The sequence below is a fragment of the Carcharhinus amblyrhynchos genome, chromosome 16 (assembly GCF_965287045.1).
Source record: "Carcharhinus amblyrhynchos chromosome 16, sCarAmb.v2.hapA, whole genome shotgun sequence".
Taxonomy (NCBI): domain Eukaryota; kingdom Metazoa; phylum Chordata; class Chondrichthyes; order Carcharhiniformes; family Carcharhinidae; genus Carcharhinus; species Carcharhinus amblyrhynchos.
Window position 1 is genome coordinate 24,871,891 of NC_137339.1, and position 144,179 is coordinate 25,016,069.

Below are 144,179 nucleotides of genomic sequence, written 5' to 3' on the forward strand. Positions count from 1 at the left end.
CATGTGATAATAAATCAAATCAGATCAAAGAACTTGCAAATCTTTCCACCACTTACAGGACAAAATTGGAATGGTGATTTAATTCTCTTCCCTTGCCTAAATGAGTGCAGCTCCTAAAACAGTGAAGAAGCTTGATGACATCAAGGACAAAACACCTTACCTGGTTGAAGCCTCATCTGTCACTTTAAACATCTGCTTTTTCTATCATTGGTACAATATGACTACAATATGTGTCTTCTACAAGATTTGCCAAGGCTTCTTTGACAGCTGTTCCCTAAGTCACAACTCCTATCCCCTAGAAGGCGGGGGTAGCAGGGTCATGGGAACGTCAAGACACGTCCTTCCGGTAGTTTTATTTCTGTCATAACTCCCTCCAGGATTTGTATGAAGGAAGCAGACAAAGTGATCCCGTATTGACAGCCTTAACAACTGGGGCACTCAATCAAATTACACACACTCATCATCATGCTCAGTTTCCCAGGTAGAATTGCTCAGGAGCAATAGGTAGAATAGATGAGGAGTGAACCTTCAGTGCTGCACAATATAGGGAAGTCAGAAAACAAGTTAATGGAAGTTGAGAAGGATGTTCCTGAGCCGAAGATAAGAAAATGTCACCTCTTAACTCAAAAATGTGTGGCAGATGCTGGCAGCAAATTCAATGCTTTGTGGCAAGATGTTCTAGTTAATGTTAAGCACCCTAGACCAAGCATTGAGACAAGTCATCGGTTCAATGCATAGGCTTTGACTGGTAGAATTTTGGTACTGGGTGGTGGAATGAAGAGAGCGAGATCGATGGATTGCAATGTTTCCACTAAGCCATTGTGCCAGGTATTTTGCAGGATATTTCTTATGCTCTGTTCCCTTTGTATCACATCACAATTATGCCATTTTAAAAATATTTATTCGAGATGTGGATGTCACTGACAATATTTAATGCCATCCCTAATTACCCTTCAGAAGATGGTGGTGAGTTGCTATAGTCCATGTGGTGTAGGTACACCCACGGTGCTGTTAGGGAGAGAGTTCCAGGATTTCGGCCCAATGTTAATGAAGGAACAGCAATTTATTTAAAAGTCATGATGGTGAGTGACTTGGAAAATAACTTCCAGGTGGTAGTGTCCCCACGTGTCTGCTGCCCTTTCTCTCCTAGATGGTACTTGCCTTGGGTTTGGAATGTGATGTCTAAAGGAGTCTTGCTGAGCTTGTTTTCTGCAATTTGTAGGTAGTCCACACTACTACTAATGCGTGCCGGTTGTGGACAGAGAGTGCCAATCAGGTAGACTACTTTGTCCTAACTGGTGTCAATCATCTTGAGTATTGTTGGAACTGTGCTCATCCAGTACGTGGGAGTATTCCAATACATTCCTGATTTGTGCCTTATAGATGGTGGGCTGGCTTTGGGGATTCACTTGCAGCAGGTTCCCTAGCCTCTGACTTGCTCTTGTAGCCAGATTTTGTTGCATTAGGACATGGGCTGTTTCAATATCTGAGGCATCACAAATGATGCTGAATATTGTGCAACCATCGGTGAACATCCCCACTTCTGACCTTATGATAGAAGGAATGTCATTGAAGCAACTAAAGGGGGTTGGGCCCAGGACATTGCTTAAGCAATTCCTGTAGAGACGTCCTGGAACTGAGATGACTGACCTTCAACAACCACAACCATCTTCCTTTGTGCCGGCTATGACTCCAGCCAGTGTTAAATTGCCCCTGATTCCCATTGAATCATGCACAGGACTTTCTTTCTGGGTGTCATTCAGCTCCTATTCAGACCATCTAATTAATGTTACTCCCAAGCCAGGCTAAAGGTCAGGATGCAAAACAATTTCAATAATGTTACCACAATACTCGATTATATTCAAATCTAATAGTTCACGTCCAGCTCCTACCTATTACCATCCCACTTCCCCTTGGAGATAGTGTGCGTACTGTTTGCTCTTGATCCTAATCTTGTGGTTATCTGTGCTATTTGAGTGGCCAACCTCATTGAGATGGCTGGCTGCAACGTATCGGAAACAACCTTTTGATACTCTATGACCTTGCCTCAGGGTAGCCTGGTCCTCTTCAGCTACAGATATCCACGTAGATGTCAGAATGGGGAAGCGGAAGGGTATTTTTGCCTAATGCTCTGTGTGCTTTCCTACAAGTAGTTGGTCATGGGTCCGCATGGGCACAGATCTCAGACAGTGCTCCAATATAGATCACTGAAGCACTGAAAATGCTTATCTGCAATCAATTATCAAGCCTCTCCAAAGCAGAAGAGATTATCTGAACCAACCTAATATTTGAGAATTTGATGGCAATGGGTTTATCCAGTAATTTATAAGATCACCTTTCAAAACTTATTATTTTTATCAGAGTCTCCTCGCTATATATTTCATAGAATCATCACAGAATCATAGAATCCTACAGTGCAGAAAGAGGCCCTTCAGCCCATCAAGTCTGCACCGAACACAATCCCACCCCCATGTCCCTACATATTATGCCCACTAATCCTCTAACCTACACATCCCTGGACACTAAGGGGCAATTTTAGCAAGGCCAATATTTTGTTGATTATTGTGCTGTTAAATGTTTCTTTAAATATTATCTATGCTGTTGGTTAACTTGTCAAATCAGAATTTCATCTGCAACTAACTACTAATACATTTCCCAGTTTCTGTAGTGAGCAGTGTTCTTTAAGATTAAGGTTCAATGATCTGCAGAGCCACCTGTTCTTTAACCAAGAGGTAATGTCTCCTTACCTTCCAGCCAGTAATGCCTTCTTTCTCATTCCGCCATCAGCTCCTTCTGTAAATTCAAGATCAGTTTCTGAGATAGTCTCCAAAGTAAGTAACATGGAAGTGGACACTACTTTCTCACCCTCAAACTCAGAATGGTTATCTCTGGGTCAGATTTAGGAAGGATGAGTTTAGAGAACAACGGAAAAGGGGGTCTATTCATTGGGGAATGCACTCCTGAAGATAATGATTGGAACAGAAATCTCATACCAACTTCAAGAATTGGTGGGTGCTGAAGGAAATAAAAATGGAGATATGGGAACAAGACATTCCCAGGAGTAGACCTCTTGATCATGTGTGGGATAAACCTTAATATGGGCCGCATCAACAGATTTACTTTGTTCCATATTGTAAGTTCTATATACACTTACAGCACATCTTTAGTGACTTTACCTGAGGACAGTTTCGGTGCTGTGGGCAGTTTGAAAACTAGAGTTAAATGGTTTCTGCTGAGTAGGTAGGATTAAAATCACTCCAGGCAGTTGTAGGAGAGGCGAGTGTACTGCTGGGAGCTGTTGATATATTCAAGGACCTTGGCCAAGGGGAAGGAAGTACTTGGAAAGAACGAAGAGTTCAGAGATAGGCTTTGTAAGAAGAAACACACAATGGTGGGCTTTTTGAAGAGAAAGTAACAATGATGATGAGGGCTCCTGACCAGAGAGAATGATTAACATTCCATGTCTTAGGGAAAAGAAAGGCAATTTACTGATCAGGAATAGGTGTGATGGAGGCAGGTTCTATAGATGTATTTGGAGAGGTTGAAGGACAAAAATTTCAGAGTGATGAAGATTATAGTTAGCATGATGAGGAACTTTACAGAAGGCAGGCACTTTGAGATGCACTAGGGTCTCAAACTTCGAGGCTATGCAATCCATTAGTCATTCACACTTGGTATTAGAGGCAAAAGTGGCAGTGGTGTAGCTGTTCTTAAGCAAAATTGCAGATTTGTCCTTTTTTCATTCGTTCATGGGATGTGCTATCGCTGGCTGGGCCAGCATTTAAAAATCAAACACATTGCTGTGGAGCTGGAGTCACACGTAAGCCAGACCAGGTAAGGATGGCAGATCTCCTTCTCAAAAGGGCATTAGTGAACCAGATTTTACAACAAGCAGCAATGGTTTCATGGTTATTTTCAGACCTTTAATTCCAGATTTTAAAAAAATTCAAGTTTCATCATCATTTGAACCTGGGTCCTGAAGAGGATTAACCTGAGTCTCTGGATTACTAATCCAGTGATAATATCACCACACCATCACCTCCTCTTACCATCCAAGAGAGAGGAATAGAGAATCTGGATTTGACAGTGCAGAAGAAATAGCGTGTGTGTGTGTGTGTGGTATTTATATAGGCTATTTCTGTTGCCAGGATGCAACTAAAGAAGCTTTGCATAGTTGGAGCCAAAATCAAACTGAGGTTCTTACGTGCTTGATGTCACATCTTGTCCTTGTCTAAGTTTCATCATTCAAACAGTAAGAATTTAATCTTTCAATTTCTTCTGCATATGTCGTAAATGATCCTGGCTGATGAATAATAAAAACAAACCAACCCACTACGCCAGTAGGGTAGGACAGTTGAATGGCATTGCTCGATTTGTCTTGAACCTTTATCCAAATTGACAAATTCTGTTTGAGTTCACTTCGCAATTAAACCTTGTGCCCAAGCTCTTGGAAACATCCTGGAGGTTCTGAATGAAAGATGCTATTAGCTATTGGTCCTTTCTTTTACATGACATGGGGCAACACAGTGGTTAGCACTGCTGCCTCAGTGCCAGGGACCCGGGTTCAATTCTGGCCTTGGGTTACTGTGTGGAGTTTGTACATGTCTGCATGGGTTTCCTCCAGGTGCGCTGGTTTCCTCCCACAGTCCAAAGATGTGCAGGTTGGCTTGATTGAGGGGCAATTTCCCATGGCCAATGTCAGGGGGATTAGGAGGGTAAGAATGGGAGGGTTACATATTCAGGACCTGGGTGGGATCAATGTCGGTGCAGGCTTGATGGGCCAATTTGCTGCCTCTGCACTGTAGATTCTATGATTCATGTGTTGAATGGAAAATGGTGAGCTGTGAAACACCAATTACATTACATGCGGTAAGGAACTGCGGGGATTTCTATTAGTACAGATACCATTGATCGAGTTGTCCAGATCTGTCTACTTGTCTTGACGGTAAAGCACTGTACAAACCTCACACCCATTTATATGGCATACGTGCATTGCTCAGGCATGTCACTTGATCAATAATTATGCAAGATAATTTCTTCGCCGTATATTTCTCTACAATAAGGACATGTTCAGCACAACTCTGTGGGCCAAAGGGCCTGTATTGTGCTGTAGTTTTTCTATGTTTCTAATAATAGGATACTTTAACGGAATTTGAAACAACACTTACTATGGTGGTCAAGACAGTCAACATAAGCTGTTAATATCTCGTGAAATGGGATAAATGTGAGAACATTTAATTACAATGGCCTTGAAGAGATTTGCATTGAACACTACAAGTAGATATGCAAAATGGTCCACAACTCACTTCACAGAGCTGGAATCCTACACTTTGCATAAGGATTTGTAACAACAATCCCACCCAGCTCCTGTTCCCAGAACACCACATTTTTATCCTCCTAATACCCCTACACATTCTCCACATGTCTACATGGGTTTCCTCCCACAGTCCAAAGATGTGCAGGTTAGGTGGATTGACTGTGCTAAATTTTCCCTTAGTGTTAGGGGTATTAGGAGGGTAAAAATGTAGGGTTCCAGGAACAGGACCAGGGTGGGATTGTTGTTACAAATCTTTATATGCAAAGTGTAGGATTCCAGCTCTGTGAAGTGAGCTGTGGACTATTTTGCATATCTATTTGTAGTGTTCAATGCAAATCTCTTCAAAGTCATTGCAATTAAACGTTCTCACATTTATCCCATTTCACGAGATAGTAACAGCTTACGTTGACTGTCTCAACCACCATATTGAGTGTTGTTTCAAATTCCACTCAAGTATCCTATTATTGTAGAGAAATATATGAAGAAATTATCTTGCATAATTATTGATCAAGGGACATGCCTGAGCAATGCATGTATGCCATATAAATTTGAGAGAGGTTTGTACAGTGTCTTTAAGACAAGTAGACAGATCTGGACAACTCAATCAAAGATATTTGTACTAATATAAATCTCCACAGTTCCTCACCGCAAGTAATTGAATTGATGCTTCACAACCCACCATTTTCCATTCAACACATGAATCATAGAATCTACAGTGCAGAGGCAGCAATTTGGCTCACCAAGCCTGCACTGACATCAATCCCACCCAAGTCCTGAACCTGTAACCCCCATTCTTACCCTCCAAATCCTGACATTGAGGGGCAATTTCCCATGACCAATCAATCCAACCCACACATCTTTGGACTGTGGGAGAAAATGGGAGCACCTGGAGGAAACCCATGCAGGCACGTGCAAACTCCACACAGTAACCCAAGGCCGGAATTGAACCCGGGTCCTTGGCACTGTGAGGCAGCAGTGCTGACCACTGTCACTGTTGCCCCGAGTCATGGAAAAGGACCTTCCCTGATTTTTGCATCTTTCATTCAGAACTTCAGGATGTTTTTAAGAGCCTGGGCACAAGGTTTAATACAAAATGAACTCTAATTGACTAAGTCTATTTATAGGATTCAAGACAATTGGCCTTTTTAGGTATCTGACCTTGAAGCAGTATAAATGCAATGAAGTAGTTGCCAAAATAAATAACATGGAAGTGAATATATATGAAAGTCACACCGTATGCTGCATTCAATGAAAATTTCTCTCAAGCCTCAAGAGCCCAAACTACCAATTAATAATGACTCATTAGTACAGTTGTTTTGGAATTTGGCACAGGGAGTTCAAATGTTGATGGCCAAAAAATTGCTTTGGCTTCGCCTAGTGATTTGACCATACTTCATATTTGTGACTACTTCCAAACTTCTCGATGTTTAATCTTGTTTCAGTACAATAGTTGAATCACTGTTTCAGTTGTCAAATCCTGCGAAGACATGATGATAAACTTAAAGATAGCTTTCTGCATCCATAAAAACTCAAAACAGTTTCCACCTTTTACTTTTAGTAGCTCCATGCTTTTCTATCTATTGATATTTGTGGCAGTCATGTTTCCCAATTGCCTACAGCTGGATTTCCTCTTGTGATAACAATTTCTTGATCAGTGTTACCATAGTCATAACTTGTCAATCATTCTGTTTTTCCAATTTCAAATGTGCTGCCCCTTTACACACTCCCGTACATGAAAAGCAACATTTATCACACAATATCCTTTTCCAACTTAGGAGCTGAAGAACTGGAACACCTTCTCTGACTTCCTCATTGCTCCATAAGAAATAAGAACAGGATTAGGCTGTTTGAACCGACTCTGCCATTCAATAGAATCATCACTGATCCAACATTCCTTACATCCACTTTCCTGCCTTTTTTCCATAACCCGAGATTCCCTTATTGTTCAAGAATCTGTCTGTCTCCGCCTTAAAAATACACAAGGACTCTGCTCCCACAGCTTTGTTGCAAGGATTTGTTGCAGCAGCTCCAAGAGATCCTTGACCTGAGCACCAGGGAGCAACATACAATCCTGGAGTCTTGTTTGTGGCTACAGAAACATCTGTCCCTGATAACTATTGCATTCCCACATGTTCTTCTCCTCCTTCTGTACAGCAGAGCCAATTTTGGCACAACAAATTGGAGTATTAGTTTTTCCCTGAGGTCATTCCCCCAACTGTATCCAAAGCAGTATACCTGTTTTGCAGGGGGATGGCCATAGCAGATTGCTGCACTCCCTGCCTAGTCCTCTTACTGTGGCTGGTGGTCACCCATTCCCTTACTGCCTGAGGAGGCTTGGCCTGCGGTGCAACCACCTCTCTGTACATTTTAGTTACGATGCTCTGAGTTTTGTGGAGGGTCACCATGTTCCCAGCCACTGCTCCAGCTCTGAACCCCAGGCTGCCAGAACTGCGACTGGAGACACTTCCTGCACACATGCTGGCCCTGGGCAATGGAAATGTTCCCTGCTTCCCACATGGAGCACACCATGGCTTTGAGCTCTCCTGCCATAACATGCTCCTTTAAATTAAACCTTTTAATTTTAAGCATCTTCTAATAATGTCAATTACTCTAGTTCCCTTCTTTCCTGGTCATTATTACTATAGAATACAACCAATAAGTGATAAAAATAGTAAATACTACCTGACTTTATCTACTACTTACCAATCAGCTTGTTCTTATGTAGCATGTTACTGTAGCAGGGACCACACTCTAAAGATTTGTTAAAATCTAGACTTTAAAAACCAAACCTTGTATCATTTAACAAAAATTGTTTATATCTTCCTAAGAAAGTGATGGAAGCAGAGTCTTTGAATATTTTTAAGGCAGAGATGGATGAGGCAAAGTGAGCAAGGGGGGGGGGTTATAGGTTTCGTGGGTAGTCAGGATGCAGATTTGAGGTTTCTATTATAACAACTGTTAACTTGTTGAATGGCAGAACAGGCTGGGGGCTGAATGGCCTATCCCTGCTCCTTGTTTGTATGTACTGCTCATCTTCTCTCAATCTTTTTGATCTTAGCAGTGTCCTACCTTGGGTTTTTTACCTGCATTTTCAAATTTGGAAGTAAACACTCCTGCTGCTGCAGATTAGAAAAAAAAATCATACCCTTTCCATATTAAAAGCACGTGCAATGGGAATTCTTGTGTGGAGAATTGTCCGAGATCATTTTGTTTCCAAGTTCACTGTGGCAACTGACTTAATGGAATTAATGAAAAATACTTGAGGTTCATCACCATGTTCAACTTCAACATCAATTATCTGTTCCTTTACAAGTGAATGGCTTTGGGTCAGATGGAGAAGTCATTATTATGAAGGCAGATATGCTTTTGAAAATCCTCACATTTTCATCACCAAACCTTCTCGATAACACAGGAAACCAGAAACAGCCACAACTACTGAACTTGAGAATCACGGTGGTCAAAAAAACTAAGGTAGTATTGCTGCTGACACTGTCCACTCCTTATGCTCCATTTCTTTCATATAATTTATTACTATTCGATTCAAAACTTCTTAGTAGCTTTAATTATTTAGTCGGGGAATATTCTTAAAGTACACTATTGAACAGTACTCAAAATAGTTTGTGCATGAGTGAAAAATCCCTACTAAATAAAGATTAAGACTGAAAAATGTATAAAAAGGACACCAACCAGACAAATGTTTTCACAATAATATGAGCAAGGGTAAACTCTTGACATTTAAGTAAGTATTTTATCACGAATAGATTTTTATCTACAGTACTAAGAAAAATGGTTTGCAGTGTTACATTTTTCAGTTCAAAATATTTATTGTAATTCCCAACTTCTGCTTATGTTGCCATGTGTAATACTAAAATAAGCCACAAAAAGGCACTAACTCCTTCCAATTTCTTTCTTCCAGCGATATGAAAGTTCTGCAATCTGAATAAAACTACGGATGGGATTCTCCCAAAGTGCCAAATTCATGTAAAAAAAAAATCCTGGAATAAATCCCGCTGGTTTTTTTTCAAACAGGAGTTTCAAAATGAATCTCCCACACTTTGTGCATTGCAGAGAGTGTTCTTGCGTGATTCACACAAAAGGCCAGCGCTGATGGTCTTTTGTGTGGGGTCTATTCCTGCTGGAGAGGCCAGCAGCATAGTGCTGAGTGAGCCACTGAGATTGGCACATATGCAGTAGCCTTGCACTGCCAGCCTCCTGATCGATGGCCAGCCCTGCATTGCTGTTCGTACAACCCTCCCACGGCCCTGATTATTGGTCCCCTGAACATGTCTGGGTCATCCTCCTCCCCCTGGAGATGTCAGTCCCAGGCCCGCTAATTATATATTGAACACATTAAAACGTTTGTTGAGGCCGGAAACCTGGCTGCTGGAGACTCTGAGGCCATGGCACCCAGTGGGAAACCCCTGAAATGATACAAAAGCAGGTTGGGAGAATTGTCCCCTATATCTTTAAAACATACCATTATTTATTCATGCTGGCAAAAGTACAGCCTTGTGGAATGGTCCACTGTTTCGCACATTTAAAAAGAAAGTTGCTGTATGGCTACCCTCTGTACTTGCTACTTCAATAGAAATGAACCTGTTTTTAAAATAAGCCAGAAAATAGCAAAGAACGTCAGATGAATTTAACAAGCATCATGGGCAGGATTTTCCAGCCACGCTTGCCCCAAGACCAGCAAATCCTGTCCAACGTCAACAGACCTTTCAATGAGCCACATCCCACCTGTTACGATTCCTGTGGTAGGCGTGACAGGAAAATTCAACTCAGTGTTCTGGTTTGATCATTATGGCTATTTATCTTTAATGATAAAATCAAGCTCAAAATGCAAATAGCTAATTATTGCTTTAACTTTATACTATACATCTGGCTGTCCTTTAAAAAAAATCCTTGGATCTGAACTGCTGAGGGAGGTAGCGGAAGCAGATATGATGGTGACTTTTTAAAAAAAAGTCTTAACAAATACACGACTAGGATGGGAATAGAGGAATATGGTCCCTGGACAAATAGGGGGTTTTAGTTCAGACGGGCAGCATGATCGGTGCAGGTTTGGAAGGCCAAAGGGCCTGTTCCTGTGCTGTTATTTTCATCTTTAAATACTGAACTTTTGTAAAGTTTGCAAAGTGGTTAGAATATGGAGTTTGAAAACCATTAATATACCATGTTCCTGATCTGCTTGTGGCAGACACACGAGGTTTGATGTTGGGCTTATGTGGTTGTCACTGGGCTGAGATTAGTAACTGCAGTTCAGGTTCTAGTCAGACAATGTCTCCTTTACACTGCACGGCTTTAATGTAAATTGCCCTGACCAGAGGAAAGAACTGTGCATCCTCACTTCCGTGTGCATGCACGTAATTCAACTGTTTGGGACGGCACAGTGGTTAGCACTGCTGCCTCATAGCGCCACGGACCCAGGTTCGATTCCTGGCTTGGGTCACTGTCTGTATGGATTTTGCACGTTCTCTGGTGTCTGCATGGGTTTCCTCCCACATCTGAAAGATGTGCTGGTTAGGCGCATTGACCCGAACAGGTGCCAGAGTGTGTTGACTAGGGGAATTTCACAGTAATTTCATTGCAGCGTTAATGTAAGCCTTACTTGTGACTAATAACATGCTTACTTTTAAGTAAAGTTTGTTTAAGTGTAAAGGTGATTCATATGAATTCTTTGAGCTTACTTGGTTCTACAATAGATCGCATCTTCCAGCAGGTCTTAACTGCTCTGCTCTGGAGTCAGGAGTCAAAGCAGGACTAAATTCAGAGTTGTGATGCCAGCTTTGTATTAATCCAAAGCAAAATTACTTTCCCATGATGTTAACGTTGCTCTCAACTCACCCCGATTAACAGGGCGAAGCTTTGTTGTCCATTAATACTGGTATTCATACCAGCGAGGTTTTAAAATGCATTAAAACTAAACAAGAACGGTTCTGAGGATCTTTATTTCTTGCATTTTTTAAAAAAATATGAAACCCAGCATTACATTGGCACGTAAACCTCAGCAGTAGGCATTGCTGGCCATGTAAGACATGGCACAGCATTACAGGTGTATGTACAGAAATAAGAGGTCCTTTCCATTCTGGTTAACTTAGTAATTATGTTCCTTTGTAAAACCATGAGGATTTTACACCCCCACTGAAAGACAGTATGGAAACAAATGCTGCACCTCTCCAACATTAATAAAAAGCACACTATACATATTATCATCCATAACTTTTTTCATACAAAAAGTGCATTTTTCCCAAAAGGATTATGATTTCTTCACCTGTTCAATGATTAAGTTCTGAAACCAAAGTTGGTACAACTGCTGGTAATACACATAGTCTTCAAAGCAGAAATAAAATTCTCTCTTGGAATGTTTACTGCCACAATTATGTAATACAAAGTTTGGCAATAAAACAAGCTTTGTTGTGGGTTGAAGTTTCCTTTGCATAATGATAATGAAAGTTAACCATTGATCATTTTTTTTCCACATATAAAGGAAAGAATTAATGTAATGAAAGCTGCAAGAGTTAACAGTTTACATTCATTTGCTTATGTCACCAGTTGTGGTCAGAGACCAGTTTAGAGCTATTTATGCAAGATCTATTTTACAGGTAAGCCCTTTTTTTTAAAAAATCAAAGAAAAAAATCCAGTATATAATTAAAAATATTAGAGTCTCTGCTGTTCCATTTTACAGTTGTTATAAACATTTAAATCCTGAGAATTCAGCATATCATAATAAACTGTCCATGGAGAGACTTACTTTGGTATGTTATCGCTAAAATACTACAATATGAACACTGATAAAAACCCAAGAGATATGCCTGATTTTTCCTAACTATAGAAACAAATGGTTCATTAGAGCTGGATTTTGCAAGAATAATGGAGGAGCACAGGATGTCAACACAACTAAAAGGTATCTTCATATCTGAGCATTATAATTATTTTAAAAAATCTGGTATACAAAGCAGTATTTTCTTTGTACAGCATTCAATCAACCCTTTTTTTTTGGCAACATTCAGCATCACTCTGCCATCTACTTCAATACATTTAGACCCTTCAATAAGTGACTTATTCACAGGCCAGTGACTACCTGGATGGAAAGAAATCTTAAACCCTGTATTTAATCAAACTGCTAAAAGTTTTAAGCTGCCAGTTCCATTCACTTGTTAAAAAAATTGGCAGAAACTTATGCCTGAAGACCCGAGAGATAACTGGTGGCAAAAAATTGAATTGGATTTAGCTTAATATTCTGGTACTAAAAAAAAGGTGCAGCATTCTCTGTTGGTCACAGTAATTAACAGTAACCAATCAAGAAAACAAACAAAAAATAATAAGTTGCGGTGGTGAAGCAGATAGTTATGCAACAGCTTAAAAAGAAAAATATTGCAATGGCAACCAGCATTGAAGAATTAACTAAACACTGTGAAAGGATGGTTTTCATACATTCATGAAAATGGATCTCAAGTATAAAACCATTTTCATCAGGTTTTTCTTCTCCTTTCTCAAAATACTCAACTAAAGCTATGCTACAAGTCTTATTTTACAGTGAAGAGACATTATTTACATCTCACATACTTCCTCGCAACTACATCATGTTGCACACTTGGCAACTTCCATGTGTTTCTAGGGTTATTCATTGTGCAGTACAGCCTAGTGCAATTCAACGAGGTTTTCCCGTTGGCACTTCCTGAATTTTCAGGCAGGTCTGACCCTATTTTTAACTTCCAAATTGCTAGCCAAATTTTTTGTAACAAAAAACAGTTTAAAAAAACATATGACACAATATACAAGTGTTTTCACCAAAAAAAACAATTAAAATTTGGTTAAAAGATCCCCCCCTCCGTACACTATCAAAAACCAAAACTGTAAAATTTACATTTTTTTTTGAAATGCAGTAAAAGCAAAGCTTTACAGCAATAAATTCAATTTGCTTCCTTTTCTTTAAAAAAAACTGCATGTGTTTCCTGGAACAATACCGGTCTTATGAGGAACCAATGGTTCAGCAGTGGAATGAAGAATCAGTTCTTCTCCAAGGTTAAAGATTATTTTAAAAGGGGCTAAAATAAAATGAGACGAGAGGGCGAAGGGATAGCAGTCAAAAAGCCCGCTGTTTAAGAATTTAATCAAATTGGCAAAGATTTCATTATTTAAACAGAAACAGCAAAATTGCCAGCTGGTTCAAGTGCCATTAAAAACACAGCAAGTTCAAAGAAAACTGTAAAAGCAAAAACAGTTATCATACTTTAAAAGAATTAATTTTTTTGATTGCATTCACACATAATTACAAGTGCATCATCCAAACAGAATCATGCATTAAGCATTCCCTGCTTTAAAGTATTTGCCCTTTTCTTGTTACCATTGATTGTTCAGGAAACAGCATGCTGTCAAATCTTAGAGTGTACAAAATTCAGAAAGTGCCATATTTCAGTCAACAAACCGCTGGCAGGCCTTCTTCCAGCGACAGGCAGTGCACCACATATCCCTGTTCTCCATTCCGTAAACTTTTCGGCATTTCTTTCCCTCACCCCTAGGCTTCCTGAAAGGAAAGACGTGTAAATGCGTGAGAAGTGATTCTTTAAAATGTTTTTGCTCATACACCTGCTATTTAACTTCTTTAAGAGAAACCCAAGCCACCATATGTTCTTCTCTGACTCAACTATCAGCAACACTTCTGAGAACAGTGGCACAGTGATTAGCACTACTGCCACACAGCGCCAGGGACCCAGTTTCGATTCTGGGCTTGGGTCACTGTCTGTCTGGCGTGCGCACGTTCTCCTTGTGTTTGTGTGGGTTTCCTCCTACAGTCTGAAAGACGTGCTGGTTCAGTGTAGCAGCATTGCTAAATTCACCCTCAATGTACCCGAACAGGTACCGGAGTGTGGCGACTGGGGGATTTTCACAGTAACTTCATTGCAGTGTTAATTTAAGCCTACTTGTGACTCTAATAAATAAGCTTCGATTCTTTGAGGCCTGGTCATTTGTATTTTATTCATTGGCTTCAAGCTCGTGGACAGTTTGAGCCTTTGGAAATTCCACGTACTCCAAGCCATCTCTTCCAAATCTTAAGGTCACAGAGTAGGATACTGAAACAAATGTGATTGCAATACTTTCCACATGTTAAGCGCTAGCTTTGTAACTTATTAACAACACACTACAAAGCAAACTTCTCACTGTCCACCTTCCAGAGAGAGGCAATATTTCAAGTTAGTAAATTTCTCAAAACGGTCATGACAGGAGGTCTGCAAATTTTCACTGCTATCAGACACTTGAATCTGTCATTAGTCATTATTGAATTATGAAGAGAACTGCGGTGGGGGGCAGATGCGGATTATCCACTATTGGTAGGAGGAATGTTGCTTCATTTGCTACCCTTGCTGAACAGTTAAATTTAATAACAGATGTAGTTCACTGACACTATTTAGGACTACAGCAGTGTTTACACTGTGACCTTAATTAACAATTTAGCTCAATTTCATCCACATCTTACTTTAAAACCTGTGGAGTATTTGAAGAAATGGGAAGAAACGTGAAGTAATGGTCTCCATAGACATATACACGCAAGTGCTATAAATACGGAACACGATAATGCACAACAAATTTACAGGGCTACGGGGAAAGGTCAAGGGAGTGGGAGAATTTGATTGCTCCTTCGAAGAGTTGGCACAGAAAAAAAAGGTGGGCTGAAGGGCCTCATTTTTCCCTGTGTCATTCTATGATTCTGCGTCCATATTGGTTTTGTAAAGCACAGTGGAGTTGCTCAATGATTAACGTCAACAGCAAATATCAGTTAAAACCCATTCAAACAATTCGCATTGATTTCCTTTTCCCGGATAATGATGAAGTAATAGTGTAGCTTAAAACTTATTCAAAAGGTTATTAGCTCAAAATTGATTTTAAAAATGCTACAGCAGGTTCACAGAATGTTTTTTTTTGTACCACTCAAATCAAATTCCTTATATCAAACTAAAATATGGAACATAAAATGAAGACAGTACCTTGTTCCTGTCCCTGGTTTAGAGGATGACACGAGAGAAGTATGTACCTTTAAGGATGGGTGAGAAATCTGTCGCTTCTCAACAATACTGACTGGACGAATTTGTGCTAGTGGATCCTAAAGGTAACCAGGGATTCAAATCAGTTCCTAGTTTCCACAACATTACATCAAAAAGTACAAATAAAAGGCAAAACAATGCAAATTGAGAACAAAAACCTGAAAAGGAATAGCCGTGACCGAAATGTTGACATGCTCTTTCTATACAAATGTTAGCTAATCCGCACTGTATTCTATTTTTGATTTAAAAAGTACCATTTGATATTGATGGTTGTATGGAAGATTCATAATCTGGTTGTAACCCAAATGTGAAATTGGAATGCATCATGTGTCAATTAACATCCCTTTTGCATTAGACATTCATTGCTCAGGTTTTCATTAATCAAAAAAAAAAATGCCTTCTGCATATGAATTAGGGGCAGGAGTAGGCCACTGGGTCCCTCAAGCCTGTTCCACCATTCAGTAAAATCTTGGCTGATCTGCTTGGAACTTCAACGGCACGGTGGCACAGCGGTTAGCACTGCTGCCTCACAGCAAACCTGGCTTCAATTCCAGCCTTGGGTGACTGTGTTGAGTTTGCACATTCTCCCCATGTCTGTGGGGGTTTCTTTCTGGTGTTCCGGTTTCCTCCCACATTCCCACAAAGATGTGCAGATTAGGTTGACATTAGTAGGGTAAATATTGGAGGCGGGAAGCGATAGGGCATGGGTGGGTTTATTATTGGTGCAGGCTCGATGGGGCTACTGCCCTCCTTCTGCACTCTAGAGATTCTATGATTTCCTGCCTATCCCCAATAACATTTCATCACCTTGTTTACAAAGAATCTATCTGTCTCTGCCTTAAAAATATTCAAAGGCTCTCTTTCTCAAAAGGCAGTGGAAGCAGAGTTCCAGAGACTCAGGACCTCAAGAGGAAAAAATTCTCAACCTCAATCTTAAATGAACAATTCCGAGTTCTAAATTCTCCAACAAGTCACTTCAAACCACTGATGGTTCCAAGGGTCAACTCAATTTAGTTTCATGTTATCTTAACTACTTGACAATTGCTACTTTAGATTCTTTCCAGCCTCCTATGGTGTTGGACCTGTTGGATAATTGAAGCTACAAACTTAATTTTATTTTCCTCTTCTGACATATCAGCATGAATTTGACAAACCTGACCCAGAAGCAGGTTCCAGCGTAATTTGAACCCACTGGCTGTGATACGCATCAAATATTCTTTCAATTCCAGGGTCTTTCATATATTTTGGCTGAACTTCATCTATCAGAAATGCTTCATATTGGGATTTCAGCCAACCAGGGATAGGAGGTAATCAATATGCTACTGGCAAAATTCAAAAGCCTTCCAGTATTTTAAAAGAGGCAAGCAACATCGTTAATCTCCAGACAAAGATGGTCACAGTTTGCAGATTGGCCATCAGTTCTTCAGGGGGACCAGAGCTCTCCAGGTCCTCTGAAGGCGCAGCAGAAATATTCCTCACGAAGACGAGAAGGAAAGCGCAACATTTGAGAGTCAGCGGCAAAAGACAGCCACACAGTGCCACCTCCACGAGGTGGTAGCTCAAGTTTAATGAACTCTCAGATCCAACGTGACAGAAATAACTAACACCATACACAAATTCAAAGTACTGAAGAAGCTCACAAGCTGTACCTGGAGTTCTGTCAAGGGATCTACAAGAAGCTTGGAAAATTTCCACAAGAAGCTGACATGACCTGCAGCTCACACTACATTAAAATGCTTTAATAGCTTATTGATGTAGTGAAGCTTCCATATGCCCCAAAGCACATCATTCATTTGGATATGTTCATTCACAATCTTTCCATTCATGTGATATATAGAATGTTATTGCTGCCTGCATCTTGCACCATCCCCTTTGTGGTTGCTGGCGGCTGTTTACTGCAGAGTACAGGAATAAAGAGGTCGTTCTCAATTTCTCTTTTGGCGTCGAGTCAGGCTTCATAACATACTTTGGGGTTTCTGATCCGTACCCTCACAGAAGACAGAGGATTAGATTATGTAATCCTTTAGTTGGGAGGGAGTGAACAAGCCCAAAGCAAAGGAGGGTGCACCGCAGAATTATGATATATGGTTCCACAAACGTTCAATCTCTTACTCCCAGCGAATGAAGGGGCAACAAATCCTGAGGATAGAAGCCAGATAATTTTGTGATACCTTTAAGATGTGTATTTATATCATGTTTCTTGTAAGGGATGTGTTTAAAATTCAGTTCCTTTTACACAATGCAGATTTGTCTGCACCAGACAGCTCACCTGCTGAGAATGCAGATGAAAGACTGATCTTAGCTACTGGGAGGTATGTTTTAATCTGAATAAATGCATTTTGTTTATTTTGATTTCTCCCCCCAAGGGTTTCAGAGGAGGATTTTGATCAGGTTGATTGACAGAGACAGCCATGTGTTAATGGGCTGAGCTAAACCTGTGGGGAAAAATCAAGAGCAGTTTTTCTGTCTGGTTTTTGAAAGAAGCAAGGGTCTGTCTCTTTGTCCCGCTCTCTGCTGTATGGGACCTGCTAGGAAAAATCTCTCTCTCTCCCTCCAGAGGTGTTCTGGAGACTCGAGGACTGGCAATCCACGTTCCAGCATGCAAGCCTGTGTGTTGCTAACTGATTTTAAAGAGGGAGTTTAAGCCTACAAGAGGAATTTCTTTTGAATAGGAACCAAAAGGAGATAGATTAGCAGTTAAGAATTTGTATCTTGTCATGTTTAAGTATTTTAATTGGTAAAAGTATTGTTAAAATAAAGTTTGTTCTGATACAAGCTTCCCAGTTAATTGAATTACACTTCGAGTAAAACATCTCATCTTCACACTAACACCAAAACAAAAAAAAAAAAAATTTTTGGCGTCGAGTCCGGCTTAATAACATGCTTTGGGGTTTCTGATCTGTACCCTAACAGAAGACAGAGGATTAGATTTTGTAATCCTTTGGTTGGAGAACCTGGGGATCGCTTCATAAGTCTGTACTTTATTTTAAAGTAAGAAGTCTCACAACACCAGGTTAAAGTCCAACAAATTTATTTGCTAGCAAATCCACAAGCTTTCAGGGTTTGCCCCTTTGTCAGGTGAGTGGAGTGTTCTGTCTCACACAGAGTGTATAAAGGCACACAGAGTTTACATATAAACCTTTATACGCTCTGTTTGAGACCAGAACTCTCCACTCACCTGACAAAGGGGCAAACCCCGAAAGCTTGTGGGTTTACTATCAAATAAACTTGTTGGACTTTAACCTGGTGTTTTAAGACTTCTTACTATGTCTACCCAAGTCCAATGCCGGCATCTCCACAGGAAAAGCATCAAGGAATAGAAGCTACGTCAAAAAGTGTATTTCAGGTCAAACTTGGGTATTAGCATCTAGCAACAGCACGACAAGGGCATTATTGAAGGACTTTACAACTTTGTTGTCCACCATGGGTATTTGAGATACATATGCAGTCAGATCCTCAGAACAGAGGCTTTAAAGGAAAGCTGTAACTCTTTCACCAATGTTCAAACTGCTGTCCAAGAAAGACTGGATTGCCCAGTTTGTGAAGAGGTATATTTTCTGGCAAGAATTGGAGATGGGTTTGTATGAGGCAAACAAAAAGATCCCTAACCTCTTTAGGACCATTATGCATTCTTTATGACAGAATACTTCCATGCTGAGCTAGTGCCTAAGACTATTAGATAGAAGGAATGAATATAAAGGGAAGTGCAATCTCGGAGTAGTAACAAACGTGTCCTCTGCTCAACCTATCAGAAAGTTGAATGGATGATAGAAAACGTGCTTTCTCATAGAATATCTCAATAGGTACAGCTTGCAACTCATTTTTGATCATTAGACTGAAGCCAAAACAGTCACCAGCATTCAGATGCAGCACAATATCAGCTATAGCATGTATGGGCCAAGTAATCTTGCAGCAATTAGTGTACGTTAGTAGTGGCTAAGTGAAGCCTCTGCAGTCACAGTCAGAAAAGACAGAAGTCCTGCACTTAGATAGCACCTTTCATGACCACTAGGTGTCTCAACATGCTTTCTAGCCAATGAAGTATTTCTGAAGTGTAATCATTATTGTAACATAGGTATTGTTTGATCAGCTGGGCACTCCTAGGTTACTGTTCCCACTCTTTCAAAAGCTGGACACTTCCAATGGGAAACCAACTTTTGCTTTCTCTCTTATTCTCATCGTAAATCATGTCAGCATAGCTCAGTAATAGCAACGGTATCTCTGAATTATGATTTGGGTTCACGTCTCACGTTGCAATTTTAATCACAGAATCTGGCCCGACAAATTAGTGCAGCACTTGACTAGGCAGATGGCCTTAGTTTATTTATATGGACGTAAAGATTCTATAGAATTATTCAAAAAGTAGGGAAATCCACCCAATGTTCAGGCCAACATTTATCCATTAACGAACATCACCAAACTAATTTAACTGATAAGTTTCCCTTGCTGTGGTACTTTGCTGAATGCAACGTTACAGTCAAATTTCCCTACGTAATACTGACTACACTTCAGAAGTAATTCAATGATTAAGAATTTGTGAAAGGCACTATAATAAACACAATATTTTAAAATGATTAAAGCAAGTTATGGGCAGAAAAATGTAAATATGGAGGATTATCCAGAAAACCTAAATGAAGCATGAAGGTAAATGGAAAGGACATAAATATCCAAGAATCAACAAAAGAAGAAACTACTACTGCTTTTCAAGAGTTTTGTTTCAACAGATCTGAACCTGGTAATCCTGTGAGCCAAATTATCATCAATAAGGCTTCTGCTACAGGCAAAGGTGTGCCTAAATATACGAATGTCAATATGGGACCTTTTATATGAAGTTGGAGAAAGAAAAACAATTGAATTTTTTCCTCCAACATTTAAAATTTATACAGCTGATTTTGTGCTGCTTATAAAAGGGATCTTGCAAAGTCAAGCCTTTGAACATTTTGACAAGAGGGGCAGAAAAAGCCCGCAGATGGTAGTTGGGGCAGCACAATGGTTAGCACTGCTGCCTCACAGTGCCAGAGACCCGGGTTCAATTCCTGCTTTGAGTGACTGTGGAGTTTGCACGGGTTTCCTCTGGGCGCTCCGATTTTCTCCCACAGTCCAATGATATGCAAATTAGGTGAATAGGCCATGATTAATTGCCCTTTAATGTCAGGGGAATTAGCGGGGTAAATATGAGAGGTTGCGGGGATAGGGCCTGGGTGGGATTGCTGTCGGTGCAAGCTCGATGGACCAAATGGCCTCTTTCTGCACTGTAGAGATTCTACGAATTACACATATATGAGTGAGCTCTAAAACCAATGCCAAAAATGACTCAACCTTGGGTTTGGAGGTCTGAAATAGGGCAAGAAGTCTCACAACACCAGGTTAAAGTCCAATAGGTTTATTTGGTAGCAAAAGCCACCAGCTTTTGGAGCGCTGCTCCTTCGTCAGGTAAGTTCTATTCACAAATAGGGCATATAAACTCGATTTACAAAATAATGATCAGAACGTGAGTCTTTACAGGTAATCAAGTCTTTGAAGTACAGACAATGTGAGTGGAAAAGGTTAAACACAGGTTAAAGAGATACGTATTGTCTCCAGACAGGACAGTTAGTGAGATTTTGCAAGCCCAGGCAAGTCATGGGGGTTACAGATAGTGTGACATGAACTCAAGATCCCGGTTGAGGCTGTCCAAGACTCGCATTCCAACCATTATTTTGTAAATTGAGTTTGTGTCTTTATATGCCCTGTTTGTGAACAGAACTTCCATTTAGCTGACGAAGGAGCAGCACTCCGGAAGCTAGTGACTTTTGCTGCCAAATAAACCTATTGGACTTTAACCTGGTGTTGTGAGACTTCTTACTGTGTTTACCCCAGTCCAACGCCAGCATCTCCATATCAGGTGTGAAACAGGAACAAAGTATTGGAAAAACACAGCAGGTCTGGCATGAGCTGTGGAGAGAGACAGAGTTAACATTCAGAGTCTGGAACTGTTCAAAAACAAGAATGCAAAATGCTCACCTGTGAACCTTTAAAAATTATAGGTGGTGACTGCAATGATATGCTGAACCCAGTACCATTTGGCATGAATTTTGATGATACAGGGATACTCATAGGGGCTGTGGCCTGTAAAATAAGGAAATTTAACTCTTTACTCTTTAAACAACAAAAGAATAAGCTGTGTTCCATTTAGCATCTCAATGGGTTGGAGACATGGATACGCAGAACTGAGAAGGTCCCAAAGTTTAAAAAAAACTACTTTGTCACATCTCTCAAATCTCTTCACAACATATATTCAACTCTTTTCTGAATTTGCTGATGGTATCTATCTGGGTTTGAAAAATTCTTTCACAGGGTGTAAACGTCACTAGCTAGGTCAGCATTCTTACTGCCCATCCCTAACTGCCCTTCAGGTGGCGGTGGTGTGCTGTGTTCTTGAATTGCTGCAGCCTATGTGGTGCAGGTACATCATACACAGTGCTGTCTGGGAGGGAGTTCCAGGATTTTGACCCAGCGACAATGAAGAAACAGCAATGGAATTCCAAATCAGGATGGTGTGTGGCTTGAGGGAGAACTTGCAGATGGTGATGTTCGCACGTATCAACTGCCCTTTTCCTTCTTGGGGATAGAAGTTATGGGTTTGGAAAGTGCTATCGAATGAGTCTCAACAAATTGCAGCAATGCATCTTGCAGACAGTGAATGTTGGAGGTGGTGGATGGGGTGCCAATCAAGCAGGCTGTTTTGTATTGGATAGTATTGCACTTCTTGAGTAGTGTTGGAGTTGCATCCACCCAGGCAAGTGGAGAGCATTCCACCACACTCCTGACTTGTGCCATGTATTCAGTAGACACATCTTGGGGAATTAGATGGTGAGTTACATGCCACAGAATTCCCAGCCTCTGACTTGTTCTCGTAATCACAGTGATTATATGGCTGGTTCAGTTCAATTTCTGGTCAATGGCAACTCTCAAGATGTTGACAGTGGAAGATTTAGTGATGGTAATATTATTGAATGTCATGGGGAGGTGGTTGGGTTTTCTCTTGTTGGAGATGGCCATTGGCTGGTACTTGTGTGGCACAAATATTACTTGTGACTTATCAGTCCAAGTTTGAATGCTGTCCAGGTCTTGTTGCATATGGACATGGACTACTTTGGTATTTGAGGTATCTTGAATAATTGATAATTGTAAAACCATCAGCTAATATCCCCACCTCTTGACACTACGATGGCAGATCATTGATGAATTAGCTGAAAATGGTTGGGTCTAGGACACCACCCTAAGGAACTCCTGCAGTAGCCATAGCAATATGGTTGACTCCCAAATGCCCTCTGAAATGGAAGGTAGTTAGTGATGGGCAATAAAACTGGTTCAGCCAATAAAAAAAATCCTTTCCAAACAAGAATGCCCCGTCCTGTTAACATGGTGATCAGAATAGTACACCACAATATGGCTCTCAAGACCAAATTGTGCAATTTGCTATTAACACCATATAAAAAAAAAACTTACATTTTATCCCTTTGGTACTGCATCCAAAGATCTTGCCTGCTTTTCCTTTTAAATCACGGTGGCACATTGCACTGATACCCACCACAAGTCCTGACTTCCCTCTTTCATATCCTATGCTCTTAATATCATTCATCTTATATTCCCCCTTCCTCGGTCTCACCATCCTAAGATTATCAGAGGCATGCTGCAGGTAAGTGGAAACATTGTCAGCCAGTAAGCAAAGTATAGAGAAATACTCCTTTGCAGAGGGAGAGGGAAAGAGAGAGGCTGAATTGTGGCTGTCCAGCAGTGACAGCCAGGGAATGCTTAACACAAATACTTCATGTGAACTGATATGAAGTTGTTTGCGAAAGTAGAAAGCTGCAAATTTAGACCCCAAGATTTCTTGCCAACCAAACGATCAGCCTGCGGCAAGACCTTTGCCTGTTCAGTGTTTGGGCAGTTTATGTAACAGAACTGAGTCATCTAATTTCAAAATTGGTCACATGCAGCTGTTTTGAATGCAAATAATCCAGGTACACGAATTTTGAAGATCCAAGTAAAATCTAAAGTTTGAAGTGGAATTCAATTTCAGAAATGGTCGCCATCACTGTCAGCTAATGGTCAAACACTACCAGCAGAAAACAGAAGAATCAAGGCTTGTATTGATATACAGTCTTTTATGACTTCAGGACATTCCAAAGCACCTTACAACTACAGAAGTATTTCTGAAGTATAGATAAAGTGGTGGAAATGTTCAGCGGACCAGAAAGCATTAGACCTGCTGGGTACTTCCATCATTTTCTGTTTAGGTTTTAGTTAGTTCAGCACTCACCATATTTTGCCCGAGCACTTTGAAGGATAGTGTAATAAGGTCTCGGAGATGAAAGTTCCTTCACCAGAATTCCTTTATTTATAAGATCAAGCAACACTGTACAGAGTGCTCTCAGTATATAGTCTGCATCCAGAGTGCCAGAGGAACTGACACTCCTATGTACAGAGCATGGGGCTCCCTGATTGGACCATTCATTTGGCTCTTAATCGAGGAATTCATATTCAGGAAGGCCAACCTCAATTGACGAACTGAAATCATTACAGGTAGTTGCTGTTGTAGTTAGCATAGGGATGCAGAACAGCACAATCTACCAACAATAAAGCTTCCAGCTCAGCCATCTAATCACTGCTCTCAACTTAATCACCCTTTCTCCCTTTGAACTTTGGCCATTTTCTGCACTTTGGGCTTTCACACAGGTTTTTTGAGAATAAAATAGGGTAGATAGGGACATCTATAAAGAAAGAAACTGATTTAAACAAAAAACATGAATTTCACTGACACCTGTAGATATTTCTGCAAAATTTTTTTTGAGTTTTTTTTTATGTATCCAAAATTAAGATGTTAATGATATAAATGTGAGTCTTACAATCATGTTGTGGAATAAGACCGTAAAACGTAGGAGCAGAATTAGGCCACTCGGCCCATCGAGTCTGCTCCACCATTCATGGCTGATATTGTTCTCATCTCCGTTTTCCTGCCTTTTCCCCATAACCCCTTGACCCCCTTATCAAGAACCTATCTATCTCTATCTTATAGCCTTCTGCCGCAAAGAGTTCAACAGATTCAGCACTCTTACTGGTGTATGATTGTTCAAAGCATGTTTAAAATTTTCCCTCTCTATTAATTTATTAATCTGTTTTCTATATGTTAGTGACAACACTAAAATAACAGCTGAAGGAACTTCAGATGATCCTGTTGACTGATGGCTTATTTTGGCCTTGACATCCAATGGGGCAAGACAGTTCTATCAATAGATACCAGAGAAAGTATGCATTGACGAAGTTCCCATGGAAATACAAAAGACCTAGGTATAGCTTGTACCCTTTGCAAACAGGATAGAAACTTACACTCTTGCAACTGAAGATTAAAAAAAACAAAATAGCCACTGTAGACTGACAGTGACTTAAAGAGGGAGTTCGAAAAACTCACAGGTTGCAGTTCATTGAAAGAAACCGCAATGGAGGCAGAATCCATACTTTTTTTTAAAAAAAGAAATTAGGTAGTTACTTGAAAAAGTTTAAGTGATCTGAGAGCAAAGAGGATAGATAACACCAAGTGGTTCATGTGCAGACTTGATGGGCTGAGATTAGTTTCTGTGCTTTAATAACCCATGATTACTGTGTTTTTTTTGTACGTGGGTTGGGGCAGATGGGGGTGGGGTGGGGTGGGGTAACAGAGTGCAGAAATGATGTCTGCTGCCTGCGAGCACACTTTTCAGCTCCCGTTTTCTGCACGGCCTCAATCCTGATCAGTAGGATAGAAAAGGAGAGGACATCGAGCGCTGTAGCCCTGATTTTCTCAGCAGTTCTTGCAGCTAAAGGCTCAAAACAAGTTACTGTCTCTAAGACAGTATTTTACCAGAATCTGTTCTAGCAAGACAGAATACATTAATAATTCCTCAGAATCAGCTTACTTCAATGGTAACATTTTTACCTCCATGGTGTGAGTTCAAGTCCCATGTTAAGAACCCAAGGACACTGACCTCGACTGACACTCTTGTACAGCGCTGAAGGATTGCTGCATGATCGGGGCTGCCATCTTTTGAACGAGATACAAAAGTAAATGGATGTGTGGCATCATTTGAAGAGAAGGGTCTGCTCCCAGCATCCTGGATAACGCAGCCCTCTCAACCATTTGCAATGAAAACAGATAGACGAACCACTTCACATTTGCTTTTTAGTATGTATAAACAAACTGCCATGTTTGCTTGCAGGACAGAAAGTAAATGCGTTGCTTAGGAATGTCCCAACAACAAAAAAAATTGCTATATAAAAGCAAGTTTGTTCTTTCTGCCAATGATGTTTGTTGAAATTAATTCTGTTAAATTGAAAATGATCTATTGCAAGTTTAGCTAATATTGTGTCTGATGTTTAAACAAAACCCAAGGTCAGGATTTTACAGCGCCCCCCGCCCCCCCCCCCAACCGCCAAAACCCACTGCCAAGCAGGTTATTAGGGTCCCATCAAATGGAAAGGAGATTTCAATAATCTGCAGCATCCATTGTGGTGGGGTGGGGGGGGAGGGAGAAATGCTATGACGTAGTTGTAAAATTCTGGCCTCACTGCATCAGCAGATTTATACTAGCGTTTGCAGCTTTGAAAACCAGGTGACACGCCAGATGGGAGACGTAAAGAGAGTTTGCCATCTTTTCATTTTTCCTGATCATTTACCTGATAAGCATGGTCAGTGCGTACGTGATACAAATTAGTTGGTGCAGACTGGCTCAAGGGAGTCACCAACTTCTCCTCATTCTTCACCAAAGCTGGATCTGAACATCCAGAATCCACATTAGGAAAAGCTGGTGGCATCGTGGTAGTCGGAGACATTGGTGTAAGGCTGCTCAATCCATCCGTCAATGAGTCCACATCCACATCAACCTCGGAGTAGTAGAAGTCCTCTTCACCATCACAGTGGTCAGAGTCACCATTATGCCTGTAACATATGATAGTTGTATGATCGTAAAGGCTTTGCATCATGCTTTGTCAACTACTTTCATGATTAGCTCAAAAAAGTTACTGTTGAGTTTCTTGCTCAGTCGATGAGATAGTGACAACTTTGCTACATAGAACTGCACAGTTCTCCATCATCTTTATTCTTTTATTTGAAATCAGTGTTGCAGTTTACTCTTCCGTTAGCTCTCTTCAGCTAGCTCCAACATTTCTCTTCCTCAGTTTGGATTAAGTTCCCCTTTGCCCATTCTACAAACTCTGGCAATGCCCTCATCCATTAAGACCTGCCCTCTAGAATTCCTTCCCAAAAATCGTTCATTCCCTGATTCATGCCTTCCCAACTTCAAATACCTGAAACATTTTGGGATCAACTTGGTCCTGTGGAGGATAGGATTAGAATCAAATTTGGAGATTAGGTTTGGCGGACAGGCTTCTTATCACAAGCTTGCAGGAGGTGGATGAATAAAGGCAGTGGCTAACCACCTTATCCGGAGATGGTGGCACTGTGATAATGTTGATGGACTATTAATCCAGAGGCTCAGTTTGGGGAAATGGATTCAAATTTCACTGTGGCAGCTGATGGAATTGAAATTCAATTAATAAATCTGGAACCGAAATCTAGTCCCAGTGATGGCAACTATGAAACTATCATGGATTGTTGTTAAAAAAAAACTGATTTGCTAATATTCCTTAGGGGCAGATATCTGCCATCCTTACTTGGTCTTGTGACTCCAGGCTCTCAGCCATGCGGTTGATTCTCATAAGAACATAAGAAATAGGAGCAGGAGTAGGCCATCTAGCCCCTTGAGCCTGCCCTGCCATTCAATAAGATCATGGCTGATCTGTCGTGTCTCAGTTCCACATTCCCGCCCTCTCCCCATAACCCTTAATCCCCTCGCCTATCAAGAACCCATCAACCCGCGTCTTAAAAATATTTAGCGAGGCAGCCTCCACCACTTCAACGGGCAGAGAATTCCAGAGATTCACCACCCTTTGAGTGAAGAAGTTCCTCCTCAACTCCGTTCTAAACCGCCCCCCCTTTATCTTGAGGCTGTGCCCTCTAGTCCTACTGTCCCTTCTGAGCGGGAAGAGCCTCTCCACCTCTATCCTATCCATCCCATTCATCATCTTATATGTCTCAATGAGATCTCCCCTCATTCTTCTAAACTCTAACGACTACAAGCCTAGTTTATCCAGCCTCTCCTCATAGCTCAACCCCCTCAACTCCGGTATCAGCCTAGTAAACCTCCTCTGCACTCCCTCCAAGGCCAAAATATCCTTGCGTAAGTACGGCGACCAAAACTGCACACAGTACTCCAGCTGCGGCCTCACCAGTGCCCTATACAGCTTGGGAAATGGCCAAGCAAACTGCTCAGTTCAATTTAGGAATGGGCAACAAATGCGGGCCTCGTCCACATCCCACTGAAGAATAAATAAGCGGCCAAGAGGCAGTAATGAGCAATTAAGAATCTGATGAAGGAAATAGGGAGGATTCAGCCAGGATCTTTGATACCTGAGCAGACCTTTGGCAGGAGGTTGGGTGGCCATCAGAGCCAGACGCTCCACACTCCAATGGCAAGGCACCTGCACCCTAAACATTTCCTCCAGACAAGTTTCTCCCTCCATGCCAATGGGGCCTACTGGCTTTGTACGTCTTCACTTGATCCATTTTCTAGATGCATCTGAGGGCACCTCCATTTTGAGCCACCTCACGCACTCCTTTGAGCCTCAGCCACTTCTCCCAGTGAGACCACTAGCCTTCCAGAGGTGCGAGCTCTTTGATAGGACCTGCAGCCATGGTAACCTGCAGATCAGTGAGCAGGTAATTTGCCAATTAGGATCCCGCCTCCCTGTGGCACAGGAATGGTTTCTATTCCTGAACATAAACAACCATCATAAGATTCTGCCCACTATGCCCGAGGTAGCTCTTTGAAAGAGTTTTCCTCCTCTTCCTAATTCTCCAAGCTTATTGAAATTTATCTGTTAGGTTTTTAGGAGTGGCACGGTGGCACTGTGGTTAGTACTGCTGCCTCTCAGCACCAGGGACCCAGGTTTAATTCCCGACTTGGGTCACTGTCTGCGTGGGGTCTCCTCCAGGTGCTCCAGTTTCCTCCCACAGGCCAAAAACGTGCGCGTTTGGTTGACTGGCCATGCTAAATTGACCCTAGTGTCAGGGGGATTAGCAGGGCAAATATGAGGGGTTTAGAAATAGGGACTGGGTGGGATTGTGGTTGCAGACTCGATGGGCCGAATGGCCTCTTTCTGCACTGCAAGTATTCAATGATAACATGTCTTATCAGTTTGTGTCCTCACTTAAGAGATTTTGTATTCAGACCTCTAAATAACTGTTCCTTTCACAAGTTTTCCATTTAGTTTATTATCCCATTTCTTTACATAAATTTTTATTCCCTGTAACAACTGATTATAACACTTTTCCCCTCAGTTAACCATACTCTCTACCTTTTGGGGTCACCTGCAAAATCTATAACTCTATCCTCCATTTCCAATCTTTCTATTATTAAAATTTCACCACAGCAACTGACAGAACACTTCACTCTGGAAAAACCGGTGCTTAAACCCTTACACCAAAAAAAAATCCATTTTATCACTGCTTGCTTTCTGGCTCTTAACCAATTTCTAATCTATCGTGTCACAATCCCTTTAAACATGTCCTTTGCCCCAGGTCATTTTTTCAATGTTTCTCTTGAGAATTTCGCCATACACCTATACTAATTTCATCCAAGATAGGGATAAGCAGCACCGCACTTTTAAAAAAAATTTCAGTACTAGCAAGTCACATGATAGCATCGCGATTGCAATTAATGTGATATGATACAGAATGTGAATGGTAAAGTATTGGCGTAATATTTAAAAATGCAACTAAATTGTGGTGACACTAATTTGGAAATTTTAAATTTCCGAAAGAGGACTGTTAATTTTCCTTTACTCTAGGGGCGGCAGACTAAGTGCAGAAGAAGTGCACTTCTAGAAGCTGCATATATTTACACAGTCCTGTCTGTCCTTTGCCAACAGAAGGAGCATATCCACGCATTACACATTTTCCAATTAAGCAAAGCCTGGTGGACAGCCATTCCCTGGTTCATTCCCCATGGCAATGCCTTGACCAGAGTCAACCTTTCTGGTGTGAATTTGAAACAGAAACTTGGCAGTCAACAGTTCTCTGCTGTATTCCCCATAGCAATGCTTCTACCACTCAGAGTCCACTTGCCTACCAATCAGCACTCTTCCCTTATGCAGTATAAATTGATTTTCCCTTTATGTTTGGTTTCTCCTGTGAGCTATCCTGATAAGTACAAGATGAAAAACTTTGATAGTATGTCTCTTTCTTTTTCCAGCAATGCAAAAAAATTCTCAAAGACGAGGACATATTCAGCACAGAGAAATCTTACTCCAGAAATATGGACAAGTTCCATTTTAGAGTTAACATTTAACCTTAGTATTATCTGAACTGAAGTCAGTTCATAGGATATGCACATTACCATGTTACAATTAATTTTGTTAAAATGGACATGAAAAGCTAAGAAGGGATGACCTTAATACCCAAGAGCTCTTGTGGCGCAGTGGATAGATTCTCCAGCTCTAAGTCTGCAGCCAGGTTTGGGTCCCACCCCAGGACTTGATGGCCAAGGAAAATATGTTTATAACATGGTCAAACAGGTTGTATGCCAACCTGCAAATCTTTCCAACACCAATGACTGGCAGGAGGAGTGGGAGACTCTCCTGGTCAGTCACGCTTGAGGTGAGTGGCACCCCTCAAGCAATGAGCCTCTAATGACAAATTAGTGACCAGTTCCAAGAATAACTAGCTAGGGAACAGATAAAAGTCTGTCTAGTGCACCACTAAGTGGGAGAAGAGAATTGGAATTAACACCTAAACCATCAAGAGTTCAAATCAGTATTAACTGTGTATTAAACTAGAGTACTATAATTAATAGCTTCATTGGATCAAAACATTAAGCTCCCTGTTCAAGGATCCAAAACCTATTTTCAGTAATTGTGCAACAGCAGAGTGGCACCATATGGTCCAGATAATAACATCCAAAGATATCACTGATCCCAACAATGCGAGGAGTTTCAACTGTACAAGAACCCTGCACCACACATATCTTAATAGGTGAAAACTGATTACAGTTTCTGAACATGAAAGCCATTTACCAATTTAGCCAATTAGCCTTGGTTGCACTCAATTTGATATTCAGTTAACACTCAAAGGCATCCAGTCACAAGTAATATCTACTTGAGAAGCATCTTTGTATGCTCATGCAGAGCAAAAGATTGGACATGGTATGATTTTTCTTGAAATAAAATAAAAGATACTCAAGAACAAAGCATCAGGATTAAGGTCATAATGCAGTTTCATCATTTAAATGCCCAAGTTTCAGACCTACCCCAAATGGAGTGTGCGAACGTGTTTCTGAATCCCTGATGACGTACTCAGAACTTTCCCACAATTCTTCCACAAACATTTAAACATGACTTTCATGGAGTTCTGCAAGAGAGGAACAGATGGAGCAAAATGAACAAACCTATTATACTAAATCCTAGTAAACATCAGAAGGGAAATTCAGAAAGGCACCATTCCCAGCACAAAACTTGACCAGCATCAAGTTGGAGACAGAATTGGGGTTACAGTTTTATGGCTTTCTGCTGGCAGGAGAGCTTCACAGAGTTTGCCCTTTCAGGAGCAGAAAAAAAGGTCGATACACCATATCAGGACCTGTCCTTTCTTTGACAAGTTCCACTATCCACTTTCCCAATAATGCAACAATCTTCCTTACAGTTGCGAAAGCAATTCCTCACAGGCATCTGCACACCAACGTCTCTACCCATCAGCACTCTCTTCTCATGCAGCATAAAGTTACCCCCGACATTGGTATTCTTGTGATTGTCCTGATCAGTGCAAGATGAAAAGCTTTGACGAAATGTCCGTTTTCAGCAAAATTCTTGGAACACCAGCCAGTGCTTGGCTGCAAGTAAACGAAAAAGACTTCTAAAAATCAATGCTTTGCATTCACCAAAATCTGTGCAATGAACACAAGTTCTATTCCAAAATTATGCACAAGGTGGACTTCACTTTGCCTGCTGACAGTCTCCCTTAAACCAGTTCTTAGCTGGAAGCAGAGATCCACAGTAGTTGTGAATTCCCCAACTGTCCGCTCTTTGCGTATAATGGGAAAAGCAGCAGCACAGGGAGAAGTACCCTTTTAAAGCTGTAGTTAAAGTTACAGTTTGAATCATGTGAAATAGCCTTGCCCTACAGTTAAACTCACAGTGAGTAGCATTGCTGCCTCAGTGCTAGGGACCTGGGTTCGATTCCTGGCTCGAGTCGCTGTCTGTGCGGAGTTTGCACGTTCTCCCCACGTCTGCGTGGGTTTCTACCGGGTGCTCTGGATTCCTCCCACAATCCAAAAAAAAGATGTTCTGGTTAGGTGAAATGGCCTACTTGTGGCGCAACGGATAGATTCCCCACCTCTAAGCCTGCAGCCAGGTTTAGGTCTCACCCCAGGACTCGATGGCCAAGGGGAAAAAAAATGTTCATAACATGGTCAAACAGGTTGCAAGTATACTCAAACAAGCACTGGAGTGTAGCGACAAGGGGGATTTTCACAGTAACTTCATTGTATTGTTAATATTAAGCTTACTTGAGACTACTAAGCATACTTCACTTTAAACTCAACCTTCACTGGACCCAAGAAAGCTGCATGCCAACACAGCACAAAGAAACAATCAATCAGAAATATACTGTCCAATACACTAAGGTAAAAACACTAAATAAATTGCAGAACATCTTTGCAATTCTGTCTCCTTCGTGTGTGGCTTCCCCCAAATGCAGAAAAATTCAAGACTTGTACAACCAGAGTCTCGACAATCCCAGCTTTTCTTTCTCCCCTACCAAAGCACCACATGCTAAACTTGAGACACTGATGTTTAAGATTCTTGATCTGCAAAGTTTTAACCACATGCATGTAAAACAAGCTGAATATATATTTACAAAGTAGCAATTACTGCAAAAAAAAAAGTAGAGTAGTTAGATCTTCCCATTTCAAGTAATTATTAATCTAGACTAAGAAAGTGCCATGGACATCCCCTCCCATTGTCAATAAAGCAAAATAGCTGCAAGGCGTTTTAGTGAATATGAAAGACAGAGAAAAAAAAACAAACCCAGAAGTGAACAAGCCTGTTCAACAGCAGAAGGCTCCTGTGTGGTTGCAGCAGAAGTTGCATTGCTGGGACAATTCCAAGTGCCAGCCTTCAAATTAGATTTTAAGCAAAGATTATAAGCGTACACAGCAAAAGAGATGTGCGCAAATAAAAAAAAGATAATTTAAGACTAGCATGAGGGGTTCATGTAAAAGGAATTACCAGTGCTTGTTTAAAAAAAAATCTCTGCTATAAAATGCATTGATAATTGAACAGCAGAAAGCAGAAATTCCAGTCACATTTTCCCAGCAGCTACAGGGTTGTGTATGGATGGCTCGAGAAGACAAATGGGTGGATTTCTGCTAACTTCCATTTTGGTTTCCCAAAACCTAAATGGCTTATTGAATAAGCTCTTGACAAAATTCTCACTAAAAATAAAGCTAACTAATGTTTCAAAATTAAGAACACATTTAGGCAGATGGACACTATTTCTGGGGCAGTCAAATGCTTAAAGCTCTCTTACACGCATGACAGAGGGATGAAAGCTTCGAAAACATCCCACCAGACCAAAGTGGAGAAAAAAAAAACTTGATTAAAATTGCAATGGTCTGTTGCATGTTGCAAATTCAATGGAGTTGTATTACACTCCCATACATTTTTGTTTTTAAAAAAGAATGGGTGTTGTTCACTTGCTAGCAAGTTTTCAAGTATCCTGCACTGCCAAAAGAGAAAACTCTAAAAACAGTCCAACAATGTACCATGCACGGTGCCAAGGACAAGCAGTCTGCAGCTAATTCTAAGTTCCAAACATAAGCACAATGATAGCATAATTGGTTTTAGAATTTAATATTCCTTGCAGACAGGATAATTGGTTATTTGTTCATGTTGACACAAATTTTATCTTTTCACTTTCCTAAACTATGTGCAGACAATACTGCATTCTACAAACTTTCTTGCAAGATAATTTACCCCCTGATCTTTCTGTCCAATACAGCTGTAACACCCTACACGCTTTCTAAAGCCATACTATAGTAAAAGATAGAATATTTTATAAGTAAAACCGGGAACAGTCAGTTTTGCAGAATAAACATATTACTGTGTACAATAAGTGTGAATTTCTCTAATTGGAACACTTCAATCTGAGATCAACCATTGCAATATTTCCTAATAAACATCACTGTCTAAAACTTCTTACTTTTTTACCCCACTGAAGAAAGGTGTACACCTCCACCTCCATCTTCAGTCCATTAACTCATCCAAAACACAACTGATTCAGGAAGAATGTTCAGAAATTCTATGCAAAAACATTTTGTCGTGGTATAAGATTCTGGCAATATTCTCCTACTTACTTCTATTTTCTGCGCAACATCCAGCTGACTGATCATTCCAACTGTGCTGAACTTATCTACAAGTCCCTCAACACCCCAACTCTACAAAGTCCTCATCATGTACACCATCAAGTGTTTAGCACTGCTGCTTCACAGCACCAGGGTTCAATTCTGGCTTCAGGTGACTGTGGAGTTTGCACATTCCGTGTTTGCATAGGTTTCCTCCCACAGTCCAAAGATGTGGGGGTTAGGTCGACCTGCCATACTAAATTGTCCCTTAGTGTGCAAGGGGGATTTGCATGCTAAATGCATGAAGCTGGGGCTCTGGGTGGGATTGTTATCGGTGCAGACTTGATGGGCCGAATGGTCTCCTTCTACACTGTAGAATTCTACAAAGAACGGCACAATCTTCAGCTATCTCCACCGAGTACTATTAGAGAATTCTCTCTAAACCTCAAGTCATGTTTCGATATCTAACGCTAACCTCACCATTTTACTCCCTATCCCAAATCGTTTTCCACAGGCGCTCCTCTATTTTCAGGCACTCCTCTATTTTCAGAGGCTCCCCCATCTTGTAAATCGCCTTGGAATATTTTGCTACATTTAAGATTCCACATAACTGTAAGCTGTTACCTAGCAAAATCATAGAATCCTACAGTGCAGAAGGAAGTCATTCGGCCCATCGAGTCTGCATTGACTGCAATCCCACCCACAGCCTACCCCCATATCACCACACATTTACCTTGCTGATATCCCCAACACTAAGGGGCAATTTAGCATTGCCAATCCACTCCCTCCACACAAACATGCACTACACTAACTGCAAAATTTTTCAAGAATGTCAAAATGTGCAAAGAAACCCAAAATGGGTATACTGACTCTAATCTTTGGTGAACAGGTCTTTTTCCCAGGGAACTAGAATTGAAAACTAGAGGGCACAGGCTTACAGTAAGAAGGGACAGATTTGAAAGAACCTTAAGGTGCGTGTATGATGTGAGCTGCCAGTGAAAGTGGTTGAGGCAGGTACAATTGCAACATTTAAAAAGCATTCGGATAAGCACGTGGAGGGAAAAGAATTAAAGGGATACGGGCTAAACGCAGGCAATCGGGACAAGCTGGGAGAGCACCATGGACCGGTTGGGCCGAAAGGCCCGTTTCCGTGCTGTATTGCTCAACATGCATTTTGTGCAGCGTTATAACAGAACATATAACATTGGATTCTTCAAAACTTATATTCAGTATGCCACCATTATAATGTCTCCATTGCTGAAGCACTCAGTGCTGTTGGACCAACAAAAATATACATCCCACACCACTGGCAGAGCTCTCCAATGTCTCATTTGGTTCTTTACTTCAGAAAGATCTGAATACGAGCAAGGTGACTTTATTTTCTATTTTGACTAAAATTGAGTTTGGTCACGTGGCAGCAAAACCCCACCCAGCGATTTCAGGGCGAACATGACACACACCCAGGGTTGCAGAGCTAATTATTAGGAGAGAAAGAAAAAGGAAAAATAAAACATTTAAAAAAAAGCTTAGTGGTTGCAACTTTCATACCGAGTCAATTAGCAAAACCACATGGGCAATGACTCAGTAGGATAAAAGCTAAACACTACATTGGTAAAGCAATTTACAGAGCAATTAAGCGGTTTCTGCCTACAAAATAAATTCAGAGCAGATCCAGTACTGAAATTTGAAAAAAAAGACAAACCTTTCTTTTCCTGGGAGCAGGCTCTTCAAACAGGAAGTGAGATGCCTCTGGTTCATCAATGCCATCGTCTGACTGTCCAGATAATGGTTTGGAGCTGTCACCTGGCAATGGTGGTGATGGCGTGGATGGGTTGGAGTGGTCGCTTGGAATGTCCCAACTCCAATTGCCACTGGTGGTGCTGCTGCCATAGCTGGCAGACAAAGTTGGCCCTTCCTTTGACACTTTACAATTATCTGAAAGCAATAAAAGCAAATTCTGACATTATAAAAGGGAGGTAAGTAGCAATCAATGTAATTAGTTTGTTTTTATCCATTCATAGGACATAGGCATCACTGGCTAGCCAGCATTTTTGCCCATTCCTAGCTGGCTGAGGCCAGTCGAGAGTCAACCACATTACTATGGCTCTGGAGTCACATTTAGACTAGACCATGTAAGGATGGCAGGTTTCCTTCCCTAAAGGACATTACCAAACCAGAAGGGTTTTCCCACAACAATCAACAATAGTTTTCTGGTCATGAGTAGATTATTAATTCCAGTTTTTAAAAAAATATTGAATTCAAATTCCACTATCTGCTGTGGCGGGTTTTGAATCCGGGTCCCTAAAACATTAGCTGAGTTTCTTCGGCCCAACCTTTGAGAAAATAACCCAGCAATAATACCACAAGGCCATCATCTCCCCTTGTGCTGTGCAACATAAAATCTACAATGCAGGAGGTCGCCATTTGACCCATCGAGCCTGCACCAACAACAATCCCACCCAGACCCTAACCCCAAAACCCCACATATTTACCCTCCTAATCCCCCTGACACTAAGGGGCTATTTTTCACAGCCAATCAACCTAACCCACACAACTTTGGACTGTGGGAGGAAACCGGAGCACCCAGAGGAAACCCACGCAGACATGGGGACAATGTGCATACTCTGCACAGACAGTGACTCAAGCTTGGAATCAAACTCGGGTCCCTGGCGCTGTGAGGCAGTAGTGCTAACTGCTGAGCCACCCCTACATATAATTACACAATATTTAAAAAAGTCATTTTAAAAATCAAATCCAACACTGAGCGAGTTGGTTTGCATCAGAAAACAAGAGTTTTCAGTGTAGCCAAGGTAGGCAAACCACCCCCTCCAAATATTGTCTCCAATGCTGCTTTTCAGTTGTCCTCGAGAAGAACTGTACAGCAGTAAACCAAAGATGAACGCTTCTGCGATCTTGTCTCCATACAGGATTTGCCAAAACAAGGCACGGTAGTTAGCACTGCTACAGGGACCTGGGTTTGAATTCAGCCTTGGGTCACTATCTGTGTGGAGCTTGCACAACAAACCGGCTATTTAAGTAATTTTAGTATTTATGGTGACTACTCCAAATAATGTTGTGCAATAAGTAATGGGCATTGTCAAATAAAATTAATGGTTGCTGAGTAAACAAACTGCAAGAATAACAATAAACATTGCAAGAGATTTTAAAAACCTGATGGAATTGCAGACAGGAGGTACACAGTAATAGACTTACAAATAAGGGAAGAGTAGTCTCGGACTGTAAAATTGAGTAGGTGTGGTTCTAGAACATGGATTGAACAAGGAAGAAACAGCACTGGATTGCAGAATGGGAAAATGAACAGCAACAGTTGCACTTATATCGTGCCTTTCATGATCACAGGATGTCTCAAAGTGCTTTACAGACAATGAAGTACAGGTGATCCATTTTTTTCTGAGAATCATTGAAGGTTAATTATTGGCCAGGATTCCAGAGGCAATTCCCTTGCTCTTCTTCAGCATGGAGCCAAATGATCTTTTGGGGCCAATTTTGTCAGTTCACCCCATACATCAATGGGCGGGGCAGGCTGGTTAAAAATCGAGCGACAGCAAGAAATCAGGTTTGTGCCCAATTTCTCACCTCTCGATCTTCCCAGCATCAGATATCGGGTGCATTCAGAATCCCACCCATTTCAGGTGGTAGGCTGCATAAATTATTTAAATTTATTTTGAACAGTATTTACATGAGCCAGGGAGGCAATCATTAGAATATAAGAACTAGGAGCAGAAGTAGGCCATTTGCCTCCTTGAGCCTGTTCAGCCATTCAATAAGATCATGGCTAATCTTTTTGTGAACTCAACTCCACTTACCTGACCACTCATCATCATCCTTAATTCCTTTACTGTTCAAAAATCTATCTTTGTCTTAAAAGCATTCAACAGGGTAGCCTCAACTGCTTCACTGGACAGGGAATTCCACAGCTTCACAACCCTTTGGGTGGAGAAGTTCCTCCTCAACTCAGTCCTAAATCTGCTCCCCCCTGTTCTGGTTTCACCTGTCAGTGGAAACAACCTCTCGGCTTCTATCTTACCTATTCCCTTCATAATTTTATGTTTCTGTAAGATCCCCCTCGTTCTTCTAAATTCCAATGAGTCTACTCAGTTTCTCCTCAAAAGCCGAACCCCTCAATTCCAGAATCAATCTAGTCAATCTCCTCTGCACCCCCTTAAGTGCCAATATATCTCCTCTCAAGTAATTGTCCAGGCTCACTTGCATTTGTGGACTTGCCAGGAGAGGTTCTCCCCAGCGAGGATCACATATGGTCCCCATGAACGGGGATCAGTCATGATGGCCTCACCAGTATAACTAGAGGCTATTGACGCTCCACCGGGCAGTGCCGGGGCAAAGCCTAGGGCAGACCGATGGGTTAGGGAGGGGGGACCTGCTGCATCTCTGCAGGCGATCGGTGGAGAAGGGGGACGCAAATGGTCGCAGGCCCCCGCGATAGTTGGGTAGGGGACGGTTGGGGGTCCAGGCCGGCTCTCTCTCTCTCAGACCCGTCAGCCCTCTGCTGGTTGCAATTGCACATATACAGCCATAGAGATCTGCAAATGCACATTAGCTCCCTTTGCTGCTACAGCAGGCTTGCTGGTGTTTTAAGCCCAACGCACTATCTAGTGACTAGAAACAGTCTAGCCCTTTTTTTTAAACTTGTCTAAGTACATAAGGTTGTGATTTTGGACTCGGGCAAAAAGAAAAATGGATCTGAAACTCCCACTTTCACGCTATCTTGGCATTTAAACCTTTTTCATAAAATTCCCCCTTTACATACCACCTGAAAGCAAATAGGGCCTTAGTTTACCAGCTCAACCAAAAGATGGCACACAAAGATGTAGGGCTCAGTTGTGGCACTAAGAAAGGTAGATCCCACAGATTTAAAAAAATTAGAGGAAGTATGGTAACTTTGGAAGGAGGAAAGTGAAAAATACATTTCCTGATGTGTTGCCTTGTATAAACTTGAACATATTTGTCTTAAACTGTTATGTACACTTTAACCGTAGGTGTGAACCTGGTTATTTTAACAGGTGATCAGCAGTAGCACATTAATTAACACGCTTGAGTTCTGCAATCATAAGCGAACAGCTTGGGTTGGAAAATATATCTGTTTGTAGTTTACACCATTTCCTCTCTTCCACTTAACGTCACATTAAAATTTAGCAAAGACGACTCACATCTCCCTTCTTAGCGAATCTTGATTAATAGCAAATCTTTCTGGCAGAGCAGCATAGGTCAAAGCAATGCCACATTGAGACTGCAATGGAAATTTTCTCCACCGGGGAGCAGTTAGATAAGAATCAGCTTCCAAATTCGCAGGAATATTACCAACCACCCTGACTAAAGTTTTAAAGAAAATTCAGACAGTGAGTAGAATTTGCTTTGCCAGTCTTGAACTTCTGTAGGGGTCATCTTGTTGGTTAAGACACTGCAATAAGTATCTGTTTCTGTAGTGAGAGAAATGGAGAGAGAGAGAGAGAGAGAGAAAGCCAGCCAACTTTGATCAAGTTCAACAATTTGAAACAGACTCTGTGGACCTCTAGAGAAAAAAACTTGCGTTTCCTAACCTTTCAGTTGCCTCTTTTTTTAAAAAAATACAATTTCCACATTGTCATTTTTAACTGAGTTTCTTCAGTAACAACATCCAGAAATGAAGGTCTTGTCAAAGCATCTCAGCTGGCAGCAACATTCCTAATATTGTAACTCATGTTTGTTTCAAAATCCCAAACAAAGGATGTTCCTGCCTTGCATGATCATGCCTGTATTTCAAACCTCCTGTTACTGCAGACTATGACCACACTGGCTGCCTAACATGCCACTTTGGAAGCCAAGGGTCAACTTGTCAGGTTCCCAAGGCACTTCTGACTTCATAGGAACCGCATTCATCCAAAGAGGAAGCGTTCAGCCTCGAGATCTTGCTCCTGTGGTCAAGCTAAAGGCAGGAATTCACAGTATGAAGAATAGTCAGGTAAAGAATGCAACTTACCCACAACAAGCATGTCAGTGGAACTATTCATTACATAAACAATTTAGCAACATTTGAAAATCTTGACTGAGCATAAAGACCATCTAGGTTTAAAAGCCTACCTAATGTGTGTGTTCCTGAGGGTGGACTGCGCACCAGTGGGCTGGTGGAGAGACTGGTCAAAACTGCAGCTGCCATAACTTCATCCATGTCAGCTTCTTCTGAAGGCTTCCTGTAAAAACAAATATTATACTGTGAATAACAGCAGTTAAAGCTAAAAACTCCATTTGTCACACTTGTTTACAATGCAAACAGCATTGTCACTTCGTGCTCATGTTCATTCTATTCAATGTGGAAAACAGGAGCGATAAAAATACTTCTGAGACCTAAAATTGTTTCAAAAACTTTGTCGACTGGTATATGACTGTTCATTTAGTATCTATCCTCTGTAGTTTCCTTGGGGAAAAAAACAGGTCTTTAAAAATACTGACTGCAGGTCTGGGATAAATTCACATTTTAACCAGACAGCATTATTATCTCTTTAATATTTTCATACCCTTATTATATAATCTAGTGTGCTGAAACGCATTGCAAACACACTGGTTAACACTCACTCTTTGGACTGTACATAGACTGCAAATTCGCACTTCCTCCAAAATTTTGATCATTTCACACACACATTCTTGCAGCACTGTGCACATGCACAACAATGCTCCGAATTTCAGAGATATGATGATATGGCAAGTGGTAATTGCCAGGCTGATTAATTTCCAAAGGGAAAATGGAGCAAACTATCCCAGTATATTTGCAGTTTATATTTTATTATGAGAAGGTTTGTGCACTGAAGTCAGGAGTCAAAATTCCAATACCGCTGAGATTTTAAACATTAAATTACAACAAAGAAAAAAGGTAAACATCCAAAATAACATTTACAGAGTTAAAAATCAGTCTTATAAATATTTTCCCAAAGGATTTCTATTTCGATTCACCAATAAAAACTTAATTATCCATAGGCAACAAGTCCCTATGAATAAATCCAGTAATATTACAAAGGAACCATTGTTGCCATAGGGGAAGTATTTCCCAGGGCTCCTCATTTCCTCTTACTCAGCTATGGAAATCCAAGGCTTTAAACAAACCCTGAATTCTGGGACAAACAGACACTTCTCTGGAGTTTCTGGAGACAGACCATTTTGGTTCTTTCACAGTTCTTCAGCACAACACATGCTGAGGCTTTCAAATGACCATTCCTCTAGTACTACTTTCCATCCTTCCTCAAATATACGCTTTCTCTCTTTCATCTTCAAACCTATTATTCGTATCATGTTTTGGAAGTCACCTTTCCCGGAACATAAAAATCCTTTTATGTTTTCGCATTGGCCACGACTTTAAGATAAAGTAAACTTAATAACTTTGCTTCATTCACTTGTGATCTTTGCCAGTTATGAATCTCTTTCATATTTCTCTTTTGAATTTCAAAAGTTAAAATCCAAATCCTCACTTACCTCTTGATCCAAATTTCTACCTGGGTTGTATTTACCTGTAATCCATTTAGCTTGGTCATTACCACTTTAAATGACTGCTTTTAAACCTAACCTTTTTGATGACTTAAGGCTTGTAGCCACATTGTGTGTGTGTGCACGCACTAACAAACACACACACACACGCACTAACAAACACACACACACACGCGCACACACACACACATGAAAATACACACACACACACACACACACACCTGCAATAATATTGGACCCAAAAAAAGGTATTTTCTTAACATAATTCATACTGTTTTCTGGTGTAAAAGGTCACATTTGCACCAATAGATGAATATACAATGGTGCTAATGCAAGCCTCAGGGGAAATCATGAATTACAGGTGTTTAACCAGAGCAAACATTTCTCAACTCTTGGGCTACAATCTTGAGTAGGTCTCAGTTTGGCAAATTGAGATTTAGCTGTTCTGCTTTTTATGTTATAATTACACATTTAAAACAAAAGTTCATTGTGTCTGTAAAAGCTTAGTGTGCCAATTACACCTCGCGTTACATTAGATAAAGCACTAACCAATCATTTCCTCTTGGGGAATAAATGTAAATTTAAACAGCAGGATTGGTGAGGGTTAATAGTCAACAATATTAACAAACATTATGCAATAGAAACATAGAAAATGGAAGTAGTAGGCCATTAAGCCCTTTGAATCTACTCTGCCATTCATGATGATTATGGTTGATCATCCAAATCAACAGTCTGATCCTGCCTCCTCCTTCCCCCAACCCCAATATACTTTGATTCCCTTCGTCCCAATAGCTATATCTAACTCCTTCTTGAAAACATACAATGTTTTGGCCTCAACTGCTTTCCATGGCAGCAAATTCCACAGGCTTATCACTCTCTGGGTGAAGAAATTTCTGCTCAGCTCAATCCTAGAAGGCTTACTCTGTATCCTCAGACTATGACCTCTGGTTCTGGACACCCCCACCCAGCATCTATCCTGTCTAATCCTGTTAGGATTTTATAGGTTTCTATGAGATCCCCCTTTATTCTTTTGAACTCCACTAATACAATCCTAACCGACTCAATCCCTCCTCAAACGTCAATCCTGCCATCCCAGGAATAGGTCTGATAAACCTTCTCTGCACTCCCTCTAGCACAGGGGCATCCTTTCTTCAATAAAGAGAGCATACAATATTCCAGGTGTGGCCTCATAATGGCCCTGCATAATTGCAGCAAGACATTCCTGCCCCTGCACTCAAATCCTCTCACTACGAAGGCCTACATACTGTTTGCCTTCTTTACTGCCTGCTGCACCTGCATGCTTACCTTCAGCGACTGGTGTACGACGACACTCTGATCTTGTTGCACGGCACATTCCCCTCTCTTAATTTATAGCCAGATAATAATGTTTTCCTGTTTTTGCTACCAAAATAGATAACCTCACATTCATCCACATTATACTGCACCTGCCATGTAGTTGCCCACTTACACAGCTTGTCCAAATCACAGTGGAGCATCTCTGCATCCTCCTCATAGCTCACCGTCCCACTCAGCTTTGCAGGGATTGGATTATTAAAACCAGATTAAATTTTATACATGTAGGAGCAAAAAGGCTGGCAGTAAGAAAACAGACAACATTTTAACAGATTGATCCTGACATGAGAACTTTTATCTTCAGATTAAGGGGTGTTGACTGGCTGAAAGAAAAAGGTCTTAACAGACTCAATTTTTAGGCTAGGTTTTTGCAAACATTGCCCTGATCCAGATCTCCCACATTAAATGACAGGTCTGGGAAAGCATAGGAAGAAAGGCATCAAAGTGTTTAAAGGGGCTTTTTAAAAAAAAGCTTATATTAGCTACAACGTACATTAGTTAGAAAGGTCGCAATACTAATAGGAGTGCGAGTAACAGAACAGAGAAAACAGAAGACATAGCAGGCAAGGATATCATTTGCTTTTTCAATTTAAGGACATTTAACAATACTACATTAGTTTGTAGAATTATTACTGTAATAAAGGTTATTGATATTCAAGTAGCTCTTTGACTTTCAAATAATTTTATTACCATTAAGATCATGCTGTTTGAACAGATACTTAAAATATAGTTGCGTCAGAAAAGATCAGAAAAGTTCCCAAAGCCTGCCAATAATGAAGGCTGAACAATTCTTCACCATTTGCTGGAATGTTTAATTTGCATACTAAGCAAAACAACTCAACCAAGTTGAAGAGAACACAAGTTGCTGGATGACTTCCCAAAACATAGTTACAACAGATAAACCCCACATGGATTCAAACACCAGTTTTCCCCATTCAGTGAGAACTCTGTTTCATCTGAACATTAATGCTACCCTTTACAAATATAATAATATATTTCTGGGCTATAACCATAGAATCCCTCCAGTGCAGAAGGAGGCCATTCGGCCTGTTGAGTCTGCACCAAGCACAATTCCACTTTTGCCCTATTATTCTTGCCTTGTTCAATTTGGAAACTCAGGCATTGATGGTTAAAGGAAGAATCCATGGTTAAAATGCACCTCCATTACCTTTTAACATACCTTAACAGCAGACCTGCCTGATCCAGAGTTTTCCCTCATGTTGCAGAAGCGCACCGTATTTTCCTGATCATGTGCTTCACACAGTTCAACATAAAAATTCTTAAATTGCACTTGCACACAAGTTTAGCAGCATTGCAAAGTGATTCTCATATTTCACAAACCACACTTCTGCAGTGAAAGTCCAGACTCAAAGTCCATTCTGACTACAGAACATAGTGGACATGCTTCACAGTGGGCTGTAGACTCGGGTTTAGCTTGCATTTAACATAAACAGTACCCAAGATGTCTAGCTGGAGATTAACTCCCTGGGCCATTACATTTTTAAAGACCTGGGGGCTGGGATAGTTTTAACTTGCTACAGTTGGCAGATGCATATTCTTGCAGCAGTTTGACGAGGAATCCTGGAGGAGGGAGAAACCTGCCACTTTCTGCATTTAACATGAGCATGCCCTGTATTATGAGGGAAACCTCCGTGGAACAGGTCTGTTGCTGAATTTATGTTAAAAGGCAATGGAGGTGCACTTTAACCGTCAATGCATGGGTTCCTAGGTTTCCTGAAACTCACTAAGTTGAACAAGGCAAGATGATATTGGGAGTTGGCAGGCATGAGCAAGACATGCTTCTAAGTGCTGAAATACGACAGCTGTTTCTTTGCCCAAGCGGAAGGGTTTTGGCTCAAAGAGCATTTTTATTGCTTTAGGGGCGCTTTTGAAGAATTGAGGCCATTCATGCAACCTTGGGAGTTCTTATTTCCTCCAAGCTGTATTTAGCCTTCTTACCATAGGAGCAGTAGTAGACCATTCAGCCCATCGAGCCTGCTCCACCATTCAATATGATCATGGCTGATCTCCAATTCAATGCCTCTCTCCCACATTATCCCCATCTCTCTTTGTCATTAGTATTAAGAAGTACGTCAATGTTTCTTTTCAACACACTCAATGACTGAGCCTCCACGGCCCTCTGGATAACAGAATTCCAAAAATTCACAACCCACTTAGTTAAAAAACTCATCTCGGTCCGAAGTGGTTTTTCCCTTACTTTGAAAACGTGCCCTCTGGTTCTAGATTCCTCAGTCAAGGGAACCATCTTACCTCCATCCACCCTGTCTAACCTTTTAAGCATTTTGTAGGTTTCAATGAGATAATCTCGCATTCTTCAAAACTCCTGAGAATACAGGCCCAGTTTCTCTCGCAAATTTGTTTGCAACTCATTTATAAAGCTCTACTGTGAGCATCTAACAAGGAACAAGAGGAATAATACTTAATTAAATGTTCATGTCACACAAACACCAAGCAATGATCTTCTCCAACAAGGAAGAACCTAATCATTTCCACTTTACTTTCAATGGCAATACAATTGCTGAATCTGCCATCAAATCTCGAGAGTCAACAGTGACCAGAAACCCGACCAAACCCTATAAGTATCGTGGCTAGAAGAGCTGGTAAAATCTGGCTGCTGCAGAGAGTAAATCACCTCCCGACTCCCCAAAGCCTGTCCACATCTTACAAGACCCAAGTCAGGAGTGTGATGGAATATCCTCCACTTGCCTGGCAGTACTGCTCCAATAACCCTCAAGAAGCTTGACATTATCCAAGAGCAAGCAGTCCATCTGATGAGCACAACTTCCACCACCTTAAACATTCACTCCTACCACCACTGGGTACAGCAGTAGTAGTGTGCATCATCTAGAAAATGTTCTGTAGCAATTCACCACAATTCCTTTGCCAACATCTTCCAAATTCATGACCCCCACTACCGAAAATAACAAGGGCAGCAGATGCTTAGGAACACCATAATCTGCAAGTTCCTCTCCAAGTCAGGCACCATCCTGATTGAGACTTAGTGCACCATTCCTTCGTTATTGTTGAATCAATATTCTGGAACTCCTTCCTTCGTAGCATTATGGCTGTACCTACATTGCAGTGCTTCAAGGTGGCAGCTGAGAACCACTTTTCAAGGGAAAATAGGGCTGGGGAATGCATGCTGCTTGTTCCAGCAATAATCGCATCCTAAACAGTAACAGAACAGAAGCAATCTTCTCAACCAACTGCTGCTCCACAGGACAGAGGTGATGGACACAGAGCTCCAACTCACAGCAAGTGAAAGCAATAACAGGATCTACAGAGGAGTCTTTTTTGGATGTGACTCAGCATCAGTTACTCAGGAGGTTCAGATTTTCACACCAGTTTGTTGCTGATATTTGTAACCTCCTGCATCCTTCCAAGTGTACCAAGTGGGCAAGAATTACCAGTGGCACACAAGGTCACAGTTCTGAATTTATTTGCCTTCAGTTCCTTCCAGGGAAATGATGGGAACATCTGTGCAATCTTACAATAAGTTAGGTACAAGTGCACCTCCCAGGTGGAGAATTTCACATCTGCCAGGGCCAGCATCTACATCCATTTCACTGCTGGTGAGGCCAGTCAGAATGAGCAGTCCCTCAGATTCAAAACTCCGGCTGGCTGTCCACAAGGACAGAGTGCCAGAGAGTGCACACATGGCAACCAAGGCACCTTCAGATCAAACAACAGTATTCACCAAGGCAAAGGGATTCCACTCCATCAATATACCATGTCTATGCAAAATACTCAGGAAGTTGCCTTCACTCTGCACCAGTCAAGACTCCCAAAGATTGCAAGCAGAATCAGTGACAACTACCAATGATTCCTAGTAAGCCTACTGATTACTTCTATGCTCAAGCGACTTGAGTTGTATCTTTTCATTGATGCTGCTTGCAATGTGAGTAACCACGGGAAACACAGAATTCAGATGCATGAACAAGGCTGGCGGAGTGCTGCAGCATACAGCAGTAAGACGGCCCAGAATGACAGTGGTGAGCTGTCCCTTACACAACATAAAGCATCAGAGAAGACTGTAGCTGCAGGAGGAGGAAGGTGATGAGTGCTCTGTATCTTCAGAGAACAGGAAGAGCAGCAGGATGAAGATGAAGGGCTTGGTGTGGCACGAGGGCCTGCAGCCACTCTCAGTTGTCAGGGATGCCAGCACAGACCCATCCAGTTAATCTGAGGCAGTGCTTGCCATCAAGTCCACCAAATGCTGAACCTATTGTGCTCATTACCCAACCACCAGCACAATGCTGTCCCACAGTCGACAATCTCATTGACACCCACTGCTCATCTCCTACTTGTTATACCATTTTCCTCAGGGTTAAGTGACAATGGGGTAGAGGAACAATGGCACCTCAAAATAAAGATGATGATTCATAAACATTGAACATAAAAAGGGAGAATTCAATGCAACATTAAAACAGATGACCATTGTGCACCTACAAATACTACTGTCTCCGGCAGTGCAAATAGCAAGCAACTCATGTTTCTGCTTACATTGCCAAGATACTGATGGCCTCTAGGTTTTGGAAGCTTGTGAGTGCTCTGTCAAATACCACTCTGAACCAGAACTTGTGCAGGGACAGGCCCAGTCAATTGGACAAGAAACAGTATGTGGGTTCTTGGGGGTTTGGCAGGAGCAAACTGGGGCCATGCTGCCCTTCTCTTTCTTTCCCCTCATAAAACATACACACTCCCCTGCTAGCCAAGAGCTGGGCAGCACTTTGTCGCATTTCAGTGTGATGCAGAAGAGCCAAGACAAGGCTTTTCTCCATCCTATCTGAGGCGGCAAACTGCGCACGTAGGTTGTTGGGGAATTGCTGCCAAGTCAAATGCCATGCAGGTGGCCACTCTTTTCATGGAGGTAGGCATAATTTCAACAGACCATTGACCACGGCACTAATGAGGAGATGGACTCTTCCAATCTCTCTCCATTCACATAATGTATCTAGAAATGCTGACAGAGCCTCTCACATATTCTGGGCTAGTCAGAATTGTCGTCTTAGTCAATGACCTGTCCCACAAACCTCAAATTGTGCCCAGATAAGCAGAACTTAGAAGATCTTTCAACAGCAGATAGGAACTCACCTTTGCTGTTACCAGTTCAAACACCCTATTCTGTTCACTTGTGATGTGTGCCTTACCATAAGACACCCACTAAAATGAGCCAAATTGTCACATAATATGCATAAGTTATGGGACAGGTGTGCAATCCCCTACTCTTCACCCTTCTTCAGCACCAGCGCCTCACGCATGCTCGCAAGGTTTTTCAGAGATGAAAGACAAATTAGAACCATCAAGCTACGAGGATTCTCAGTCATCATTGGACAGATCATCATTTTCATTGCTTTCTGACATCAAGCCAACATAAAGGAGTGCTGTATGCTATTTGACTGGATGATATCCAATTCTCATCCCAGATCATCTCTCCACTGTGCCAAGTCTCTGTTACTCTCCAGTCTGTCCTCCTAGGCAGCATAGCCATAGTCACGATGATTGGAGGGCTACCCCTGGTTCTCTGCCTCACCTGGCTCTTGCACCCTCTTCATGTGCAAGGAGAGAAAGAATGACGGATGATGAGAAACATGGAGAGAAAGGAAAGACAATAGGGTTAGCGTGAGGAATGAGTGCGATTTGTCTAGAAGACGAGTAAGTGTCAGTGTTGGCTGGTCAGATGGAGACATGAGGAGTTGCCTTGAAAGAGAGGAATGGGTATGTTTGCGATGTTTGTCAGTCTGAGGAGCGCCGTGCTGAAGGAAGTGTGTGGGCGCTTGCACTTGGATGTGATGTACCACTCACCATTCCTGCCATGTTGTGGCCATTAAGCCTCGTGGTACTGTGTCTAGGAGGGCGGAACCACACTCCTGGTGCTTCCCTCCTCAAACACTTCCAGCCACACCAGCTTGGTTTGAGTCAGGTTACTTCATCTCTTCCAATGGTAACAGAGAACCATGGAGGAGCCTATCCTTGCTGACATCCCATCTTTGAAGAAGCTTGCTCTCTCTTGATAGTTGTAGAATGCTTCCAACCTGACTTGCATAGTATTCACCCAAATGGTGAAGCTTCGACTGTCAGGTGTGGGTCATTATCATTCCTGTTTGCTTTAAATGGTTTGAAAATTCAGGCGTGGGATGCTAAAGTTGTGCATCATTTAAAGCATAATTGACAAGCCCAATGCTTAAACCTCCAGATACTTGGTGCACTGCCAGGCTCCCATACTGCAAGATTGCTGAAACCCATACACTTTAAAAAGTGCTGCATTATGTACAGTGAAGCAAACACATCAGGAGAATGTATAAAAAACACTGGCAGCTCTGCTAATAACTTTAATTCTTGTAACTTTTTTTAAACACAGTTAATAGTCCCAAGATGCTTAACATAACAAAGGTGTGGGCGGTGCTGGCTGGTCAGCGCAATTATTTGCTGGGCAGCTATTCAAACACTCCTTCCCTCAGCTCAGAACTCAGGCTACTGCAGTATCAGCACAACCCTAACGCTGACAGTTAGAAGTTGAGGGAGGATTAAAAAGATACATCTAAATTACAGAGGCTTATGTGAATCATTTCCAACTTTTATTAATTATTGAGAAGTATAATGATTACCATGTTGTAACTCTATTACAATTAGAAGGGTGAAATCTTTGGAGCTCCTGGCCACGCTCGCTCCAAAACCAGAAAATCCTGCCCACTGTAAATTGGCTGTTGCGTGGTCCACCCCCAGCCCGCTACAATTCCTGTGGCAGGCATGATAGGAAAATTCACCTCCTCCCCCCCACCCCATCTTCAGCTGATGACCCACATCTGGCAGGTGAAACTTCACTACACGAATGAAGCAGAGAAACTGGTTTTGGACTTGGGAGGGCAAGATGAGAGATCACATGACACCAGGTGAGAGAGTCAAACAGGTTTATTTAAAATCACAAGCTTTTGCAGCACTGCTTCTTCGCCAGGCTTCACTTGACGAAGCAGCAGAGCTCCAAAAGCTCGTGATTTCAAATAAACCTACTGGACTATATCCCGGTGTTGTGTGACCCCTCATCTTATATGAATGAACATTGCGTGAGACTACATTCTACAACCATCAAGAGAGAACTAGCTACTTCAAAGATGGAATGCCAACATGGACAGACTGTCCATGCTTCTCAGATGTTACTATTGGTAGGAATGAAGTAGCTTAACTTGACTGCAACTAAAAATGAACAGCTAATCATCACTCCATTTGTTTTGGAACCATATTATTTCTATTGTAATACCACCCATTAGAAACCATGTGCTAGAAAACAGTCACATCTTGAGTATTTGGCATGATCACAAATCTCATTCTTGAACTGTGATGTAAGCAAGTGATTCAAACTAGGATTAAGTCACCAGGTTGCATAAATCTAGCTTGGTTCTCCCAAGACTTGACATTCAAGGGGTTATCTAATCAAGGTCAAAAGGTGTGTAAATTGGCAGTGGAAGTATAGTTCAGTCATGTTGGTAAGAGGAGAGCCGGTGGATGTGGTCTTTCTGGATTTTCAGAAGGCGTTTGACAAAGTACCTCACAAGAGGTTATTGCAGAAGGTCGAGGGACATGGAGTTGGCGGTAGGGTGTTAGCGTGGATAGAGGATTGGTTGTTAAATAGGAGACAGAGAGTGGGGTTCAACGGGTGCTATTCGGACTGGCGGATGGTGACTAGTGGAGTGCCCCAGGGGTCGGTGCTGGGGCCTCAGCTTTTTACCATTTATATAGATGATCTGGAGGAGGGAACCGAGTGTAGGGTGTCGAAATTTGCTGATGACACCAAGATTGGGGGAACGGCAAATTGTGCGGAGGGTGTGGAGAGTCTGCAGAAGGATCTAGATAGGCTGGGCGAATGGGCCAGGAAATGGCAAATGGAATTTAATGTTGGCAAGTGTGAGGTGGTCCACTTTGGTAGGAATAATGGTAGGAAGGACTATTACTTACGTGGCAAAAAACTGCAGCAGGCGACGGTGCAGAGGGACCTCGGGGTCCTTGTGCATGAGTCGCAAAAACCCAGCTTGCAGGTGCAGCAGGTGGTCAGGAAGGCTAATGGGTTGCTGGCCTTCATAGCGAGGGGGATTGAATATAAAAGTAAGGAGGTCTTGCTGCGGCTGTATAGGGCATTGGTGAGGCCGCAGCTGGAGTACTGTGTGCAGTTTTGGGCGCTGCACCTGCGCAAAGATATTTTGGCCTTGGAGGGAGTGCAGAGGAGGTTTACTAGGCTGATACCGGAATTGAGGGGGTTGAGCTATGAGGAGAGGCTGAATAAACTAGGCTTGTACTCGTTAAAGTTTAGAAGAATGAGGGGAGATCTCATTGAGATGTATAAGATGATGAATGGGATGGATAGGATAGAGGTGGAGAGACTCTTCCCGCTCAAAAAAGACAGTAGGACTAGGGGGCACAGCCTCAAGATAAAGGGGGGGGCGGTTTAGAACGGAGTTGAGGAGGAACTTCTTCACTCAAAGGGTGGTGAATCTCTGGAATTCTCTGCCCGTTGAAGTGGTGGAGGCTGCCTCGCTACATATTTTTAAGACGCGGGTTGATGGGTTTTTGATAAGAGAGGGGATTAAGGGTTATGGGGAGAGGGCGGGAAAGTGGAACTGAGCCACGACAGATCAGCCATGATCTTATTGAATGGCGGGGCAGGCTCGAAGGGCTAGATGGCCTACTCCTGCTCCTATTTCTTATGTTCTTAAACTTGAGGAACTGAATGATCATCATTTGTTGCTATGTGATGAATGCTTACCAAAACTATCTGAAAACATGTGTGGGATTGGACTTGGAGGTAACTAGCTAAAAATTAATTAATGGCTTTTTAAGTTATATAAGAAGCTGGAAATAGCAAGGGATAATTTCGAAGATTTCATTCATCATTGAAATGCCAATGTAATGTCAGGGAGACAAAAATGACAAATTACTGCAACAAAAAAAAGACTTACAACTCCAGGCAGCAGATTTCCAATGTCTGTGCTGGAGCCAAAGCCTTGTCCACCAGCTGCACTCAATGAAAGTCACAAGTATGGCATTCGTGACTTCACTTGGCATTGCCAGCGCAGGAAGGGGACATGGATGTGGTGCTGCCACCAACATACAATAAAGAAATTCTCATTGTGTGCGCACACAATAACCTCTTAAGCACTTCTTAAACTGTAGTCTGAATCTGTAAACTTTTAACAGGAGTCCTTGCAATGCTGCTGAGCTACATTCTTTGATTACGCTTCTTGGCTAGGATGAAAAAAAAAACTCTTGATCACCTCCCCAATAGAAAAACGATTTTCATCTGGAACTGCACTCTAGGGTCCCATCACCATTCCACATCCCACCACACCCTCTTGCCTCCCCTTCTAATTACACATCTCAAAATGCTATGAAGCATCTGTCCTATTTCTGAACATGGCAATAACTAACTGTAGTCAAAAGCTTCTGATGAAGTGCATCCTTTCAAGGAAAACATGCTCCATGATTCAAGGTTACAGTCCAAGGTGAAAAAAAAGGGATTGGAAGGAAAATAAACTGTTGCCATAGCTTCTGGAAACTCCGGACATACACATGTCCTAGATGGCTACAAGACCAGAGCAGATTCCTATTTATGAAGTTGAAATATAAAAATCGATAGCAGCTCACTTGCTATCAAGATACCAAGTGGATCACTACAGGTGGTGAATTTTTCTGTCAGATATCCTGGGAGTTGAGTGTTTGAAGTTGGAAGGTACTCTGGCATTAGCAATAGCAATAAGGAGTTCAGACAGAGCATTGGCACCAAAACAGCTCAAGTATTTATTGGTACTTCCCACAGTAATTGCTGTTTTTTTGTCTCCTAGCATCAAATCTAGCTGGCTGTGCTCCATAGCAGTATATTTCAGCAGATATTATGCGAAGAAAAGAATGCAGGAGGTGGCTACACTGGGGAGGAAAATGCACAAGAAAAATGCATAATATATTTGCTAATTTTGCCAAAATTCTCTACTGACAAAGAAGAAGCATTTTTTAAGAAGTGTTAGGATGCTTATATTTTGGTCTATGGTCAGTATTTTTTTTAAAAAAAGATGTTCTAAATTTCAGGAGCCAGTTCAAGTACAACGTCAAGTACTATTTACAGCACCAATACATCTAAAGGAACAGCATCATCTCTTAAGATAGCTCACTACTCCTTTGGTTGAAATAGTAGCAGTCCTTTTCCAATGCTACCCATTGGATTATGCAGTGTGATTAACAGAAGCATTAGAATAGTTTGTTGGGCAGTGTAAGACAGAGGTGTCCAAATTGCAGAGTAAAGTCCAGCAAACTAGATCTCCAAAGCTGAGACAACTCAGTCCTATTTGTGTTAATATTCCTTAATTGCTGATTTTTGTCAGTTTGAACATTCAGTTTTGAAAATGGAGCCCTTGCCATTGTTACCCAATTATGAAGTCTTAACTCAGACCAAAATGTGTTACAACATCTTGCAAGTTGATAGCAATACTGATTTATATTCATACAGTTGACTTCCTGACATATGTAGCTGTACAACCACAAAGACAAAAAGCTTGGATGACCTGGTGTAGGAGAAAAGTACAACTCTTCAGGCAGAGTGATACAGTGGTTAGCTGCCTCAGGGACCTGGGTTCAAATCTGGCCTTGAGTGACTGTATGGAGTTTGCAGGTTCTCCCCATTTTGCGCGAGTTTCATCCAGGTGCTTCGGTTTCCTCCCAAAGACCAACAATGTTCAGTTTAGGTGGATTGACCATGGTAAAAATGCCCCTTAGCATCCCTTGATGTGTAGGTTAGGGGGATTAGCAGGGTAAATGCATGGGGTTACGGGGAGGGGGTGGGCCTCGCTGATGTGCTCTGTGGAGTGTCCGTGCAGACTTGCTTCCTTCCACAATGTAAGGATTCTATGATTCATGAATCAGCATGAGGTTGGATGAAAGTGACTTAAGTGATATTGGTGCAGGGGGAATTGAACTTAAAGTTACATGAACAATAGCACATTATTTTCAATTGTGCAATCCAGTTTGGTCAGTAATCTGTCACATAAACCTGCATAATTACACATCAAGAAATGTAATTAGACAGGGTTCATTCAGCAAGTACCTTTCATACTTGGTGAACTCCATTTCCCATGTCTCCACTATCATTCTATGATCCTCCATTGCTCAAATAAATCTGATCTGCAAAACTATCAAAAACTCCTTCCAATCATATAGATGAAACATGCAGTATCACTGCACTCCTAACGCTGAGAGTTAGAAGTTGAGGGAGTTTTGTTGAGTCATCAGGTACAATGACAACTGTGTGTTAATGAGCTAAGGGAAGATTTCAATCCTTGCTGAGAAGCCTATCTAAATTAGAATATGGTTTCAAAATTTATATTTTGAAAACTCCACATCAAAGCCATGAGTTGTATTGCATCAAAGTCTTTCTCTCTGTTGCAACAGTGACAATGAAAGTGCCAGGGTATGAGTTAGTATGGGAAAGGGGTGGAAGAAAAAAGGCTTCATTTGCATTGTTAAAAAGAATTGGATTTGCACAAATTTCATGTCAACCTTTTCTGTTGTAAATTCCCCTTTCATGTTGACAATGCAAACCACGTATATAGACATGTCATATATCCAGTCACATCCTCATGCTGTTCAAGTCTCCAGTACACTGCCTTTCAACATCGTCTACATTTATTTTCAGATTCCCCGGATCAGTATTTTTGATTTCATTCTTGTCTGCGGATTCCTTACATATTTTTTCAGCCATGTTCCAATCAGAACTAGGAAATTCTTCAGAATCTGTTTTAGTTTCAGGAAAGAAATCCTTGTTCTCCAAGCTCCCCAGCCTGAGCTACAGAGAAATTTTAATCAATTCACCAACAACAACAACATGCATTTATATTGTAAAATGTCCGATGGTGCACGAGTTGCATTGAATCAAAAGGAAGAAGCTTTAGGGCAGGAGCCCAAAAAGCTTGGTGAAAGAGGTTTTGTACTTTTTAGATTGCTGTATTTTACTATTTTATCATGATGTATTTTGAAAATGTACAATATATGTGACACACACACACAAACTATCAATTGATTTGTAGCTAAAATTAGTCTTTGGACAAGCCAAATGACAAAAAGCTTAAAATCCACAGGATATCCCCCATACGCTCTGTGCAGTGTAACCAGCGCAAACTGGTTCTGACTGTAAACCAAGCCAAATAGCCGAAAGTCTTGGCAGGATGCTGACCACAGCATTTCAAAATGCCAAAAAAAACATTTTCTAGGTCAATCAATTGATCTACTGGCCAAAGGGGAGTTCAAAGAATTATGGAATATTACCAAAGAAACAGCTTTTTTCTCCCCTCTCCAAGCTCCAAAGAAGCATTAAAAGCATAACGCAAGTATAAGAAGTAAAGTTTTAATCTCTTGACAACATCTCTCCACCAGGCGCAAGAGCAGTTTTAACAACCTCCCACATTAGCTCCTCCCAGTCAATGTTGACTGGCTGCAATTTAAAACAAACAAGGTCATAGTATTGACAGCCACTGCCTGAGAGATGGAGGAAAAACAGGCTGGTTGTATGGAACTGTTTCTATTGGTTGGCTTGCAGTCAAAATAAAGCTTTAAGAGAAGTATAAAAAGCAAACAGTTGGCAGCGACCAAACTCCTGCAGCTCACTTGCTTAAAAGCAACTTTTCAGTTGCTTTGGACATTGCAGCTGCAAAAGTGCAGTTTAAAAATTCACTGTGCACCATATTAACGGTGCACAAGTCACACATAATATGATTGCCATAGTAAATCAAGAGTTCTCGATGGATTACCATCAACTGCAAGTATTTTATCTTTTGCTCAGAATTGTGTCTCGACCTGTTCCGCAGTATGTCGCTACAAAACGATTAACTCCTTCAGTACCGGAACTCCAATTCATCTCAATACAACAGCCACCATCTCTTTATGGCCTGCAGTGATTGAGGCCTTTCCCCAGTGTGAGCTGCACAACATAACTGTAATTGACCTAACCAGTAAGGAACAGTTCAATGAATCTAATCATTTTGAAGACAGTAGGCATGTCTGTAACTGGGTTTTATTTCTGGCTTCATGTAGATACTACTGTCAAAAGGCTTCATTTGGCATTACGTTGTTGTGTAATATTGGGGAACTGCAATAGAATCAGAAAGAATCATCTGATCCATCATGCCCGCTCTTTGAAAAAGCTATCCGATTAGTCCCACTCCTTGCAATTTTTTCCTTTACATGTAGATCCAATTCTCTTTTGAAAGTCACTATTGAATCTACTTCTACTGCCCTTTCATAATTATTGACCGTCCGATAAAATAAGTTAATTTCCCATTTTATCAATTATTGTAAACTTGTTTCTCTCTAGTTATCAAACCTACCTGTGGCAACTGTTTCTCATGTAATTTTTTTTTGACCATTAACCTTAACCATCCCTACTCCAAGAACCCCAACATCTCCAGCGTCAACACAACTGTATGCCTGCTCCTCAAAGACATGGCGGGCGGTGGGTTGTGTGTGTGCGCATGCAGGAGTGGTGGTGGTGATCTTATCAGCTCGTCGATAATTTGACGTGTCGACTGGTCGATTGGCGTGGCAAAGTGGTAAGATGGGACGAGGGGCAAAAAATGTTTTTTCTCCCTCTCATGATGTTACCAGCCCGTTGTGCCAGCAAAACCAGCCTCGTGCCCAGGTATTCATTAGTTTATTTTAATATTATAGCAAGTCCCAGATGCAACTGTCCGGGCTCACTTGCCTTAATGACCATACCATTCTAGGTCCACATCATGTATGTTCCCTACCAATGGGGACTTGATGTGATGGCCTCACTGGGGGGGATTGGAAGTCATTGAGACTCCCCAGGTGGTTGGGGGCAGGAGGTGAGCGAGAATTTGGCCAGGGCGGCAATGGGGTGTGTGAATACACCTCAGCAGCTGGCTTCCCACTACTAACAGGCTCTGCCACTCCCCTACTGGCGAGAATCACATCTGGGATTTTTTTCTAAGTGCCATAAGATAGTGGCCAGAATTTTACTGCCCCACCCACATGGGAATCAGAGCAGGCAGGGGATGGATAATGGGAAGATCAGTTGAACTCTGGTAGAAACTTACAGTTCCGGGACAAGCGAAGCCATAAAATCCTGCCCATGGTTTGGGAGCTCATCCAAAAAAAAGGATGTGATTCTCTCCAGTTTTCACACTTGTTCAGCATTCAGAATTTTTTTTTGGTAAGATCACTCTTCCTTACATGATTTCTAAAATGTAGTGTTTAAAATTGAACATAATACTGCAGCTGACACCAAACCCTAGGTCTCTGTTTCTACACCATCTTTCAATCGTGGCATTTCAATTATATTGCTTTTCCTCATTCTTCTCTGCAATCCGTCTGCGCCCATTTTGTTATTACTTTTCCTGTAGATAAATACGAATGTGCACATGGAAGTCAGTTAATTTAGTCAACTGACATATAGAAAATCTCAAAGACCCAATTTCTGTATCCAAATTCTTGCCGATCACCACCAATGTGATTCTTGAAGCAGGAATTCATAAAATCTATCTTCACATGTCCAAATACACTTAACCATTATTTTTGCAAACCAAAGTTTCTAATCCAATGGCACAAGCCTATAGCAAAGGCAAAATCCCAACCATTTTGTGAAACATATTTAATAAGAGGACCGCCATGGCTTTGCTTGTGCGTTAGAGAAAGCATTTTGTAATGACAATAACATTCTACCATTTAGTGTAGAACATACTGATTGGCTAAAGGAGACCAGTGTGTAAAACGGCCTATAACCTTTCAGGCTACAAAGATTTATTGATGAAATGTGCACAAGATCCATTTGAAATTTAAATGTGCTCAAGTAAATCCAGAGGTCAATGAGCACCAACAATCACTGATTCTAAAAGGCTTATTCTCTAAAACTACATAAGTCTCTTCTTGGATATAGATACTGTGACCACAGTGGAACTTCTCATTTTTCTGTTCACGTCAGGATCTACTAAGTACGTCTACCAGGTTTATGTATTGCTGTTCAATGTATCAAGTTGTACCCTACTATTTCAATTTCTGTAAAAATAAAATATATATAACACATACATATATAAATATAAGTCCCCACAACTGGGAGCTGGTAATGAGGAGGGAGAGGGGTTTTTTTTAAGTTCAATCTTATTTTCAACATCTACCATCAGAAATAAAATCATTTCCTTATACTATGAATTAAATCACACCATAAATCAGGATCAATAAAACAATTGCAATTTTGCATCCATATAGAATCCTACTGTGCAGGAAGCCATTCAGCCCATCAAATCTGCACCAACCATGATCTCACCCAGGCCTATCCCCATACATTTACTTTGGCTAGTCCCCTGATACTAAGGGGCAATTTAGCATGGCCAATTCATCTAACCTGCACATCTTTGGACTGTGGGAGGAAACTGGAACACACGGATGAAACCCAAGCAGACACAGGGAGAACATGCAAACTCCATACAGACAGTGACCCAAGCCGGAATTGAACCTGGGTCCCTGATGCTGTGAGGCAGTAGTGCTAACCACTGTGCCACTGTGCCACCCTACGTTGTCTACAAATTGTGAACATTACAGTGCTTATCTGAAAACGATTCTGCCGAATTCATTTTTCTCTACCACTGCCAGGATATGGCTATGGAATTTGCACTCATGCAGAATTAAAATTAGAAATACACTCATTGTGCCTCGCTTCACTAAAGATGGGAGACTATTTTGAATACTCATGGTGTAACCATGCGATGAAAAAAATCAATGACACTGACAGAAGAAACATTATTGTGTTATTCTGCAACAGTGTTTTTCATTATGACAAGGTACTACTAAGCTCTTCATCATTGCTATGTCAGACGGGCACTGATTCATAATCTCCACATTGTAGGCAGCATTGAAGATTTTGCTGCAGGAGTGATTGATGAAGAGACGATTGCATCATAAAAGGAATAAAAAAATTGGATAAGTATTTTAGAAAGAGGAATATACAAAGCCATGGGAGCAGAAAGGGGTAAATTAGTGTCACAAGTAGGCTTGCATTAATACTGCAATCAAGTTACTGTGAAAATCCTCTGTCACATTCCGGCACCTGTTTGGGTGCACTGAGAACTTAGCACATCCAATGCCCCGAACCAGCATTTCTTTCAGAATCCCTACAATGCATATATTCGGCCCATTGAGCCTGCACCGACAATAACCCCACTCAGGTCCTAAAGTTTTAATTTATTATCACAATTAGGCTTACATTAACACTGCAATGAAGTTACTTTGAAATTCCCCTAGCTGCCACACTTCGGCGCCTGGTCGGGTCACTGCACCTAACCAGCACGTCCTTCACACTGTGGGAGGAAACCGGAGCACCTGGAGGAAACCCACGCAGACAATGCGGATAACGTGCAGACTCCACTTATACAGTCACCTAAGGCTGGAATCAAACCTGGGTCCCCAACACTGCAAGACAGCGGTGCTAACCACCATGTAATAACATAATCAGCTTAATAGGTTTCTTTCTTCACTGCAACTAAGCTGTACTTTTCATGTGCCCATAATTCCCCCAGGCAAGAAAAATGCCTGCACTTCATCAGTTGTAAAGCATTTTGGGATGTCCTCAGGACATGGGAAGGCACCAAGTAAAGGCAAGTTTATGAAGCATAGCACTTTGAAATTTGTTTTAAATATGCTATCACAATGCAAGTTTTAAAAACCTAGATTCTAAATCACCTTTCAATGTCTGCTCCTTTGACCAGAAATGTCAATTTAATAACGTGCTTACTAATAGCCATCAGCATTCACTTCACTGAAGCAAAAAATTGTGAACAAGCAACTGTATAATTGTAATATTGTAACTATAAAGTAAACTGCCTTCTTAAAAAAAACTGGAACCCCAAGCTAAATATCAGAAAGGAGTGAACATTTTTATCACTACATTATGTTGCTTACCCAATAGTATAGAAGCAGGATTTATATAGCTGCAAACAGTAAAGAGAGTTTACAATAACCCAAAGATAAACATACAGGGCCTTTCTCAAACAGTACCACGTGAGAATTACACAGGAATGAATCTGTTAATCCTGTAATTTGTTGGGTTTGAGCAATTCTCCTCCATCCTGTTCTCACATTACTCTGAAGTATCCCTACAGCAGGACAAGTTGGGACATGTCACGTTTTGTACAATTGTTCATTTTAAGTAAATATTTTTACTTTGTCAGCATATTTTCAAATCACAATTTCTGTTTCAAAAAAGAGTGACCCACAGCCGTTTCAACAGTCAAATAGCATAATGCATGGAAGCACAAGTGGGTAGTAGCATCACAGTGAGAGAATGCACTGTTCCTGAACCAGGTTAAACTGGAAGGCATGTTTACCTTTTAGCCACTCCACCTTGATGGCCTACCCAGGAACGGTACAATCTGTGGTCTGGGAGCAAATTAATCCATTTGGTGCTCTCTCAGAGATATCTGCAAAGGCGGTGGATGCGCTGGGTATGGACTCCATTATTAAGGTAGTCTTAAGTGGACTTCCATAGAATCCCTACAATGCAGAAAGAAGCCTCTTGGCCTAACGAGTCTGCACCAATCAGAAATCAGCTGCCTTGTATAACCTTTTCCAAATACTCTAAACATTCAATTGTTTCAGTTGCCGAGCAATGACAGTACAGCAGGCCTGAAGAACCAAATAACATCCTGCGTTGTGATTTTTTTTTTGATTCCATAACAGGGTCACTGGCCAGATCTAAGACCTCTGGAAGCTGCAATTTTACAAGAGCAAGAGGGTCCGGTCTGTCTTGGGGCTCACCTCTATTCAGTGTTACCTCTTTAAATGTTATTCTGAATACCTGCGCTTGTGAATTTGGAAATTTAGTGCTTTGGGATTCATGGCGCGGTATCTACGACCTTCCATTATATGACCAACTCCAGTTTACAGATACCTTGTAGATCATCTTTCACAATATTTGTATTCTTGAAGGTTAGAAAGAATCAGCACTCAAAAAAAAGGATAAAACTACAATGTCGTCAATTTAACTTTAAAATTTATCTACATCAGCGTCAAATGGACTTTATCTGTCTGTTTATACGAAGCAAGTTAACACTGGGGCACTTGGTGTGGAAACTTTTTAAATATTTGCTTTCAAATGGGACTTTTTACAGCATTATTACACTACAGCAGGGTTTGAGAAAATAAGCTCTTCCCACACCCCTCATGTCTCCCTTCACACCCTCTCCCCCCACCCCCCACACATACTCACTCAGCCCTTCCCTCCCTCCCCAGCTCACAGGGGTGTGAGGTGCTTCAGACTGTTTCCTGTCCCTGGAGGGAAATCCAGTTATTAGTTTCCTTTCAATCCTTGAATAATAGTCTTTCTGAAACAACAAAGGCGGCAACTCTCCAGCACCACACCAAGGAACAAATCATGCTATGCCCAGAAAATCGTGGGATTTGCACCAGGGAGAACGTTTTTTGGAATTTTCTACCCCCTCCTCCCAGCGAGTGCGCGAACCAGATTGGCATATTTAAATCTTATTTAAATATGCATTACTGGGCTTTAACCAGATTGACCCAGTGGCGCAAAAGGAAACTGGCACGAATCACTGCTGGTCCCCACAGAGATAGTATAATGGCCACTCCAAGGAGCTGAAAACCTATAGGAGCCCCCAGGTAGTCAGGACATGGCAAGACACTGCCCTGGCACCACATAGCTACAAGTGCCAGGCTGGCACTGCCAGAGTGCCACTGTCAAAGGATGGAGCATTGCTGACTGAGTGCTTGGGGGGGGTGGGGGTGCTTGATGCACTGATACCTGTATTGGTGGGTGGGTGGGTGGGTGGGTGGAATATGACCTGGGCATTTAGTGCTGGGGTAGGAAGGTAGCCTCTCTGGTTAAGGATGTTCCTCATGTCTGCAGAGGGGGAATGGCTCACATGTCCATGTGGGCAGGGGGGGGAAAACCTTCAACTTCACTTTGAGATTGGGGCGCCTCTGAGGGGCTGGTCTTGCACCTCCGTGTCACAGCACAATCACCTCAATCTCCAAATAACTTTCTACGGGTGGGTGGGTTGCGATCTGAATCATGCTGAGCCACCTGGTAGGAACTGCACCTCTTTTCCTGCTGGAAAACACACACGTTGTCTGGAAGATTTGCACCTAACATTTTATAATGTAGTCCAATAAAATACCAACATTGTCATTTTAAAAAAAATTGGGACAAGTCATTAATTTGTAACCTTTGCCAATATCATACTACATCTCACTAAATTAACAGAGGATACTGCATAGACCCCAAAGGATTCACCCACATCCTGAGAGAAAGAGACAGACAGACAGTCAGGAGTGTGGAAACATAGCCAAGAAAAGCATCTCTAAGAAAGAGAATGCAAATGGCCCTCGTCAGGGGAGAAAGTGTCAAAGTATCTGCATCACTGAGTCTTAATTTTCAATCTGCAAAGACTGATGTTAAACAATAGAAATTGGGTCAATGCTCCAGTGCCTAACCACAAACCTATAATTAGACCAGTTGCAAATTTCATCCAATAGAGCAAGTCTGCATTTCAATATTGTTTAAAAATATTTGACATCACTGACAGTAAAAATGCCTCAGGTGAATTTGATCAACGTGTACACAACCATCACTTATTGGTAGAAACTATCCTTCAACTGAAGTCCTAAAAGGTCTGACATCACATACCAACCCAGTCAAGAACAGCTTCTTCCCTGTTGCCATGAGGCTTTTGAAAGGCCCAACGCATATTAAGTTGGTCTTTCTCTACCCTCTAGCTATGACTGCAACACTACATTCCGCACTCTCTCCTTTCCTTCTCCCCTATGTACTCTATGAACGAATGGTATGCTTCGTGTAGCATGCAAGAAACAATTCTTTTCGCTGTATACTAATACATGTGGCAATAATAAATCAAACTTTAATCAGAAACGCAGCTGTACAAAAGATCTTTGAGGAAGTGTCTCCAGGGAGAGCAGAGATTTTCAGTGAAGGAAGAAAGGGAGCATAATTCAGGCTGTAAAATTTAGGAGTAGAATAACAAAAAGCCAGAAAGAGGGAACAGCTTCCTTATTCATGCTGTCAGTTGATTACCACCTACTGCCTTCCTTCAGCTGATGACTCAATTCTCTTTCATGCAGAATACGATTTGGAAGATCCAAAAGCAGCGTGGATAGAGAGTGTACTCTCAGAAGCAGAGGTCAGTGTCCATCACCAAGTACAGTACTGCGGCACTACAATGGGCCAAGCCCCAAAGGGTTAGGCTGCCAGATTGGACTTGTCACAAAACCAACACAATATCTTCACCAATTTACCTGTCACAGATGTATTAACTGGAGTGAACACCCCATCAGTCTTATGGAGATGAGCTTAGGGCAGCATGTAGGCTAGCACCGCTACTTCACAGCGCCAGGGACTCGGGTTCGATTCCCGGCTTGGGTCACTGTCTGTGCGTGGAGTTTGCACATTCTCCTCATGCCTAATGGGACCCGAAAGAACCCCCCGCTCACGCCTAATGGGTTTCCTCTGGGTGCTCCAATTTCCTCCCACATTCCAAATACTTGCAGGTTAGGTGGATTGGCCATGATAAATTGTCCATTAGTATCAGGGGATTAATATCAGGGAGCAAGGTAAACAAATGGGGTTACAGGGAGAGGGCCTGGGTGGGATTTTATCAGTGCAGGCTCAATGGCCTCCTTCTGCACAGTAGGGATTCTAAGTCCCAGCTTCAAGCTAAGGATATGTTCTATGTTCTATACCCTGAATCATGTGTGGAATTAACATTTTGCTAACTGGGACAGATTCAGCAGTGCAAACCTGGGCATTCATGGAGGTCCTATGGGCCATCAGCATTAGAAATGTATCTCACCACAGTCTAACTTAATGGTTTGACACATGTCTCAACATTACCATTAAACCAGGCAATCAAATCTGATTCAATGAGGAGTACAAGAAATTACCATTTTTAATGTATTTAATTGCTTAAATGCAGAAAACAATAAAACCTACTTAAAATGCATTGTGCCTCAATAATTGCAAATATTTTGTTTAACATGATACTAGTATAAAAGTCAAATTTTTTTAAAGATCAATTTTATAGGTTAAAATTCATGGCAGGTCAACTTTTACAAGGGTAATGTTGAGGACTTAACATGCATATTTGATTTGGGGCCAGGTGAAGCCAAAAACTGTCACAAATCGAATTAAGTAAAAACATTAAGAATTCATTTTAATTTTCTAACATTTATTCATTGACATGTGTTACAACCGGGATGGGAGTTATTCTACTCCCACTATTCTACAGGTCACACGGTTACTTTAAACATTTAATTTACTCACCAACACGGCCTATTGTTTACCCTTGCTACTGTTAGCCCCAGAATAAAAGAGAATTCAATAAACTCCAATTGATTTATTAAAAAAACTCCCATTTTAAAACAATTACAAGAACTGGCTGACAATTCTACTCTGGAATTATAACTATCTGTCACATTTTTAAAAGCATGCACAGACACAAACCACAGACAAAAGGGTAGAGTCTCTGCAGAGATGTGCTTCATAAAATAAAGGTTGCATGGTTTCGATGCCGTCAATCTGGAGTTCCTGCATATGAAGACGTGATGGTCCCATTAGCTGTCTGGGTTTTCATCAATGGAGCATCGTCATCGAGAAGAACATAGGCAGGTCAATCCCTCTAGTCTTAACCTCTATGACTTTGTAGATAGCTAGTTATACTGGTCAGTTAAAGGGGACGTGCATCTCTTGCCAATTCGAGGCTCCTCCACGCCCCCTGCACAGCTTTTCCATCCACTCACCTCCCCATCATCCTTTGCCGGAGCCTGTCAGCTTGGCTCCAACAGCATCTGGGACTTAACTGAATGTCCAGGTCCACTGCTAAATGCAACTTCTTTCACCTATCTGTAGGATCAGCAATGGCCACCGCTCCTGCTGGCACAGAGAGTCCCTCATCTCCAACTGGCCAGCAGCTTCATGAGGCAGGACATCTTCTTGGACACGGACAGATGCCCGTCACCTAAAATATTAAAGCAGGATGAGCTGGCTATGTGGAGGTGGCCTTGCTCTCAGTTACACTAGGATGTCAACAGTCTGCATGCAGAGCTTATTTATCAGCCCAATGCTGCTCACATATTTCTGCCCTAAATCAGAGTTTTTCTCCCTTCCAATGTGCTATTATTCCACATGTTTTGGATACTGTCCTTGAAGGATTTATTTATACACATATCCAAGGGCTGAACAATATTCATAAGACTCGCAAGGGAAAAACTCACGTCAGTTTTGGTCAATCTCACATTACTGACTGTATTGAAGTGGGATTTGAGCACGTTTTAGATGAACAAACATTATTTGTCTAGTCCTCCTGGTCTCAGGTTCTACACCAGATCCAAGATTCATTTTTTGTAACTGACGTTATTTCTCCAGCGGTTTCTCATGAGAATGGATGACAATGGGCAGCACGGTAGTTAGCACCACTGCCTCACAACGCCAGGGACCCAGGTTCAATTCAGACCTTGGGTGACTGTGTGCATGGAGGCTGCATATTCTTCCCATGTCTGTCTGGGTTCCCTCTGGATGCTCCGGTTTCCTCCTAGAGTCTAAAGAGGTGTGGGTTAGGTTGATTGGCCATGCTACAATTGCTCCTTAGCGTCAGGGGGATTAACAGGGTAAATACGTACAGTTACGAGGATAAGATCTGGGTGGGATTGTTGTTGGTGTAGGTTTGATGGACCAAATGAGTTCCTTCTGCACTGTAGAGATTCTACAATTAGCCTGAAATTTGTTTCCGGACAATCGATTTGAACTTTGTGTCATCTGTCATACAAGATAGAACCTTGTGAATTGTGCCTTCCCTTTGCAAGGGTGGTTTTATTCAATCAATCTCGCTAACAGTCTTGTTGCTGGAATGTTGTAGCTCACAGCGTTTTGCCCATATTTCCAATGTAGATAAATAGATAGGCATTCTTCTTTCAAAGTCAGATGACAACTTGATGGAGTTTGGTGATGCTATTGTTGAGTTCAGATGGCTGATACTGTGAAACTTTCATTTTCAAAGAAAACTAAGTCATGCCTTCATGCACCACCAGCCACAGGCCTGGAGTTCTGGAATAAAATCTTTCTTGGCTTCTCGGAGGGCACAGAGTGAGGTGGATTTGCAGACGATAATGAAATTTCACTATTCCTCCCATTTAAAAAATGCGCCATGTATTTATTCTTTTTGGAACAGATCACGTGGTACACATTAATCTTGGTGACTGGCTGGTAAATTGCCACTAGAAATGACAGAGGGAAAATCTGATGATTTGGGCATGTGCCTTTAACTTAATGAACCATAGTAATTACCAGTAAATAATTACTCAACACTGATCGTTGACAAACTAGGATATACTTTTTCATGAGGTGTATGAAAAGTTACATTTTTTTTAGGCCAGAAGTCATAAGGCTGACTTTTATGACATTGATTTTTACAAGTAGCTATCATGTGACAAATGCTGTCACAAAACATACCCAGTGGCTTTTCCCCCCACCCCTTTGTTAATATGGCAAAGCCAACATTTATTGCACATCCCTAACTGCCTTTGCAAAGGTTGTGGTGAGCTGTCTTGTGGTGTAAGTACATCCACTGTACTGTTAGGGAAGAAATTCCAAGATTTTGACTCAGCAAAACTCAAATGACGTCGTTCTATTTCCAAGTCAGGATGGTATGCGACTTGGACTGAAACTTGCAATGTAGTGGCATCCTTGTCCTTCTGGGTGGTAGAGGTTGTGGGTTTGGAAGGTGCCGCTGAAGAAGCTTTTATGAGTTGTTGGATTTCATTTGTATATGTTGTATGCAACAACCGTTGTATTCCAATGTTGGAGAGAGTGAATGGTTATGGAGTTTAATGGGATATCAACTCAGCAGGCAGCTTTGTCCTGGTGGCGTTGAACTTTTTGGCTGTTGTTGAAGTCGTACCTAATCCAGCAAGTGGGGCAATGCTCCATTACGCTCCTGACTTGTGCCTTGCAAATGGGGAGTCAGGAGATGGGTTACACATCACAGAATTCCCAGACTCTGACCTGCTTTTGTAGCCAAAGTATTTATGTGGTTGGTCCCGTTGTGTTTCTGGTCAATCATAGATCTGCAGGATATTAATGATGGAGGATTCAACAACGGTAATGCCCTCAAATTTCAAGGGGAGGTAGGTAAATTCTCTCTTATTGGAGATGGTCATTGCTTGGCACTCCTGTACTTCACTTATCAGCCCAAATCTCAATGCTTCCACATTTGGCTGCATGCAGGCTGGACTGCTTTCATATTAAGAGTTGCGAACAGTAATGAACATTCTACATTCATCACGGAAGAGGTGGTTATTGAGCAAGCAGCTGAAGATGGTTGGGCCTTAGAACAGTGCCCTGAAAAACACCTGCACTGATGTCCTGAAGCTGGTAAGATTGGCCTTCAGTACCAGAACCATCTTCCTTTGTGCTAGGTATGACTCCATTTTCCCCCTGGATTCCCATCAACTTCCATTTTTATGAGGGCTCCTTGATGCCACACTCAGCCAAATGTTATTTGGATGTATTTTCACCCCACCTCAGGTATTCTGATCGTTTACCCCCATGGCTGTTATGAGGACTGGGACCAAGAGGTCCTGATGGAACTTGGATCACGTTAAACGGGTGGCATAGTAGCACAGTGGTTAGCACTGCAGTCTCTCAGTGCCAGCGACCCGGGTTCTTTTTATTCCTGGCTTGGGGTCATTGTCTGTGGAGTCTGCACATTCTCTCCGTGTCTGTGTGGGTTTCCTCCGGGTGATCCGGTTTCCTCCCACAGTCCGAAAGACGTGCTGGTTAGGTGCACCGGCTATGCTAAATTCTCCCTCAGTGTACCCAAACAGGCGCTGGAATGCGCAGCTCAGGGATTTTCACAGCAACTTCATTGCAGCATTAATGTAAGCCTACTTGTGACACTAATAAGTAAGCTTTTTTTTAAAAAAAAAACTTGCTGGAATACATCTAACTTCCACTGGCCAGTGGTATTATAGGCTAATGGAGGCAATTATTACAAATAGCTGAATTTTGAGCAACTTAAATAAATCCTATTGCATTTCAATCTGTTTATCATCTATACATCACTGAACAAAACAAGTGGTGGCTTTGCTTTACAGCAAATCAAATTAGTGATCAAATATACAGAAAGCCACTCAAGCAATTTAATTTATCTTAGTTACTGATTTCAGGTCATTCGAGTTAGATTTTTTTAAGTAAGTAGTTTTGAGTGGTTTTGTGGTTATTTCTACTTGCAGGTCAACATTCCCCTTATTTGCTGTGGGAATCAAATGGGTTTTTGCTCAATTCCCAACTGATAATTCAGATATCCAAACACGTTTACGGATCAACCATGTTTTCTGATCCCAAAGACATGCAACATTTAAGACTGTGCTATTGAGGCGCATTATAGCGGATAGGGTTTAGCTATAGAAATTGGTCAGCCGAGAAGACTGACTGACCGGCATTTACATAGCGCTTTACATGACCACAGCTGTCTCGAAAGGGCTTCAGACCCACAAAGTACTTTTTAATATATTTACTGAAGTAGGAAACAAAAGCAGCCAATTTATGCACAGCAAGCTCCTACAAACAGCAATGATAATAACAAGATTTGCCTCTGTGATATCAATTGGTGGATAAATAGTGAGTGGCCAGGGCAGTGTGCATAAGTCCCCTGCTCTTCTTCAAAATAGTGCCATGGGATCTTTTATGTCCACATTATGAAGCAGATGCAATATTCACTCAAAACGTGGCACTTCCAACAGTGCTGTACTCCCTTAGCTTTGCACTGGACTGATAGTTTTTATATCTTGCTCAAGTCCCGAAGTGGGATTTGAACCCAGAACCCTGTGACTCAGAGGCAAGAAAGCTGTCAATTCAGCCACAGTTGACAATTAGTGAAGAATTAACCAGCAAGGTAAATGGGAGGGTGGGGAGAGACCTTACAGTACACCAACCAACACATTTTTTAAACTTCACTGCAGCGTACTTGCAACACTAAGAAATAAAGCAAAAAACTAATTTGCAAGTGTGGAAATGAAAAAAAGAAGGGGAGCCCAGAATTTGCTAATACATTTTGGCCAGGGCATGGAGAAAGAGACTAATTTGGTTCACTAAGGATCAGTAGTTCTTTTATGGCATATATAAACAAGAGTTAACCACCCAGTCCACTGAGACTGCACCTCAGGAAGGAGGAACAGTGCACAAACCTTTGCAGTTTTGCCCACCCATGGGACTGAACTCAAATATTTACTTTCAGTCTGAACAATAATGATCACCATTGACACATTGTTGATACACAGATGCTGTAGACAATCAAGCCTGGCATTTCACAGAAATTGTTCAGTTTTAACATTGGCACAGTTCTTGAGATCTCACCCTTTATTCCGTATTGCTCATGTACCATTTTAAATCAATGAGCTCCATTTAAATGTTTTCTACAAATTTTACTACTTCAGTTTTGCAACACTAGTGATCTACAGAACACTGACGAAAAAAATTTCAAACTGCTTATGAGGTGAAATGTAAATTTGGATATTTCTGTTAACACAGCAACTCACATTTATATAGCATCTTTTAACATAATAGGGGCATGGCTTTAAATTAAGGGGGGGTAGTTATAGGACGGATGTCAGGGGCAGGTTCTTTACCCAGAGGGTGGTGAGGGACTGGAATGCCCTGCCTGCTGCAGTTGTAAATGCGCCTAGTTTGGGGGCGTTTAAGAGATCTGTGGATAGGTTTATGGACGAAAAGGGATTGGTTTAGATTAGTGGGTCAATGTTTTTTTTTAAAAAATAAGACTGGTCGGCGCAACATTGTGGGCCGAAGGGCCTGTTCCGCGCTGTAATGTTCTATGTTCTATGTTCTATAATAAAACTTTCCAAAGCACTGCACAAGGTAGTGTACTAGTATAGTTCTGCACTGTCTAGATGATACGCTGTGAAGGTGCTTAATGCAAATATAGCTGCTTAGAAGCATATCACCACTTGTGGCATAATATATATCTAATAGGTAACCCTCCAATAACAATGCTGTAACTATAGAAACCGATTATCCAAGAAAAGATAAGTTGCTATCCTGGCTCTAAAGGTCAAAATTGCAAAAATGTTCCATCCAGCATTTCTTTTCAATATAAGCCAGTTACCCATCACACATCCTGCAGTCCTGGATATAACACAAAGTTCCAACTTAGCATATCTAACTGCCCACTGGCTTAAAAGATTCAAGAAGTGCAAGAGGGGGAAGTTTTAAGCATTCCAGAAATAAAATTGATGAAGTGACAAAGAGTAAAATAGGCAAACATTAACTGCAGCCAGAAGTGCGTGCTTTTAATCTTTTTCTTTTTAGCCCAGCTATATCCATCGGAACAAATTGAGCAAATATTTTACATCACAGGAAAGGCATTCCTTACTTGTGTGAAACCAGATAAGTCCCTTGAAAAGTTTGTGGTTCTATATGTATCTGCACTGTTTCAACCAACATTAAATCAGCTCTAATCCTAACTTGCCTTTGTTTACATACCTGAATTCAGTTTTTTTTCAGCAAACCACCTATATGAGCAGAGTCTGACTGCCAAGTCTGAAATGCACAGTGGCGTTTATTAAAATATAAAAATGGTGCCAAACACTTTCCTCCCCCTCTGCCATTTTTTTTTTATTTGCTTCTGCCTAATTCCTCCTAGCCCCCAAAGGGAGGGAAGAAAGTGACTCTGTTTTGTCTACAAGTAAACTGCTACTGTGGTGTATGGAGAATGTGTGGATATGCCCTTGATTTTTCTTCCATTTTCTTTCCTTCCCTCTTTGTCAACACATTGAGAAGATAGGAGGTACATCACCTCCTCCCCACGCCCCCCCCCAACACACACACACACACACACACACACACACACACACACACACACACACACACACCCCTCATGTGAGTAATCAAAAGGGGAAAACAGGTATCCTCCTATCTCAGAGCTCTGCCATCTCTACACATTTTCAAACAACACAAAGCAACGCATCAGGTCGGTGGGGTCAAAACTCCATTACAGCACTTTGTTCCTCCCACAAAAGTCATGACAAGGAACTAAAAAAAAATTAATGAAATGCGTGAAAAAGATAAATCTGTCCACCAGCTCAGCATCTGAAACTCCCTCTCTCTGAACCATGTTTCAGTTTTGAAAACCAGAAATTCTATAATTTGAATCAAGTTTTCTGTAAACACACATGCGCATACACGCGAAACATAAATTACAGGAATAATCTACAACGCTAAAGGCAGTTGTTTGGCCCTATCATTCTGTACTTGACTATCGGAACTCTATAAATAAATTCAGATTTCAATGACATCATGTCATAACCTTAAAAACCTTCCTGTTCCTCAGCATTAAAACCTACTTCTTCCACAAAGTTGTGTTTCTAATGTTACTGAACTCAACAGATTTGGCCCCCATACTCTCAAAGTGTCAAAAAAAAAACCCTTTAGAGACTTTGTACACTACACATTCAGGCACCAATAATCAGTAAAATATATTGAACAAAGCAGCAGATTTATTTAATAAAATAATTGCAAAACTAAAAAAAAAACTCAAAGACTGGGTCGTCAAAAAGCAATTATCTGTCAGCATCATCCTGAGCCGCAACAGGAGGGGAAAGTCCCACGATAGCACTCACTTTATTTCTGCTCTGCCAAGTGAGAAAATTTAAAAAAATGATACTACCGTGAGTTCAAGAGTCCAGAGTTTTATCAGACTCTTATAGTGGAAACAATAGGGGAAAGATAACATGGAAAGTTAAAAGCTGAACTATTTGAAGTTCAAATACAGTACTGCAAAGGTTACCAGGAGCCATTTTATATTGCTCTTTGGACAAACTAAAATGGATTTGTTTCCCTGCAAACTGCAGCCCCCTTCCAAAACTGAGAGACAAGCAAGTTCCTCAGAGAGAGAAAGAGAAGCACTCAGCTCGTAGAGGGACTATTTGGCTCGATTTCTACTCTGCTATTTGCAATATAAATGAAAAGAGCTGGCTGTGGAAGAAACACCAAATCGCTTCCAGGCTGTATATTATTATAACGCTATGTGGCAACACAAAAACAGAAATATTACAGAATGCAAGGGACAAGGAAAGGAAAAGCATCCGCTGTAGAGGAAGCAAAAGCTCCAAATGAAATCTATCTGTGCTGGGCTTTTTCACTGCCACAACCAACCAGTCTATTGCAATAACACCTTTGGCAATGAGACGCTGCAGGGCAAGAAGATGTTTGCTCTGCAGTTGTTTACCCACAGCACTAACTGGTACAAACAGCACAAGTTTCTAACAAACTAAAAATTTTGCATGTTGACGTAAACAAAATCTCTCATTTGGTTAGTATCTATGAAATTCTGATCTATATATAAACTGACCATTCCATTCAACAGCTGTTTGAGGCTCTGCAGGAGTGTTGTACTTCAGCTGTCATGGTTGACCTAAAAGCAGTGTTGAATGCAATGCTGACTGCAATGAGAGACTATGAAGTACTTTCTGCTGTATTACTAGACGTGGGACCTGGTCACCAATGGACAACAGGAGCAGCTTATCTTTCTACGCTCTTATGGTAGGAGGGATGGGACGAATGGACATGCAAGACTTATTTATAATACCTCAGTGAAGCAAGTTCTGGGACCAATAATAAAAAAGGGAAACATGCATTAAGGAGGGTAGAAAAGTAATTTAGTTGTTTCATTAATTAATTTGTTGCATATCTTTCCTTGGGTTTCCAGTTAGTTGACAAACCTGATGTTTTACATTTTTGTTTAAAATTTTGTATGCCTGTAGAGTGTCTATTAAAGGTATTTTTGGAAATGTCTGTGCATACGCAAGTAAAATTTAGTGGCCTTTCTTATACATTAATGTGGTAAAAGGATGTTTTCACATGGCAATTTTGTCAATCCCAACATTTATCACACTGAATGTTCAGAATTCCCAAATTCCATTACAAATTGGGATCAGGTACTATTTCAGTTCTTGATTCCTGACATGGACTAATTTCCATTCCTGATTGAAGAGCCTGGGCTTCCAAATCCTATATATCTGAGCAGATGCCACATCCCTTTCCCAGTCCCCTGGCTCAGCTCAGTGTCTCAGATGGCAAATTTCCAATACTCACTTCTTGCAAAAACTAACCAGATGAATCTCCAATTAAATAAAGACACAGAACATATACACAGTCGTATGCATGTGTCTGTCGTCCAGTTTCCCAGTGAAGTGCTGGCTAGGCAGCAGTAGTAGCAGGACTAGACCAGCAATGGCTACGTCATCACTCAGCACAAGTAATCCACAATATTCATTTTTAAAATGATCTTGTGGGATGTGAGCCTCGTTGGCTAACTCAGCATTTATCGCCTAACTCTAAATTGCCTTCGAGAAATTATAGGCAGTAAATGCTAACCTAGCCAGCAACGCCCACAAAGAAGGCGTTCAAGAAGGAATGAAAGATTATTAATCGAGCAATATAGTTTGCATTATAGCAAATTCCCATTTCTGAGACCGGGAATTTGAATTTACTAATTTATAGCATGCTGGCAGTACGTTTGGGCAGAAGTGTATCTTTTGTGAAATCACAGCTTCCTCAAGTCACCCATAATTCAAATATAATTGTGGATTAGTATTCTGAACAAAATCACATGGGGATGGTGGGAAAGAATGGGGAGCAGGGACACAAATTTGTTGAACTGATCCTTGTTCAGTAGTGGCATGGTGGTACAGTGGTTAGCATTGCTGCCTCACAGCATCAGGGGCTCAGGTTCAATTCCCAACTTGGATGACAGTGCAAATTCCACACATTCTCCCTGTGTCTGCGTGGGTTTCCTCCCACAGTCCTAAAGATGTACTTTTAGGCACATCGGCCATGCTAAATTCTCCCTCAGTGTATCCAAACAGGCAGCAGAGTGTGGCAACCAGGGACTCTTCACAGTAACTTCATTGCGGTGTTAATGTAAGCCTACTTGCAACACTAATAAACTTTATTGTGATTAAAACTCCCTTCGCAGTAAGTTGCAGCCATTTTCTTTCTATTGATCCTCAAAGCCTTGGGCTGTGTTTAGGACTCTCCAGGGATGCGGGTGTTAGATTTACATACAAACTTCATCAAGCTTAACACACACACACTTGAAATTTGAGAAAGTAAAAATTAAACACACTTTATCCCATGACAAGATTTAGAAGGTTCGGTTTGCTGTCAGATATGAGACATTTTCAACTGTTCCTTCTACTTCCCCAATCCTCTTCACTATGGTTCAAAAATAAAACCCAACCAAGATTGTGATGAAGGTTACTGAAGGCACAATGGCACAGTGGTTAGCACTGCTGCCTCAGTGCCAGGGACCCACGTTCAATTTTAGCCTTGGGTGACTGGTGTGTATGGAGTTTGCATGTTGTGTCTGTGTGGGTTTCCTCCGGGTGTTCCAGTTTCCTTCCAATATCCAAAGATATGTGAGTTAGGTGGGTTGGCCATGCTCAATTCCCTTTTGGTGTCAGGGTGATGAGCAGGGTAAATACATGGATAGGGCCTAGGTGTAGGCTCAATGGGTTGACTGACCACCCTATGCCCTGTATTGATTGTATGACTCTTCTCTGAAGAGGTTAATAATGCCAATCAAAAAATTTGTCTTTGAAAATCAGAACACTATTGGGCACCAGGAAATCATGGACAGGATTCTCCTATCTCATTCATTCCCGCCCTGCTGCCGGCAGGAATGGAGAATCTGGCGCTCAGCCAACACTCCATTCATTACAGCGGCACCAGAGAATCCATGCCACAGACAAGGTTGGAGGTTTCTGGTACATATCTTTTCCTTTTTGAATTCTGAGATTTTGCAATACTAGTGTACAGGCAAGATAACAGAAGAGTGTCATCAAAATGATCACACCAATCACCAGAATATTTTTGCTCATCTTACATGCATTTTAAAAACGCTAATAAAAGAGAAAATTTCCAATAAAAATACACCATAAGATTCCACCATGGACGCAAAACTAAACAATTATTCATTTATCCAAAAGGCTCCGTGCTCTAAAACAGGCATCCCCACCTTAAAAAAAAGGTGGTTATAATTCTAAAGAAGTTTTTCAAACGGGGGACCTATGCCTCTGGACTACAAGACGTTCCCTGCAACTGGGGACCAACGTCTCTGACTGGAAGACGTTCCCTGCATTTGTCAGATATATACACCAATCTAGGACTGAATATACTGGAGAATTCTGTATTGTGCCCTACTGAAAGTATATTTATTTCATTAATAATAATAGCATTGACGGAGATTCGGATGAAGGTCTGAAGGTTACCCTCAGTATTTTGATTTGGCGGATTTTCTCTCCCTCAAAGGGAAATTAGAGAACAGCTCTACTAACCTTCATGACAGTCAGAACTTTGTTTTAATTGTAAACTCCACTGAAAACAAAAAGGATATGACTCTTGTAACCTGATCCAACTTGTACATGATTAAAGATGATCCAAATACCTTCGAATCATGCTATTATTATGGAAACAGAGGCTTGAATTAGGTCACGTGTAGTTTGTGACAAATTTTCTTAGGGTGAAGGGAAATTCAATGTTTGAGTGCAAAAAAATGAGGTTGCAATGGTCACAGTAAGCAAAAACAGGACGAAGGCTAGAAGACTTCTTGCATCTTGTGGGCAGCACGGTGGCGCAGTGGTTGGCAGTGCCACCTCACCTGGGTGCAATTCCGCTCTTGGGTGGACTGTGTGGCGTTTGCACATTCTCCCTGTGACTGTGTGGGTTTTTTCCAGGTGCTCTGGCTTCCTCCCACAGTCCAAAGATATGCAGGTTAAGTTGATGGGCTATGTTAAATTGTCCCTTAGTGTCAGGGGGACTAATGGGGTTAAATACATGGGGATTACAGGGACAGGGTTTGGGTTGGATTATCGTTGGTGCAGATCATAGATAGAATCACAGAACCCTTCAGTGCAGAAAGAGGCCCGTCAGCCCATCAAGTCTGCACCGAACACAATCCCACCCAGGCCCTACCCCCATTTCCTGACATATTGTACCCACTAATCCCTCTAACCTACGCATCCCTGGACACTAAGGGGCAATTTCTTAGCGTGGCCAATCAACCTAACCCACACATCTTTGGACTGTGGGAGGAAACTGGAGTACCCGGAAGAAACCCACACAGACACAAGGAGAATGTGTGAAGTTTGGACAGACAGTGACCCGAGCCGGGAATCGAACCCAGGACCCTGAAGCTGTGAAGCAGCAGTGCTAACCACTGTGCTACCATGCCGCCCTTATTATTATGGAAATAATAATAAGATTGATCGTCCGATAGCCTCCTGTAGTGATTCTATGATCTTTGAAAAACTATCTGGGATGCAATTGAATTCAAAGTTTAAATGAACCAGCAGAATTAACTTCTTTAAACAAAAAGAGAGACAATTCCAACATAATAAAATTACTTGGCGTTCCCATCCTGTGGGGATTCTCCCCAGGTCTTTTCAGTTAAAATTCCTTCCTGATCAAACTTTTTTTTTTGCATAGACTCGTAACTCTAGGTCTAGTTTCTTTTTTCTTAAATTGAGTCCTTTGTAGAAATAATTTTAAATTTTGCAAATTTAAAATTATTCGTACTTACAAAGAAAACTTCAAACTAAAGGGAAACTAGGTTTGGCTCACAAAATGCCATTTGAACTGGGCAGACAACTATTCACAACGAAGTACCACAGTGCTGCCTTACCCAAAACATAAAGCCCAGCAGTTGCAAACTATGGACCTGACAGTGAAGCAGATTTAAATTTAGAACAGAAGCCATTGACCCAAATTCTATTACACCACTTTGCAGACTCTGGACAGTTATTTCTGTCACCCTGCTGTCCATGAACAATCCCGTCTGCTCAAGACTCGATAGACAACTTGCAGTACCAAGCTGTCAAAACTTGGATGGTTCTAAAGAACGAACGTTCCACTTAAAACTATTTTATACAACTTTCTGGTTAATCAGAAAATGAAGGTTCAATAACCAGATTTTTCTCTTCTCTCACTATTGTCCATGATCAAGATCAGAAAAATACCCATTAATTTCAACAAGTTCAGGTGTAAAATTGCTTGGAGATTTACAATTTTAAGACTCTTCTCATACTGGGGTGGGCACGGTGGTTAGCATTGCTACTTCACAGCGCCAGGGACCCGGATTTGATTCCGGCTTCAGGCGGTTGTGTGAAGTTTGCAAGCTCACCCCGTATCTGCGTGTGTTTCCTCTGGGCGCTCCGGTTTCTTCCCACAGTCCAGGTTAGATGGACTGGCCATGGTAAATTGTTCCTTGATGCCCAAAAGTGTGTAGTTTAGGTGGATTAGCCAAGGTAAATGCATTTGGTTAGGACAGAGGGAGGGACTGGATGGGATGCTGGTGCAGGCTCGATGGACTGGCTGACTTCTTCTGCACTGAAGGGATTCTGTGCTTTAATAGAAGAATTCTGCAGATCTGAGTTGACAGATTAATGATTCCCCAGAGCACTGCACATCACGTATGCTAACTTCCTCGCAGAGTTTATTTTCTAATGAAATTTCAAAGTTTAATCTGGTTCCAACATAAAAAAAGTATGAAATCAAGACAAAAAAGTGTCAATGCAAGAGTTTCTGGTTCTGAAAAGAGTTAATGGGCTGAATCTTCCTTGGAGTGACAATCACTCCACTTTTACTTACTCTTGGCTGAAGCCACACATTTATTGCTCAGACGTCCAACCCATGGGTCTTGTTGGGGGTGGATGGGGGGGTAATGAAGACACACGCCTTTTAAACAACACTAACTGTCATAAACCAAAGGTCCCATCTACTTTGACACAAGTGAAGGTAAACGGTTAGAGTGGGGCTGGGGGACAGTTCCATACTTACCGAGTTAGGAGAGCTTTTAATCTTTCAACCTTTTCCTGGGTAATTATTCTGCTGCTGCAGTCTGAACCAACCAAAACTTCTGATTTAAGTTGGAGATCCGAATGGCCCCAGGTGCATGGTAATCACTCTACAGAAGATAAAACTTCCCAGCAATTCCTATGCAATCCTTGTTTCAAAAAGTGACCCATGTATCCTCCAGACAAGATGCCAAAATTCAGCAGGATCAGCTGAAAATTAACATGGAGTTCAGAAACTTGATTTCTGATGTTCCATGGGTCTAAATCTGCAGTGCAAGAATTGCAAATGTACAGATGAGATGTAGATGTGGTAGCCATTCAGTTGTAAAAGCAAACAAATGTCTATTCAAAAAGGATTAGCTATCTTTGCTGTGGTTTAATAGTCTCTTAAAGTTTTCAAACAAAATATCCTAGTGGGAGCTGCCATGAGTACTTTTGATTCTCAGCCAAGCATTCACAATAGATTCAGTTATAATAATAACAATTAGGAAATGCATCAGCCTTCCAACGGTATCGCCATTTGTGCTTGGATGTTCTTCACAAGGAGCAAGGTATGGCAGAAAGTGGTTATAACAGCTGGATTCCATGGTCTGTCTCAACTCAGAAGAAAATGGAACTGAGATGGTGTTTCAGACAGGATTACTTCTTTTGTTACTTCTTTTGAATTCTTGGGAACGCCATTTGACTGTTCACTCATTTAACATCTAATTCTGAAGGTGCTTGCAGAATCTTGTCATTCAAAGGGACTAGGGCTATGGATCACAGAACAACAGACTGACTTATTATTAAACCAGTTCAACTTCACTATTCAATTTAAACATGTCTCTGTTGTCTGGACGGAGGCCAGCAAAATACAGCAGTTATCAGTATAATTTACAGGCAACAATAAGCCAAGGTGTTCCGACATCAATAAATTGCATTTTACAGCATTGCAATTGGCAGTTCCAACTCCTTATCTTGGCCTACACTTGAAGCTGCCAACTGCAACTCTCAGATTTATGCCACGTTCAAACAATGATACCACAGAGTGTCTATCCTTCATTTGTCGAAAAACTTAGCTACCCTTTCCCTTCAACTACATGAGACGCATTACCACAAAAAAAAATTAAAGATCAAACAACTGAGTAGAATGAACAGTGAACAAGAACACGGATGAGAATATTAAACTACAATGCTGCTTCATAAAATTGATTTATTTTCTACAACATATTTTTCCTCTAAAACACTGATACATTTTTGGGCATGGGGGGGGCGGAGGAGGAGAAGGAGGGAAGAAAGATTTTATTCTTTCAAATGTAAAGAAAAATGCTCAAAACATTTTTATACACCTTCTATACTGACAGGTAATGCTTCTTCCAAGCTGCCCAAATGTGTGTCTACCTGGGACGTACTGCGCAGACAGCTCAAAAGTTGCCCCCTTTAAGATACCATACACTTAAATAAACAAACCGCGCACAAGAAATTAGAGGGGATATTGCTGACAGGTACATTAGGCAGCATGTGAATCTGAAAACATTGTGCAGTGCTCTTTTACTCCCTTAAGCTGATCTATCACACAAAACAATTTTTGGGGACAAGCCCAGTCACTAATATGGAGCAATAAGAGACTGTGAACACAAGAAGCATCGCACCACAAAGGAAAGCAACAGATGTGACACACATGCTTCAAACTCCAATGTAAGGTGTTCAGCACAGCGTGACTTAATGTGAGACTGGAGAGTAGTACCACTCACAGGAGAGTGTCAGACGATAATAGGCTGTGTGTAGTGGAGTCTGAAGCAGCCGACAAGGAGACAGCACTCACGCATGGCAATACCTTACATACGCATATAGTTATGAGCTACCAATAAACTTATGTTGAACCAAACAAGCGTTCAGACCTCTCCGTCAGACTCCAAACCACCATACAACATAGTGAAGGATGAGCCTCGAAATATCAAAGAAGCTGAGGAAGAAACCCAGCATCAAAAATTAAAGAAACAAAAGTCTGACCTAGGAGAAATGCGCCCAAATTGAAGACCCAGTTAGAGAATGCCTAAAAAGAAATTGAAGACACAGTTGGAAAGTGCCTAAATAAAACAACCCGCGAAAGATGCGAAAGCTAAAGGGCTCTATTTGGACATGTGGAGGTCTACTGCCAGATCTGATCCAAGGCAGAATCAAGGAATTGGCTAGATCAAAAAATAAGCTGAGCATAATTCAAAAAGAGGGAGAAAAAAGGCTGAAAAAAACTGTGTAATGTGGGTGACAGTGGTTAGGGTTGCTGCCTCACAGCGCCAGGGACTTAGGTTCAATTCTGGCCTCAGTCAGTGAGTGGAATTTACACATTCTACTGTGTCTGCGTGGTTTCCTTTGGGTGCTCCAGTTTCCTCCCACAGTCCAAAGATATGCGAGTTAGGTTAATTGGCCAGGCTAAATTAACCCTAGTGTCAAGGGGATTTGCAGGGTAAATATGAGGGCTTATGGGAATAGGGTTTGGGTAGGATTGTGGTTGATGCAGACTTTTCCTTTAAAGTTTATTTATTAGTCACAAGTAAGGCTTGCATTAACACTGCAACGAAGTTACAATGAAATTCCCCTGGCGCCCGTATGGGTCAATGCACCTAACCAGCTTGACTTTCAGAAGGAAACCAGGGCACTGGGAGGAAACCCATGCAGACACGGGGAGAACGTGCAGACTCCACACAGAGCGACCCAAGTCGGGAATTGAACTCAGGCCCCTGGCGATGTGAAGCAGCAGTGCTAACCACTGTGCCACCCTTGATGGACCGAATGGTTTCCTTCTGCACTGTATGATTCTAAATGAGAAAGAAGAAAAACCTGAGTTCTTTGGCTAGGTAGAGACCTAGCTGAATAACAAGGCAGCACAGCAAAATACAGTATATTAAAAAAATGATGAAATTACATTTCAAGATTGACATCAGCCAGGATCTGACACTTGGAGTGCAGCTAATGGAAAGCTGCAGCAACAGATCCACAATCAGCATCACAAGTGGTGGCCAAGCTCAACAGGAGAAGAAAAAGTTTTTTTTTTGAAACGGCAGGCAGAGTCCAAAACTCACCTCCCTGTAACTTTATCTGATTTTAAAAGCCATTAGAGTGTCCAGGCTTCTTGTTTTAACATTTCCAGGAGAGAGAATAGTTGAAAAATAAAGCTCCATCAGAGTACTGAGCCTGCCAAAACTGAACAAACACAGGATTAGTTTCTAAGTTTGTTTATTAGTGTCCCAAGTAGGCTTACATTAACACTGCAATGAGGTTACTGTGAAAATGCCCTCAACGCTACACTCTGGCACCTGCTTCGGTACACCGAGGGAGAAATTTAGCATGGCCAAATGCACCTAACCAGCACGTCTTTTGGACTGTGGGAGGAAACCACAGTAACGCCACGCAGACATAGGGAGAACGTGCAGACTCTGCACAGACAGTGACCCAAGTCAGGAATTGAAACCTGGGTCCCTGCCGCTGTGAGGCAGCAATGCTAACCACTGTGCCACCGGGCCGTCCACCAAGTTCAGTGACCAAAAAAAGCGCCATTTGAGTGAGAAATATAAATTTAAAGAGATACCTAACTGTTACAAAAACCTGCCATGGGGAGTAAATGTGAACAACCAGACCCATTTAACCGACAAAGATCTTGCCAGAAAGCGAAATATTTTTCTTCATCAAGCAGGTTCCTCCTCACCATCTCCTCGGCCCCATCTCCCCCCACCACCAATATTAGTAGGCAGGCTCTGGGAATGTGTCAATATTGGGAAGTCATAGAATATTTGCCAGGGGTTTGTGGGAGTAGGTGGATGTTGGCAGGGAGGATTCATGGAGGTATGTCAATATTTACAGGGGTTCTCTACATGGAAGTCTGAAACACTACTACAATATAATGACTTAAGAAATTAAAGTATACAGCATTTCATGCACATAATTTCGAAAAACTTGAATCATAGAATCCCTACAGTACATGAGGTGGCTATTTGACCCATCGAGTCTGTGCCAAACACAATCCTACTCAGGTCCTACTCCTATAACCCCACATTTAACCTACACTCCCCCTGACACCAGGGTCAATTTAGCATGGCCAATTAAACTAACAAGCACATCTTTGGACCGCAGGAGGAAACTGGAGCACCTGGAGGAAACCCACGCAGAAATGGTGACAAAGTACAAACTTCACACAGACAGTGACCCAAGGCCAGAATGGAATCTGGAACCCTGGTGCTCTGAGGGAGCTGTGCTAATCACTGTGCTGCTCACGTACAGAAGATTCAAGAGAGTCCTGTAAACCACCAGAAAATTATCAGTAGCCTAGCTTCAACATTAAGACTACTGTGTATAAGCATTTACAAATTCTTTTAATGCTGTTAAAGGGCGTTTAGTAAATTCTAATCACCAGTATTGCCCCAGCACCTCAAATGACAAAGCTGAGGAAGAGACATAACAATAGGAGCGGAGTAGGAAACAATGTGCTTGACGCAAGGCTGACGGTGGCTGGCCACCTTAATGTGTAGAAAGTTGAGCCCAATTGGGAGTGCAGCAGCAGATGAGCAGATCCTGTGGTCACTGACCCAAACACCAAACGAGGCACCTGCTACTCTTACTCAGAATCCTACAATGCAGGCGGCCGCCATTTGGCCCATTGAGTCTGTACCGACTACAATCCCACCCAGCCCCTCTCCCCACAATCCTGTGCATTTACCCTAGCTCGTGACACTAAGGGGCAATTTAGTTTGGCCAATTCAACTAAGCTGCACATTTTTGGACTGTGGAAGGAAACCGGAGCACCTGGAGGAAACTGACACAGACACGGGGGAAGAATGTGCATGCTTCACACAGCCAGTGACCCAAGTCAGGTATCTAACCTCGGTCCCTGGTGCTGTGACGCTGCAGGAAAGGCTGTCCCAACGCATGGTACATTGGGGAGACAATGGATGAACGAACACTGTTCCACAATCTCCAGGCAAGACTGTTCTCTTCCTGTTGGGGAACACTTCAGCGGTCACAGGCATTCGGCTTCTGATCTTCGGGTAAGCGTTCTCCAAGGCAGCTTCACGACACACGACAGCCCAGAGTCGCTGAGCAGAAACTGATAGCCAAGTTCTGCACACGAGAATGGCCTCAACCAGGATCTTGAGTTTACGTCACACTATCTGTAACCCCCATGAATTGCCTGGACTTGCAAAATCTCTAACTATCCTGTCTGGAGACAATACACATCTCTTTAACCTGTGCTTAATGCTCTCTCCATTCACATTGTCTGTACCTTTAAGGCTTGATTAGCTGTAAAGACTCACATTTCAACCATTATTCTGTGAATTCAGTTTGTGTCTTTACATGCCCTGTTTGTGAACAGAACTACCACTCAAACTCCCTAACAAAGGAGCAACACTCCGAAAGCTCATGGCGTTTACTACCAGATAAAGCTGTTGGACTTTAACCTGGCATGGTGAGACTTCTTGCTGTGAGGCAGCAGTGCTAACTACTACGCCGCCCCCCGCTGAACGACAAAGATCAAATTTGCAAGGGTGAATTCCCATTGGGCCACTTGAGGGAATATCAAGTCTGGGATATCTGGGCCAAATTCCTTGAGCAGTTTCAACATATCACAGTTGGTATGTACAGTCCCAAGTCAGGAAATGCCACGTAAAGACATTTCTGGTCAAGACCACATCTTGAATTAAATTTGTTAGCAAAACAGAAAAAGAAATAAAAATTCAAGACATGGAGCATGTGTGGAAGAGAGCTATTCAATTAACTGCAGTCAAACAACGAATTTCAAAGGAAGACTGGAGAAAATGCGACAGTTTTTGCATGACATAACAACTTAAAATTAATTCAAAGTAAAGTTAGATGTAGTAACATAGGGAATGCAAATTTGGTTGGGAATGCATAATTGAACTAAAATGCCAGATTACACTCATCATGTCAGAATATAAATCAGTTGAGTGCAAATCTACAGGAGGTACTGCTGTGTTTCTTCACTTCTCTTGGTCAGGCCACACCTTAGGTATGGAGAAGACACTTAGGCGTGAATTTCGAACAGAACATAGAAAAACTACAGCACAAACAGGCCCTTCGGCCCACAAGTTGTGCCAATGATATCCATGCCTACTAGGCTTACCTATAACCCTCAATTCTATTAAGTCCCACATACTCATCCAGAAGTCTCTTGAAAGACCTGTTGAATTTGCCTCCACCGCCACCAACAGCAGCCAATTCCACTCACCCACCACCCTCCAAGTGAAAAACTTACCCCTGACATCTCCTCTGTACCTATCCCCAGCACCTTAAACCTGTGTCCTCTCATAGCAACCATTCCAGCCCATCGGGCACGTGCACTCAGTGGGCTCCGATGCAGATGGGCAAAACACTTCTAGCTGCAGTCAGCACTGGAGCGCAATTTCACACTGGCTGATCAACCAATGCAAAAGGCTGAGCACTGCCAGAGAGGGTGAGTGCTGAGAAAAGGAAGAGTGCGGGATGGCAATTCCAACTGACTCCCTCAGCGGGGGGCTACTGCTGTGAGGCTGTACCTTTAATACTTGATTACCCGTAAAGACTCGCGTTCCAACCATTACCTTGTAAACTGAGTCTGTGTATGCATATGCCCTGTTTGTGAACACAGGCCCTCACTCTCCTGATGAAGCAGCAGCGCTCTGAAAGCTTGTGCTGCCAAATTAACCTGTTGGATTTTAATCTGGTGTTGAGAGACTTCTTACTGTGCTTACCCCAGTCCAATGCCAGCATCTCCACATCATGCCTATGAGGCTGTCTCATGGAGGTACTAAGCCACAGAATCCCTACAGTGCAGGGGGCGGCCATTTGGCCCATGGGGTTTGCACTGACCACGATCCCACCCAGGCCCTATTCCTATAACACCGCATTTACCCTGCTAATCCCCCGACACTAGGGTTAATGCGGCCAATCAACCTAACCCGAACATGAACAAATCGACAGAAGACCTAAGCCACAAGTGTCTAGGCAACACAATCATTCACAGATCTCAGTCCCCAGACAAATCTGCAGATTTCATTTGAGCCCGGACTTGAGGTTGCAGTTTAAACGTAAAGAGTGTCTGGCTAATCAACCCAACCGCCAACCACAAAGGCAGATGGGCCATGTAAAATTACAGTCAGTTGGTGCTTAAACAAACTGGTTCCTTTATTGTCAGCAGGCATACTACTGACTCTTACGTGCCCACCAAAACATCACGGTGGTCTTGACACACACACACACACACACACACACACACACACACACACACACACACACACACACACACACACACACACACAGAGGATGTCATCTTGCACAATTTCACACGCTTTTTTGTCAGGCATGCGCCTGAACCTTTAACATAAAATTCTGGCCACGGAAACATTTCTTTATTGAGACAATTAAGAGGAGGTTGTCAAAAGGGCTTGCGAGGTCAGAATTTTTAGTCGTTTGAAGAAATGCCTGCTGTAATGGCCAGAGTTGTTAAGATATGAAATGACGAGTTGGAAGGCTTTTATCATTCAAAGTAGTCCCGTGGACCTAAATTTCTCTTAGTCATACTGCTTAAGCTCGGAAACCATGGCGGCGGGGGGGGGGCGTCATCATTTTAAACAAAGGGATCGCTCATTTAATAGGGAGATGAGGAGCAATATTTTCTCTCAAGAGGTTCGTGAGTCTCTGGAATTCTCTTCCTCGAAAAGATGTGAAAGCAGAATCCTGGAACATTTTTATGGTAGAGCTAGATAGATTTGTGACTAACAAGGGGGTGAAAGGTTTTCAGTGAGGTGGCGGGTGGTTTAGGAAATAGGTTCATTGATCCAAACAGAAGCCGGACTGTGGCAGCTAGGGGAATGTTTCAATTATCCCCTTTCACGAGATTTTACAATGGTTTTTAACCCAAGCAGCAATTAATATTTTGTCAGTAAACAAACATTTGTACTTACTAGCTTTGCTCTGCTTAAATACTCATGAAATATATGACAAAGCTATACAACAGTAAACAATTTTTCCCTGTAGGCTTGTCACGTCCACTTCTCCAGTATTACTGGACAATTTCAAATTATGTTCAATACCACGAACAAAGAAAGGGGTGCCGGCAATCACATTTGGGGTCTGCCGCAAAATACTACAGGAAAGCTAGCCTGGCACCCTTTATGTTTAAGCTGCAACCTCAAGTTTGGGCTCAAATAAAATTAACAAATTTGTCTTGGGCTGTGAATGATAGTGTTGCCTAGATACTTATGGCTTAGTTCATCTGTTGATGTCGTTCGTGGGTTCTTTAACTTTTCCAATATTGAGTTTCCAATTTAGTTTTGCTCGGCGAGACTCGATTCCTATAACATCAATTGGCAGCGATATATGGGGTTAAAACCGCATGCTTAGACGAAGACCACATAAAAGGTCACATCCTCAATGTTACAGCGTTATAACATCAATGGGTTAGTCACTTGGTAGTACCTAGAATTTGAATCTTGCTGAAAAGATGGACATGTCGCCAATTTTTTTTTTGGCTCACACGCATGGCAAATGAAAGGAGGTCAGATTTCAACCAAATCAAAACAATTCAAGGGAAAAAAAAAGGGCGTTGATTGGGGGGGCACATTGACTCCAAATCGCTGAGGTGTTGCCATAGAGAAAGCAATGGTGAACAATAGGCTCCCCAGCCCCTGGACAATTCAACAAAGTAGCACGGCTGGAACATATTCTTTTCAAATGTGCGTTGCGGAGATTGATTATCTTAAATTAGCAATTGGTTGTTCATAATAGGCAGAATGCAGACAGTACTCAAACAGGCTGCATTGGCAAAATCCAAAACATCTAGGTTGTTATCTGGTTGTTCACACTGGCAAGATTCTCCAGTCCCACTGGAAATGTACCCGCCCGTCCGCGACACCCCCCCCCAAAAAAACTGGTTTCCAGCCAGCATGGATTGATGTCAATGGGAACACCTGTTGACAGTGACAGGACCAAAGATTCCTGCCGCTAGCAAACAACGTGTCACCCCCTGCCAGCAGGGAACACGCGACTGGGAAGCTGGAGAATCTCATTCCAACGTTTAAATATGATTCTAGCAATTACTCAGCACTTGCTGAATAACCCCGAATGTGTTAATAGCGACATTATTTTAAATTTGTCAAACTCATAACATGGCTTCAGTTACATTTGCTAGGCGTGACATCCATTCATACTCAGGGACCCCTTTACTACAAACAAAAGGAACAGGTTCAACACCTTTGTGGAAATACTCAGTAGCTTGGAGAGTTTACAGCTCCCAATTCCTTTCCCCATGACAAAGCCTCAGTCAATTAGGGTCCCACTGCCAACCAATCAGCAATCTTCTCTCCTGTAGTATAAACTGTTGTGCTTCATTGAAATTTGGCACTCAGGCATTTGTCGTGATGAGTGCCAGACGAGAAGCTTCAGCAACATCTTTCTCTTTTCAGTAATATTCCAATCCAGAACTGTTTAAAAAAAACCTTGGCACTGATACAGGCCATATGTGCTTGGAGTTGGTGGACAGGACTCCATCCAGCACCCACCCTCTGGAGCAAAGCTCTCTCACCATTTAGGGGCATTCTTCCTGAGGCAGGCATAACAAGCCATCAAATTTTGTGATTCGGGCCACTTGATTAGGTGCAAAAGTCCTGATCCACATTTCTTTCCTATTCCATTTATGGTCACATTTTAACTGCATTCTATTAATGCTGGAAAGTTTAATTTTTTTCCCCATATAGTTCAGTTTCTTATTGTTAGGGATCTGCCTTATGTCTCTTCTCTGAAATCTGTCAGGACTTGAACATTGTATCTTGGTGATCAAAATTTTAAATGGGGCTATTCAACAAGGAAGAAAGATGCACTTCAATGACTTATTTTTTTTCCTCTTTCCTATGAAGCTTGCCAGGATTATGCTCAGTCTTGACACAGAAAAGAATTGGCAATACTTGTTAAGTTCCATTGTTAGTCAAGACTTGCATTTGAACACAAAAGTGTCTAGTTAAGGGACTAATACTTCACACTAGGAGAGCTACCAAAAATTAAACCTTCCATCTTTTGTCCCAGGGGCAGGTCTGATTGCCAAAAAAATTTCTGCCCGTGACAAAATGGAAACAAAATCCAAAACAAGATTCATGAAATTTGGCGATGGAAATTCAGTTAGACAGATGAGTTAAAGTTTTCTTCCCCCTTTTGGAACTGAACCACTCCAAAAAACTTTGGCAGTTTTAAACTAGAACAGCAGACATTTGCTGAATTGGCTCTACAAATTCCTAATTGAGTAATTTTACATGCAAAAACTTTACAGGTGAGGGATTTCCACTGTGGCTCAGGAGGGTGGGGGGAAAAAAAAATCACAAAAAGTTCCCAGAATTGAATTTTGGTCAGTGAATTATCCAACCTCGATCCAAGCTGGTCTTAGCAACCAAGGTGAGAGAGGATTCTAAATATCCCAATCGCTACCCAATAGAATCTGGCTTATTTGTAATCACAGTAAGAAGTCTTACAACACCAGGTTAAAGTCCAATGGGTTTATTTGGTAGCAAATGCCACCAGCTTTTGGAGCGCTTGCTGCTCCTTTGTCAGGTGAGTGGGAGATCTGATCACAAACAGGGCATATAAAAACAAACTCAACTTACAGAATAATGGTTGGAATACGAGTCTTTACAGCTAATCAAGTCTTAAAGTTAGAGACAATGTGAGTGGAGAAAGGGTTAAGCACAGGTTAAAGAAATGTGTATTGTCTCCAGACAAGACAGTTAGTGAGATTTTGCAAGTCCAGGTAAGTCATGGGGGTTAAAGGTAGTGTGACATGAACCCAAGATCCTAGTTGTGGCTGTCCTCATGTGTGCGGAACTTGGCTATCAGTCTCTGCTCAGCAACTCTGCGCTGTCATGAAGGCTGTAATCACCAGTCAGATACTTGTCCTGATCCAAATCCAAAGCACAAGCTAGTGCAAAACTGAAAGCGTGAGTACTGTCGGATTCCATCGTTCCAATAAAATAGTAAACCGTCTGTTCCAAAGGTCATTAAGAACACAACTTCTATCTTCACCTACATAACAGCAATAAGTACTTTGCAGACTAATTAATTATATGTAAGGCACATGAAATCAAGATTTTTTTTGCTCCTGTTGGAAAGTAAAGAATGCCAGATAAGGACTGATTTGAATGAATTTTTTTTATTCACTTGTGGGACATAGACATCACTGGCTGGCCAGCATTTATTGCCCATCCCTAATTGCTTGAGGGCAATTGAGAGTCAACCACATTGCTGTGGCTCTGGAGTCACATGTAGGCCAGACAAGGCAAGGATGGCAGATTTCCTTCCCTAAAGGGCATTAGTGAACAGGGTGGGTTTTTCTAACAATGGTTTCATGGTTATCAGTAGATTCTTAATTCCAGATTTTTGTTTTATTAATTTCATTGCCCCTCCCATATTACAACTAAACCCAAATGAACAGCTTGATGCTCGTTATCCAATTTCATTCAAGAATGATCACTTAAACAAGGTGGAATGGAAGGTTGTCAGTGCCCATGGAATACCCCAGCACTGCAACTGAGAAAGCAAGGAAGGGACAGATGGAAGGGTTAACAGAATGAAGTTAAATCAATTCTCAATATAATAATAAATAAGTGCACATTTTGCACACTTGGTCAGTGACCAGCCCTACATGAAAAAGATACAAATGAACAAACTGAAATTATCTGATCAAAAATAAATTTAATCAGTTCTTGGAATATGTTTGGATAGCAAGTTGTGCACCAGAGTTTGGCACTAAAGAACAATTGCCGATTTTATACAAGTCCATTGAAGATGGAACAATTCATTAAAACATAGCTCACTGCTACTTACTCCTTTTCAGAAATAAATTCTCTTTTCTGATCCTGCTTGGTTAGATTTCTGCCAGAAAACTGGGATGGATCCAGATTTTGTAGTTGTAAAATAAGCTATATTTATAAGTGTCTTTTTTAAAAAAAAATCAATTGAAAACTCAAACGAAACTTGAGAAAATTTCCATTTGCAGAAGATCCTTATAAAGCAGCTGTAGTAAGGATAACAATGGTAAACAAAATAAAACCCACCACAATACTAGGATAAAAATGAGATGCTGTAACATCTCAATAAATGAGCTCCAAAAAAAAATTAAATATTGATTACTTCATCACCTCTCTGCCTTTCTATCCCATCTACTGCTGCCATACTTTCTCTCTTTGGCCTACCCCAGCCCAATAAAGTTAGTGACCAATGTGAGATTACAGTTCCATGAGTGCTGCCATCTCTCTATTACTTTCAAAATTGATCATTTCTCACACATAAGCATCTCTAAAAATTGAGGGAAAAACAAAATAGTGCTCCATTTACACTCAGGATTTTTAGAAAGCTTGTGTGTGCCTGGTCATTACAAACACTTTGGAACTTGTCAGGTTTAACAGTAGTAGGCCAAAGCCACAATTCCACCTTCACTTTTTCTACCAGATACAAAATAAGGGCAGCAACATGAACAAGCAGGGCCCTGCTCAGCTTTCCCTTGATAACAGAATTAAAAAATGTGAAAAAGGAAGAGCAGCACCAGCTGAGGTCCAAAAAGTATAACTGATATCAAAGAGTGACGCCTTTGAATATGAGCAGAGAAATTCTGTCAGATAATAAGGGAGTGGTTGAGACTAACAGCACAGATATATTTAAGGGGAGGTTAGATAAGCATACGAGAATGGAATAGAGGGTTATATTGACACATAGATGAGGAAGAACGGGAAGATGTTCAAGTGTGGCTTGAAAAACCAGCGTGCACTGATTAGGTTAAATGGCCTCTATGTACAGTCTCTTCTATAATAAAGTAAATCAAACACTTATTAGATTGAATTCAGAGAATCAATTATTTTCACAACCTCATGAAAGAAACTTTTTTGTAAAGAAAAAGGATCAATGTTTGCAAAAGCACTGCATAGTTGAGGTGTGGAGAGAAATCAATATTTCTGTTAGTGTAATGCGTCAGGAAGCCTAGCCAGAAAGGAACATAGTTCATTACAGAATGCAAAGTACAACCACTACTGCAGGGTGCACACACTAGCCCCTGCCTGGGACCACAGTTCAGCAAGCCCCTTCTTGAGCCTGCATTATAGAAGGCTCAGGTACGGAGTTCCAGCAGGGCAGGCCACTACTGCCCATGACCAGGGGAACTTGTACTCAACGAGCCCCACAGGGAAATAATTAGATGATTCCCCAAAGACCTCAAGGGGATTACCACAATTAGCAATGTGGTGCATAGATCGAAAACTGCCCAAACAAAATACTGATCTTAGTCACATCATCAGTAAAGAATCCCAACACAGCCCAGGAACTTTGACAGGAAAGGAGGAAACCACACAAATGAATTCCAATATTTTGCTGGCCTGGTAAAGCACATACATTTGCTTCAGATCCCAGACAGCTAAATTTTGTGGAGGCATATTTTAAAAAGATAAAAACTATCACAAAGGAGTTATAACTTAAAATTCAAATACTGATGTAAAACATTTATCAGAAAGAGAAAAATGCACACAAGAAGCTTGATTCAAAGCAAGTCCATTCACTCATAAAACATGTTGATCCATGAACAATGCTATAAAAATTTACAATCTAAATTTATTTTATTGTCTGCAGTTAGTGTTTTAGCTCATTGCCTTGTAGTTTTTGAACTAGATTCAACAGAACTTGTTGGGCCGCATGGTGGCACAGCAGTTAGACTGCTGCAGTACAGCGCCAGGGACCTGGGTTCAATTCCAGCCTCGGATAACTGTCTGTTTGGAATTTGCACATTATCCCCATGTTAGTGTGGGTTTCCTTCAGGTGCCATGGTTTCCTCCCACAGTCCAAAGATGTGCAGGTTAGTTTAACTTGCCATGCTAAATTACCCCTTAGTGTCAGGTTAGATTAGCAGGGTAAATACATGGGATTACAGAGGTAGGCTTGGGTGGGATTGTCATCGGTGCAGGCTTGATGGGCCAAATGGCCTCCTTCTGCATTGTAGGGATTCTATGAACTTCCACAGTTACCACACATGATAGGACACAGTGCTGCCACAGGAACAAGATAGCACTGCAGCTTTTGGTGCCCATCTATAGTGAGATGGTAAGCAGAGAAGCCAGAACGCATCATCTGTCTGAAGATAAAAACCACAGCAATATGATGTGGTTACGGAACAGATGTGATGAATATGCCACCTTCCCAAATTTACTCCAGAATGCAACTGAACAATCCCAAGTTAAAATGGACTATATGAACATTGCTAGCAGAACTCTAGCTGCTGGCAATCAGATGATATGCATTTTTTTTAAAAAACAGGGATAGTTCACTCTATCATGTCATATGCAAGATAATATGCTGTTGCATATTAGCAGCAGGTCTCCGTAAACCAGGCTGTCCTTAGGATCTCTCATGTAATGTTGATAAATTATTTTAAATTGCACCCATATATGTATTTACTGCCATACCACCCCACCCCCTTTAAAATTACTTATTCTACAGACAAATCCCTATGGAACTTAAATACATGAACAACCTTGGAAGTAGATATCAACAGGACGTTTACTAGGTTGACTTCATCTCACGTAAAATGAAACAAAATACAGCTCATAACTGTTGGACAAGACCAATGAAACAATATAGTGCAGAAAGAGGACGTGCATCTGATTGGTTTCTAGTGTGGATCTAACTCCAATGCACAAGACAGACTGCAAAGTTTTATGAAATTAAAAAATATGCAAGTGCTAACATTTATTTGTATTGCTTGTAAGATGCCTTCTACTAAAACTACTGTCAAAACCGTTCTGCTGTAGCCATGCCAGTGCTCCTACTGAACAACACTGTTACAAGCAAGCAGAAAGGGACCACTGGGCTCAGAATTATCAGTGCAATAGAAATTGACGTTAAAGGGCAGAGTTACGATTCAAATTGAAAGTCCCTCTTGAACTTGCATTATTATAGAATCCCTACAGTGCAGAAAGACATCATTTGACCCATCAAGCCTGTACCAAAAACAATCCCACCCAGGCCCAAATCCCCATATTGCCAAAGTATTTACCAAGCTAACCGCCTCCCCCCCACCACTATTGAACAATTTAGCATGGCTAATCCATATAACCCACACGTTTGGACTGTGGGAGGAAAATGGAGCACCAAGAGGAAACCCACGCAGATCCAGGGAGACATGCAAGCTTCACACTAGACAATCATCTGAGGTCAGAACTGAATCCAGGTCCCTGGTACTATGAGTGCCAAATACTGTGCCACCAAATATTCTCTATGGTGAGAATATTTCAAGATTTGTTTGTTCTGCTACAGGTAGTTTTAATTATATTATAATTATACCAGACATTCGGTTGTGAATTCTGTGCGCACAGAATTACAAACTGGTTACAAGCCAGCGCAAAAAAATGGCAAGTGATGTGTATTTATATTGTGCCTTTCACAACTTTAGGGTGCTTTACAGCCAATTAAATACTTGAAAAGTATAGTTACCATTGTCATGCTGAAAACCAATTTGAGCACAGCAAGATTTACTATCTCAGTTCAAAGATAACGTTTCCAAAGTATTAAAAGTATCAATCCAGATTATGCACGGAAGAGCAGTAGTAAGGTTTAAATCCATAATCTCCCGATTCAGAACATAGTATGAACCCTCAGCCAGTCTGACCCTTGGTTCTTTAGTCTCCTCTGTTTCAGTGACACGGAGGGGTGTGAGAGAGACATTAGAACGTCAACATGCTGAACCAGTGGATCTCTCTAAACTACTGCGATATCTTTAATAATAATCATGGAGCAGTTAACTACATTAGTATAAATGTATCCAATTTGCAGAAAAGGCAAGGCATTGACTGTGTGACACACCTGCATTAATAATATGCTAAAGCCATAATGCTCTTCAAAAGTATGTTATGCATGAATGACACATATTGAGTGTACTCGTTTGTGATCCAATTGCTCAGTGCTCACATCTAAGCTCTCTGTACCTGCAAGACTGGGGAAGAGGTGGCATAATGGTATAGTCACTGGACCAGTAGCCCAGAAACCCAGAGTAATGTTCTGGGGATAAAGGTTTAAATCCCACCAGAACAGATAGTGAAATTTGAATTCAATTAAAAAAAACAAACGATGATCATGAAACTATTGTCAATTGTTGTAAAAACCCATCTGGTTCACTAATGTCCTTTAGAGAAGGAAACCTGCCACCCTTACCTGATCTGGCCTACAGATGACTCCAGCTCCACAGCAATGTGGTTAGCTAGCAAGTTATTCAGTTCAAGGGAAATTAGGGATAGGCAATAAACGCTCACCCTGCCAGTGCCACCCATATCCCTTACATGAATAAACAACAGCATGGACAAGCTGAAATCAACCACCTTTTATTAAAACTACATGTCTTTGTCACAAAGTTGAATTGTGTGTTCAAATGTAAGGACAGAACTGCAACAATGCCAGGCTTCCAGTTTCTTAACCATGCAAAAACAGCATGAATCAACTTGCCCTTCTATTTTCTCCACCTCGAATCAGGAATTTATTTCGGAAAAAAACCCACAATATCCCACATTGTATCATATAATTCTGCAATGTAGTAGGCTACACATTCTTTTTGTGAAATCCGTGCCAGGGTCTCTGCTATTCTTAATTTAAAAAGATGAGTTGGATAAAGAGACAGGAGGGATTACATAACGTGCACTGATGCTAAATTTGGCAAACTGTTAAGAAAGAATGACAATCCAATTTAAAAAAATGATGATTAATTAGTTAATGTAGAGAAATATGAAGCAACACAAATGGGCAAATACAACACTGCTAAGCAATTACTAATCAAACTTATATTTGTACAGTACCTTGAAGAATACAAAAATGCTTCAAGGTGATTTGCAGAAAGGTTCCAGAAAACAGTCTGACAGGGAACCCGAAAAGGAGAGATGAGTAGTGAGTAAAAAATTGGTCAAAGATGGATTTTGACGAGATTTTTTAAAAAAGGGAAAATAAAGTGAGGAGAACAAAGAAAGCAAGAGGCCAAAGTTAGAAAAATGTTTAAATTTATTTATTTGTGTCACAAGTAGCCTTACATTAACACTGCAATGAAGTTACTGTGAAAATCCCCTAGTCACCACATGCCAGCGCTTGTTTGGGTACATGGAGGAAGAATTTACCATGGCCAATGCACCTAACCAGCACGTCTTTGGGAGTGTGGGAGGAAACTGGAGCCCGCAGACAAACCCACAGACACGGGGGAGAATGTGTGGCGTTTGCACGGTCAGTGACCCAAGCCAGGAATCAAACCCAGGTTCTTGGTGCTAACCACTGTGCAGCCCCCAACAAGGCAAGACAAAGAAAAAAGTGGAATAGCTACATACCGGTGAAGGCTGTGAATTGATTTAAACTGATCCGGGGAGAACATGCAAGCTTCACACTAGGCAATCACCCAAGGCCAGAACTGAAACCAGGTCCTGGCACCAGTTTTGTAGGTTTTATGAGCATCAGGAAGAAACATAAAAAGGAGAAACATGGTGTACGGAGGGCTGGGAGGAGCAAGGAGCATCAGATTAAAAATTAGCCCAGAAACAGAAGAGGTTGGCTAACTGGAAAATGTAAACTGGCTCATGATAGGTTTGAAGCACATATACATAAAATCATGGAACGTGGTAAATAAATAAAGATTAGTGAGCTGCAGGCACAGCTCACCACGTGGGACTATGACACGATAGCAATAACAAGAGTTCGAAGGTGGCGATGATTTGGAAGGGGGGGGGGGGGGTGGTGTTGGAAATAGTAATTTATCAGACTACCAATACTGCAGGAGGATATCATTCGGCTCATCAAGTCTGCACCAACCACAAACCCACCCAGGCCCTATTCCCTTAACCCCACATGTTTACCCTAGCTAGTCTCCTGACTCGAAGGGGCAATTTAGTACAGCCAGCCAACCTAAGCTGCACATTTTTGAACTGTGGGAGGAAACTGGAGCACATGGAGGAAATCCACGCAGACGTACGGAGGACATACAAACTCCACACAAACCGTGACCCGAGGCCGGGTCCCTGGCACTGAGAGGCAGCAGTGCTGACCACTATGCCACAGCTGCAAAGCCAAAGACAAAAGCTCAGATATTATAGTAAAAATAATAGCGATCCTATCAGCACTCACCAGTATTATGTTATTCAGACAGCAGCCCCTGATCTCTGCACATGTGCATCCACAAGCTTCACTGCAATAGAAAGGTCCCATCAGGTTGGAGAACAGCAAGCGTAATTTCTCTACTCATGGGGCAGGGCTACAAGCCAGATAACCTAACATCTGTTACAGCTTTTAGAAAACATTAATGCAAGCAGACAATCAATATGGTTTTGAGAAAGGAAAATCAGACTTGACTATTTTATTCACATTATTTGAGGAAGGAACATGTTTAAAGAGGAACCTGTAGATGTGCTGTGTATGGATTTCAAAAAGGCGTTTGATTTGGTGCCACGTCAAAGCTTACAATACAAACAAGAGCTCATGGTGTAGGGGTAACATATGGGAATGTACAGAGAAATTGGTTAGCTAAAAGGGAACAGAGAGGAAGAATAAATGAGTTAATTAATGGTGGACAAGATGTCACTAGCGGAGAAGCACAGAAATCAATGCAAAGGCCTCAACTATTTCTAATCTATATCAATAATTTGGATGAAGAGACCAATGTATGATTGGCATATTTGCTGATAACACAAGGATAATTGGAGAGTAAGCTGTGAAGAGAGCATAGGATAGAGGTGGAGAGACTCTTCCCACTCAGAAAGGACAGTAGGACTAGGGGGCACAGCCTCAAGATAAAGGGGGGGGCGGTTTAGAATGGAGTTGAGGAAGAACTTCTTCACTCAAAGCGTGGTGAATCTCTGGAATTCTCTGCCCGTTGAAGTGGTGGAGGCTACCTCGCTAAATATTTTTAAGACGCGGGTTGATGGGTTTTTGAAAAGAGAGGGGATTAAGGGTTATGGGGGGAGGGCGGGAATGTGGAGCTGAGCCACGACAGATCAGCCATGATCTTATTGAATGGCGGGGCAGGCTCGAAGAGCTAGATGGCCTACTCCTGCTCCTATTTCTTATGTTCTTATGTTCTTATAAGGAGGCTGAAAAGGGATAAATAGATAAATTAATGAGCAAAAAAATTAGGCCAATGGAGTATAATGTAGGAAAATGTAAACTTGCCTACTTTGACAAAAAAGTTGCAGCACATTATTTAAATGGAACGCTATTGTAAAACTCAGTGGTAAGGACAGATGTGGACAACCTGCCACTTTGTTGCAAAACATTCGTATAAAGGTGCAGCAAGTAATGAGGATAACAAATGGAATGATGTTGATCATTGCAAGGGAAAAGGAACAACTGCTACAGTTGTACAGGGTATTGGTGAGACTACATTGAGAGTACAATGTATACTTTTGGTCTCCTTAATTATTTAAGAAAGGATATAATTGAATTAGCAGTGCAGAGGTTACTTAACTGATTCCTGGGATGAATTAGATTGTCTTACGAGGAACATCTGGAGTTTAGAAGAGGTGAACGTATTGAAGGGAAAGAGAGAGAGAGAGAGAGAGAGAGAGAGAGACTTAATAGGATGAATGTTGAAAGGATGTTTCCCTTTATGGGACAGGTTAAGGCCGAGGGACAGAGTTTAAAAAATAAGAGGTTGTCCATTTAACCCAGAGGTGAGGAGAAATCTTCTCTCTCCATTAGTCTATGGAATTCTCTTCTCCAGAGAACAGTGGAGGCATGGTGGTTCTATTTAAGGCCAAACTGGATTCTGGACTGACAGAGAAGTCAACAGGTATACAGGGTAGACAGGAAAGCAGAGGAGCCATGATCTTATCAAATGGTGGAACAGGCTCAAGGGGGTGAATGGCCTACTCATGCTACTAATTCATATGCACCTCACAGAGATTCATCAATAAAATGCATGAAGTTGCCATACTTACCCACCAGGTACTACAGAAGCATACCAGTTATGGCTTGTTCAAATATTATTGTCTAATGACATCATGTGCCTTATTACCAAACAGCTTCTCAAATGAAAAATTACATGTAGTCTCATCACTTCAAATGTTAAATACTGTTGGAGATATTCTGTCTTTATCTCTCCCTTAATCTTGGCTTTCTTTACATTTCTTCACTGCATGTGTGTATGTCCTACTAACACTTCCTGGTTTAGACACTACAAGGATAGTTTTTTGTTTTGAGCTTGGGATCATATCTAGTTCCCAACTCCTCCCCAGGTTGGAATCAGTCACCCAACATTAATCACCCATTCGGTTAACGGCCAGAGGGCCCACTCAACTGTCCAATCAAGGAACACATGAGCTTTTGATGCTGAAGGGACAATGTGAGGTCTTTCAGCACCAACAGTGACTATCTGACAATGTACGCAAGGGAAAGAGAGAGAGAGAAAAAAAGAGATGCATGCTCTTAGCATTTTTAGATGTCATGAAAATAAAAAATGACTACAGTTGCCAGACTGCCATAGTGGAGATAAAAGCCTATGGCCACAGCTTTGGCTGCCTTTCTGCACTGGCAGCAGGGCTGGGGAACTTGTAAAAATAATATGGGAGACCTGGCTTCTATGTCTGAGGCTAACTCCATTCACTGACCATGTTTAGACCACGGTGGGGTGGCTCTGCTTCTAGTCACAAGGAAAGGGCTTTATAACAGGCCCTTTAATTACTTCAGTTATCTACACTCTGCAGCCAAGCAATAATTGCACCTCCTCCCAAGCCTCCTTGAAAATGACCAAGGTGGGAAGATGACAGCAAGCTGGCATGTCACACTCCAACAGCTATCTTGCTGCCCAGCTGCCTCTGCAGCCATCCAGCCTTGGTAAGGGTTCTCTGGTTGCTTGAAGAGATAAACTGTTGCTCTGCCCCACATTCCCCATACCGCCTCTAAATGGCAACATGCTGAAAAGGATCTCTAATAATCACAAAAGGCTGCTCAAAATCCTGCAAAAAGTCCATGCACGGCTGTCATGAGTAACGAACAATGAGCCCTGTTTGTTCACGGATGACTGCAAAATGGCCAAGCAAACCACTCAGTTGCATTAAACACAGCAACTAGGAATGGACAACGCACATCTGCCTCATCTACAACACCATCAAAATTAAAACTTTTATTAATAGTACTCAAATTAACCAGAAGACTAATCAAAATGGTACATGAGCAAAAGCAGTTGTGCTTCTGGCCGTTCCAATTGGATGAATATCCTCCTCAACAGGAAGCCCTAGCCACTAAGTGCTCACTCTTGGCAAGGTAAAAAAACTTCATCATTAAATAGAAACTGTTTGCGTAAATTAATTTGTCATTTTTGATCCTTATACTGTGGTATTTGCTTCAGTCCTTCTGTGTCTGTTGCAATAAACTAAGTTATTTGGTTCAGGCTGTATTTTAGTCAGCCAATATTTTGGACAATGTGAAAACAAAAGACCAGATCTAAATTAGAAAGCTTGATTTCAAGGTGAATTGTGATGCTTTCATTCACATCCTACTTGGCAACAGAACCAAAGATACGGTTTCAGGTGCTTTGGATTTCCAGCATCTGTAGTATTAAGCTTTTGCTATCTGTTAAAGAATTGGGTTTTGGAACACTATGTTGACAAGCCAATTAAGTTGCTCTTGAACAACTTATCAATACAGCTGCAAGACTGCTGGGTTTGCTGATGTGGGATAGCTACGATGTACAACGTTAAATAATTATGTGTGCATCGACATTCATTTCACGAGCACTGCTTTTGAATTGAATGGTATCTATCAACTGTGATTAGTCCCAGGCATACTGATTAAAGCATCAGTCGCTTTTAGAAAGCAGATTGGTGTAAAATTAACTATCAGTTAATGTAGCCATGCAGCCTGTCAACTATATCAGGAAATATTAAACCTAGCTTAAACAGGCTTTGTATTTGAATAAGCAACTTGCTTGTTCCAATATGTATTTAATACACTCTACACCATCAGCCAAAGGACTGTACACACCAATTTATTATTGGGGTGGGTGGGTGGGGAAATAGCTCAAACAAGCCAAATGTTACATATAACAGTACCACTAATCCTTTATACCTGCTATAAACTTAAATTTGGGTTTTAATACCACAGCCAGTAATATTATGCGATCAAGAAAAAAAATTGAGAGAATCGTTGAGAAGACATCACACCATGAAATACTAGCATTGCTCTGAAATTCTTACTTCTGCTAGTCCTGCAGAAGTATTAACTGTTTTAAATTCCGTGAATTATATAAATTAACCCACATCTCTCCTCTCCACTGGTTTTAAGGATTCAGTGCAAAATTAATTTGGGCACCATGGACAGAGGAACAGAATCACCCCTAATTTGTTGCTTTATAGTTTTGAAAAGAAAGCCAGTTTACAATGAGTGTTAAGTAAATGCAAACTCCTTGTAAAACAGGCATCTGACTCGCCAGTTTCTGCTGAGTCCATTAGTCTTAAACTGGGGCTTTTGATATGTTATTGTTTGTGAGACTGTCTATATCTGAGAAGAAATGTGCCCTTCCTTACATTATGAAAGGCAATAGATCCCTACCAAATCTTAAATAAATGTTGATGAATGAGCATTGGCTAGGATATCAGAAAGAAATCCCCGGCTCTTCTGTTAACCCATGGGACCTTTAAGCCATGGTTTACTGATCCATCCAATACAAGGTTGATGTCTTTACCTTGAATTTTTACAAGGTTGTGTCTTCACCAATCCAGCACAACACAACTGAAAGCTAATCTGAATTTGGTTCTGCCTCTGTGACTTTGATCACTCTTCAGTGGTTGTGCTGTGCTTTCTTCGAATTAACATTTTTACTCCTAGGCAAGAGTCTGGTTAGTGTGGAAAATAAAAATGCACAACTTTTGGGACATGGATGTGTATAAAACCACTAAGTGGGTTCCATCCTCTTTCTATAATTGGGATGTAAACATCGCTGGCTGGGTCAGCATTTATTGCCCATCACAGAAAGTATTTAAAAGACAACCACACTGCTGTAGTTCTGGAGTCACATATAGGCCAGACCAGGTAAGTACATCAAATTTCCTTCCTTAGAGGATACGAGTAAACCTGATGGGCTGTGACAATTGATTGGTTTCAAAGTCATCATTACACTTTAAATTCCAGATTAAAAACTGCACTCAAATTTCACCATCCGCCGGGGCGGGATTTGTCCCTGATCTCCAGAATATTATCCTCGGTCTCTGGGTTATTAGTCCAGTGGCAATACCATTATGTTATTGCCTCCCTCCAATAGATAATCAATATACCCAAGTAACCAAAAGACTAAACTAGTTTTGTGACTTTTTTTGAAGGAATGGGATTGGATTTAAGAATGTGGCTACCTGTTAGATCTTATCATAGTAGATGTCTTGGACAGAGCACATCACAGGTCTCAGTGCATCTCACTGCAGAGTGAATGATGCTTAACACCAGTGCTTGAAAAACAGAATTGTCCAGAAAAAGTCACAATATAGTCAAATTAATCCACAGGAAAAGAGCTACAAATGACACAATTTTCCTCTGCAGCACCAATCTGAGACATACAGGCAGGACTAACGTCAATCTACTCGCCATGTTTGTAGGCATCGCTTACAGAAGTTTACCAAAATAGAATGATAAATAAGGCACACATTTTCCAAGTTAATTCTAATATTTAAGATTTGGTAGAGACCTACTGCCTTTCAATGTAAAGAAAGGCAAATTGCTTCTCAGATATAGGTGATCTCACAAACTTTAAACAGAACAAAAGCCCCAGTTTAAGACTGATGGACTCAGCAGAAAAGGGCAAGTCAGATGTCTATTTTACAAGGAGTTTGAGTAAACTGGTTTTCTCTTCAAAACTACAAAGCATCAAATAAGGGGTGATTCTGTACCTCTGTTCATGGTGTCAAGGCCGCAAACTGATGGAGGGGGAACATTACTTTTCAGTGAAAGCAGAGTTCAGGAACCAATCTCCTGTTAATCCATGGGACCTTTATGCCGCAGATGGTTTAACAATCCATCCAATGCAAAGTTGATGTCTTTACCATGACTTTTTAAAATACTAGCTCTCCTGCCAGCTCATCTGAAATATACAAAATATTTTACATCAGCACACATGGCACCAATTATTCCGATTAACATGATGGAAACTGGCAATGTAAAGTTGCCATTCTGTAATAATTCTCCTGTCAGCGAAAGTGCCATGGTACCTTGAGGACAGAACAATCACCAGATGTCAAGCTCTTACAGCCTTTATCATAGGAATTGATGACACAAATATATAAAAAAATTGGAAAAGCACATATTTAAAAAGGGAAATGAATTACACCTGTATATCTTGACCTTCTAATCTGCTTCCCTGAAACGCTAAACTTGGTTTTGACTCTTGGGAGTAGGTTCTAAGTTTATGTAGCGAGTACATTTATTTCAACATAATTTTCCCATTATGTGCTGTGGCCTGTGTAATTATTTTTTTCCAAAAGGCATTCTTTAGAAACGTTAGGCTCAACTAACTGCAAGAAGAACTCACAGGTGTTCTGGAAGCCACGACCTGGGGCGGCTGATTGCTCAAGAGTGTTGCGTTCTGGCTGCATTCCAGCTCTCTCACATAGCTGTGAACAGTGGGCACAGCTGATGGATATTTTGGGTAGCTCAATCAGGTGTTGCACTAAGCGACAACAGGAGACAGTGGCAACTTTGAGCTGCTTCAAATTAGCTGATGCGTTTAGTGCAAGATCTGGTCTACCTCTGCTACAATGTGTTCTCTTTATGTCTTTATGGCAGAACAAGATGTTAACTGATTCTGAAGCCAGATGGTGAAGTAGGAAACCAGACATCAATCTTTTACTTAATATTAAATTTATTTACACATGTCTGTCTCCGCCAACATGCAATGTCCCAGATGTCTCACGATTTTCCACTGGCATTCTGCATGCCACATCGTAATATGGGACAACCTTCTTTTAAGACTTCCAAATGACTATGAGAACATTTTTTTCTAAAGCATGATCACTTGTGTCAACCCATTTTAATTTGGAGATTTATTTTCTTCCTGGCATCTCCTTTACATGAGCAAGGTCAATACTTAACTTTTTTTTTAAACAGTCGCACGGTTTGTCAAATGTATGTTATCCCACAGGGATAAATCTGTATAATATTCAATGGGCAAACTATTCTCAGAACACTCTTGTACAGAATTTCCCCTAAATTTTTGACAAGTAAAACGGCCCATTTCTATTGTTTCACCAAGAACCAGTATTGACACAGCTATGTTACTTTACTACATTTTTTATTTTCTTAACTTCCCAAGCCAAAGGATGACAGTTTTCATGTTCACTTACCAAGAATTCTCAAACCAGTTGTACTCGAATACCCATCTAGAATATTGGTCCGAGAAACATAACTAAAAAAGACTAATTTCATGTCCTTCAGACCTCACAAGGCTGGAAACTTAAGTACGCAGTCCTCCATATTTAAAAAATTCCTGTTTGCCCTCAAAACACCCTCAATTGCAGTGTCTCATCATAGTACTTACATCAAAACTGGCATCTGGTCTTATTTGGGTTCACTGCTAATACAATTATCCAATCAAGCTTCTAAGTGTCCTGTTTCGTCTTTGGATGCAAGATTTGATTTATTATTGTCACATGTATTGGATTACAGTAAAAGTATTGTTTCTTATACAGGCAAAAGAAAACATTCATAGAGTACAGAGGGGAGAAGGATAGGGTGCAGAATATGGTGTTGCAGTTACAGATAGGGTGAAGAGAAAAATCAGCTTAATATATGATAGGACCATTCAAAAGTCTGATGAAAAAGGGAAGAAGCAGTTGAGTCGTTGGAAGTGTTTTCAGACTTTTGTTATCTTTCCTGACAGAAGAAGGTGGAAGAGAGTATGTCTGGGGTGCGTGGGTCCTCGATTATGCTGGTTGCTTTTCCAAGGCAGCAGGAAGTGGAGACAGAGTCAGTGGATGGGAGGCTGACTCGTGCGATGCACTAGACTTCCTTCACAAACTTTTGTGGCTCCTTTCGGTCTTGGTTGGAGTAGGACCCATACCAAGCTGTGATAAATCTGGAAAGGGTGCTTTTTATGGTGCAACTGTGAAAATTGCTAAGAGTTGTAGTGGGCAGGCTGAATTTCCTTAGATATCTGAAAAAGTAGAGGCATTGGTGGGCTTTTTTAATCATGGGATCAGTGTGGAGGTCCAGCACAGATTGCTGATGATCTTAATACTGAGAAACTTGAAGCTCTCAACCATCTCCACTTCATTACCATTGATGTAAACAGGGAGATCTCCTCCACTACACTTCCTGAAATCATCTTTTTGTGATGACTTAACAAGATCAGGATAACACTTGCTAAATAAGATTGTTGGTTAAAGGTTACCGTTTGTTATCAATCCCAATTCACTGAGACAAATGGACCATAATAATTTGACTGCCTTGTTAGAAAGCCACGGTCTTACCATCACACCTATCACCTTACCCAGACCTTCCCATTCTTTATGGCCCTCTTATTGTGTACAGATCTCCAGGATTAAAACTCATGGGTGTTGTGATTTTTAAATTTACTTGTGTCATAACTAGGCTTACATTAACACTGAAAAGAAGTTAGTGTGAAAATCCCCTAGTTGCTACACTCCGGCGCCTGTTCGGGTACACTGGGGGAGAATTTTAGCATGGCCAATGCACCTAACCAGCACGTCTTTCAGACTGAGGAGAAACCACAGCACCTGGAGAAAACACACACACAGACACGGGGAGAATGCACAGGCTCCGCACAGGGACCTAAGGTGGGAATCAAACCCAGGTCCCTCACGCTGTGAGGCAGCAGTGTGAACCACTGTTCCTAACGCAACACGTTAGAGTTCTCTGAATTTGTTCTGAAGGTTTCCACGTTGATGATTGCTCTTCTTCCTGCACGTAAAGCATTCAAGTGTAGAGCAAAAAAAAACTGTAGTCCATTACCAAAAGCTTAGTGACCTGTACAATTTCCTGAGACTGATTATTATCATCTTCAACTTCCAAACTCCCTGCATTGGACGTCCATTCGAAAACCCTTCTGTTCCACTTTAGATAGCTCATCACAGGGTGATTGAGTCATACCTGAAGCACTTGTTACTGTTTTCCCCCAACATTCCTGGGGTCCAGTCATCCATTAACGTTGCTCCAATCTGGTCATCTACCAGATGTACTAATGACTGCCTTCATCCTCATTGCTTCTGTTTGTAACTCATCTGTTGCACTGATGCCTGCACCCTATGTGTGAACAATCTTGAAATGCTACAATCATAGAGACCTCCATCCTTTGAAACACCACAGGACATCCTACTTGTGCCAGCAGGGCTCCTGGAAATGACTGCTGAGCTGAAATTTTTCTCAAAGCAGCAGATATTTTAATCCAAAAAGATGACATTTTCTGAGAACAGAATCCTAATAAAGACCAGGATCCTATTCATAAGTGACACTTTAGCACAATCCACCAATTTAAACATGAGCATTGAATAAGGAACCCACAAACTGAATTTCTGTAATGTCCATGATATGTTCCTCAACAGAATGACCGCCCATCAAAATCAATATCCAAACATACGTCTGGGCATCTTTCTTCCAAATTTCATTCAAGAAGCTTAATAAGATCCAAACATTCATCAGTATCCAACTGATGGGAGTCCAGCTCAAAATACTTTGCTTTTATTTATATTTTTGCGTGGAAGAGACAATGCAAAGGTCTTTGGTAAGGACGTAGCCCACATCCACACATCTGCTTCATTTTCCCATTAGGTTCAGATTCAGAGAACAGTGAGTAATCATACTGACAATTTACATTTGCTTTTAGACAGTCTTTGCATAAGTAACTCAAACTACTATCTTCTGTTAGAAAGGAAACCTTAAATTCCAACCTCTAGGCAGCCAAACTGCTCTGGTGTTAGTTCATTCTGAAGCCAGATTGTGTAGTAGTAAACCAGGTACCAATCTTTTCACTTACAAGATTTATTTGCAACATGCAATATTACATATGTCTACCTCCTCCCTAAACAGCGTCCCAAAAGTGTCTCTTTATACCATGGGGTATTGTCATAATTTCACTAAATAATCAACTCCTTAAAGAGGCACTCGTAATAAATATAAAACTTTAATGGAAACTTACAAAATTAAGTTAAAATAACATTTTTGTGTCTCTTGCACCAGTGATGAGCAACCTAGGCTAGTGAATGGGCAGCACGGACAGCCCTCCATTTCAGTGGGCCACAAGATGGAAATCAGGCTCATTCGTTAACCATGACCCCATGATTAAGAATAAAGACATTTAATACATGCTGAATATTTCGTAACGAGTTGTAGCAAATGCTTAATCATTTACATATCAAATCAAACTATCAACCTCAAAACATAAAAGTAAAATGAATACTTACACTTTGGTGGATGCATCCAATGTGAACAATCAGCATGCACCTAATTCCATTTGCCCTTGCTTTCTGTGAATGTCACTTCAGTTATACCAGTAGGAAAAAAAAAGTTACACAGATGGAAATCAGCAGAATATGGCAAACCTGTGCGTGATAACGATCAACAAAACGTCTTGTGGGCTGCACTCAGAATCCAGATGAATGGCATGTGGCCCTTGGCAAGCAGGTTCCCCGCTACTGCCTTACACTCGTCTGAGTCTACCAAATTAACGAAGTAAACTAACCAAAGAACCAGCCCTTAAAAAGGGCACTTCAGCAATAACAAAACTTTTAGACAAATTAAATTAAAATGGCAATTTTGCATGGAGATATCGGACTTCAGATTCTGCAGGACCCACCAGGAGCAGAAGACAGGCAGTCCAGTTGAATGAACCTGTTTATGGCCACCTTGACCTAGAGTCAGACCCTCCAATATGCTCTCCTTCCCCAACTAGGTGACCAGGCTAGTTAAGATTAGCAGCATGGGGCTTAAGTGCAAGCAAAACTTGAGAAGCGCCTCCCTCAAATAAAAAGGGCTGCAACATTGCACAACCTATGTCAGCATGAACTCCTCAAAAAGGACAGGCAGCCTGGGATCCATCATAACCTTTTACTGCACTGGACTGTCACATGCAACATCCTCCATGTCAAATCCCTGATGGAAAAGGGGAAGACCCCACCTCATGGAAATCCTCCCATCAGAAGCCCCCTCTTCTGCCAGCCACATGAACCCCTATTGGGGGAGATGCAGATTCTTGAGCAGTGGTCCTCTCTTGATAGGTGCTACTCTTGATGGGAGTATGTCCCAGCGAGAAAAAGCCCCCTTTATAAATGCTCAAATCACATACTCAATCAATGGTTTTCACCTGTGTGTATTCTTATTAGTGCACATAACATACCACTATCAAAGCTGACTGGATACAACTAGTAAAAAAATGACTGGTACGGAACTGGACAAAATATCTGGCATGTTTAGTAAGTTAAGTAATATCTTCACAATTGATGGTACGCTGATTTGTTAACATTTTCTTGAAATAGGCAACTACCAAAACAAAGATGGTGCAAGTGGTGGAAACTAATATAAAATGGATGATGACACCCAACCGTCCTAATAGAAAATATAACGGGTAATCAACATTGATAGAGGTCATCCTTAGCAGGTATTCCTCAAGTCACTATCCAAGGTCGAAGTGCTGGTCAAGTATATTTTCTCCATAAATCTGAAAACCGAACACATCCACACTTTGAACCTCAGCTGCCTGTAGCATGGGGAGTCTCTGACCCAAGTCAACAAGAGCCTTGCTGACCAGATCTACCCTTTAATAGAGGAAGACTAATTGTTTGTTTGCACTTTTTAGTCTTGCAAACCCTCTCCATAGATCATAATCAAAGATGGTACCACAGATAGAAAATTATAGGTACCCTGTATTTATCGTCCGGTGAGACATTTTACTTTTCTTGCCATTTTAGTTTGTTTAGACTATAACTAGCCTGGGCTTCAACCATTGTGATGCAAGTAGGTTTTTGGGGTTGGACAGAGCGGGACACGTCCACTTTTCTTCTTGCTCTGCCACTTTTCGTTCAGCTCACGCTCAACTCTTGTTGCCCCTTGTGATGCCTCGCTCTTATATTGTGGCTTGTTGTCTTGTCCCCTGGAGCTTTCCATTTTTATTCATGGTAGTCATTTTTTGGGGCAGGGGTGGATGGAGGTGTTTTTACGTGGTGGGATGAGAAAAGGAAAAGGGGGGTTGTTTTGTACGAAAGGTACATTGGTGGGTGGGGGGGAGGCAGGGAAGTGGGAAGGAGAAACTTGGAGGTAAAGAGGGGCCGTGGGCTGGGGGGGGTTGTGTACTGCATTGGGTATAATTCCAAAATATTCTGTAAATGCCTACAGTGGCAGTGGTTAACAAGGGTGATGATCAAGCCCATTGGAGACCAGGGGGTTATCTGTGTGACAGCGCACCAGGTATTGTGAGGAGGAAGAGTGAGTAGTTCTCTTTTGTGCTTCCCTCAGGGATGTGACTAAGGCGGGGTAAATGAGGTCTAAAGTCTTACCACCTTTCAGGTTATATATGGGTGGGCCTTTGAGGTCTCTTAATATTCCCTGTTCTGGAACCCATGTAGGAAAATGGGGTTAACACACCTTAAGTGGAAGTTGTTGTTGGAGCAGATTCAGTGGGCCAAAATGTAAGTAGGGCTAGGCCTACAGGTGGTATACTAAATACAGAATTATCCGAAATGTGAAACACAAAACGGCCCCGAGGACTGATGAAGGACATAACTTGTATCTTCAACTGTTTCCTCAGTAACTTTCCGTCCATAAGATCAAATGAGGGTCTGTTTGCTGATAATCAGCCTCATTTGCAATTTTTCAGATAACAAAGTGATCTGTGCTCAGGTGCACCATCCAGACTCGAGTTCAGAAGGGAAAAATAACATTCAGGTGACAGATGAGCAATGACTTCCTTCAACATGAGACAGTACCAACATTTTACCTTTACTTTAAATGACAACACTATTGATCTCATGATAGGCATTGCTGTCAATATCTTGCTGGTCACCAGAAGCTCTTGAGACCAGCCAAAAGTTCAGAAGCAACAACAGCAGGCTGGGCAGTCTGCAACATACCATTCATCTCCCCAAATAAGTCTCACAATCAGCTAAAAGGCATAAATCAGGATTGAGATGAAATATTCTCGACAAGCCAAAATTTTACAGCTCCAAGAATACTCAAGCATGAAATGCCATCCAAAACAAGGTCATTAGCAGACTGTCCACTAATCCATGGATAGAGCGTGTAGTATCAATACACTGCCAACTCTTCGATGTTTCCTTAGCAGAAACTTTCAACCTCCACCGTCTAAAAGCACAAGAGCAGCAGAATGCATGGGAGCAATGCCAACTCCAAGCTTCCCTTAAGTCAGACACCACCCCAGCTTAGAGCTACATCATCATTCCTTCATCCTGACTGTGCCAGAATCCTAGAACACACTACCTTCCAAATTTGTGCAAGTACATTCAAACTCCTGCAGGCTGTACCACCTTCTCAGAGCAACTAGGAATGGACAATGTCAGCCTTGCCAAATGACACCCATGCCCAAAGAATGAATTTTAAAAACATGCATAACAGGACAGGGGTTGTAAGGTTTAGGAACAGCCTATGTAGAGAGAATGTAGGGGTGGCACAATGGCATAGTGGTTAGCACTACTGCCTCACAGCAAAAGGGACCTGGGTTCAACTCCAGTCTCAAATGACTGTGTGTAGATATTAGGCATATAGGATCATAGAATATTCCCCCCCCCTCCATGTCCGTGTGGGTTTCATCCAGGTGATCCGGTTTCCTCCCACAGTCCAAAGATGTGCAGATTAGGTGAATTGGCCATGCTAAATTGCCCTTTAATGTCAGGGGGATTAGCAGGATAAATACGAGGGGCTGCAAGGATATGGCCTGGGTAGGATGGTTGTCAATGCAGGTTCGATGGGCCAAATGGCCTCCTTTTGCACTGCTGGGATTCTATACCCTCAAGAAATGAGAGGATTGCTATAGTGAAATGTTTGGAAATCTGTGAAGTATGTTAACACTTCACAGGAAAGTTTCCTGTTGTGCATTTATATATAAAACTGTCTGCAAATATTAACATTACTGAAAGACTTAATTTGCTAAACTACACCTAAATTCAAATTACATACCCCCATTCACACAACACTTGAAACAACTTTGCATACAAGAATTTGCATGAAGTTCAGTTAGGTTAAATATGATGTATTAGAGGAATAAGGTGATCCTAAATTTGAGTGTGATTAATTTCACTGGACAATTGTTCCCAAGGTGAAAGCATCAGTTGCTCAACAAGGGTACCTTTTAGCAGTCACAGGGTGCAGTTGTGCCATTATGCCATAATAGTTACATTTGCAGTGGTGGTGCAGGCTGAACATAGAGCCACACCTCAATGTGACACCAGCATGTTATACCCTGGAAGAGATAATATATTAGTTTTATTTTGGAGGCATTAGGTCATAACAGGTGAGTCTTAATATTAGGTCATCCTTTAAGCAAAGGAAGATGTGATCAAGTGAAGGAAGATGCGATAAGTTAAAAAAGGGGAAGGTCAAAGCAAGAACGCATGGTAGCAATGAGGGAATTGATAATCTGAGTGCGGCAGATCAAACAAGCTTAAGAGTGTGATTGCAGACAAAGCTAGCGGCTGTGAAAATAATAAAAAAGACAGCTTTAAAAGCATCCTATCTGAATGCACACAACAAAGTAGATGAATTGATGGCACAAATGGAAATAGTAAATAGATGTACTCTAATTGCTATTACGGAGGTGTGGTGGCAGAGTGACCAAGACTAGAAACTGAATATTCAAGGGTATTCAACATTTAAGGAGGATAAAGAGGAAGTGGACATGGGATGGAGTTCTTAATAAAGGAGATGAGTACATTGGCGAGAGAGGATCTGAGATCAGAGGATCAAAATATAGAATCCACAGTGTGGAGCTAAGATACAGTATGGAGCAGCAAACATTGACAGCTGGTGTTTTTGGCCATCAAACAGTAGTGATAATGTTGGGCACAATACAAATCAGGAATTTAGGGGTGCATCTAACAAGCATAATGTAGTAATCATGGGGGATTTCAATCTGCATATAGTCCAGATAAAACTACTTGGCACCAACGCAGAGGACGAATTCTTGGAATCATACAATAGTTTTCTAGAACAGTCTGTTGAGGAACCAACCAGAAAATGTGCTATTCTAAAATCAAGGGTGAAATTCTCCCAAAAATGAAACCAATGTGTCATAATGGCAAGAGTACAAGAGTACTGAAGTGATCCGAGCCAGTTGCCAGTCTCTCAGGCAAGCTCCGCACCACAATCAATTTTTCAACATGCCTCCCATCACGATGCACTTCTGCATGATATCCCCCACCCCCAGCACAACCCCACCCCCTTGCCACTATCTCCACACTAGTGATGCCTGACAGGCACTGCCAGGGTGTCCTGTGGCCACTGCCAGAGTGTATGGTGACCACCAGTGTGCCAGATGAGCCCCACCCACGCCCAACCTTGCCCCTAACCATCCTGAGGTTTCCATGACCTCAGAACCCCCCCCAAAGTGACCACTGAAGCAGGTCTTCATTGATGGAGATGAGTAGTGACTCCATTATCATGTCACGCCCAAAAGCCAGTGGCTTCCATGTGCTGGAATGAGTGGGCCAAGCATATTTAAATGCTATTTTAAATAAGCTAATCGGCCTTGCACCCTTCTTAGGTGAGCTCCATGTTCACGCCATTAGAAAGAGGCCGGGAGGCACAAACTGTTTGGTGCCAGGCACGAAAATGATTTTCAGGATCGCACGCTATTCTCCGGGATCGCACCTGGTGCGGATCGTGCTGGCAAGGTCGGAAAATCACCCCCAAGTATTCTGCAATGAGAAAGAGGTATTTAATAATCTTCTTGTAAAAGGGCCTAGAGACAAGAGTGACCATAATACATTATTCAATCCAAAACAAGGGTCTTAAATCTAAACAAAGGAAACTGTAAGGGGCAAGTCTGCTGTAACAGTTTGAGAGACATTAAAAGGTATAATGGCAGACAGACCAATATTAAAGAATACAAGGTTTACAACAAATTTACATTCTTTGAGGCACAAAAGCTCAGCAGGAGAGGTGATCAAATCATGGTTAATAAGAGAAGATTGTATTAGATCAAATGAAGAGGTTTAGAAAGTTGGCCAAGTAGTAGCCCTGAGGATAGGGAGCATTTTAATATTAACTAACTCTCCAAGAGCATCCTATCCAGAAAATGAAACTAGTGAGAAACATTAAAAAATGGACTTAAGTTTTTAAATAGGTAAGCAAAAAGGAAAAGTTTAACAAAGACAGACTTGGGACACTACAACAGAAAAGGAGAATTTTTAATGGGGAATAAAGAAATGGCAGAGAAACTGAACAAATAATGTGTCTGCCTTCACAGAGGAAGATAGCCTCCCACAAATACTGGCGAACAAAGAGACTAGAAAGAATGAAGAACTCAAAGAAATTTGTGTTAGTCAAGTAATGCTTACTGAAAATTGACAAATCCCCTGGATTGATGACTTACATCCCAGAGTGTTGAAAGAGGTGGCCGTAGAGATAGTGGATGCACTGGTGGCCATCTTCCAAGATTCTATAGAACAGTTCCTGTAGATTGTAAAGTAGCAAATGTATCCCCACTATTTAAGAAAGGGGAGAGAAGGGAAAACACAGGGAACCGTTGAACAGGGAATCTGTAAGCATGGCATCTGTAGCAGGGTTGGTGAGATTTTCTTGTGAGAGATTGAGACTGGGTCCATATTCACTGGGCTTTAGAAGTGTGAAAGGTGATTTCTTTGAAATTCTTACAGGGCCCAAGAAGAGAGATGAAGGAAGAATGTTTTCCCTGCTTCTTTGGGGGAAGGTTGTTAGGACTTGAGATAAGAAGCAATTTAGAATCAGAGAATTCCTACAGAGCAGGAGGCCATTTGGCCCATCAAGCCTGCACCAACAACAATCCCACCCATGCCCTACTCCCATAACCCAAATTTTTACCCTGCTAATCCCTCGGACACTAAGGGGCAATTTAGCATGGCAATCAACCTAACTCGCACATCTTTGGAATTTTCTACGCACAAGGCTGTGAAGGCTTGAGCCCATTCAAAACGCAGATTGATAGAATTATAGATATTAAAGATCTCAAAGAACATGGAGAAAGTTTGGAAAATGGCAATGAGCAGGATTTTATGGCCTCATTCAACCCGAGACTGGGAAACCCCACCCAAGATCAATGGACCTTTCCACTGTCCACCCCTCTCCTGCTCGGATTCCTGAGACAGGCAGGGTGCAGAACTCTAGCTGAATAGCAGAGTAGGCTTGAGGGGCTGTACATCTTATTCCAATTTCCTATGTTCCTAACATCCAATCCAAATTTAGAGAAAATTGCATTGCAATGACTCTAAACTTGAAACAAATATGCACCTAAATATCACCCTTCATGTGTCCAGATTAAGGTTTTAACAGTGTGAAGTCATGGTCAATTTTTCTGTGGGAGTTTAAACAATTATTGGGGCTGGACCCAATATGAATCACATCTATGATTTTTTTCAATATTAGCAGCTCTTTGCTTATGAGCAAAAGTAAAACTCAATGTGTTATTTATATATGACAAACTTAAAACATGGAACCACACAAAATTATCTTCCAAGCTAAAATAAAACACTTGAGCGTTACTAATAGATTCTTTCCTTTCCCTGGCAAAAGGATTTGTACAATAAGAAGTCTCACAACACCGGGTTAAAATCCAACAGGTTTATTTGGTAGCAAACGCCATTAGCTTCCAGGGCTCTGCCCCTGTGTGAGGTGAGTGGGGAGTTCTGATCACAAACAGGGCACATAGAGACACACACAGTTTACAGAGTGCTGATTCTTGTCTTTATATGCCCTGTTTGTCATCAGAACTCCCCACTCACCTGATGAAGGGGCAGAGCCCTGAAAGCTAGTGGTATTTGCTACCAAACAAACCTGCTGGACTTTAACCTGGTGTTGTGAGACTTTTTACCGTGTTTACCCCAGTCCAACGCCAGCAGCTCCATTTCACAAAGGGATCTGTCCCATACATAATTAGACAATCTGCATAACTATGTATTAATGAAATACCTTAAATGCACACTAAAAGATTTCAGTTGCAACATTTGTGTAGAAAATGTTTCAAGTGACAAACTCAAAGTTGAGATACGTTATCCTATGAAATAAATTAGAGAGCTAGAAGGCGACAAATCTGAGACAACAGCATGAGAGTAGAAAGGTCAAAAAAGTGGAACTTCACACTATCCTTTTTTGCTTTTTACAATCTGAGTTGGAAAAAATTTCAGATGTTCCAAGCAAAGCATTAAGACCACACATTGGAAGAATGCAACATGTTTAAAAGCTTTCTGAAACTGATTTGGATTTTATTTAATTCAATTTGAAGTTGATCTCCGGTGGTATTGCTGAGTTAGTCTGGGATCTAGAGCATGGTGTGGAAACAACATGCCAAAAGGGAAGTTGCACTCAGTTTACACCTCTCAGGTACCACCGGTGAACAAAATTCCCAGATCAAAATGGGTCAGGCTCAATTTGAGGCTAATTGAAGGTAAACTAGCTTTGTATACTGGCAACTGCTTTAAATTTCTAACTCTTTCCCTTATGAAATGGAAAGGTGATCAACCCGGAAAAAAAATGAAATAACTGCCGTTATTTCCTCAAAGAAAATGAATTAAGTCTGAATGTCTGAAGTGGAATAGATGAAAATGCAGAAATACTTAAAAACCTTCACTTCAGACGTAATTTCATGGATTTGATAGCACGAGGATGATTATGGAACTGGACTGAAACTAAATCCATAATTGGCTTCAGAAGCAATGTGAATGTTCTGAATGGCAATCGCACAGAGATGTGGGGAAAGGCGAGTAGGGGTGGGGGCATATTCCCTGGCCATTTTGATCAGATTAGCTACACAGCCAACTTGTTCTGCCTAACAATGTGTCATCCAATATTCTCATGGTACTTGGTCACAGACATTTTTGAGTAGCCTGATAACTGCACCAGAGCATGGTTATGATGGGGGTGGCGTAAAGAACAAAATCCATCTACTATGCAGAAGTTCTCCTCTGCACTTTTTTTTGTTGGATCGCCAACTTGGGTGACACCAGCAGGAGTTGGCCACATGGAGGATCTTGTGACAGATGCAAATCCCCAAAACTGGTTAAGGTCTGGACATAGATCCCGTTTCTTCAGGCATTCTGATGAGCTCTAAACCCAGTCATGTCTTCACTTTCTTCTGGAGGCAGTGAAGGAGGTCTTGAAGTTACTTCAAATCTCAGTGTGGAAGAGACAAAAGAATATTTTCATTAACTGAATTAAGATGAAGAACTGCGTGCGCTGTTTTTATTTAAAAAGAAACAAGATTTTAGACAGAGCACATGATCATGAGCACAGGACATTCACACCCATCAATTAGTGAGGCTTTACTAAATGCAGCATGCAAGTTCTTAAGAGTATTTTGAAATGCGGTCATAAATATTTTAGCATTTTATACAGAACAGTACACAAATCACTTATCACTACTGGAATCCTCATGGACTTCGCTGCTTCAGTATCTGGAATACTTCAGCAACCATTTGTCTGGCCACAGAACTAATGCTTCTCCAACACCAACTAACCAGTTTTCTCTAATGTCAACATGTCAAATTAATGGATTTTCTCTCATTTTCTGCGTTTCTAAAATCTGAACCGTTGAATGATCTGTAGGTGCTACTTGCTTTGCATCCAAGAAACTACTCCGTTGCTTTACTGAAAGCAATGTGTAACCATACATTTGTCTTTTATGTAGTCACCCTTTTCAGGTAGTGTATTAATTCATCTGCAAGGACCAGCCACTTAATCTCATATTTTAATCACTTCAGTATTCAAGTGGACGCCTTAATCAATATTACAGAAAAATGCACAATGGAGTCACAGCAACATCAGTTAGCATAGAATGCTGCTGACAGTTCATGACTGAAGGACCTAACAATCCAAATAATGCTCCAAAAAAATTGACAAACTAACATTTGGCCACAATATTATATGCAATTTAAACTTAATAGCAATGCATGACAAAAATCGAAGTATACAATGACAGACCTTCTAACTATGAAAGAGTCAAATGATTTTTAAAATTTCAACAAATAATAAGTACAATGGTTATGTACGTTGGCTTGATTTTCAATTGCATTGCAAGTAATTATTTGCGGTCTAGAGAACACAGCTTAGCTCTGGATTTGATTTGATTTATTATTGTCACATGTACTGGGATATAGTGAAAAGTTTTGTTTCTTGTGCACTATACATATAAAGCATACTGCTCAGAGTAAATAGGGAAGGAAAAGGAAGGGTGCAGAATGTGCTGTTACAGTCATAGCTAGGGAATAGAGAAAGATCAATTTAATATAAGGCATGTGCGTGTTTGTGCACAAACATCTTCATTTTAGCTGACATGCACTCAAATGTTGGCATAGATTAAAATTGCTGCCTCAGCGCCAAGGACCCAAGTTCGATTCCACCCTTGGGTCCTGTGCGAAGTCTGCATGTTCTCCCCACGTGTGCATGGGTTTCCTGCAAGTGCTCCAGTTTCCTCCCACAGTCCAGAAGACTGGCTAGTTAGGTGCATTGGCCATGCTAAAATTCTCCCTCAGTGTACCCAAACAGGCGTCAGAGCATGGCAACTGGGAGGTTTTCACAATAACTTCGTTGCATTGCTAATGTAAGCCTACTTGTGACAATAATAAACAAAATTTAAAGTGGTGGTGGGGGGGGGGGGGAGCGGTGCAAAGGATATTTGTTCAGTGCATGGGTTAGTTGAATTTGAGGTTGCAATCCTTTCCTAGACGTCCGAGAAGCAACTCAAGATTGCGAAACAAAAAAACCAACACAAACCCCTACCTCTGAGGAACGTCGATGTTTGCCGAAGCGAGGAGGCGTTTGTGTTCTGACACCGAGCCAGGGGGGCGGGTCGCAGGCTCCTTCTCCACTTCTCGAGTCCTGTTACATTTGTTTTCCAGATACCGGTCCTCTGCTCTCCTGGCTGTCAGACCGCGTGGCTCTGGGGATCTTAAAGGGACATGGCTCCTGTCTCCTTCCTCAACTGCTTCGCTGCCTTTGCAATTCAGAAGCATCTGAAAATTCACAAAACCCGAGAGCTGTCATTTTTTTTGTCTTCCTTGCTCCTCCTCTATTTAAAAAAAAACTCTTCAAAATAAAAAAGGAATGCACGCTGGTTTCCCCACTCCTAAAACTAAAAAAACTTGCGGGCAATGCCTGTTGGCAAGGCAAAACTACACATAACTCAGTGTCCAATTATTTAAAGTTCACAATTGGCAAAGTTGCTCAGACAGTTCCACCCCTCAGGAATATACTTTATCATGACAGGAGTGCTTTCTTTCAAAGACTGGACCATTACTGATAATTAATAATGGTGAAACATTGTTTATTTTTTCTGGTGGTGCCGGCGTTTACTTTTGCTTGCAACGGGATGGGCATTTAATTATACCGGCTTCCTTGCTCTCTTTAAACTTTGGACGTGCACTTCAGGCGCCATCTTAGTTGCAATATATTCCAAAAATATAAAAAGCAATATGTCTGATTGCAAATAAAGAAAAGACAAATGAAAGCATGCACTAAATTTGCAAACGGTCGAAGCTGTTTTTTTTTAAAAAAAAGTTAACAGAGGATGCTTAAATACCTTCTGATTATATCTGGGCTTTCCTTTCCCATCGATGCAGATTATTTCTTCTTCTGCATACTCTCTGAGAGAGCCATCATCTAGCATGATTGTGTATGAATTATTGCCCGCGGGGTCGTTCTTACAAGCCTGAATCACTCCAGAGACTCTGACTTCGCCGGCTGAACTTGGCGCGCAAACCTTTGTACCTACAACTTTGCATTTTTTGCTCAGACGTTTGGAGCTCATAGTCTTTTTTTTGAAGGGGGTGGGAGAGACAGGAGAAAAGGGGGGCGGGGGTGAAGACTAGTTAAACTAAAGCGTTTAGCAAAAAGGCTAATGCATTTTTTTTACATTCCTGTTGGATAAGGAGGGTGTTTGCAGAGGAGGGGGTGTGTGTGTGAGAGAGAGAGGGGGAAGGAAAGCTGCCGCCCTCCTCCTCTCTACAAGCCCGCCTTGCTGCTGATCACAATTGTTTTGCTTCTCTCCGGCACCGGCCCGTCCCCGCCCCTCTCTCTCAGCCTTACCCCCGCGCGCCCCGCCTCCCATTCACACCGATTGGTGGACGCACATTATAAACATTCCATTTTCGAACGCTGACATTAGCAACAAGGCACGCGGCTGGTGTAGCCACATGTCACTCAGCGACGTCCCGCCCCGGACAGCGCAAGAGCCAGTTTCCAGACCCGCCCATCCCGGGCAGTGCACGGGCGAATTTCCATACCCGTCCGTTCCGGCCAACGCAAAGCCAGTTTCCAGATCCGTCCATCCCGGGCAGCGCAGTCAGCTTCAAGGCTAGTTTCCAGACCCGCCCACCCCATGCAGCGCAACGCTAGTTTCCAGACCTGTCCATCCCAGGCAGCTCAAGAGCCAGATTCCAGCCCCGCCCACCCCATACAGCTCAAAGCCAGTTTCTAGATCCGCTCAACACCGGGCAGCGCAAAGCCAGTTTCCAGCCCCGCCCACCTCGGGCAGCGCAAAACCAGTTTCAACCCCTTCACCCCATTCCCACCCTTCCCTCTGCAACCAAAGTTGGGTCAAACCACTGCAATTCGTTTAACCCACATGTGCATGAAAATCACTCATTTCCAACCTTCGTCCCGCCCCACTCGATTTATTTTTAATCCAGTCTCCATACCATTAGATTTAAGAAGTAACGCCTCTTCTTTTTTCGTTATTGCAACACCCACCCACCCAAATTATTGGTTACTCACTTAGTTGGCCAGTTCACCTGCGAGCTGCTACTGCTTGAGGTTGCTTTCCTTGCCGCAGAAAGTTGCACGGAAGAACCGGCTCTGTCTTCTCTCTTTTCCCTCCCTCCCCGCCCCTGCGATCTGTCCGTACAGCAGGGAGTGAGAGGGAACGGGCTTGCAGACCGCGCCGGCCGGTTTCTCCGCCCATCAATCATATCAGAGCGCTGGCAGCAACTTGACACTGTAATGTTTACAGCACGTAGCGCACGTCGCTGTTCAAACGGGAGACCAATAGATCTGCAAATCTGCCTTAGGGAAAATGGCAGCCGTGTTGAGTCTTGCCCGCTTACTTTTTATTCCCCCTTAAAAATATGAATCTTAAGAATTTCCGACCATTGCACCACAGCCTTGATAGCTAAATTAACCTCTTCCCAGTGGTTTCCTGGGGAAGCCAGTTAGAGCGCCTCACCAATTCCATTTTACTATATACTAGGTGAAACGTAATATGGTTTAAAAAGCTGATAAGTGACAGACGAAAATAATACAATCTGCATATAATTAGGATCACTAACGTGACAGATATATCATTCTTTTTAGCAAGTACACTGGATCCTTTGGATCTCTTATGCACCAAGATAATGTCAAATTTCCTCTGGTGACATGCCCACACAAGCAAAAAAAACTTCCTCTACGGCTTACTTCTTCTACATAATCTCCATTGTGAATTTAATTATGAAAGATTTGAATACATTGAGAGTTTCCGCGATAAACTATTTGGTTAGATTGTCCTTTCCTATCTTTTGTTCCAATTGGGGATTTGTCCCACTTTGTTTTCAATTGCAACTTTGGGTGAGGCGAAATTTCTGGGCAATTCCTTATAAACGTTGGGAATTTATTTCTGCAGTGCTGCATACTTCTAAGCTGGAATTTCTATTATTTCGCATTGCAGTCTTGTCTTGGAACTTTGCACTTTTTTTGCCATTACAAAATTTAAAACACTGCTGTTTTTTCCATGAATTGGATTCCTGAAAGTTTCTTACGAGCATAGAAAACAATTGAAGGTGGCAAAATATTACGGATGCTGGAATCTGAAACAAAAACGGACAATGCTGGAAAATCTCAACAGGTCTGACAGCATCTGTGAAGAGAGAACACAGCCAAAACTGGTTCTATTCTCTCCCCGCAGATGCTGTCAGATCTGCTGAGATTTTCCAACGTTTTCAGATAACAATTGATGTCAGGATTCTTGAACCGTTTGCTGAGTTAAAGGTAAAGGAGGGGGAAAGTCGGCGGGTGGAGGTTACATCAGTAGGTGGTTGGCCAATCACATATCTAGGATGAGGATGGAAAGAAATGATGCAAAACTACATAGTGTATTGCTACCTCCAATTCATTTTCAGTTCAATATGTTCAATTAGTTCTACTGATGTGGTATATATGATTTATTATGAAAACAATCCATGAATTTAATGGGGTTGCAATCAATCTCACTTAAAAACACTCACTGCTTCTGACTATTTAACCTTTGCAATACATATCTGTAAGTGCTGAGCATGTAAATGTATTAAAATTTAATCTTTATACATTACATGAATCAGAGGAATTTCACTTTAACTTCCTTGCAGTGTTAATGTAAGCCTTGCTGGTGACTAATAATAAATAAACTAAACTGAAGTAAGGTATCTGGAAATGCTTTGTCTTATCATAGGTATCTGCAGCTTTGAATCTGAAATTGACAGCATTTCTTGAAGAGGAAATTGGTGCAAGCTAACAAATCAATACCTCATTAGAGAATCCTTTCAGAAACTGCTAGTATGGTGGCACATTTAACTATATATAAAGCTCAGTTGCCCATATCCTAATTTGCACCCACACTTGGTTCACCCATCAACACTGTGTCAGTGACCTACACTGGCTTCTGGTTTGGCAACACCCCGAGTTTAAAATTCTCATCCTCCTTCAAATTCCTTCATGACCTCAGCTCTCCCAATCTCAGTAACCTTCTCTAGCCCTTCAACCCTCTGAGATCCTTTGCTGCTCCAATTAGTTTGCATCCCCATTTTAATTGCTGTTCACTGGTACCTATGCTTCCAGCTGCCCAGCCCCAAGTGTGGGAATTCAATCTCTGTACCTCTTCCTTTCCCCCCTCCACCTTTAAAGTGCTCCTTAAAATCTGCCTCAAACCAGTTTTTTTATATCAATTTTTTAATCAATTCATGGGACATACGTGTCACTGGCTGGCCAGCATTTATTGCTCATCCCTAGTTGCCCTTGAGAAGGTGGTGGTGAGCTACCCAGTCTCTTTATGTCGCTGAGTATCTAATTTTAGTTGATAATGCACGTTGGAATGTTTCACTATTTTAAAAGTGCTATGTAAATTCACTTTTGTAAATGCCCTGGTGCTGAACTAGTGATAGGGATACAGCTGGCCTACATTCCATTTGAATGGAGCAATCTTTTAACTAGCTAGAAAGGTGAAATTGGCCATAATTCCTACACTGACTTTATTATAACCCTTGCTGAAAAAATACATTCGGATGTTGACAGCCATGTCTAACCCAATGTTGCATTGCCTTCTGATGTTCACAGGAAATGATGTGGATATGCTGGCGTTGGGTTGGGGTAAACACAGTAAAAAGTCTGACAACACCAGGTTTAAGTCCAACTGATTTATTTGATAGTAAACTCACTAGCTTTCGAGATTACTCCCTTCATCAGGTGAAAGGGGGTAACCTCGAAAGCTAGTGAGTTTACTATCAAATAAATCGGTTGAATTTAAACCTGGTGTTGTCAGACTTTTTACTGTGTCCACAGGAAATACAGCCCTTGGCCAATTTGGTAGAGGGCTATTGGCTACCCAAGCTTTAACCCCAACAGACATCATCATTTGTGTTAGAGGGTAGAAAGGTAAAGAATCTAATCATGAAGTATCTTCCCAACTCACTTCAGCACCATAACCTATTCCTGTGAGACCACGATGTGGAGATGCCAGCTTTGGACTAGGGTGGACACAGTAAGAAGTCTCACAACACCAGGTTAAAGTCCAACCGGTTTATTTGGTAGCACAATCTTTTGGAGCACTGCTCCTTCATTAGGTGAGTCAATTCACTTGATGGAAGGGCAGCACTCCAAAAGCTCATGCTACCAAATAAACCTGTTAAACTTTAACCTGGTGTTGAGAATTCTTATTATTCTTGAGGAGACTGGATGATTCCATTCATTTCAAAAACTAGTTTTCAATCCAGCCAAGAGTGATGAAATGGTTGTCTCGTCTTTGTTCAGTGAGCCTCCTAAGTGGCATAACTTTGAGCAACAGCTCAGTTCAAAATTACTTATGTTGCGAGCATGTAAGTGAGGTAAAATGATGAAGATAAATGCTGAACTGTTGTATTGATGGCTGCTCATTTGAGATTGAGCTAAGATATATTGTAACCAGAATCTCTGCACTGCTCTTTTGCTATTCATTCTATAGCCAGAAAACAATAAGGATGGCAGGGGAGGGGGGTGTTAATTATTTCACTCACTTCACTGGTAATAAATGTGTATTATTGGCATCAAAAAAGAGGAAGTTTTGATTTCTGGTTAATAACATTGATACATTGTGAGGTAGTAATTTGTGAAATACACTAAAAAGTAAAAATCCAGACTGAGGAAGATTCAGTCAAGAGGTTAGATAATAGCTATTGCACACACAAAACCCTGAAGAAAATTTAATGGGCAGAATCTGAGTTAAACATGACTACCAAATTAAAATAGTACTTCCAGATTTTGACTCATAGCATCAACATTGTTCATGATGTTGAAGTAAATCCTCAGAGGCCAGTGTCCCTTTCATTAGATTCCCTTTATTGACAAACTTACCTCCACTTCTAAGAGAGTGTTCAAGTATAAAGTCAAAATCCAGAGTATCAATAGCCCCACACTCCTCAATATAGTAAGCAGTCTTACAACACCAGGTTAAAATCCAACAGGTTTATTTGGTAGCAAACACCACTAGCTTTCAGAGCATATGCTGCTCCATCATCAGTTGGGTGGGAGATCTTTTCACAAACAGGGCATCTCAAGGCACAAACTCAATTTACAGAATAATGATTGAAATGTGAGTCTTTACAGCTAATCAAGTCTTAAAGAGGTACAAACAAAGTAAGTGGAGGGACCATTAAGCACAAGTTAAAGAGATGTGTATTTCTCCAGACAGGACAGTTAGTGAGATTTTGCAAGTCCAGGGGGTTACAGATAGTATGACATGAACCCAAGGTCCTGGTTGAAGCCGTCCTCATGTGCGTGGAACTTGGCTATCGGTCTCTGCTCAGTGACTCTGTGCTGTCGTGTGTCGTAAAGGCCACCTTGGAGAACGCTTACCCGAAGATCAGAGGCCGAATGCCCATGACCACTGAAACGTTCCCCAATAGGAAGAGAACAGTCTTGCCTAGTGATTGTCAAGCTGAGTTCATTCATCTGTTGTCATAGCGTCCACAACAGATGAATGAACACCACTTGACAATCACCAGGCAAGACTGTTCTCTTCCTGTTGGGGAACATTTCAGCAGTCATAGGCATTCAGCCTCTGATCTTCAGGTAAGCATTCTCCAAGGCGGCCTTCATGACACACGACAACACAGGGTCACTGACTAAAGACCGATAGCCAAATTCCAAACACAAGGACAGCCTCAACCATGTCACATTATCAGTAACCCCCATGATTTGTCTGGACTTGCAAAAATCTCACTAACTGTCCTGCCTGGAGACAATACACATCTCTTTAACTTGTGCTTAATGCTCTCTACACTTACACTGTCTGTACCTTTAAGACTTGATTAGCTGTAAAGACTCACATTTCAATCATTCTTCTGTAAATTGAGTTTGTGCCTCTATATGCTCTGTTTGTGAAAAGATCTCCTACTCACCTGATGAAGGAGTAGCAAGCACTCCAAAAGCTAGTGGCATTTGCTACCAAATAAACCTGTTGGCCGTTAATCTGGTGTTATAAGACTTCTTACTGTGTTTACCCCAGTCTATCACCAGCATCTTAGTATCATGACTCCTCAATATATACACAGGTGAGACTCCCTGACTGGACTGGCAATCATTACCTCAATTAGGAAGCTCATACTCCAAGAGGCCCACCTCCTGGGCCTCATTGAGATCATTACAGATGTGCACAGTCTGGAGGATCTAATAGGTTATGGAAGCAGATTGTAAGAGTTACATCAAATGTGGTTGTGCTTTAGCAAAGTTACCTTCCCAGCCACCTGAAAACCACCTATCTTGGGATTGGGGTGAGGGGTGTTAAAATTCCCCCATAAAATCTTACAACATAGATAAAGGCCATTTGCCCCAGCATTTGAAAGAGCTGGCAAATTAGCCCCACTCTTTTCCCAAACCCTGCAAAATCTTCCTTTTCATTTCCAATTCCCTTTTCAAAGTTACCTTTGGATCTGTTTCTACCATCCCTTTAGGTAGTCCAGATCTTTTTTATTTTTTAATGGGATGTGCGCATTACTGACAAGGCCATCATTTATTGTCCTTCCCAACAGCCATTGAGAAGATGGTAGTGAGCCACTACTTTGAACCGCTGCAGTCCATCTAGTATAGGCACACCTAGTGTGCTGCACACATGGGAGTTCTAAGATTTTGATCCAATAACAGTGAAGGAATAATTCTAAGTCAGGGTGATGTGTAGCTTGGAATGGAATGTGTGGTGTTCTCAAGCATCCACTGCCTTTGTTCTTCTCGATAGTAGACATCATGGATTTTGAAGATGCTGTCAAAGGAGTCTTGTGAGTTGCTAGTTATAACTCACTGTAGGAAAGAAAAGCCTAATTTCTTCTTTTGCCAATGATCTGAAATCTGTATTGATAAAGTTTAATAAATATGTGTTCATCTGTAGTTGTGCTGGTGCATTCATTTAATTGGGTAATTCATTATGTAAAGATTGCTTGGTAAGGGTTTGCCAAAAGGCCTGATGGCATGTTGGTGCTTAGAATAACTGACCAGTGTCTATTTGATTGTTGGGGTAAATATACCTGTGCCTGAAATTTTTGGATGGTGGGATGGCAGAGAAAACAACCCCACCAACTTCAACAGGCCCGCTACCAATTTATACTCATTTGACTGTTGACAGGCAGCAAGTGGGACTTCCACTCCCCAATTAGAAGAATGTGTCGCTTTGGAGAGAAACTGACAACTCTCCAGACCATCCAGGCACAGCATTGCCATGGCTTGAAGAAACACTGCAGCACCATGCCTGGCACTAAGTACAGGGAGCTGGTGTGAGGTAAGTGGCAGCGTTCCAGGGAAGAAAGGATAGAGGTGTTCTGGGGAATTGTGGGATGGGTGAGAGGGTAATTGGGGCATAGACCAGTGGGGAAGGGAGTTTAAGTGGCATCTAGCCCATGAGGGGAGGGTGCCCCAAGTCAGAAGGTGGCTCCTAATGAAGATACACCCCCATTCCCCTCTGCCCGAGTTTGACACCAATGAACGTTTCTATTTCCCACCAGCTTTAGTTAGTTGGTGCCCGCCAGCCTGAAAATTGAGTCTGGATAGGAATAGGCTCTAACAGGACAAAGAACAGAGAAAAGTACAGCACAGGAACACAGCCTCCAAACCCGTGCCGATCATAATGCCCTAACTAAACAAAAAAGCCTTCTGCCCTTACTTGGACAATATCCCTCTATTCCCTCCCTATTTACATACCCATTCAGATGCCACTTAATTGTTGTTAATGTGCCTGCTTCCACCACCTCCTCTGGCACCGTGTTCCAGGCACCCACCACACTGTGCATGAAAATCTTCCCCCGCACATCTCCCTTAAACTTTCCCCCCTCACCTTGAAACTTTGCTCCCTTGTAACTGACACCTCCGCCCTGGGAAAAAGCCTTTGATTATCCACCCTGTCTGTGCCTCTTATAATTTTGTAGACCTCTATCAGGTCTCCCCTCAGCCTTCATCTTTCCAGTGAAAACAATCCTAGTTTATTCAACCTCTCCTCAATGTCAATGCCCTTGAGACCAGGCAACACCCTGGTGAACCTTCTTTGCACTCTCTCCAAAGCTCTCTCCAAAGCTGGGACTCTGTCCACCCTATCGTAAAATCACTTCTCAGCAGGGCCAGAATCCCAGAAAGAATCCTATCCCCACAATTTCAGGCCTCCTCCTGCCTCAAAACCCAATGAGGGAGTGTGAAATTCAGGCCCAGGTTTAAATTAACCTGACCATAATGTGTTCAGACTTATGTCACTACTAGGTTATCATTCAGTTTCTCCATTTACATACTATGCAGAGTCTGCCTTCTGGAAAATTCATATTGACAGTATTATAGAATAGGTGGAGTAGGAATAAATTATTCTATATCCATAGGAATGAAAACAGCCTTTTCACATTAGTTCCACCTTCTTGTCAATTGCTTGATTTTTCATCATGTCTCTTAATACTGTTGCTTTCCAAGTAAAGAGTAACTTTTACAAGAATGATCATTGACATATCAAATAATTTTGAAGCTTTCTTACAGATATTAAAGTGTATCACTCACTAATCTGCTGGGAAGTTAAATCTACACCTTCAATGTGCAAAGGTAGGTCAATGACATGCTCATGTAGGACCAAGCCATATCTTGATGTCATAACCACTGAATAGCTAGAATCTTGTTATCTACCTAAAATGTTTGGGATAGAAACAGTTGAGGCAGAATAAAGGAGCCAGTTTACATGCATATTCATGGCCCACAATCTTCTGTTTGTGTACATAAAGCATTGTGGAAAGATATCTGTAGATGTGAATAAAACAAAATAGCAACCTGGTAATGGTTGAAAATAGTTTGTGTATTTTGAATGGCGGAGCAGGCTTGAGGGGCCAGATGGCCTACTCCTGCTCCTAGTTCTTATGTAAGATGCTTTTGCTGAGTTTCAGGGAGGTTTAATAAACAGAGATATCCAGGTGAAAAAACCCTCTGGGTGAGTCTGACATTGGCTGGGAGATCCTTCCTCTTATCAGACTGTGAGTGTTTTTTTTAAGTCTGTAGGGTGGTTTGAAAGGTACCAAATTGACACTTATATTCATGGATTTGCATGTCAATTCTTGCTTTAGAGCATTTAAAAACCAGGCACTTTAAGCTCAATAACATTCAAAAATATTAGGGGAAAAGCAGAAGATTGATAGATTCATTCTGAGCAAAGTTTATTTTCTATTTGTATGGATGGACAAATCTAAGCTACTAAAGTCTAATTGGTGCTTTCAGATGGTCTGATAGTCCCATGATTTTGACACATGCCTATGCTGAATAAATTATGCTATTACCAACTGGAGTATTCCAGTACTCATTACGTCATCTTTACTGTTTCAAAGATTTTGCCAACTTTACTGAACTTTTAAAAGTACTTTATAGCAATTTTAAACCTAACTTTTTTGTATTTATTATACAAGCAGTCTAAAGTAAACCTTTCTTCATTTGTGAAAACTGGCACTTGGTTTATTGCTAAAATAATGAATTCTGCATAATATAATTGTCCTCTAAAGTATATCACCATTTCATGTTCAGTACAACCTTGCTCATATTTCTTTTTATTCATTCGTGGGACATGGGCATCATTGACTGGCCAGCTTTTATTCACAAATAAACCTGTTTGGACTTTAAACTGGTGTTGTGGGATTTCTTTGTGTTTTACCTCAGTCCAACGCCGGCATCTCCACATCAGCTTTTATTGCCTATCTGTAGTTGCCCGAGGGCAGTTGAGAGTCTACCACGTTGCTGTGGCTCTGGAATCCCATTTGGAGTATTTTGAGCAGTTTTGCACCCTATTATCTAAGGAAAGACGTCATGGCCTTGGAATAGGAACAGAGGAGGTTCACAAGAATGATCCCTGGAATGAAGAGCTTGTCGTATGAGGAACAGTTGAGGACTCTGGGTCTGTACTTGTTGGAATTTAGAAAGATAAGGGGGGAGCCTTATTGAAAGTTACATGATACTGTGAGACCTGGGTAGAGTGGACCTGGAGAGGATGTTTCCACTAGTAGGAAAAACTAGAACTAGAGGGCACGACCTCAGGCTAAAGGGGTGATCCTTTAAAACAGAGATGAGGAGAAATTTCTTCAGCCAGAGTGGTGAATCTGTGGAACTCTTTGTTGCAGAAGACTATGAAGGCCAGGTCATTGAGTGTCTTTAAGATTGAGATAGATAGATTCTTGATTAATAAGGGGATCAGGGGTTATGGGGAAAAGGCAGGAGAATGGGGATGAGAAAAATATCAGCCACGATTGAATAGCAGAGCAGATTCGATGGGCTGAGAGCAAAAACCTAACAATAATTTACTTGCTGAGAGAACAGAATTGTAGGGCTGGACTTTGCAACCGTACTCTTCACCCCACAGTGACATGTTTTCCAGCAGCAGAGGCAGCACACCATTGGTGGCTGGCGGCATCTTCCAGTCCTGCCGATATCAATGGCATTTTGCGTGGCTTGCCTATCACACTGCCAGGGAACCAGCTGAAAAGGTGGGGGGTGGGAGGGTGGGGTGGGTGTATGTCTTTGGCAGGACTGAAAGATCCCACTGGTCAGAGGAGCCAGAAAATCCCACACTGTGAGGCACTGTGCCACCATGCAAAAAAAAATCTATGTGTCACCATGAAAAGAAGAAACTAGATATTTGGACTTTCCACATTCAAGGTCTGTGTTGCACTTTTGAAATTATGTACAGGATTCTCTTATTCTGTCTCTTTCAGGCACAGATATTAGCTCAGTGTGTTTACAATAGTTTCTCTTCAGGCACACACAAAGATTGTTTATTGAGGGCAAATCAACTGTGCCTGTTACCCATGGATAGTCATGGGGAAAAAAAACATTTCCTCAGGAAACAAATGTCATAATTTAAAAAAAGTACCTATACCTGACCAGGCATAAGTAGAAGCACTCAGTTAGGCTCTGTGTGTTTGTGTGTTCACCAACATTTGAAAAATTAGAGGTGATTGGAGGTGCTTTTATGTTTACTTCACGGTCACAAATATAAAGTAGACAGAAGGAATCAGGAACCATCATGTACTAAACCATCAACAGAGGTCTAGAAATAACTGAGGCCTAAATTGAACTGACTTAAATTGTACAGTTTTCATTGAATTCAAACTTACCTTACCCAATCTCAGTTAGCATTTCCACAGACTATTGGGTGAATGAATTAGAAACCTCTTTCAGAGCTTGTACAGCCATATTGTGTGAGTAGCATGGCTGATTTGATCTTCCACCTCCCCAGGATGGCAGCATTAGCTCCTGGGAAGTTGAATTGTTTCATCTCTTGAATGGAGGGACTTTCTGTTCCACTCAGATCCTCTTCCAGCTGTATCCACTTCATCCACAAGTGGCGATGTCTGAGCTCGCTGGCCTTAACTCTTGCCTACCTTGATCTGAAACAACTTGTACAGTTAAACAGCTGCATAATCTGACATTTAATCTCTAACTCTGCTCTGCCCATACTTAGTATTCTTTCAAGTACCCTTTTAATCTACCAGGTAGAGATTACCGCAGAAGAAGACAAAAAATATATAATTTCATTCATAAAGAACAACTTTACAAACCAGAAGTCCAAAGTTCCTTTCACAAAGATTACATTTATCACATCATGAATTGCATATTATGGGGGTGGATAGCTCGACATCCTCGGAAGTAGAGTCAACCAGAAGCAGAATCACTCCATGCCAGCCCGCCCTGTATCCATAAACATGCTGCAAGCAGGCTTAATCGCTAGAGAGTGGGCTTCCACCCTGCACTGTGGAGGAAGTCCACCCTCAGGAGCTGCCAGTCTTTTGGATTGGCTGACCACTCAATAGGCCTGGCAGCATCAAGATCTCACCAGTGGTCACTGCCAGAACAGCAACCAGTCCTGAGAAGGTCAAATGGATCCTGGACCCAAGGTAAGATAAGGGTATTGGGCGGGGAGGGTTGGCAGGAGCGTAGGGAAGAGATGGTGGGTTTCGGAAAGCTGGCAGGTAGGAAGAAAGGGAGGAATACGTAGAATCTTTCCAAAAAGAAACTCAGGCTGGAATTTTCCAGTTGTTCATGCCAGTGGGATACTCTGTTCCCGCTGCAGTGAATGGAGATTAAGCTGAGTGGAGTATGAGTGTCTGGAAAATTCCAGGCTCAGTGTAATAATGCTGATAATAATGGAGCAATCCATGCTGGTCTCTCAGGCATGCACCATACTGCAATCATCACTTTTTGGGGAATTGAGAGTTTCACACCGGTACAGGGAGGAGGTGGTCAGAGCCGAAATAAATCAGTGAGCCCGGCTTCAAAGCACTCAGGTGCCATTTCGCAAGGGCACCCTGATCTCACAGTGCACTGGGAGACCCACGCCCCAGCACGGGCATGGAATCCCCCAAGCCGCATCAGAAGAATGTTGCCTCAGCCCCCTACCCGACATGGGTTATTGACATTGGGGCATCATGATCCTCTCCCATCATGAACCCCCCCATTATGATTGCTAACATGCCCCCCCATGCATAGCACCCCCGTCATATATATCTCCCCCATTATCGTCCCCACTCAGGCCCCACCCTCTTGGCAGTGCCCTGGCACACTGTTGGGGTGCCACCTGGCACTGCCAATGTGCCAGGTGGCCATGGCCAGGTGTCCAGTGGGCACTGCATAGCCATGCCCCTGGCCACCCAAGGGCTTCAGTGACCTCCAAGCTTCCATTGTGGTCATTTCACCAGGTCTCCGCTAATGGAGACTCAGAATAGCTCTCACGGTTCTCACGCACACCCAAAGATTCTGTGAATTGGGTGTTGAATGGGTATGCATGTTGAAATGCTACTTGCGCGTCAATAGAGAGGGCCTGGGAGGATGGCAAAATGTTTGGCGCTGGGTGAGAAACTGGGATTAAGGCCCCCACGCTGTTCTTCCGGATCAGCGTGATCAGAGTCAGACGCAGTGAAGTGGGAAAATCACCCCCCATTATCTTTGAGGGGCGTCACCCAATGTGAAGGGTAAAATTAAACAGCATGTGTACAACCTCTTTGGGCTGAGCACATATGTTCCCTATGAAATAAGTACACGGAAAGCAAGTAGAAACAGTACCAACATGGATGCATCATTATAAACAATCATCAAAATGTACCAACAGAGAGAGACATGGAAAATGTTTTGAAAGACCTGGGCTCAATTTTACTGCCCATTCACACCACAGTGAATTTGGCCACAGGTGAAATCTCCATTCACTGCAGTGGGATAGGAAAATCCTGTCAGCATGAATGGTCAGAAAATTCCCTCCCTTTTGACTGCAACTTTGAGGACTTTTTCAAAAAAAACTTATCATTTGGCTTCCAAAACAAATTTTGTACATTCATTAACATTTTTATTCAAATGCCTCAGCCAATCAATAGTATGGAATTTGAGTTCCTTCTACAATTACTAAAGGGATTTTTAAAATTTCCAACGTGCATTGCTTTTTTCTCAGGTAATTGTAGACAGCTCAAAGCATGAAGCTGTAATAGTAATTCAGTTTAGTTTCTAAATGACTGTGAATTAGCTAAGGTAAAAGGATTAGTACTTTTTGTTGCGAAATTCTGGTGGGAAAAAGTATGTTCAGTTGGAGAAAGAGGGTAGAAATTTAAGGCGAATGAAATCAAATCCTTACATTGGAATATTTTCACGCTGAGTATTCAGAAATATTTGTTCATATAAATTAGTTTATTTGCGTTGCAGTAATATTTATTTGTATGTAATGATTAGTAAAATGTATGAAGGAAGGCTTTTGTTTGGATACAACCAGCACATGGTTCATCCTATTGATCTAAGGCTGTAATGCAAGACTAGAATAAATATTTAACCAGCCAATGCTCAGCATGTAATGCACTGTGTTAGCAGCTGGATTATCAAGTTCATTGCAAGACTCTCCATGATGAAGAAGCCATTGACTGCACAAATTTTTTTTATACATTCATAGGACATGGGAATCATTGGGTGGCCAGCATTTATTGCCCATCTCTAGTTGCCTTCATTCAGAGGGGCAGTTGAGAGTCAACCACATTGCTGTGGCTCTGAAGTCACATGTCAGTCAAAGGATGGCAAATTTCCTTCCCTAAAGAACATCAGTGAACCCAATATGTTTTTCCGACAATTGACAATGGTTTCAGGGTCATTGGTAGATTCTTAATTCCAAATTTTTTTACTGAATTCAATTTCCACCAACTACCATGGCAGGATTTGAACCCACGTCCCTGGAACGTTTACTGAGTTTCTGGATTAGTGGTCTAGAGATAATACCATTGGGCCATCCCCTTCCCTCATGCGGCCAGGCATATCCCTCATTTAAACTGAAGGTTTTCAGAAAGAGGAAAGGATTCCAATCCTTCGGTGTGCAGCTTGTCTGCAACCAACAGCAGTGCATCATTGTAGGTAAATATCTGTTATCCAAAATGTTACCACAGTGAGACAGTCATCTTGCCAATGGATCTTTGAGCCCAAATGCATTGTGCATGATGTTTACTAAATAACAAAGGATATCTTCTGCTCCCATTGACGCAGCTGAAAAATTACCAGATACCAGTTGAGCATTCTTACCATGAACACATTTCTGCCACCAGAGCTATAATTGAAGAGACCACTGGGGTTCTGAAGCAGAGAATTAGATACCTTGACCTGTCTGGACAGTACTTGGTCAATAAAGTGTCCAGATTCATGGTGATTTGCTGCATGCTTCTCAATATGCCATTCATGAGAGACCAGTCATTGCCACCAGAGGAGGAGGAGGAAGATGAATGTAATGATATATGTTCATGGACTTCATTGCCCTCTTGCTAGATTTTATTGGTGTTCTCTTTCTTGGATATTCTTTTACCCACTTTCTGGAGTTTTCCTTTGCCTCTTTTGAGATCTTCTGTTGCCACTTCATTGAGATCTTTATGGCCTTTTCTGAGGTCTTGTATTGTCTCTTCCTTGAAGTATTTGTTGCTTAAGGACCTTTATTGAGAGTTGCCCTTTATCTGGGGTCTTCTCCGATCTTCTTGTCTATTGCCGTTTATTTCTTCTTGCGTTTGCCTCTTTAAATGCATTACCTCTTTAAGACTGTTTTTCACTGAGCTGCCAGTAGCTGCCTACCTTCTATCTGTGTTTCTCCCACACCTTTGAAGCCCAGGTGTGAAAATCGCTGCTGTTTTTCTTAAACTTCCAAAGCTTCGCTTGTATTAATGGAAAGTTCTTTTAATGATCCCTGCAGCTTTTCTCTTTGTCTGGCTGTTTGGGGAGTTTGGTTCTTTCTGCTGTCTGACGTGCCTGTTTTATTTGTCAATTTCACTGGAAGACCCCAGTGCTCTTAAGGTCCAAAGGACTGTTTCTAAAATTTCTTAACTTCATATACTGTAAACATGTAGAACACTTCTCTACTTTTTGAAACATCAGGTCTTTCCTGCCTGAAGTCCATTGATGTGGAGACTGCTATCACGGAACCTCCGCACGCTCTGCGCTGATCAGGACTTCTCAGTTTCAGCCTCTTCATTTTCCCGTGCCTCTGGACAACTTGCTGCAGCTCCTTAAGGCATTTTTATCCTGTACACCCAGAGCCTGTTTTCTGTGTTCTCTTCTCTTTTTTTAAAAAAAGCATTGCAGCAACTCTTTGTTTTTCTTTAACTCAAGTTTTCTTTTCCTTAAACTCAAAGTTGCAGCTCTTACTTCTGAGGGTTGTTTCATTTTTTTCCCTATACATTTCTAAATTTTGACTCTGCTGGCCAATCCAGGTTTGCTCTGGATCTGCCCCCCATGGCCTGGCAATATTTTAACATCTCAAATGGGCCCATTGACCCAAATTGAGATATTCAGGTCAGTACTTCTTTCTTCAGACGTTGATTAAAACAGGATACTCACAGGTATCGGGCCAGAGGCAGTGTCATCATAATTTTATCCTTGTTTCCAGATGGCAGCATGGTGGCACAGTGATCAGCCCTGTTGCCTCACATGCCAGGGACCCAGGTTCAATTCCCACCTTGGATCACTGTCTGTGTGGAGTTTGCATGTTCTCCCAGTGTCTGTGTGGGTTTCCTCCAGGTGTTCTGATTTCCTCCCACAGTCCAAAGATGTGCAGGTTAGGTGGACTGGCCATGTTAAGTTGCTCATTAGCATCTCAAAATGTTATGGTTAAATGATTAGTGAGATAAATGTGTGGAGTTATGGGGATTGGGTGGGGGTGGGTCTGGGTAATCATAGAAACCCTACAGCACAGAAAGAGGCCCATTCGGCCCATCGAGTCTGTGCTGACCACAGTCCCACCCAGGCCCTACCCCCATATCCCCACACATTTACCCACCAATCCCTCTAACCTATGCATCTTAGGACACTAAGGGCAATTTTAGCATGGCCAATCAACTTAACCCGCACATCTTTGGACTGTAGGTAAGGTGCTCTGTTGATGCAGACTCTATGGGTTGAATGACCTCCATCCGCACTTTAGGGAGTCTATATTGATGCACATTCACAAATTTCATTAGAAAAACAGAGAATGCAATCTTCATGCTGGCAGGATTTTCAGTCCCGCTGCAGTGAATGAAGATTTGATTCAGTGCCAAATTTGCTATCCTTGTTGAAGCGATAGCAGAGCATAAAATGGCCAGTAAGATAGTGCCCAGCTGTACTTATTCATAAAAATTTGTACAATGGCCAGCAACCCGCACAGCTGCCCTAGTCCTTACATGTGTTCTGCTGCAGAGTGAACTCCACTCCCTGGGGTAATTCCCATTTTCAGTCCCAACTGTTCTCCCAAGCGAGATGACCCTCTTCTGCTGTGTTGCCCTTAAAGGGACAATCACCACAGATCACCACAATGAGGGTGAGCAGTAGAGGTTCCCGGTAGACAGCTCACACCAAGGAGGGATGCTCACCGCCATCTAACTGAAGAGCACTTTTGTGAGATATGTTGCCACATTATATACATCTCAGTTTACAATGCATCAAGCATTCAGACCCTTCCCCATGAAAAATCATAATAAATCACAATAAAACATCTATTCCATCACTGCTCAGTTATCTTTCACCACAACAGAAACAAAAATGAGAACACAACCAACAACAATTGTAAATATGAAAATATTCACTTCCTACTTGCCCTAATGGCTATCCATGAGTGTTCTTACATAGTCTCATGCTTTACGAAGTCAAACTTCAATTTCAACAAAAGGCCAAGTTGAGGTGTATGGCTGCTAAGCATCTGAGGAGGACAGTTCAAATATCTATCTGAGATGTCATTGATAATCTTCTTGACCTCATGTTAAATTGCACCATCTCAGCATAGACTGGACCACCTGGCTGACAGGACGACCCTTGCCAGGGCAACAATGGTGACAGGAGAGGAGGAAGTAATACTGACATCTGGGAAAATGCCAGTGAGTTCCTGCTCTTTGATTTCACAACGCTATTTCAGTAGTTTCTGTTCCTCCAACACAGTGATCCACTGGAGGGCAGGTCTCTGGGCATCAAATGCAGTTCCTTTCAAATGAGAAGCCCAAAGCACCATGACTCTTTCCTGAGTTTCTATTACACTTTTTTGTTGTTCCATGGTAATTACAAAGCTGAATTAGAATCTGCAATGTCAGAAACTGGATGCTGCATAATGTTGGTCTCCACAATTGAGAGGATGGATTCCAGACTCTGTGTCAAGGCATGGACCAAGATCAAGGCAAATTCAGCCATTCCACCTGACCACAACCTGTAAGGTTTCAGGCAGATGGTCCATTGTTCCAAGTATTGAGTTTGTCAGATCAATCATCCTTCTTCTATAGCTTGACTCTGTGAAGTCCTTTTCTGATTTATTTACAGCAAAACCAGCATGTGACCTTAGACCCTGAAAACTTGTCATCTGTGGCATCCCTTCCATCATGCTTCCTACTTCCTTCATTCTCGGTACATCACACAGTGAGGAACCATCTTCTAATCTAACCTCTAAATTATACATGATGGTGGTTTCTGAGTCAATACCTCATAGCCATTCAACAAGTACATTCTTCATTCCTCTCCTTCTCCCCACATATAATGGGTGAGGTGGCTGTTATTCATTTTGAACTTGCTCCGGAATGGGGGATGGTGGGAGTGAGCGAGGGCTCGGGTGCAGCACGTGTGGCCACTGTAGGGTGTATGGGATGAGGCTGCATAGAACTTGGGACTGAGGATTACATGGATGATTAGGAATCAAGAATAGTTATCCATCCATTGGAAGATGGAGAGATCCTGCATCAGTAGACGATATTATCCATTGTTTTGCCTCTGGCCACAGGAACACCAAATCTCCCTCCTAATCGTGGCTAGAACTGCGTCCTCAAAGGGAATGATATCATCCAGACCTGCCCTGCCCCCAATTCAGGTCCCACTGCAACCTACTGTCCTAGAAAACAAGAGTGGCAATTGTAAATGGGTGTAGAGACAGAGACGTATGTGTGTATATGATGACTCACACGATTGAATAATGGCTATGTATCTGTGATGTGAGTAGTGCCTGTGAGGTCAGTGTAGCTGGATCCTGAATGAATAGCATTGAGGTGTAATGCAGGGGGTGTTGGTGCAGTTATTGATTGTGAGATTGGAACTAACCCTGGACACATGTGTCGTAGTCAGTAAATTTCCTAAGGGCCCATGTCTTGTTGCCAGGCCTCGTAACTGTTAGCCCTAATTCAACCTCTTCCCCATGCACCACATCAGCTGCCTCTTGTGACCTCCCTCCCTCCTATCTGTAGAGCATATCCTTCCTCTTCTCCACCTCCTCCATCATGGCATCCAGAGTTCCACATATATATCTCCATTTTGGCTCCTCTGCTAGTCACACCTTCATTCGAGGTGGATGAGCGGAGGCTACAAACAGGAAAATTGCATCTAATCAGCACTTGAGTGCTAACCTACAGTTGTCAGTTGCAGCATCTGTTGGCACGTTTGAGTCAAGATAGTCATCAATTAGCCTGAAAATTGTGTGTTAAATCTAAGCTTTCAAATAGATGTTCATTGCAAGCCTAGCACCCACTTAGTGCCTATTTTCACCCTGTGATCAAAATAGCCCCACGTATCTTAATTCACTTCACTCTAAATTTGGTACAAATATCACCAAGGGAGAATGTACTGTTATTCCTGGCTACTAAGTACTGTTGCCGTATCAAATATTGGCAAGGTACATTTAAATGTGTCACCCAGTATGTCCCGAGATGAATTACTGTGTACACGTGAGAAGTCTCACACCAGATTCTTATTGTGCCCACCCCAGTCCACATCATACGTGCAAGTTGACTAATTGTCATCTTGAGCTTTATATCTATTCACACCCACAGAAAAACAGATAAAGCTGCATTGTTCTGTTTGAATTTCCATAATCATTAAGTTCTGTGTTCCTTGTTTTTCTATCAGAGTAGATGCTGACTAGAACAGACAGCAATAAAAGAAAAATTGTTTCTTGATCGCACTACTTAAAGGGGAAAGGGGCACATCATGGCAGAGAAATTGTATAGAAGAAATACAGAGAGAGAAGGACATATATCAAAAATAAATCTTGCCAACTAACCAGTAGCCAATACTGTTCAATTCAAATTAATGGATCAAATTGAAATAGAAAGATTAGGGCCCTATTTTGCCATTTTGATTCTAAGTGCTGGGCGGACTTGAACCTAGGAGTGTTTCAGATCTGACATGCCTCCATACACACTCTGCCTGCAAAAATATCCGTGATTCCAAATTGTGTTGTAGAAGCCTGTGGGTGGGGCTTGACATGCCTGAAACCCTGCAGTTCCGGTCGGTGCCGCCAACTGCGCATGTGCAGAAAAAAAAAATAGGATGCTGCTCCCTTGCCACATCCCTCCTGGGCTGGATAATGCCTCCCCCTGGTCCCCACAGATATTGCCCCACCCCTACAACATTATTGACCCCCTTATCCCCACACCCCCTGCCATCCAGACCGATCGCAGTCTCCTCCCCTCCTTCCCCCCATCGGTCTCAGACAGAGCGGCAGCAGAACCCCCTTCCTCTCTACTGATATACTCAGGCAGTGTGGCAGAGAATCCCCCTTTTCCCTTCACTGATCTGAGGCAGACTGACAGCAGATCCCCCTTTCTGTCCATTCTCAGGCGGAGTGGCAGCAGACCCCCTTTTCCTCCACTGATCTCTGGCAGAGTGGCAGTGGATCCCTTCCCCCCCCCCTCACCGTTCTCGAGCTGAGAATGAAGGTTAGGCACCTATCTCCCCTCTAACTGAAACACCTGAATCGGATTTCTATGGAGCATGCCTGTTTCGCGCCGATTCTGGATGGGCGAACATGGTGGTAAAGGGGGAAGTGCCAGTAAAGTTGGGCGCGCAGCCCATTAAGTCAATTTAAATGTATGCAAATACATTTAAATAGTCATCGCGCCCATTTTGGGCATGGTCCCGATGGCGGCCATTTTCAAGTCTTCGTGAAAGGGGAACCAGAACAAAAAGACTGAAAATGGGTGCAAAGCGAAGGTAAAATTGGGCCCTAAGAGTTGAAAATGGTAACAGAAGCTTTAGTAGAGTTATATAGTCTGCTACAATCATTGAGTCAGAAACAATTAAACACACAACCAAATTGTGCAACTGCTTTTCCAAAGAAGTGCAATAAGTTCGAGCAGCTGTATGAAGCTATACTTCAATGCATACCTTTAACTACTCTGGGTAGCTACCCTACTTGTCCCCCCCACCCCTTACCCTCTGTGCCTCCTCCACTCCCATTATCCTTCACCCCCTCCCCCACTCCTGTCCTCCATGCCACATCCCTCGCCCTAACCTTGTTGTGTCTTGACAGTGCACTGTAGACTATTTTTTTGCTCTTGGTAGCTTCACGGTGCTATTTAACAAGTATGGATATGATGGACCAAATGGCCTCCTTCTGTATCGTACATGTTCTATGATTTTATGAAAATGATTCCTAATTACTGAATACAATTGACAACCATCAAAAACTTCAGGGATTTTTCTTTTATCCTGTTACTCTGCTTCTTTTTGATAATTCCCACTAACCAAAGACAATAGCTGTGTCCTAGTTTCAATGAGTCTTTCCATAACTGGAAGTTTAAAAGCATTTAAAGCAATTTTGGCCTTCATTTCACTCAAATTCTCTACATTGCCCTGAAGGATTCCGCAATTATAGATAAATTTGACATTGCGACATAACTTTGTCAATATTTGTAGTCTGTGACATTTGAACTTTTTGTGTAAATGCTGTACCAGTCACTTCTTTGTATCTTTGAGAACTGATTTAACTGCACAAGGTAACATATTCCTATTGCATTTCATTTTTGACAATGGAAATAAATAAACCTTTAGTGTTGCTGAGAAAAGACACATTTTGTTTGATTGAAGCCCATCCTACACTCAAACTCACCTTTGAAATGGAGCAGTCAGATGGCTTCCTCTCCTTGATGATCTACTAGGATCTCTACCACTGTCCATCACAAGCCCACTTTCACTGGTCAATATATAAGTTGGGATTCCTATAGGTTGTCCATATCAGAAAAACCGTAAACAGAGCCTGAGCCATTTGTTCACCATGCAACTTGATGCTGTAAAAGGGCATATCAGAATTATCCAGCAGGATAATTGCTACCCTAATCAGATCATTGCTCACTATCTATACTGCAATTCATGAATGGCTGAAGACTGCCACTTTCAGTTCTGAAATGAGGGTGGCACGGTGGCACAGTAGTTAGTGCTGCCCCCTTACAGCACCTGGGACCTGGGTTCGAGTCCTGGCTTGGCTCACTCTGCACATTCTCCCCGTGTCTGCGTGGGTTTCCTCTGGGTGCTCTGGTTTCTTCCCACAGTCTGAAAGATGTGCAGGTTGGCTGCATTGGCCGTACTAAATTCTTGCTCAGTGTACCCGAACGGGCGAAGGTAACATTTTCATGCTACTACTATGCAGTAGTAACATGAGTGGGTATGCTTCAATAACAGGATTCTGCCATCGAGCCAAAAAGATGTTCTACTTACCACACAAATTAGTAATCCAGTGTATGAATTAAATTGCAGTGTGGTGCCAGGTATTTAGGCTATACATTCCAACAACTGGCAGATTGTATCAAATAATGTGTCCCTTTGGCTGTTCGCAACACGTAAAGTACTGATCATACTAAACCAGCCTGTGTTTGCAAAGTTTAGAACTTGGTGTTCAATATTAGTAATTCCGTAACTGGACAATACTTGCTAAACAATCCTTATTGTACTAAAAATTACACTGATAATCAATTTAAGATATCAGTTGGGCTTAGCGTGGCTCAACTGCACTTGCTGGAAGCTCCATGTATTCACACAAGGCCCTTCTTTTCTTTGCAAACAGAAAGAACATGTCCATGCATTGTGCCTATTTCAACTGAACAAAGGTTTGGGGGACAGCTATTTGCTAGTCCATTCCCCATGGCAATGCCTTGATCAGTCAGCATTAATTTGCATGATTGGAATTTAAACAAAAGCTTGTCAGTTAACTGTTCCCTGTTACATTCTCCATTCCTCTACTGACCAGAGCCAATTGGTAATCAATCAGCATCCTCTTCTCATGCAGTATAAATTGTTGTTCTCCTTGAGATTTGGTATTGTTGCAAATGTGTCCTGTTGAGTACAAAATGATAAACCTCAACAGCATTTCTCTTTTTTTCAGCAACATTCAAATTCAGTACTATCAAATAAATAAAACTTTATTGTAGTTTTGACAATTGTATGCATTTTGTATTTTGCCCAATCTGCTCTGAAGCAGCAGGTTGATAATAGCTTTTATATTCGACCAGCTTGGTAATGTTCCCTTGCAAAATGCTGCAATTGACACTTACATCACTCACCAGATTGATGGGACCAACTCTGCTTTTGACTGAGGCAGGAATTAGAAAATTGTTCACTAACAAAAATGCTACACACCAAGTTGCAGAACTTGACATCTTACAAAGGACTGAAATCAAGGATCTGCTATCAATGTCAAATCAAATAATTTGTCCAGTTCTACTTATATTGTCTGTGAGAATGGTTGGCAGCAGGTGGTAGGATGAGGTGCCTAAATTACAATCTCAAATTGTACAAACAGCTGGAATTGAGATCATGTCAAAAAAGTCCATTACAATTCCTGCTAAGATTGATAAATTTTAGCAAGGTTTTTGAATTTCCTAACTAGAAAGGATCACACAAGATTTCAAGATTTTAAGACTTCGACAAAATAAAAGCAGCCTTGTCTAAAAACTATTCAGTAGACAATTTATTCTCTAAATTACAGAAATTATCTGCCATTTAACTTCTAAAACCACAGAAAATCCATTCCACTATTAAGTTTATGCTTAACACTTAATTCTGCAGGAACAAGTCCAAAACTATTCTCAGTTCTTAATGGCTTGTCTTCTTTTCCCTTTTGCAGCCAGATAACTGCTAATCTCAAAACTGAATTTCATAGCAAGGGACAAATTGGAGATCCTTTCCTCTAGCTAAACTAACAAATCTTCCAATCTTGTTTGAATCCTTACAAACCTGAACTCTTCAATATGAACATGGACTCCCCACCAATGTTTTGCAGGATGACCAACAAGAGCAATATCTTCTGAGCTTAATGTGCAGAACTAGCTGCCTCCATCTCTCTCTCTCTCTCTCTCAGGCTAACCTGTCAATGAGGTTCAAGGATCTTTAAGAAAAACCTGTAAATAAATGCTATACTGGTTTATTATGGCCTGTTCCCCACCCCCCCACCAAATTCAATCTTGATGGCAATGTGAATCAAATGGTCCTATTATCCAAGTAGAAATGCTGATTAACTCCTCTAAACCCCAACTCCATTCAATCTTTGAATTAAATCAATTATAAAATATAACTGCTTATAAAATCTAACATTCCTGACATCTGTTTGTGATTTGGCGACTACAATCTATCCTTCGTCAGCACTGCTGCCCTGGTCATTGTTTACAGGAGAAATTATCTTATAGCTTCTTCGTAGCAAGAAAGTCTGGGTCCCCATTAACAACCATGCCACCAAGCTGATTTTAAGGAAGGATTCAGAGTAAGTCACAGATCCAGTTTACCCTAAATTGAAAAGACACTGCAAAAACGTAGCAGTCTTACAAACCTCATATATATAATAGGTCCAGTTACATTGGCTTGGGCTTATCTTTTGCATGTCTGATTATAAAATTTCCAAGGCCATCTTCTGTGGCAAGCTGCAGTGTAGTTACTGAAACAGAGTTGGGTATATTAAATGCTTTAAAGACAGGTCATTTTAAAACCTTGCAGTATTAATCCTGACTGCTGGGAAGACATAACCTCTAACAGACCAGAATAACATCACGTCATCAGGTCGGTTTGAAAATATTTGAGGTTGCAAAATCTAGCTGCCTAGCAGACACATCATTTACCAGATTCACTTGGCTTCCAATGTATTACACGCTCCCATATTTAGCTTCATTCATAATTTGGCTCTTTCCCCTTCAGCATATCCGTAACAACTAAAACACAAATAATTGGAGACCTCCATCATCATATTTTCAACTATTGATACAATTTGTACTGAATCTCAATCTAATTCTGTGCATTGGGATTTGAACTCTATATTAAATCACAGAGTAATAATTCTTTTGTAGGGGAATAACCTTATTGGCAAAAGGGACAATCACTAATTTAGAATGCAAACAAAAATGATTTTTTGGACTTCAAATATTAATACATAACATTCCTCTAGTTGAGGCATGGCATGATACACTGTCTTTCCCATGGATCTCAGGACTTCTGGGGTTTTCTCCTGTTTCCTGGGATCTTTGGGATCTTTCCTTCTTGGTCCTTAGAACATAGTCTCGACTCTCAAAGTCTTGAGCATACTACCACAGTCAATGTAATTCTAATAGAGATACAAAACCCTTAAGACTTCAGGTTTTCCAGTCTATTTCACAGCTATTTCCTGAATGCAATTTTTTTTCTCCTTCCCTTAGACAATTGTTGCTGAAGGCAGCTTTCACTTTCACTTTCTTCTTAAAGCAATTACCTCTCGTCCTAATATTGAATTGTAATACTGATCTAACACTGATATCTTGGACCTGTTATGGCAAATTTCCCTTCAAGCAGTAACACCAAATGGACAGCAGTGGTTCAAGAAAGCAGATCATTGCCATTTTCTCAATGGCAACTATGGATGGACAATAAATGCTGTATTAGCCTGTGATGCCTACATTCCATGAAAGAATGAAAGCAATACCTACAAATGAAGACTGATCATCAGTAAATCTATGTACAGTATAGTTTTTTTAAGCCTTATTTACACAAATGTTTCAATGAAGTGAAATCTAACATTGAGTTCTGTTACAATTAGGTTGCATGTTTGTAGTAGTGATTGATGAAGGAATTGTAGCTTGATAGGAGCTACGTATTAAAATTTTGGTGGCTGTAATTTCAATGAATAATTTAACTCAATGCTGTCTTAGTTTTGTTGCACTTCTGTTCACATTGCAGAGTCTCATAAGAACATAAGAACATAAGGAATAGGAGCAGGAGTAGGCCATCTAGCCCTTCGAGCCTGCCCCGCCATTCAACAAGATCATGGCTGATCTGAAGTGGATCAGTTCCACTTTCCCGCTTTCTCCCCATAACCCTTAATCCCCTTGCCTACCAAAAACCTATCTACCTGCGTCTTAAATATATTTAGCGAGGTAGCCTCCACCACTTCAACAGGCAGAGAATTCCAGAGATTCACCACCCTTTGAGTGAAGAAGTTCCTCCTCAACTCTGTTCTAAACTGCGCCCCTCCTTTATCTTGAGGCTGTGCCCTCTAGTCCTGCTGTCCTTCCTGACCGGGAAGAGCCTCTCCACCTCTACCCTATCCATCCCATCCATCATCTTATACATCTCAATGAGATCTCCCCTCATCCTTCTAAACTCTAACGAGTACAAGCCCAGTCTGTTCAGCCTCTCCTCATAGCTCAACCCCCCCAACTCCAGTATCAGCCTAGTGAACCTCCTCTGCACTCCCTCCAAGGCCAAAATATCCTTGCGCAGGTGCGGTGGCCAAAACTGCACACAGTACTCCAGCTGTGGCCTCACCAGTGCCCTGTACAGTTGCAGCAAAACTTCCCTACTTTTATATTCAATCCCCCTCGCTATGAAGGCCAGCATCCCATTCGCCTTCCTGACCACCTGCTGCACCTGTAGGCTGGGTTTTTGTGACTCATGCGCAAGGACCCCGAGGTCCCTCTGCACCATAGCATGCTGCAGCTTTTTGCCCTGTAAGTAGTAGTCCTTCCTACCATTATTCCTACCAAAGTGGATAACCTCCCAGCATTTGAAAATAACATTGACTTTCCATTGCCTTTGAAAAGCAAGATTTAGCATGTAACACCATACTGACAATTTAACACTGCTTGCATTTTCTTACATCACTTGGCCAGTGTTTCAATTTTCACCATTTTTTTGCCCATCGCTGAAAATATTCCTTTTTTAATCTGTTTTTAGACCTTCACACAGATCATTACGCAATCTTGTTTTTTTCAGTTTCTGGTGCACTTGCAAAATCTTGAATATCTTTCCAAAAAAAAATTGCAACTATCTCTGGTAAACAGGCTGTGCATTTGTAGCTAGATTTGGTAAGAGGGAAAATTAGTAGCTTACTTGCCTTTCGGTGAGAAGGTTGTGAGTTCAAGTCTCATTCCAGAAGTTAAATAAAT

At 41.7% G+C, this 144,179-nt stretch overlaps 1 protein-coding gene across 2 annotated transcripts; it reads right to left on the reverse strand.

Annotated features, from left to right (window-relative positions):
• Positions 1–11,249: 11,249 nt before the first annotated feature.
• On the reverse strand, positions 11,250–118,699 carry LOC145353901 (zinc finger protein 704-like). Of its 2 annotated transcripts, none has more exons than XM_080204870.1 (9): positions 118,567–118,699; positions 116,575–116,807; positions 39,937–40,046; positions 35,540–35,772; positions 30,748–30,848; positions 26,060–26,321; positions 21,368–21,472; positions 15,308–15,423; positions 11,250–13,848 (listed from the first exon to the last, which is right to left on the reverse strand). In XM_080204870.1, exons 2-9 carry the CDS (start codon positions 116,805–116,807, stop codon positions 13,737–13,739), a joined length of 1,272 nt encoding a protein of 423 aa, XP_080060996.1. In that variant the 5' UTR covers positions 118,567–118,699; the 3' UTR covers positions 11,250–13,736. The 2 variants fall into 2 exon arrangements, with proteins under 2 accessions (XP_080060996.1, XP_080060995.1); XM_080204869.1 differs by lacking the exon at positions 118,567–118,699 and adding an exon at positions 117,374–117,773.
• Positions 118,700–144,179: the final 25,480 nt, after the last annotated feature.

Bases quoted from the DNA above. Each gene is read 5' to 3' on its own strand.
- LOC145353901 (XM_080204869.1), bottom strand. From the start codon at position 117,601: ATGAGCTCCAAACGTCTGAGCAAAAAATGCAAAGTTGTAGGTACAAAG. The intron at 35,773-39,936 runs GTAGGCTTTTAA...TATTGCTTTCAG, and splicing joins CTCAGGAACACACACATTAG to ATAATTGTAAAGTGTCAAAG. The intron at 30,849-35,539 runs GTTTGTCTTTTT...CCTCTCTTGCAG, and splicing joins CTGCTCCCAGGAAAAGAAAG to AACTCCATGAAAGTCATGTT.